At 40.3% G+C, this 144,179-nt stretch overlaps 1 protein-coding gene across 5 annotated transcripts; it reads right to left on the bottom strand.

Annotated features, from left to right (window-relative positions):
* Positions 1-32,537: 32,537 nt before the first annotated feature.
* Positions 32,538-143,338, bottom strand: TBC1D4 (TBC1 domain family member 4). Of its 5 annotated transcripts, none has more exons than XM_071549970.1 (20): positions 142,468-143,336; positions 76,473-77,075; positions 75,054-75,143; positions 71,430-71,534; positions 68,838-68,970; positions 66,908-66,999; positions 66,009-66,119; positions 65,249-65,368; positions 61,689-61,763; positions 60,476-60,702; positions 58,520-58,669; positions 52,026-52,186; positions 50,886-51,095; positions 46,135-46,293; positions 45,174-45,332; positions 44,481-44,725; positions 41,502-41,661; positions 39,127-39,296; positions 36,342-36,518; positions 32,538-34,789 (listed from the first exon to the last, which is right to left on the bottom strand). In XM_071549970.1, exons 1-20 carry the CDS (start codon positions 142,954-142,956, stop codon positions 34,562-34,564), a joined length of 3,864 nt encoding a protein of 1,287 aa, XP_071406071.1. In that variant the 5' UTR covers positions 142,957-143,336; the 3' UTR covers positions 32,538-34,561. The 5 variants fall into 5 exon arrangements, with proteins under 5 accessions (XP_071406071.1, XP_071406099.1, XP_071406091.1 ...); XM_071549998.1 differs by having other exon boundaries at positions 142,859-142,932; XM_071549990.1 differs by lacking the exon at positions 142,468-143,336 and adding an exon at positions 83,310-83,479.
* Between the last annotated feature and the right edge of the window lie 841 nt (positions 143,339-144,179).

The following is a 144,179-nucleotide window of genomic DNA, read 5'->3' as shown; positions in this document are numbered from 1 at the left end:
TAAATAATTTTAGTGAAATTTTACTCTTTGGTTTTCAACATGACAGTTCTGTATCTGCAGAGCATTTTCTATGCAACAGAGAAGAGCCAAGTAATTCCCCTTTCCAGACGGATAAAACTCCTATTTTAGCTTTATTGAGAGTGCAAATAGAAATCCACTGCTGATCAAAAGCTGAATTTTGCCTGGCCTCAGTCAATATATGTCTATATTTAGTTGGATGAATGAAATGCCCTTATGGTAAGCCCAGTAATTTTATTTCAATTGTAATGGCAGATTTCAGGATGAAGCTACTCGTAAGAATAGAGGAAGAGACAGTGGTGAGGATTTCATGGGTGACATAGAGCTGAAATTGGTAAACTTGGATCTATCTCCTCTACCTGAGTGACATATAGCACTAGTCATTCTACAAATACTAAAGACAAGTATATTAACACTGTCTAGAGTGAGGTGAAGCAGTGAAGAGTAGTAAAGTATATGCATCTTTTGCTTCTCAAGTTGTATAGAAGTATGAGAGCCTAAATATATATCTCTTGTTTCAGTTTTGGGAGACTAGGCTTAATATTATTACACAAGTTTGGAGGTAACAGAGAACACAGGGAAGAGAAAATTTACATCTCATTTAATGAATTCAAATCTATCATATATACATGCACATTAAAATATGGGGTTAGGACTTATTTTGATCCAAAATAGCTTAAAATAATAAAAAGCACTACATTTTAAATGTTTTATACAGGAAACTTTGTTAATTAATTCTTCCTGTGCAAGCATGTCTGGTTATCTTTTAGCTTACACAGTAGGTTGAGAAAGATTTAAGCATGGTGTAATAAGATACCAGAAAGCCTAATGCTGGAAAAACTGTAGGAATAGGGAAGGAAAGAAAGCCAATTGAATTAAACTCAAATATTATTTGTATAATAGATTTTCAATTAAAGTAAACTAATCCTTAGCATCATTGTTTCAATGACTGTACTTTGGTAAGGCTGTGTTTCCTAAAGTCTCAGAACAAAAAGCTACAGTGTTATTTTCCTGCTGTTGTCATGAGTAATGTTAAAGCCACAAACAGTTGATCACAGGATCCTACAGAGCAAAATGGTTTTGGCAAATGTGTCAAACCTAGAATATGTCTCTATGAAATATATACCAGAGGGATAGTCCTACTGGTTTAAGTTTGAATCCATGTTAAGGCAGAGCATTACAATTTTTATTCATCAAATCCTTCCTAGTAGATTATGCCTTTTGACAGACAAATAATCTTATTTTATATCCTTTTACACTACAATGATCTACACATTGGAAGATACCTAATGGTTAGCAGAAGTTAAAAGCTCACATTTTTTAAAACAACTTTCTAGCAATCATTTTTGAAAATTTTCCTCTGGGTAATTTGGTTTAGGTCACAGTGACTGATATATTTTGTCTGAGTTGCAACATCAGCAGTGTATTTAAAGCGAAAGTCCAAGGCCAGTTCAGATTTCCCATCCAATCCTGTGTTCACATGAGAAAATGAAGACTTGGGCTACACTTTTGTACCAGCTCAAACAGGAACACCAGGACCTACGAAGAGGCAAAGTGTACAGGCATGTTAGAGGCAGAGAATGAAAAAGGAAAAAAAACAAACAGGCGCTAGCTCACTGCCCAGCCTTGGCTTTTGGGGAAGTAGCACAGGTACAGCCAGTCTCAGTATCTCCTTTTCCTCCCTGCATTAATAAATTTAATAGTATAGTTATACTGTTGCAATGCAGTACCAACACACAGAAAGTTCTGGCTGCGATCCCAAAGCACTATAGATGGCTTAGTACTGCCAGCATAGTGTTTAATACAATGGGACATGCAGCTCCTGGACTGGAGATAGGACTATGCCTAAATTTGAACAGAACAAGCCAATATCTGTCTGCTCTGGTCCATGTAGACACAGCCCAGGAATCCAGAACGGTCTCTCTCCAGTGGTGCTGAAGAAAGAGGCAGCTGCTTTGACTCCGTACTTAGACACTGACAGGGAAACAGAGAAGCCTTTGAAATTATAGGTTAATGCCAGATCTGGTAGCAACAGCTATTAAAATTCTTGCCAAGGATTTTTTTCATGCTTGAGGATACACATTTAGCAGAAGGGAGGGGAACAAAGAGAACATGAAATAAATGAAAGAAATTGGGTCATTTTTGCCTTTCAAGAAACAGTGAAAATTATTATTTCTCAGGTTGTTCAGCAGTTCAGGATTGCATCACTTAAACTAAACTGTTTCTAAACAAATATAATCTCGGGTCAACTCTGATGTGCACACTGTTAGATGTTTTTTTTATTTGGATGTAACAAGGCAGACTGATAGAAAGCTAACTAGAATATGAAGTGAGGAAGAACTGCTAAATGCATCTTCCGGTGTTTCAATTTTTTCTTGCATTTTTGCTTTGATGAAGTTGGGTTCCATTTTGCAAAGGTGTTATAGTAAAAAAGTGTTAGTAAAGCTCCTGATTCTGTAGAAACAGTTTTTTCTTCTGGTGAAAATTGCCTTTTTTTTTCTTCTGTAGTGAATTTATCAGAAGGAAAAAGGTACAAACCTGTTTTTTATTTGCTACCAAAAAAAGTATTCTTTTTGTTTTCAAAAAATAACCTTTGCTCATATTGTCTAGCTAAGACAGTACCAAGTTAGGACACAAGAAAAACCTCTTCTACTGATTTGCTGTCTTCCTGTAAAACAAGTCATATTATCTCTTCTTTCCCTAATTTCCTCAATAGCCCAATTTGGAGTGTTTGAAAATCCATTGACAAAATACCTTCATTTTGTCTTTACTTTGAGAATCACCCTAAGAGGGTCAGGATGGATAAATGTCACCAGTAGAAAAATTTGCCTGTCATAAATTTGAAAAAAAAAGATCAGTGCTGATGTGCAAATAATAAAATACACTCTATGTTTCAAATCTCAACTGAGATTTTGGCAGCTGGGAAACCCAAGCAAACACATTTGTTTTGAAATGAAACTTGAAAACTAAGGAAGCAGATAACTCTAGTGCTATTCATACTATTGCTTCTCACAGCAAAAGATTATTTTGGGTCATAGAACACAGTGAATTATACCTGCCTCATATTTTAACAAGCATGAAACCCCCAAATATTACATGAATACTCAGAGCTGTACAAGATGCTATCACACATCTCAGTTCAAGAAACTAAAAAATGTAGTGTTATTTTCCACTGTGTCCCTTGTTTTACCTATATATCCAGAACTCTGATTTCTTACTTCTAAGGAGGTGAGTAAAAACACATTTCTAGCTGGACCTTAGGCCATGAAGACTTTAAGAAAACTTCTGCCCTTTCATCTTCCAGACTCTATCCAGCTGACCTAGGTGCTTAACTTGGGCTGCTCCTTCCTCTTCACCATCTCACAAACAGCCCTTCAAGGTTTTGTTCATATATTGGAGCATTTAAGGTGCAAACCTGCACCTGGACAGGGCAGAGTTGGTGGGTCAGTGCTGTTGCTGGACTGGGACCCAGCCAGGCTGGGCTTCTGCACAGGGGTACAGAGCTCCCAGCAGGGATGCACATCCCAGCACCTGGGGACCTGAGAGCTGGGGGGCTCTACAGTGGGAAGAAAAAGGGTAAGCTGGCATCATAGGGGGCTCTTCTCAATTCTCTCTTTACCAGGAGAAATGCCTCTGTCCCCTTATTTCTACTGCTTTTAGAAGACTCACTCACAATGAGCTGAAACTCTTGACTATCACCCCTAACTCTTCATGGCACATATTTATGCCCACCAAGAAATCTTCTCAGCTCCCTTCCCACACCTATCAAAGGATTATACCCTCTACCTATTCCCACCATGGTGCTGCTTCTGTGTCCCTAGGTGGAAGTTCTCAGCTGAGACACTGCTGGTGCTGAGTGGTGGGGTGTGCTGGCAGGGGCAAGATTTTGATGCAGCCAGTGCTGTGGGAGCTCTTGGCACCTCATTTAAGCCCTAACAATGGTATAAATAAGCAAGTTAAAACTCTGGTGCCCCTGTGAGGTCAGTGTTCTTCCAGCAGATGAGCTGGCTGCAGTTTCACAGTCTGTGACCACCAACACTGCTAGGGGACTCACCCCATCCCCTTTCTGTCCTACTCTATGCCCTGAGCCACTGACTCCCACAGCCACGCTGGCTCCCCTGAGCCCAGCACAAACCTCTGTGTAGCCAAGCAATGAATCAGACAAGGAAAGAGATTCAGACCAAATTCACAGTGTGATTTGGGGATACTGTTGAGCTGACCCAAGTGGGTGCTGCACAGCTAGTCCTGATTCTCCCCATCCAAGGCACACATTCCATCCTCTTTCACTGGGCTGGCATGTCTCTCGGTGAAGGGACCTAAACTAACAGGAAAATATTCATATTGTTATTTTAGTCATTACTTAGCTGCCAGCAGAACTCCCTGAACTGGCATGCTGCAAGATCATCAGTTTTCTGTGCTGGTGCAAGGGCACAGTGGGATGAAAAGGTGGGGAAAAGCAGGATGTCTCCCTGTGGCATCAGCTGACAGTACAGTTTATCAGCAGACCAATAACTTCACCCTGAGTCCAGCCACCACACGTGCTCCTTAACCCCACTCTGGAGCATTGTCCTTCTTGTCTATGCTGCATGGTCCCCATGGAAAGGACACATGCAGTGCAGAAGTGAGCAGGAGGGGATGGGAGGGAGGGAGGGAGGGAGGGACTGCATCTCCCAGTAGCTCTTGCAGTTACACCTGCAGATGTGTTTGTGAAATGATGGGGTCAGAAATGTTGGTGCAGCACTATTGATTATTCCTGATTGAGAATTTTAATTTGATTGTCCTTTTTTTTTTCCTGGTAAATCTTAGATTGCTGAGAATGAACCATTCTCTAATTTGAAATTATGGGTATTAATTATTAATATGTGCAAGCTAGTACTGATCTTTTACAGGAGATATAGAAGATCAGAATGATAGTTCTTTAAAGTAGTTCATTTATACTAAAAAAGCCAAAAAATCTTAACAAAATCTCCAAATGGCCCAATCCAATTTTTAATTTTGCTTTCTTTCAAGTTGATCCCTCTGCCCCACAGGTTTTCACCTTTTCATCCTGATTAAGGCTTGGAAAATTTTCACAGATTCTCTTTCAGACGTGAAAATCACTTCCTATGCACCTCTGGCTCTGAAGCACATTAGCAAGAGGTGGTGTCTCCTTGTTCCGTCACCCCTTGAAGCCAGGTGGGCTATGCTGGAAGCAACTGCCAGTGAAGGTTGCAGAAAGAACATGAGCTACAGCTTGAATGTACCAGAGCCCCTGCAGAGCTGTCTACAACCTTCACCACATCTTGGAGAATACAAGTATTCTGGGACCTGAATCCCCAGACAATTTTTTTTGCATGAGCCACTCCCCACTGTGAGAATTATGAAATAAAAGAATCTGCGAGCAAGAACTGAAAGTAATGTATTTATCCCTTGTTTAAAAGAGATGAAGTGCTGCAGGCAAGCACTGGTCTCTAGTGAGCACTTCTGAGCTGTGGCAAGTTTTCTTTGTAGTTAGGTAGTTGGCAATAGATCATCTACTGCTGTAATAATGTGATTCTGAAGTACGACTCCTGATGCTGTCTTGGAGTCCATAGAAGAAAATCCTGGATTGGTTGTTATTAGCACTCTCCATTTCTTAAGCATGGCTGACAACTACCTTCACAGGCACAGGTCTTGATATTCCTTGTGCTGATGACGATGAGGCTATTTATATTAAAGCTGGTCACCATCACAAGCAGGCAGAGAATTATTTCCGTATAGTTGGGACTAGATGTTCCAGAAATCAGTGGCGTGTTTTAACCCTATTTGAAATTTCTACTGTTTACATATAAACTGAAAATTCTTTGGAAACATACTTAGCTAACATGACAGATCAGATGAGGTAAGAGGTATTCTTTTAACTCTGATGTAAATTACTTTAGAATTCCTTACATGGATATCACTTTCGAGGTGATGGAGTGAAGGAGAGCGTTCCTCTCTGTAACAGCTGAAAACTGGGAAGTTGAGGTAAATAAAAGTTTTGCCAAAGTGCCTGTCAGGGACACAGTGGAGGAAAGCTTAACACACTGTTATACAGAGAAGCGAAAGGCTATAAATTCTAGATAATCAGGTTTTTCATTTTTATGCCTCTACACATCTATCCATTCCTTGGACACAGGACTGAATTATTTAAAGAAAAATGCTAGACAAAATCATAAAGTTCCAAGTGCTTTTCAATTGCCTCACATTCCCTGACTGATATTAAAACCAAAATGATATAAAAACAAAATTATATAAAAACAAAAGAAACAAAACTGAAATGAGACACAAAAAAATAAAGGGTTCTAGACATGACATGTAGCCTTAGACTAGCCCATCAAGTGCTGAATTATGATGTTTGATAGGCTGGACTTTCATCAGAGAGTGCTAATAAATGCTAATAGTCTAAGTCAAGCAAGCATGTGGGTGGACATCTCTCCCGATCAGACCCAGAAGTGCTTTAAAAGAATATTGAGAAAGAAACTATGGAAAGGGAGGCACACATGGCTGAAACACTGCTGACCAGCTTTCAGGATTTATTCACTGAATATCAGCATTGCTACAACTCACTGTCAGCATTTCGTGTGCTGCACTGGTAGGCAAAGAGAAGCGAATAAGGAATCCAGCAATATCTTGAGCCACAAGGAAGTTGATGCTAACCCATGGGAAATTAATTTTCAGCCTCAAAAGGGTGTAGGCCTGTGCTGTTTGTTAACATCCTCCTTGCAAACTGAGGCACACATTTGCCTGCCTCTTCCCACAAGATTCTGAGTAAGCAAAAATTAGGATTTGTGCAGAAGTAAAATATGGTCATTACATTCACTCCTTCTCCTGAGCACTGTTGGTCAGTTCAAACTGCACCATCTGCGTCTGTGTGTATGCAAGACATTTCCAGACAAACATCCCCCACCTTTCCATTTTTCAGGTTTTCTGAGATGATAGTGTGACCCGAGGAGTGGGGAGAGAGGTGTGGTCATACTAGCACAGAGATGCTGGAGCCCGATCTACTGGCATGCCTTTCTTTCTCCAACTCTTCTGTCTCTTCAGTAACACAAGTAATACACTGCTCTACACCATCCATGCACTTGAAATGTCATTCTTCATCAGTTTAAAGCCTACCATGGGCCATTCCTACCATAGGTCAGATATTTAACAGTGATCAGTAGTGATAGTCCTGAAAAGCTACCCTGTAACAAATTGCAAGTTTGTCTTGGCAAGTAGCCCTGGTTGGTTGCTTATGACAAAGGATTCCCTAAAGCTGGACATAAAACAAGTTCCAAATTCCTCCTTTTGCTTTAATTTCTTATATATTTTTGCTGGTTTAAAGGTAAACCGGCAGCAGAAATGAACTCAACACAGAAGAAATTATAAGTCAGAGTTACAATTTAATAACAATATTGCAACAAATGCAAAGGCACAAAGAGAAATTGGTTTTAACCCACAAAACCCAGAAGTTTAACCAAGTACCCTGGGGCACAAACACAACAGTGTTTGTTAGCCCTTGTGCTGAGCCCCACGTGGTCCCCCCGAGTCCAAAGTGAAAGGAAGTGAAAAACCTGTTGGTGCAGGTGATGATTGCAGTCTGGTCGAGAGTGGTGGCCTCCTCCTATCAGTGTTCTGGTCCTCCTCTGGATCTGATGAGTGGTTCCCCAACTCCCCAAAACCCAAGATTATATTCCCTCAGGTCCAGGTTGGACCGCCCAGTACCTCCCTCAGGGCAGGAAATTACACAATGGGTGATCTTACTCTGTGTCATGTCTGTTAATGGGCCATTAATGATTCTAAAAGACACCTCAGGCTGTGTGCGGAGGTGCTAACGACTTCCTGGAAGGGAATTATCACAGCTCTTAGAAGCTTCTTTCACACCCGCCTTACATCCTGAGGGCTCAGGTGTGCCCTGGGCAGCTACTGCAAATGGTCCATTGTTAACAGTTCTTGGGAAATGGCATAGAGGGTTTGGAATGTACAGCTTTAGTCACACCCACACAGTGATAAACTGGTCCCAGCTTGATGAACTAGGACAACAGTCTACATAGCCTGTAGTATTAAAGCAGTTACGCTACAGGGAATGATTTTTGGGTTGTTTGGTTTTAATTGAGAATGCCTCAGAGTACTGAGTGGCTACTAATGTGGCTTTTGAAAACGTCCTGCCACAGCAAGACTCTTGGACATAGGGGATTTTCTTCATTTCTTTCTACTCCCGCCCACTTTCTCATTGTTTGTCATGTCTCTTGCAGATGAGCTGAAAATGAAAATCCTACTGCTGGAGAGAATATACTCTACATCTGTTTTCAAGTTCAGAAATTACTGGGATCGTATTGTTTGTGGATCTACAAAGACATTCCCTTATTCTGACAAAGACTAATGCCAGTTCTATGTTGTTCCGTCATTATATTATTGCTGCTTATATTTCCCTTATTACTTTTGAAAATCATTGCAGTTCATCTTGATCATCATATTGCTGTGACACACAACACCATGTAGCTGCTTAATTGTGCATGTGTATATTCATTTTACTAAAACTACAGCTTTTGTGTGCAAGTCTCTAGTAAGGCAATGACTTTGGTGTAGTTCTTTTGTGAGACACATCCCTGCATGCTTTTGCGGATACCCACACCATAATGTCACTTCATTTACATCATAGCATGCAACAGCAAGCCACCATGAAATGCAATGAGAAAGTCAGCAAATACAACTATTATGTCATGCTGACATTGTCTACTGTAAAATTTGTAGCAGCCACATTTCCTTAAGAAAGCACACAGGACTTACCCCTTGAAAGTAGGCTCATCATGGAGACCAGAACTGAGGAAGAGCCCTTGGGGGCACTTTCAACCATTACACAGCTCCTGTTGTTTGCCTGCACCTTTGCTGCCTTCAGTGTCACACTTATGCAATGGCACTGGGGTAGAGGGAAAATCTTCCCCTTCATCAAGGTCAAGGGGAATTACTTCTCCAGTGCAATGACTCAGCACTGAGTTCAGAATGATGCTGACTGACCTTCATATCAAAAATCACTCCAGATGACACTCCCTCTTGTTTCCTGCATGCAGCTAATGATTGAATACTCCCTTTACTCCAAAAGTTGGCTCTATGGATATGGCAGGACAGTGCACTGACTGTTCTCTAGTCTGTTCAATTGCTTTCTACAGCTTTCAGCATTACCTAGTCAAAATATAAAGAAACACTTATGATTTCAGTGTTTTGATCATCCTACAGCTTTTGTAGACTGAAGGATTACTTGTCAGCTAGCACTGTCTTCCTTGATTTCTCTATTAGCTATGTCTGTTCACTTGGACAAGGAATGTTATGCTTCTTAAACTGTGCTTGTGCAAAGAAGACCTAAATGATTCGTTTCTTTGGCTCATTAGCTTGTCCTTGCACCTGAGAAAGGACAGTACTGCTTATGAGTTAAACGTCCACTTCAGCTGATGAAGAATGCCAAAGAGATTAGCATGGTGTTATCTCCATTTTGTCCACACTTCACATGAAATTTTCTTGCAGATTAAGAATTATGTAAAATGCTTAAATAACTGCAGAACTGTTTTGTGTGTTCTGGCCTGTGGGTAGTAAGAAATAATACTGTAAAATGCAAATGGACAGAACAAAGAGCTAGAATATGGCAAAGATAGACAGGATAATGACACAGTGATGAGCAAAGCAGCAGGGCAAGAGACTGTGGACCCATTTGGAAAGTAAGTTACAGAGAAGTAAAAAGTCACGATGAATATGTAATTTTCCAACAGACAAGTGTCTGAGGACCAGATTAAGGACATTTTCCAAAATAGCGATACACTTATTTTAGTAAATTATGGTGTAAATCAGTTTTTCCACATCTGCATGAACAATGACAGATAGAATATTAACACATGAAAGAAATTCCACATATGAGGTGAGTTCCAGTGTTCACCAGGTCCTAGATGTGGACATCCTTTTCTTCTCAAAGTCAGGCCACCCCGCATCCTTACAAGTTATATTTGGATGTTGCCTGCCAAGAACTCATGTTTTACTTTTAAATCCCCCTAATTTTATATATTACCCAGAATTCTGTGTTTCTAAGAGCTGCAACCTATATTGTTTTAGCAATTAGACTAACTGTAGATTCATTTCCCTTTTGATACAATGTAATAACCTTAATTTATTTCAGTTACATCAATATAAATACGTTACTCTTTCAAAATGTATAATTTCGCACACTACATTCAATTAAATCTGCTTTTAGTTACTTCTGGGTTTGAATTTTTGATAGCTTTGGTGTCTTCAGTTTTTAGGAAATTAGGATACTTGATAGATTATCTCCCTTCTTCTTGACCTTTATGTAGAATCCTTTCCTATTAAATACAGAAAATCAGGATTCACTACTAATCTTTTTACTTAGACCATGAAAGGAGTTTGGAAACATGATTGTTGCCTCGTTTTATCCCTACAAAAAAAAATCTGTCCAATTGCTAGAATAGATTTTTAGTGATTCATAACAGACTAATAATTCACACAACCCCACCAGCTAACAATTTTACATAGGGATTAATTTGTTTTGTGACATTTAGGATACATGTTGCACTTACCAAGTTGTGGGTACGCATTAATGTAACTTGATAACCATTCTTTGATTAGCTCAAAGTCTTTCAGTGAAAATCTGCCAGTACCCATAATCACCTGTGTAGAAAACAATCATACAATTATTTTCTGGGAAGTTGCTGCCTTTATTTTACATAATAGCTGCCCTAGTGGTTTATATCATAAAATGTCCTCAGGAATAAAAAATAGCCATCTTCAAATACTTCTATTTATCAAAGCAGAATGTGTGGAGTGTTTCTACAAGATTGCACCCTTTAAAGCCTTGATCCTGCAAATGCTTGACTTCGATGACACTTGAATGTGGCTATTACTCATGTTTCTAAGGTTAAGCATATTCATGTCCACTGGATCACTCCTTAGCTCCTAAGCATCTTGCAGCAGGAACATGGCCTATAGATGAGCATACCCCTGGGAATAAATTTTCATTGATGTGCTTCCATGCACAGTGTATAAAGAATCAATGATGTATGTATTTCTTTTCATTTAATGAAAATAAATCCATCCCGTATCCTCAGCAAGACTAGTTTATCACCAGTACATCACAGCTAAATGAGTCACAAGTCACCTAAGGTCAGTACTGCCTCCTCAGACCTCACCTCCATATCTCATACTGGTTTCTACCCCCAGAAAATACAGCTTTTAATGGCACTTAATTGGGACTTATTTAGTGGAAGACATGATTACAAGTTCAAATCTGCATGTTTTATATGTTGCAGGGAAATTCCTTCCTATTTTTATAGGTTCATGATGAGATGCAGCTCAAACAGAGAAGTATGAATTAAACTACTGTGGCAGTGGCTGACCCAATGAGTACAGGGCTTGAAAGGATCAGGGCTGTAAAAAAATATTAGTCACATAACATTATTAAACAATGTTGCAGAAGAGCATATCTAGAGTTCATACTTGCAAATTCAGAAAAACAGAAGAATAACTGCAGTTTGTTCTGAGCAACAGTAAAACAGGAGAGGATTGGGACTGCAGAGCAGCAAAGCAAGAAATACACAGGTTCAGACAATCACAGCATTTTCACTTGTGCAAGACATACGTCTGTCTACCCAAATACACTGTTGAAATCAGCAGCCAGGATCACAAAAATAAATTTGTACAACTGGGTTCTTTGTTTAAGAGAGCAAAAAAGCCAACAAAGTGAAAAACAGAAGTCCCACACAAACCATAACCTCCAGTATGGCACTGCACATACACACAGAAACAGACACACAGTCCTGTAATGCCAATTTTATTAACAATGCCAGCTCTGCATCTGCCTCATGGTTGGAGAGCAGACCCAGAGGCCTCAAAGCCAAATTTTGTGCACACACACACACACACACACACACACACACACGACAAAGATATTACTCAGAAATAACCCTCTGAGCTCTCGAGGCATAGCTAATTCATCCCAAGGCTCAGTACTCTGAGAGTCACACCATCAGTGCTGCCAGGGGGATGCCACACACTTGGAAAGGCCCCATCCCATTCCAAAATTGCTTCAGCTTCTCTGCCACCATAAAAATCCCTGCTGCTGCCCAGCCCACCTATGGGCATCCTCCACCTCATCCTTCACCCCAGATAGTCCCCCCGGCTGCAGCACTGCTGGTGCCCTCCAATCAGCAAATATCCATGGCAACCAGTCTCCAGCACCAGGAGGAGACAGCTGAGTTGGATTGAAAATCTCCCTTCTGTTCCTGCCTCCGCTGCGTTCAATGAATGGGCAGACCAGCAGTTTCCCTGCTCTCTCAGATTAGACGCACATTCCTGCCTCCCTTTGTTTCCCTCTTTCCAACCACCACCGGCACGCTCACCGTGGACACCCTCGCATCGCTGACGCTGCTCACTTCACAAAGATACTGTCCGCTGGTGGTTCGCTCACACCCTACCAAAATTAGCACTCAGTAGGCGAGCCTCACAAATTCCTGACAAACACAGAGCCTCTGACCATGGCAAGGCTTTTATTGCACTACCCTCAGAAACCAGGCAGCCACATAATAAATAGATTCTTACAACAAAATTAAACTGGGGGATCAAGTAACTTTTGCCATTGTAAAGCATTTGTTGTTGTCACATACATTCAGACAGGATAACAGACTGCACATCGTTTTCTCTCTTCTTGCTTGTGGAAACCCAGGAACTGATTTGCATGCCGTGGCCCCGTGGCACAGCAGCTGAGCCCTCGGTAGATTTGCAGCAAACCTGTCGGCCGTGGACTGGTCAGAGTGCAGACAGCAAGCACATGCAGATACAGCCTTTCACACCGATTTCTGTTGATCTGAACCATCAACAGCCCTGGGCCAAGCCACGCTGCCAAAGAATTCTGAACTCTCTCAGGGGAGTGTTTCCATTCTCATTTGCAAGCTAGTATTTTTGGATATCCAGCTAGATTTGACTTGCATTTTGGTTTTGCCTTCTTTGAATAAAACATTTTTTATTTCACTGTGTGGAACTCCTTGCCAGATTCTTGGAAGGAAAAAAAATGGAGGAATTTGATGGGAACATAGCCCACAGTCCTGTCCCACCTCATCTGCAGCAGTTCAGAGTCTGATGTTAAACCTCTGTGCTCTGTCCAAGTTGTCTCTGTTTTATTACCCTGGGAAGGCTGAGACAGACATCTTACCTTATTTTTATCATGGAGAGACCAGTATCAAATGTCTCTGGATCTACATTTGCAAGGATCTGCCTTTCCTTTGCCCAGTGCACACAAAGCCTTGTACAGCTTTACAGTCCTATAAAGGTCTTTCAGGATTGGTCACTGAATATATAGTCCATTAAAATGCCTTAGGATATACCTATGAAACATCTGTGGTAAATTTAAGTTTTAAGAAAAAACCCTGTAATAATGCCTTTAAATACTAAAATAATTTTCTCCTCACAAACACACAGAAAATTAAGAGCAACTGCAATATTTAAAACCTCTCTATAGTCCCTTTTAAAAAACTAAATTCAGATGATTTTAGAGGGTGTGTTCCTGTTAGCTGGGATGCCTGAATGGCATGGGGCACAGATGTGTTTCAGGTGACTGACCTAACTGGCTAAGATGGCACTAACATTTTCTTAAGCTGCATTCAGAAAATAGCTACCTACAGCAACATCAGAAACCTGTGTTCTCCCTGGACAGATGCAGTGGATAGAACACATATGTAGCCTATTAATACAGAGAGATATATATACAGGCTTTCTGTCTCATCCTTCTAAAAACGTTATTAACTGTCTTTCTTACATCTAAGGGGAAAGATTGGCCAGAGCTGTCATATGTTCCTGTCAGATTTTTCATACTAGCACTGTAAATTAGGGCTTTGGGGAGTTAGTGAAAAATAAAGGTAGGTGGTACAGAGCCAGGTGGAGAGAAATGTTGAATGTTGTATTTGTATAGCGTTTAACAAAAATAGGATCAGAGTGAAATTCATCCCTTTTGCAAAGGGTTGACTTGAGTCTCATGAAACACCCCACTAAATCCTGATGACTCCACAGCTAAGGTAGATCCTTTGTACAGACAAAATACCCTCATTTAAAAAAGAGCAGTCTGGCTTGGATGTCCAAAGCATTTCCAACTGACTGCAAAAGACACAATACAGTATTGACAAATACCAGCCCTCTAAATACGTAAGACACAGCTATCACTAGAACCTGAAAGGGGAGATAAATATATCATAGCAATTTTCTCCAAGACAGGAACAGCCATTATTGGACTGGAATACAAGGGCTATAGAAGTGATGAATTTCTGCAGCAGAAGTCCAGTTACAAGAATCCTCTGCTTTGGTGTGATTTGTTCACTGCATGCTCATAAATCAACAAAAAAAGTATTATCCGGTCTTATTCTTTCCTGTTTATTATTTCTTTTTGATATTGTACAGCCCATATCTTGTCATAAGTCTAGGTATCTCAGAGGCTGTCCCAATGTACAATGCTTGCATGAAAAAAAGGGGAAGGACGTTTGCCAAGATCCCATCACACCTGTTCCAGCCTGTTCCCACCCTAGAGTGAGGCACGCAGCACTTTGATCTAAAGAAGGTTTGTATTGAATTGAACTGCCTTACAACCTTTCAAATTTTCCCTTATTTAGCTTGATTGCTTTGCTTTGCTCTGTTTTGGCTCCCCACCACCTGCACTAGTCTTACTGCTTGCTCCCACCTGTGCTTGCAGTCTTATCTCCAGTGCTCTGGAGCACATGGCTTGATCCATCCAAGGTATATTGATAGCCCTGATGAAGGCATAACAACTGCCTAGAGATGACTTTGGGGGAGAAATGCAGAAAAATGAAATAATCAATCCTGATAAGAGTAAGATTCAAAAATCATGAGTTGCCCAAAATTTGACAAGCCTTAAAAAAGAACATGGGTATTTTGAGAAACTGGCTAAAAACCCGGAGCAAGTAGTAAAAATCATTAACTGCCGGCACAAAGTTCAAAGCAGAGAGCTACCACAGGAGAGATTATTTCCAGTCTAACCCAAGATTTACTTTCTTTGTTTAGATGGTTAAGGGAAGCTGGAGGCAGACTCATAATTTTATTAATCTGTAAAGTCCCATGTACATCTCTTACCAGTAGAACACTAATATTTGTAATGACAGCAATGGAAAGCTCATGTGAGACTTCAAGACCCATCCCTAACCAGTTAAGAAAGAAGAAATCCAAATACATAGGGGTAAACTACAAATGAGCACTACAGGAGTTTTGGGGATTTGAATGTTTCTCCAAGATCACCTGTGCATAACTAGCAGGCTTTGCTCACTAGGACAAAGACAACTAGGCTTGTTTATGCAACTAGCAATTTGACTTTAACAATTTTACTCCTATTGTTTTGAAGATATTCATGTTTTCTTAAAAAGGAACTTTCTCTGCTTGGAACTTGACTGCTGCTGCTTGATTATTCAGTTAAGTCATCATAATTTTGCTTTATGATGCCAGTCTGTCACCGTGTAAATAATTGCCATGTCACAAACTTGGCATGGTAACTGAACTGCGAGATAAAGAAAAAGAAGACAGGTGGTGGGGTTAAAAATGCTTGGTGAAGCAAGCAAATGCCTTTGAAAGTAGCCACAGAGGCTTGACTGAAAAAGCAGATAAACCACCTGAAAGGTAAAGAGATGTAGGCAGTGATACAAGTTAAAGTTGCTCACAGTGTGAAAACTCTCCTACACAAGACAAATGAGAGTGTTTGGGTCACAGAACAGTCATGCTTGTGTGAAGGGTGGAACATATGGAAATTTTTGCTGCTAATTAGGGTGTGCCTATGGCAAGGCCACTGCAGTTGGATTAGCTTCAATTCAGAAATGTTCAGCTCAGCATAGTGGTCTGGTTAGAATTCAGAAAAGAAAACCAAGGGTTGCGGTTTTTTCCCTTTTTCTTTTCCCCCCTTCTCACAGATGCTAGAACAGAAATTAGGAAGAATAACAATAGGAGGAATGGAAGAATGTCCAGAGTGTCTGAGCTGGAAAGGTCATGCCCCAGGTGAGAGACCCTGGTTTGGGATGCTAGCTAGGACACAAGTCTCATACCTTTCTATTCTGCTTAGGATCACTTTTTGCCCTTCACAAAATGAGAATAATGATGTTTAATAGCCTAGTAAAGTTCATTGGGTTGGGATGAAGGGGATCTGGGCTTTGTTCTTGTCACTTCCATCACTGCTTGAGTGATGCTGAGCCAGTTCCTTTGCTCCACCCTGGGTTCCTCAGCTTAATCAGGGCTAACAGTACTGACCTCTTCTATAAAGAGCTTTCCAGTCCACAAAAATCTGGATGTTATTATAATGGCTGGCAATCACATCATGAGGGTGGGATTAATTTGTTCAAATTCAGATGTTTAAAATATTTTTAACTCTTTCATACCAACCCATAAGATAATCCTTAGTCAGCTTAGAAGTCGACATTCTCTTTAGTGTTTGTGCAGAATATATATAGGACTCAATCCAATCACTAAACATAAATGTAGTCCTGAATATGAACTATGGTTGGACTCACCTTTTGAAGGAAATATTGAACACTCAGGAATTGAAATCTTAACCAGTGAAGTGAAACACTCTGGTCCCTCAAAGAAATGTGTAATGGAACCAGCTTTTTCAGACTTACTTTATTTACTTTATTACTAATGAATTAGTAATAAAGAAAAGTCTTATTCCTAAATAAATCAAAGCTGTTCATATAGCTGTTAAGGTGATGTCTGTTTCTCTAGTGAGAAATTTTTTTGTCACTCTGCTTTCCTTCTCTGAGTTGAACTTCACAAAAACTCAGATTCAGAACTAACAGTGACATAGAATTCCGCGATCTTGGATAAGGTCTATGGTGAACTACAGCATTATGTCCTCACTGGGCTTTATGCAAGTAAGAATATGGGTTTCAGATGACTGTCCTAGTCACAGCAGCCATGATGTGTCTTATGGGCCTGACATAGTGTGACACTATGATGCTCGGGGCGGGGGGGAAGAATTGAATTTAATAAAGTCCCTCAATGTTAATAAAGAACTGAGAAACTGATAGAGGCTTTTAAATAAGCCTTTTAAAGTGTACTCTCTCACCTGAGCATGAATAGGTTCAAATTAACATTTTGAATTTGATAAATTGTTGTAGATTCAAGCAGGTAATCAATCACAGTTTATCTAGGTCTTTCCAGTGGAAGAGAGGGTGAATGAAACTGCAGCATTGAAAAGAAAAAGGACACAAACACACCAGCCATACTGTCTACCAGCTCCAGAATAAAAAGAAGACTTTAGAGAGTGTCCACTACGAGGAGATGCCTCTTTTATGAGTAAGCTTCATTAAAAAAATAGTTCACAGCTTTTATTTCTTTTGTATAACACGACAAATGAATAAAGCAAGACTAGCTGGTTATGTTCAAGACACCATTCTCATGGTCCGTTTCCCTTTGGCATTTTCTGCTACCCACTTTCTGCTACAACAGCAGGTACTTGCTAGTTCATTTGACAGCCTGTGCTGCCCCATACATAGACCTGATTATTATATCGGGTTCATTGAGGTACAAGAGTAATTCAAATGTGAAAGTCCTCATTTAGTTTCACAGCAGCCTTGCAAATGTTGCACAAAGGTACCTCTAATTTTCTGAAGGATAATTGACCCCCAGACCAGTTTAGGACACCAGAACTTTCCATCAGTTTCAAGGACTGAGAACTTGTGAGGGTCTTTGTTGTTTTTGCTGGGTTGTTTTTTCTGGAATCATTTAACAATGGAAATTTACATCACATGAAATCTAAATATAGCCTGTACTGATGAGAAGAGATATATTTATCTCCCTTTGTACTTCTCTGAGACCATACAAAGAGTAAAGGTTATTAAGTCTGGTGTCCCAGCTGTGTTAGCCTTTCTACACTGCAGTTAAATACATGGAGTTGAATTTATTTACTAGATTTACATCACTGAACACAGGAACCCAGAAAAAGATTCCTTTAGTGAACGGGAGAAAGACAGTGGATTAAGGTAAAAGATATTTTGATTTTTAATCAAGAACTTGAAAAAATTGAAAATATAGAGCAGCAATGGGATATTTTCCACTGTGTACGGCTTTGCAGTCTAGTGTATTAGAAACTTGTGAAATTATTTATGGTCTTTTCCTCTGAGATAAGTTAGTGAAGCAAGATAATATCTCCCCTCAACTACTTTCTCTTAGGGTTGAGATGGCCTCTGATGTTGACTAACTTACTCCTATGGCTAGAAAGATCAAATAGAAGAAAAAAGTTGAATGCTGTATGTGGATAACCACACACATTTTTTCTGGCTTATTTGAAATACACAGAATAATGGCTGAAAAATTCCTGTAATTTACCCAACCACCCTCAGTAATTTCAAGACTCATTCTTGTCATGTGTAGGCAGACTCTCTACAGTGAGACCTTATTCCTTATTTATGTCCATTGCTAATATTAAAGAGTGTTCTATTTATTTATTTATTTTAACAGAAATTTAATTAAGGCCTTTTGCTCTTAACTGGTTTTGCGTCTGTTTTACCACATGTAGGTGAAGGGCAGTGGTCTCTCCAGAGCTTCTTGTGTTGCAATCACAGTTCTTACACTACAAGAAACTAATTTCAGTTAAGGTTTGAAGCAGTTGTTAGGATTCTATTTCACTCATAGCCATATCCTAGAAGAATATAGTTCATTTGAAAACCTGAGGCCACTCATATTAAGGGCAGATAGTGACAGACATTACAAGAAGTGCCAACACATTATTCAAACAGTCCATCCTACTGAGAAGTAGGCAGCCATTGTAAAGTGATGCTTGGACAAGCATTTAAGAGCTAAAGGACCTCTCACAGTCACAGAGACATCACTCTACAGAAGCTTTTTTAAGTAAGATATACCACAGCTGTAAACAGAGGGCCTGGATAGTAGGTGTGATCCACAAATGACAGCTTTGGTCATCATTTTTCTTTTCCCACACCCAAAGGAACATGCAGAGGCAGCCTTGCAGAAACCCACAGCAGACTTCACCACCTCATCTGCCATTTGGAGCACGCTGCCATTTTCTCTTCACGGGCTGCCCACAAGTCTGGTCTGTGTTCCAGGCCCACAGATACTCATCCCTGGGCAATGAAAGCATCTGCAAATTGCTTGGATATACAGAGCAGGTGGCAAATCCCTGATCCATGCCAGGGCTGAGAGGATTTTATTGCAAAGGTGTTTTAGACTTTACCTGCATTCACAGAGACAGAAGTGGTTACACAGCTTACAGGATATAATCACTCCTGCTATGCTGAATCCAGAGATGCAAAATACATATTTCAGATCCGTCACAGAGATCTCAATAGAGTGCCCAGAATAGGAAAATGTGGAAGGGTATACGTGGGGGAGGATGAAAATGGGTGTGGGCAGCTGCCCATCATATAGCACAGGAATACACAGTGTATTGGCCAATGGGCGCAGAGATATAGGGGGTTATTCTGTTCTCACTGTCTTCTAGAAAATCCATGCTAGGTGGCTACATCCCAGTTACTCATTTTACCCAGTGCAACTGGCAGAGGTAAGGCTCATGTGTTAGCATATAAGGACAAATCTACTACAGTTCTAAGAATAAAAGATCTCATTAAAGACACCATTTCCCATATCAGAGAAGAGCAACATTTAAAATGCCACATATCTACTTAGGTATAGAATGCATATTTGAAAGGCAAACTTGATAAGCCCTGTCAGGTTCCCTCACCTGTGGGAGAAAAACTCATCTCTGCCCCAAAACAGGAGCCAGTGCTGATAATCTCTAACTAATAGGTCAAAACAGAATGACGTACGTGCACACTGGTTGGGTTAAAGTTACCAGAATAATTTACGATATTCAGCTAAGTCCTGAGCAACAGCAAGAATATTCACCGTGCGCTAAAAAACTAACTCTATCAGAGTAGTAATCTTCCCCCTGAAATACACAAACAATTGGAGGAGCAGAGACCTTTCTGAAGAGACAGGAATAGTCAATTTTTACATATCAGATACATTTTTTGCTTTGCTATTTGCTTTGAGCTTCAAAGGAGTTAAAATGTCACGTGTGACTCCGTTTGTGTGTCAAGGGCCCAGCACAGTACCCGTTTGAAATGAGCTGCTTTCTGACACAAAGAACTGTGTTCCCTGTGTAAGGGGATGGAGTTAGCACTGTAGTCTCCTATTTCCCCCCCTTTCACTTCTATCAGCTCATATATTCTAAGTGTACACACATTGTCTTCTTAGAAAACAGAGTTCAAAAACAAGGGGGAAAGACATGTTTTCCCAGGACTAGATTGCTCAAAGGGATTATATAGCTACAAAGATCTACTCACAAGGGGCTTGACATAAGAAGACACACAGAATATGATACATTCAAAAATGCAAAACTCCCCAAACTGATGCTTTTCAGAATCCTAACCAGTAACTGCTGAAGCTGTGAGAAGACAAAGATCATTGAGCTGAAATATTAGTAGTAGGTCTTCCACAAGAGAATGAAAGATCACAATGACGTCTTCCCTCCAAGATGTAGTTCCCTAATTTTCTCTCCAGCACCAGGAATGAATTCACTAAGAAAGCTGTGCCCTTGCAGAAGGTGTGAAATCTTCTGCTTAATATTTACATCTTGACTGAGCAGTAATATGGAAAACAGGTTTGGGGAGTGTAGAAGCAGGCAGCCTGGGGAATACTCTGGCCCGGGCTAAGGCTCTGCGGAGGCAGACAGCCATCTACCGTCAACAACTGAAATAGAAAGCAGCCCCACAGGCTTCCTGAGAGCTGTATTACAGAAAACCATGTCTCACAGGAAAGAGCTTTGCTTGGCATATCAGGCTACCATACTAGCCAGCATCAAGACAAACCTGTCTTAGGAAACATAATATTTTCTTCTCCCACTGACATGTTCGTGCTGCATCTAGGGGGAAAAAATCAGGAGCAGATGATGGAGTGAAAGCCTTTTCCATACAGACATACCAATGTTTTTTGGTTTCCACTTGTGGAAAATCCCTTCTCCCTCTCCCTCTATCCCCCTCACCATTCACAGTCAGATTCACAATGAATCCTCAGAGACTGAAATGGTCTGAAGTCTAACAACGAAGGGCTGTGATGGAGGCCAGCAGTGCAAATTGGAACAATGTGAGCACACCACAGGTAGCTGAGTATCAGATTATCCAGGCACCACAGCCTACAGCTTCCACCTAGAAGGCAGAGAAACAAAAGCCTCCCTTTGTGTCCCAGGGTTTTGCAGGAATTAAACACAGCTCCCCTTTGTGGCAGACCCAGACTCTCACCAGGAACAGGGAGCAGCCAATAAACTCCCAGGCTGTCCTGAGGGAATGGACTATTTTAAGCCTGCTTGCAAACATCTCCCTGCATATGTGCTGTATTTTCACGGAAGAATAATTTAATCTTCATTGCTATCATTAATTTTTGACAGAGAGCACCATACGACATCCTGTTTACAGCCCACTAAATCTCCATTATGAAGCCATGCTTACAGAAAGAAGAACAATCTGAAGAGCTGTGTTAACTTTTATGATTACATTCCAGCCCTAAAAGGCAGAAACATGACTGTAGTTACACACATACTGGAAAAAAAAAAACAAAGAAAAATTAAAATAATTAACATTTTGTTATGCTGTTTTCAGGCTTCAGAGGAAGAGAATCTTGTTTAATTAACCTATTCTAATACAGCAGACACCTTTAAAAATGCCTCTGTAACATATTGACATTCATCTTTATGCAATATTTACCTGGTTGTTTCCAGCTATGTTGAACAGAACAGGTAAGTGCTGCTATTCAGAGGAATTCTGTGACAGCAGCAGAGATTTAACCCTGGTGAGTGAGATTTTGCTAACACTTCTCACACTAATATCCTTTCATTTGAAAACCTAAAAAGAATTTCAGTGAGAATTATTAATTTCCCTTGGGGTGAAACGACTCAGATTAGAAAACTGTCATCAGCAAGGAGAGCTGAGGAGAGCCAAGAGCTTCAGAAGGCTTCTGACACAGAGGCGTCACATAGAGCCAAGGTTCTGAGAGGGACTTGTAAAACCAGAAAGTGTTCAGCAGCCACAACACACCATGCATTAATTGCACCATTTCAACAAAAGGGAAATTCCATCATTTAGGCCTAGATTTACCCAACTAAGTTAGGCACACCCAATTAATTTAACACTTCTTCAAAAGTCAATGAAACAAGAGAGGTCCTCCAGAGAGTAATTCTAGCCTTAGACAAAACCACTTAAAAGTTAACATAAGGTCTGGATTATCCTCTGGAGGTCTCCCATGCTTCCCCTCCTGCAGACAGTGCACAGAAACACTCAAATAAGTGCCTCCCAATGTGGGGCAAATCTGGGCAATAACTCTCCTGTAATCCACCTCCTTTGAGGTGAGACTTTTGTCTTTTGCGGTGGTTTGAAGGACAATCAAGATTTCTAGTCCTATCTAACTATTCCAGGTGAGACTATCCTCTTCCACTATATACTTCAGTAAGTATATATTCTATTAAGTATTCTATGAAGCATATAAGTATATATTTAATACAGTACTTCCCTTCAATCCTGCTCCTAGCACCAATCATTCTTTGCATACACCTGATCTCCTTGGGAATTAAGAAAGTTGAGTCATGGCTCAGTACTCTGAAATGATCCTCATTAATGTTAGCTCCCAGTCACCAGTTTCTAAAGAACAACCTCAGTGGCACTACAGAGGTGACAGCTCATGACTATGCAGAGAAAACCCTACTTTGTGCGTGTAACTCCATTCAGTGGGAATCTCTGCCTTTATTTGGAATTCAAGATGATAATGATTAGACACTAAAGCAAACAGCATAGATTAACCAAAACATTCTTTAAAAGTTTATAATTCCGTATATATTCAAAATTTACACAAAACCTGAGTTTCAGATGCAGTAGTCTTTTCAGCCACCCAAAACCTAACAGCAAGAACTTATAACTCTCTTTGTTAGGGGAGCGAATAAAATTCTGAGGATTTAACTAACATTTTAATGCTATTTGGGTGATGGAAACAAAATGAAGAACAACTAAAAGTTTTGGCTGTTTCCTACCAGGTTCCCTTAAAGTCGAGGACTTTGCAAAAAGAGCAGGAGACATTTTTATCACCACCTTTAATTTTTTTTCCCTATTTATTTTTATTAGTGGTGTAGCCTGTCGAACCTCACACTCCAGTCAGGGCATTGCACAGCTTTCATCTGGGAAACACTAATCCTGTTTAATATCTCCTCCACAATCCACACATACACTTTGTCAACTCTGTTTTTTGCCTTCTCCACCCATTTTCTTAAAGAAAAGCTGTTCTTTCTCAAAGCTTAATGCCCCCAACTGTCTTTTGCCTATTTCCCTTATTGATGGCAACTACCTTCCACAAGTCTTCCCCCTCAGCCTTCATAGTCCCTATGCTCCTTTTGCTTAAGGCCACCTGCTTCTGCTTTCACCAGAGGGTTGCAAATAGGCTGGTGAAAGCAACAGAAAGTTGAGGACTGCTCCTCAACACCTAAAGAATCCACTTTGCCTTTGCTGCCCATATCTCTCCAGTTTCTCCACCACCTGTGCCTGCCCCTGCACTTCAGGCTTCTGGGCTGCAGCATAAGGAGCAGGGGTAGGAGGCAGACAGGGAGGGCACATCAAAATGGTCTTGTTTTCTCTGAAGATTACATCACGCCTCAATTGCTCAGGTCATCACTATCTCAGCCTGACACCCTGCTTCTCTGTCCCTCTCTGCCACAGCTGTGGTGAACCTTGCCCCCTGTCAGCTACCTGGCTTTTTCCTACCTCTCTCTTCAGCATACAGAGTGCAGAGAAAATAACAAACCTTTTAATGCAGGCTGCAGTCAGAAGGGAACTGAGTGAAACAGTTACTTTTACTGACATTTCTTTATTTCCATGGCTATGAGGGACAAAATTAACTAAAGGGATAGGATTAGTGATCACATCAGCTCTGCACTGTGGTAGAAGGACTGCAAACCCTGCTGAGAAACTGGTGATCTTCCTCCTCCTGTCTACAGCTAATGCATTTCTATCTATATGCTCTGGCAACATTTGCCTAGTGGAGATCAGATGTAGGATTTGGAAGAGACAATAACTGTTAATGAATTTAACAATTAGATTATATACATGAGAAAAATGCTTAAATACTGAGGTAGCTGACTTTGCAGAAAACTCAACACCCCAAACTATTGCAAGCTCTATCTGTACTTTAAGTTAATCTTACATGATTTAATAGCCATGACTATGAGTGGCTTTTCATGTAGAAGGAGAGGAAATATTAAAAGCTTTTTTAAAAGGATGACTAAAGGAAATCACTCTCAGTACACAAATTTATTGGCCTTGCAAAATTAAAGAAATGTGCTAGACATCCTTGAGGCCACTGTACTTAAATTATTTATCATTTACAGGCACAGAGCAATGTATATTTTGTCATTAAAGTTGAAAAAAAAGGCACCAATCAGACCAGATGGAGGGTTACAAAAAGCTAACACCAAGGAGGTCACATGCTCTAACTGCCTGGCTTGGCATTTGGACTGTTCTGAAAACATGAGTTCCTCTTCACCTGTAGCTCAGAGGCCAAGCCAAACAGATGCAGGGATTTTGTGTACTGGATCTTTGCTCAAAACTCACCTCTTCCTTTTTGTGATTTCAAGAGTTTAAATGGTACTGAACTTGCTCTTTGGGAAGGGGGAGACGTTTTATCCACTTCAGTGCTAAAGTGCCTTTGGGTTTGTAGCAAAATCTTGCCTGTGACTTGCTTCCTGTGGGAAAAGGAACCCTGTTTGTGGGGAGAAGTGACTGTGGGTGTCATCAGCGTTTCAGAGCTACCAAAGATATTTTGGTAGGAGCCTTCTCCTCCCTACTTTATTATTGTGAAAGGGCAATAACCATCATACCTTGAAATGTTTACAGCCCCAAGAGAGTTGTTGACAGAGCCCAACGGAAATATAATCAAGTGGATTTGTGACTCTAGACCTCATGGCAACAGGCACCTTAAGCATGCAAAGAAAAATGGCACAGGTTTCTTCTCACATGCTTAATGCAACCCAAGTACTTGTTCTCTCCTGCAGTCCATGTTCCCTCCATCCCTTTCATTTCTCCTTTTCCTTCCCTTCCTCTGGACCATTATGCTTTTATTTGTGTTTGAAGTGGTTTGCTGCTGTGCACATACTGCAGAGGGTGATAGAGCACACATTTTATGACAGATATATTAAACCAGGCCCTAAACTCCAGCATGCTCCATCTACTTAAGGCATCTAGAGCAGCAAATCCTTCTCCTTCACCTTTCCCTGAAGCTCCAGGCAGCAGCAAATCCTTCCCCTTCACTTTCTCCTGCAGCTTCAGGCAAAGTTTTATTGCTATTCATTTTTCCTATCAAACACAGGATGGACTACAGCTTATTTCTGTGTTCAGAGGTTTACACTGAGACTCTTTTCAGACTCAAGTTCGCCTGGAGGAGGGGAAGTAAAAGTAAGAAATAAAAATAATAACAAAAAATGCCAAAACTAGTATCTCGTATGACACTGTGGTCAGAGAACAGCGTGCCTCAGGTCTTGGCATGTGTGGAGAGACAGTGAGAGCACCACACTCTCCTCTTCCTCTTTTCCTACTCTCCCTATCATGGTGGCCAGAGATCCTGACTCTGGGGTCTAGGAGCACAGATAGGCTGGAATGTCCTATTAGGATCAAGGCTCACACAGGGGAGCAGGAAGAGAAACTTATGCACACTTGAAGCAGAGGATTTGCCATAGCCCGATAGCCTGAGGGTTCATGTTTTGTTCAATAGCATGTTCATTATAATTTCCCTCAAAGCATGCTGCAAATGGGGGAGAGAGTCAGTAATTGACATCCTGGGAGAGTTCAGTCATGCTCATTATTTGAATATCTAAGTATAAGAATAAACAAACTGGCTGTGGAGGCTGTCCATGTTACATGTTTCCCCTGGCAATTTTTTTCCAGGGTGCATTTTGGACCAGAAACCAGGCTTTTAACTTCCTTAACAATTCTGCTAACCATTAGGTTATTATATAGAGGACATTTTCTTGCTGGGTTTTGGGATAGATGGGAGAGAAGGAAGGAGCGAGCAAATGTTTAAGGACCCACCACAGCCAGAAAAAGGTAAGATGTCAAAATCAGATTAATAAGATTTACTCTTTTGAGCCAAAACCTTGATCAAGGTTAAATTAAATCTTCCCACTTGTAAAAACAGGCATATACTATATAGCTGTACATCTGCCTAAACTGATTATAATTGCCCTGGGTCAATGCTGTTCTTCCCAGCTCACTCCTATCCTTCTTTCCACCTCTTTGATTTAATGGTAAATTTCTTGGGACAGTATACATATTTTGCTGTCTTAGCAGATTTATGTTGTAACTTCTCTCTAGGCTCTGTTACATTACAAATAAATATCATTTCCAAAATGCAGATTCTTCACTTAGCAGCTTTGTTTCATTTTAGTGTTTTAGCTCTTTAGGATGTTATGATCACTTCAGGTAGTGCGAGGAAAATGACATACTTTTTGTAAGAACTAAGTAGGACAAATGTCAAGAAGTCAGAAATCATCAAAAACTGGTATGTTATCATGTGCTTTGGTATAAATAAGCTGCTGTAAGAGCAGAAGTGTTTGTCACATCTACTTTACAGTTTCCTACCTTAATTCCACTTTTTCCTGCCCTCTCACACACAACCACTTTACACATTAACAGTTCCCTCAACTGAAGTGTCCTCCAAGTCTGTGAAACTGCATTAGACAAACTTCCACTGAGAAACAGAGTTTAAAAATCCCAACACCCTCATGTACAGACATGGGTGTTACCGTCATCCAAACCCAGGACCTTTAATGAGGAGTCAGTTGTGGCAGGCATATGAAGCATTCTCTGGCATGGCTTGTGCATGACCTCTGCAGGAGTTATGTGAACTAACCCCAAGAAAATGCCAGACAAGACTCTGCCGTTCCATGAGAGATGGGAAGCAATGCTGCTGCTCATCAGGCTGATGGAAATGTGTTTCCTAGAAAAACACAAGAGCTTTGCTGCTTTCTCCAGCAGGCTGAAGTTAGTAAGAACATCAACCACAAGCCAAGGCAAGGTTCAGTGAAGACCTCTGTGAAAAATGCAAACAGCAGAAGAAGACTAAACACGTGAGAGCCAGCTGGCCTGAAGGGAAAAAAAGATATGCAGCAGGATCCTGTTCTCCTGCAGAGGTATAAGGATGGAAAAATATGAGGAAAAGTAACACACACAGAGACTTTAAAACAAGTTTTCACATTTTGTTTTGAGGAGAAAGTCAATGGGGATCTGTGCAGGTCAAGCTGTAGAAAGAGACAGTACCAAGTGTCAAAGCTGAGCTACCCTCCAGTGCATTCATATGTCTCCTTCCACCCACTGACATAACCAAAACATTGAACCTTCTCCTACAATGCTGAAGTTTGCTGCAGCACTATGTCAAGTTTATTCATACACAGAAGAGAAGAACCAAAACCTTAGTGAAGAACTTTACCTGTTGGCCTCCATCAGAAAGCTGCTAAAGTTGTCCTTCAGTGGACATACTGTAGTTGTGCACGAGCACATGTTCGTCACTGTCAGTAGTTCAGTGGCTCAGCATACATCATTTCCCTTCACTGATCCATTTAGAGTAGGAAGCACCACATATCTTTTACTTGTCTAAGGCAAAAATTGATAAAGTTATGCTCTTCCAAAGGACTGCTACCTTTGCTTCTTCCACAACATGCAAACCAGGAGATAGCAAAAAAATACCTATCTCAGCATATCAAAACCCTATGAACTTCTCAGGATCACCACAAAGGGAGAGGACAAATATCACAAATTTTCATTAGGATAATGGCTTGATAATGCATCCAGCCTCAACAGCTGTGATTGCTCAGCAGGCAAAGGGCTGCAGGGAATCACTGCTCCCAAGACTACACAACTCCATCCCTGCTACTGGGGCCACAGGCTATGCAGTATGGAGGCATATTTGGCCACTGCATTTTTAAGATGTTCTCTTCCTCGCCAAAGCCTTAAGCACTGCTGAAGTTAACATTGTTTCTAATTATTTCTTAAATAAACATGTGACACCAAAAAATTACTCTCTAGATTCTCCCTCATCTATATTTACCCATGCATAATACCAGCTGCCTACACAATTTTTGTCTTGCTAATGCACAGCAATAATCATAGATCCACCCACAACCCATCTATTTTGGTAGAGTGCAGAAATAGACATTAAACCTATAAATGTCAGAACATGCCTTCATTTCAGATGTTAGTATTATTTAAATTAGCACTTGAATGATGTTTCCACAACGTGATAGATTTTCAAATGATGGTGTATTGCACATGAATTGCGCTGGCCCTGCTTTAAGCACCTTCAGCCCATTAGGCCCATCCATAATTTGGTGCTTTTAGAAATGCAAACACATTGTAGAAGAGCTGTGGTCTCTTTGCTTATGCCCCAAGGTCCCTAGGGAATTGCTGATGCCATAATTACCTGAGTATGGTTTGAACATTAGGCTCTGGCGGGGAGGTAAACATGCCTTGTGCTTGTTGTCCAGACTATTTGAGAACAGCTGTGCTTGGGTGGCTGGAACAACACATTTTCTTCAACATGTCCCTCGCATTTCAGAGTGAGCACAGAGCTCACTAGAAGCAGTGCTGCTGGAGGGAAAAGTGTGTTAACTGGAAAATGGAAGCAGCAATTCACGTCTTCTCTGTAGCTCTGGGAAAATTAGTAGCAAATCCTTCATTTTTCTTCTGATCGCTGAAACCCAGTAAGAGTAATTAAAAGAAAACCAGGGAAGGAGAACTGGTTATTTGAGACTTAGTGGGCATGGGAAGATGATTGCAAGGAAGCCTTATTTTAAAAAAATTGAAAGAGCAAGTGCAGAATCAGCCTGCAGTGAGACCAGATCAACTCAATGCTGTTTTCAAGAAACATAAATTCTGCTCAGTCAGAACAGTACAAAAGGAGACACCTGGGATCAGACTGCTGGGGACAGTATGGGTTTTTTCGGGTGTAGAAGTGCTTCCATGATTTTTTCAGACAAGAGCTGAGACAAAACATTGCAAGTAAGGCATCTGTTTCTGAGTAGGCCCTATATGTTTTTTAGTAAGTCCTCTCATTATAATAAAGTCTTTGACCATGAACGTCACATTTTATTACGAACAGCGTGCAAAGCATCATGCTTCATCAGGCAGGAGACTAAATTAATTCTCCTGTTTAAAATAAGAGCCACAGCAACCACCCTACAGTCACACACAAAAGCTGCATGTACAACAGTGACACCTGGTGGGCAATATTCAAGCACTAATTTAATAACTGATTTCTTCTTAAGCATCAACTTTAGCAGATTGATCACTTTAAAATGAAAGCAAATGCTTTTTTGTAGCCCGGGGGGCAAAAAAATCCCCCTTTACTGATTGCTGGAGAGAGTAATGCAGACAGCCCAGCAGCTCATACAAAAGTAATCTTGTGTCCTCCAGGAGAAGTACCAATGCGACACTGACTGGCACTGGGGGCCTGCCTGCAGCGGGGTTTTGCTTAGTATCAGGTGCACTCTGAAGGAAATCTCCTACTCATTCCTACTTTCCCTGATCTGGTTTGCATCATAATGCTGTGCCAGAATGAAGCACTAAACTGGAAGATAACTTCCAGGAGCACAAACCCCATGGGAAAAATGGGCACTCAGTCCACAGGCCAGTCTTGACCTCGTCTGAAGCAAAGAGCCCCAAGATGCAGCACAGAGGGGATGGGCAGCCCTCCCAGGGCCACACACTGACTGGTTCCTGGGTGTTCAGCAAGCCAGGCTTTGCAAGGTGCTATTGTGGCCACTTCCTGGCTCCAGCTAGCATGGATCTGCACCTCACACTGTATCTCTAGCTCCCATGTCTGCCAATGGTAACAAACTAGGAGGAGATGTAGACTCCCTCAAGGGTAGAAGAGGCCTTAAAGGGAGATCCAGATAGACTACAGAGTTGGGCAATCACGAAGAGTATGAAATTTAACAAGAGCAAGTGCTGTATTCTTTACCTGGGATGGGGCAATCCTGGTCATATGTACAAATTAGTGGATGAGAAGCTGCAGAGCAGCCCTGAAGAAAGTGATCTCAGGATTTGGGTTGATGGCAAGTTGAATATGAGCCAACATATGAGCCAACAATGGCCATGGCAGCAAAAGGGTCAACTGTGCCCTGGGGTGCATCAGGCACAGCATTCTTCTCCCCATGTAAAAGTTCCAGCAAGACATGATGCATGGCATTTATGTCATCTCTCAACACACACTCTCATCAAAAATAAAACGTATATATTAAAACCTGACTTTCTTTTATTAGAATGAACACTTGAGTAAGTTGCAATCTGAGTACAGAAATGGTTGGGATAAGCTCCAGAAGTTTTTTTAGTAAGACAAATAAAATTCCCAAATTCCTTGTTAAAAAGTGGCTGCTGAACAAGAGTTCCAAAAAGAATAGTAAAGGACTGGAAAACTTCTCAACTCAAAGGACACGCCAACAGAACATTTTGGTAAAGGAGCATTGCCAGCTCCCTCCTTTGGTCCACAATTAAGGTCATGAAAATAAAACCAAGCAACACACCAAGTGCCAATCCATCCAGGTTCTACTTCATTGCAAGCCAGTCAGCATACACCCCATTAGCTGCTCAAGGTACACAGTCACCTTTGCTTCACTGCCCAGCTTTTTACTGTCACTGCCAAGTTTAATATGCTTTCAGACAGAGTGAGCTAATATGTTACACTTTAAGCACATAAACTATCCCTTTCACACTAGATATCTGGAGGAAGGCTATAGTTAAACATTTGATATGTCTACCTGAAAAAGAAAGTTAAATTTTGTTCTTTCTAGTCACTAGAAAGACTGAGGAAGTAAAAGCGTATGTTAAATGCATTCAACAGCTAACACTGACATTAAAAGCTGAACCACAGAAATACAGAATCAATTACAATTCTTTTAAAGGATGGTGTAGCCTGGTGTAAGGCTTGACCTGTTACAGCCTGCACATGCCTGTCAACAACCATCTCTGACTATAAAGACTGAGTGGATAACCTCTATTAACAGTCCCTGTGGTTATTCACCTCATCACACAAAAGACTATTCACATTGTTATCTATATGGTTGCAGGTTTAGATGAAGTGTCCAAATGTAGGCTCTCTGGATCACCCTAGTAATATCAAATTCTTGGATCAAACTGCTGAAATTCCTTTGTATGATACAAATTGCTTGGCTTTCTTGTATTGATATTAAGCAAAGAAGTGTCATGTTGAAGAGGGCACAATCAAACCCCATGAGATGAGCTAGATCTGTGATTTCAAGTTACATCTATTTTGAGTAAAATCTAACGGGTTCTTTTAGAGAAAACTGAACAAAAAGCAACTTAAAGAACTTTAAATAAATAAATATTGTGGCTAGAAATACTCTCCATTTTAGGAAAAGAAAAAATACTCACAAACAACTAACTTTTTGGATAGGTTTTCCATCCACAAAAATGTGAATACCAGTTTCCTACATAAGCCCTTCTTACCAGATTGACTTACTTCAGCTCTACTCCTGGCAAGTAGTACTCTTGACTTGCCAGCTAGTTTTCTAGCTAGGATATATGCCTTCCCAGACTTTTAAAAAAGCCCTCTGCCAGCAGAAAGCAGTCCAAGCTACCCATTTCTGAAAACAGCAGATGCTTTTTCCTCAAGAGTCAGTTCTTCACAAATTGACTGCAAAAATTGAGAGTGCTGTTGTGCTTAGCTCAGAGAGAACAATAGCTGTATTCTGAAAAATTTTTTCCAATGGGAAAAACAAGATAGAAGAGCAATTTGTCTGATCCCAGAAGATGTCTCCCTTCTCCCAAGAAAATATCCTTGCAGCTCTGCCTCTGGCTCACTGCTCCTTAGGACCTCCCTCTTCCCAGCTGCATAAGTGCAACCAGAACAGAACAGCTGTAAAGCTGTACATAGTAGACAGGAAGAGACAACCAGATGGATAAAAACACACATGCAATTCAGTCTTCCAGATAATCTTGCTGATTATCCATCTGAAGATGGTCTGGAGAATACTTGACTGAGTGCAGACTTCAAGATACATACCCTAGAGATACCAAGTTACCAGGCACACAAATGTTATTATAATTGTCCTAATGCCAAAAGGCACTTACCTCATTGTGATTTTACTTCTGTAGTTTATTCCTCTATGTTGCTATGCTGTCCTCCTCCTCCCAAGCTAGATGTACAGTGTAGAGTTCATGAATTACTATTCTCAACATGCATATGTACTAACTGAACTGCTACAGAACAAAAATACCTTTCAAGAATTTAATCTTCAGTTAAGAACTGTGCAAGACTATTTTCCCTGAGAATTTCTATCCTTATACCCTTGCAGTTTTATAAACCCAGCAAGTTATTCCCCGCCCCCCCCAACTAGAAACTAAGACCAAATCCTTTTCATATTTCATGTGAACAATACTATTGAAAATGAGATTGGCACTTGAGGTGTAGAAAAATAAAACTAGCCAGAGGCCATAGGAAATGCAGCAATGACATTTATTGGAATTTCTCCAGGCATTACATGAAAAATTCTTTAAGTGAAATAGAGGATAAAGCACATTCAGTGCATCTTTGAAAAAAAGATGTATCTGAATAACCTTGATTCCTTGTAATAAACGCTGCTGCAGTTCCTGGGATTGGTTTTTTACGTACACATCGGCTAAAACTTACTCTGAACAAAACCTCAAAGAATTGCCTTTTCACTTGGCATTTTTCCACCTAATACAATACAACATTCTTGAAATATCTAGACAGATTCCACATAATTTCATACACAGTGTTAAGACCTTTCACCCCAAATGTAAAAAGAAAGTCTGTTAAGTAAATCAATATCTTTAATCAGATAAAACACCATGGAAGTAAAAACCAACAACAAAAAAGCCCAGGAGAGCCCAAGCCTCTAAGTTCCACAGCAGCATGCAGCAAATCAGCGTTGTTGCTCCTCACTTTTATGTTAACATAAAGCATATAACTTAGAAAGCAGTGATATTCAGTCCTTGCTTTCCAAATTGGACAATCTTATGCAAAAAGACACTGCTGGATTTGGCACTTTGCTTAATTGTTTTTCTTACTAAAAAGAGTAAATGTTTCCTGGAATACAGTATAGATGGTATGAGACAACGTGAGCCACTGTAACACTCAACAGTTCAGACACGCACTCCGAAATACTTGTCTATTACACATTTTTCTAAGCTTCCTCAAAAATTCCACTCAAAAACATTTTCAAATCTATATGTAACTTTTTATATCTTTATAAACATATTTTCTCCCTTGAAATTATCAGAGCTTACTTCACCTTCTGCCCAACACATAAATTCATGACTTTTGTTTTAAAAAGACCACAAAGCAGTATCAAAACAGGAATAGCCTGTAAAGCGTTATTAAAACTGTGTCTGTACTTCAGAATCCCCTTTGAAATGTATATCCACTCTGTATGTGAAAACTGAAAGGTATATAGTATTTGAAACTTGCTTGGTCCTCTCTTGTGCACTTACGCTCAACTTCCTGCAACCCACCTCCATTTTCTTCTCAAATAAAATTTAAGAACAGCTTTCTGCCTCCCACTACAATAAGACAAGGCTTCTTGCATTGTTTCTTTGGTTAAATGAGAACCTCTTACATGCGTAACTCTTACGATGGCAAGTCTCCAGAGGAAAATTAACATCAGAATAAATAGGAGCCCAAAGCTGTTCTTCCTTCCTCCTGTCATCATGATCAACCCCAGGACACATGGAAGCATACAGGCAAGGAAGGAAATAGTAGTAGTCACCATTAGCTCTTGCCTTTGCAAGTTCTGAGAGTGCGTATAGATAACCTATTTCTTAGCTCTGAGTTACGGAGGCGGAGCTGTGATGCAATGCTTTTTGTTTCCAGTTCCAACATGCATGTGGAGTTACACTGCTGACTGGTACAGCCCAGGCAGCTGATGGCACTAGAGCTTTTTCAGTACAAACCAAGTCATGATACTTGTTCTGCTTCTTGGTCTGTGCTCACAATGTCAGAAGACTTAAAAGAGAGGCATACATGAGTTCACACAGATTTTCCACAAAAGATGTGAAACATGCTGCCCTTTGGAGGGAAAATTACATTCTCCTCTTTTTTTTCTTCAAGTATTACTCAACATATTCAATATACATATATATAAAGATGCTATCCTCATTTCACTACAAGACAACCACATCTAGAGTGAATTTGAGATCACCATTATCTTGACTTTGTCTGCTGAAATTTCTCTTTTCCCTTAGGTCAACTCTAAATATACATCTAGTCATCAATATTACATGTGAGAATCTTTTATTTCCCCCTTGTGATTTATTTACATAATCATAAAAAATTAATAGCCTGAATTTGCATACTGATATTTGAAGGCCCATCTGTAGCTATGAGTGTCCCAGCACTAGATTTGGATAATACCATTGCCTATTGCTAAGTAGCTATTGAAAGCAGCATACGCAACTTTTCGTTGCCTCTTCTGAAGATGTGCTGTCTAGAGAAACCTGCTTTATGGCTTACTCCTTATTTTATTATTTGGATTGTAGTTTACTTCCTTCAGGAGCAGTTCACAGTCAGACAACGCTTCTGGTGGCACATACTTCACTATCTGCTCAAGAGTCTTTTGATATGTTATCTTCTCTTGTTCCAAGGACTGAATTACAGTCTTCATTTTGTTCTCTCGAGTCAAGATAGTCTCCAGGCTGGCTTCCAGACTCTGAATTTTAGCATGAGCAACCTGTAAACAATAACATTATCTTTATAATAAATTGATACATTCTGAATAATTTTTTCCTTTAGTATTATGGTATTTGTAAAGGAAAGAATGACACAGCTATTTCTAAAAAAACATCTGAGGAGGCAGACAATGGAAGGATTGCCTACTGTGTATCACACAGTGACCAGATCAATCTGAAGGGTTTCTGAAAGCTTTACAGAAGGAAGGAGACATACAAGTTGCAGCAAGCAAGGGACAGTTGAAAGTAACAAGGAACTGGAGCTGTAGCAACGAAATCAGCAACTGGAGCAGCACTGGAAGAGACAACCCCTCTGACAGTGATGGAGCAATGAGAACCCTATGTAATAAAGTAAATGAGCAGGATGGAGAGGTTAGAGGGAAAGAGAACCTCAGCATTAAGTCTAGAAGCAGATGGTGTTCCCTGTTCTTCAATAAAAGACCTACAGCTTCCTCTGGCTAGTCAACAGAAACCCTGGATCTCAGGAGTAGCAAATGTCCTTCTGTGGGAAGTGGGGAAATTCTGATTGTTCCTAGGAAAGGGCCCAAGCAGAGGAATGAACCTATACAAACAAAAAAATGAGGTTAAGGAACTGAGAAAGATGCATTATAGTACGGCATTCTGGAAGAACAGATAGAGGCTTTCAAACCAGTCACTCTCAATTATTCTACACCTTCAGTGCATTTTCAGAACAGAAGACAAAGCCCAGGCTGCAGCAAACAAATAAAGAAAAATAGCCAAGCAAAAACAACAGTAAAAAAGCAATTCCTGTTTTCAGTATCTAAAGAAAAATGGGCACCCTTAGCCCATAAACAAAAAAATAATGAGGACTTGATCTTTCCTTTTTTGCCTCCCTCTATTTTCAAGTTCCAGAAGCTGAAAGTGCTCTCAGAGTTCTCTTCCCAACACTTATTCAAATTAACAACTATAACAAGAAATGGCCTGGTGATGAAAATACAAGAGCTCGTCTTTCAAGAAATTGCAAGACAATACATATCAAAACCTGAAACAAGTCTTGGCCAGGCTATGGGACAAAGGGTGAACAGTGCTTTTTTAAAGCACAACTTTATCGGGCAAAGTCTGATGGGCAGTCAGATATAGCCAAGTGTGCTAGGAGAGACCACCTACCAAAAGTCAAACTATGAGTTTCAGCAGAAGGAAACAAAATGACACTGCCTACAAAGGCCTGAGGAAAGCAAGTCTACTGCACTATGGATTATTTCTTAAAATTTTCCAGTAGGGAAGCAAAGAGATGAAGGAACAGAGAACTTATTTTTAGTAAGATACACAAATTTTGCCACTAGATTTTATGGGAGATAGAGATATTTTGGAAAAAATAGAAATCTAAATCAAGAGGAAAAGTGCAACAAATGGCAATAGAGAGCCAAAAGAATGTTGAAGAGAAGTAAATTACTGTAATTGACACAACCACTTAACTGCATAAGGTCTTGCAGTTAGGAGAATTCTCACATACACTTAAAAATACACTTTCAAGTATATTGGCTGAATCATAGAAACATCTTCTTCATGCGTTTCTAGTCCTAAGTCATTTACCTGTAGCTTCTCCAACAAATCCATGTTCTGTCTCTTCAGATGATTGTTTGCCCTCTCCAGCTTCTCCAGGGGTTCACCCTCATCACAGGGACTCACGTTGTCTTGTAGTTCATCCTGAAGTACATGGTACTCTACTTCGTAGGCATGGAGCTGTTTTGAAATATCCATCTCAAACACCTGCCATGAGAGAAAAAACAATTTTTAACTACCATAGGGAGCACTTACTCCACATGAACGCTTAACTAGGAGTCAACTCTGCTTAATTAAATTTTTTCCTGTTCCCTTCAGAAAAGTATTTTAAGGGGAAGTCTGTGTTAAGAGCATGTTAACATCTAGAGTTCTTCTTGTAGCCATAATAAATCAGACTTCAGAATAAACTGGATCATGCCTTTTACAATTGCCAAATACCATCTCTTATTATGAGATGTATCAGCAGAAAAGTCTTATTAATCTAAAAATTTTGTAATATGACAAAGTTTTATCAACTGTTGCTCAGGAATATTAAGAAGCTCAAGACAAAATTTTTAAATTCAAGTCTCAACAGCTTGTGATGGGAACAATAGCACACAATGAGGAAGAATAATCCAGGAGATATCAGATCTCTACCCTCAAAACTAGATCTCTTTGACTTCAAGTGCTCAGTTATAGATTTCTATGAAAACATTCTTCATGGTTGCAGTCTCCCTGTGCTCTGTTTCTGCATGAAGACACACTATTTTCTTATAGGGATACTTTGGTGATCAAGCATTGTGAAGACTATGGAACTGACCCTCTAACAGTGATGACACTGTATGACCATTATCTGTTCATACATGCAGCCACAGCCCTGCAGCTTCTGAAAATTACCAAGTATTAGACTAGGATTGGAAGGATGTCTACAGTGACATTAATTTTCTGTTCCTTATGCTCCAGATCACAAACATACAAGCAACAGAAGACACACATTGATACCCTAAAAACCCAAATTCTGCGTTACTTCCAGCATTATTCATGTAATTCAAATGAGGTAAGACTGTACATTATATACAGTGTTCAAGTGTCATTTTCAGCTACCAGGTCAATTCTTCATCTTTGTATTACAGATCTGCATAATGTCTACATTTTTCTTTCATCTTCCACTGTAAGAGGATGATCCTCGGAATTGCGACAGTGAGATGGCCAAACAGCTCCCCCTGCAGCCAGCTGAGGTAGGAGCAATAGCATATAGGTAGTCTACACATGAATGCAAATCCAGAAGGCTGCTCGGAATGAGACCCCACCACAGGCAAGCGGGTAATCTTATTCTCATAGCTGAGCTGACCTGTGTATAAACATATTCACTTCTGCTCATCACCCAGGCAACATCACCCATTCTTTACTCAATCACTCCTGGCTTTGCACAAAGCCACAGAATTCTGCCATGCTCACCACACAATGATTGCTCTGCAATCCATGCAGAGCACAGAACAGAGATTTAATTCCTAGTAATATCAAAAATATCGAACTACCACTTCTACCTTTGCTAGAATCAATGACTTCTGAAGAGACATGAAAGTGCCTGACACAAGTTTAGCATGGTGATCACAGTCAATGCAAAGAGGAAGTGAAGACCACATTGTGGGGAGAGATTAGCTCAGTTGGTTAAAACTTGGTTGTAACAACGTCAAGGTCATGGGTTCAATCCCCTATGTGGACCATTGACTTAAGAGTTGGACTTGATGATGCCTGTGGGTCTCTTCCAACTTAGAATAGTCTGTGATTGCCTAAAAAATGAATTCTTAACTAACAGCACCTGAAACACTCAAACCTTAACAAGCCATAGGAATCAGCGTTAACTGCACTCCTGCATATGGACATGGTTTTTTAGAGCTCTTGTTATCTCTGAACTACCACCTTAAAGCAGAAAACTGCTCATGGGTGGGTTCACAGTTAAAATACTAGACTGAGGCTCATTCTCAATTTTCAGCTTCAATGCAAAGATGATGTAGAGATGAAGATTCCAGCCACTGATAGCATTTCCCAAAAAGCTTTTCATATATCAGCATCAGTAATTCTTTGTTTCTTTCCTATTCTAGCTTTTGTCAAGAAGGTGAAATTATACTGATGAAATAACACTATTCCTGTCCTCTGTGCCCATACCCAAGAAAGGCAGGAATCAGTCCTGAGGGGCTTTTACCTCTAGCACCTGCCAAATGTGATTCCTCCACAGAGAAGGTTGAGGTGAGAAGGGGAAGGTGCATGGGGACATCCTAAAAGTGGTCCCAGGAGGAGAACAATACCCACAGCAGAACAACAGAAGCATGCCTGACCTTGATTTTAATATAGAATGAAAACAGTGCCTCACCAGCCTCTTAAGCTGTAGGATTTTCAGTTGGAAGGGAAGTTGCTGTAATGCTGCTTCTTCCCACCATGGCAACTTGTGCTTCCCTCCACAAACTGTTAAGACTGTTCCCCTACTAACAGGAAGCAAGAGCTGGGTTTAGGTTTCACAAATAGGCTACTTCTATCCTTCTGATGGTGAGGGGAAATGTATAAGCAAACTAACAATTTTTCAATACCTGGGACACAAAAGAACCTTTGTACTAAACCTTGAGGCAGCAACTAAAGTAACTGTAAAATTGCAGGACATTTAAAAACTCATGGAAATTGAATCACATCCTATTTGTATACAAATTACTGAGACGAAGACTCCTTTGCATTTCAAACCAAAAGGAACATACTGAGAAGGCTTTAACATATAGTTCAGGCACGATTCTTTTAAAAAAAACTATATGGGGGGAAAAAGTAAAGAGAAAACCATCCTCACCTGAGTAATAATTTTTTCCATTTGAGGCTGAGTCATATCAGGAATAGTGGTTTTAAGAAAATCAACAATGTTCTCAAAACTCTCACATCCCATTATAGATGTTTCTTGACTGCTAAGAAGGCTCAGTGCTACTTTAAATATGACTTCTGTTCCTTGAAGAAAAATAATGTCTAAAAAAGAAAATAATTAAAATTTCTTAAAAAATGGCAGCTGGAGTCATTGGGTAAATATCTATATTTGCTGGGATGGCTTTCTTCGTAATAAATCACACTGCAGAAGTATTCAGTTCAGAAGTGCAATCTGTTTTATTTCAACATGAATTTAAAGCATATAAAAGAATTTTCTTTCATCTTACAGATGTGAGAAAGCATTAAATAAAACATTGGGCTTGTTATGTCTGTGCCAGTTACCTGCAATAAGCATTTCTTCACTGTCTGATAGATACTATTAATGAACTGCTAACTAGTTTAAGCGCATCTGTGACTGAAAAGCAACTGAGAAGTAAATCACAACACAGCATACTGACAGAAGCTAGTCCTTAAAAAACCATCATGTATATTTCATAACCTCATTATTTTCAAAATCCATAATGGTGATCTTAGTGGCCACAATCTAAGTCCCAGCCCCTTAATTTGAGGTAATGTGGATATAAGGGGAAAGCCTGGGCTCTGCAGATCAGTAGACAAAGATTACAGAAATGGGAGTCTTGATGACAGTAAATAGAAATTCTTCCTCAGAAGCATTACTGAGATGAACTGAAAACATCAGCAGTTCAAATGTCCTGAACTGTTGGCTCTGTCACACACACAGAGTGTTTGTGTGGGGCTACCCAACTGAATAAACCCAACTTCTGATCCTGATACTGAGAGAGATCATCCCTGGCCTAATCCAGCATCACAAAATAAAATTAAGACACTCATGAAAGCTGCCATCTCCCTCAAACACAGTTCCCAAAAGCCTCCCTTCTCAAGCCTGTGATGCTCATTTAAGCAGCATAAATACAATTTGTGAAGGGTAGACACTAGCCATTTGTTCCTGCTAAAGGACAACAGCCTGTAACACACGTAGGAATCCAAAGCATCGGGAAGTAGAACAACACAGTAACTTTTGAATTTTAAAACAGGACCATGCCTTTCTCAGCTCATTTACAAAGAAATGATCACTGATCCTATTTTCCTCCCTCCCTTTCCACTCTTAAAATTTAATTTCAAAAAAAGCCCCAAAAAAGGAAAACCCAAGAAAAAAGAAAGAAACAAAAAATGCTTGAGTGTCCTGGAATCCAGTAATCCCAATAGGAAAGAGACATTCATGTGATTGGTACACTATTGAAAAAGAGATATACCAATCATTGATCACACAAACAGCAGCCAAATAAAATTTACCATAAAACCAGAAAAATACTCTAATGGAGAAATTACTAGGAAAAAAAAAGATAAAATTTAAATCAAAACCAACCAAGCAGTCAACATGTCTTTACCGCAATACCACCACACCAAACAAAATGAGAATATAACACACTCCAGTAACGAAATGTGAAAAAAAGTCAGGTTGAGTTTCTTAAGAGTTTAAGAAAAGACAAAAGGTGCCATGTGAAAACAGAAAAATCAAAGGGAAAAAAGGTATGATTTAAGAGGAAGTACATGACATAGGCTCCTAGATTCTTGGTCTATCTGAACACAGTGAGTTTTATACTAATATATAAAATTTTTTTAAAAAAAGCTGCATATCTAAGGATTTGGTTAAGCTGGCAGTTCTTATTGATAAGAAAAGAGGACAAAACCAACTACATGACATTCTGATACTGTAAATACTACAAGGCACAATCAATATTTAAGCTTCTGTACCAGATGTTACCTGAAGAGGAATGTATCAAGAAAAAACTATCTAAAATGGAGTAAAAGTCATCCTAAGACTTGGAAACTATTCAACACATACATGAATACCTGAAACAGCCTTTAAGTTCAAACTTGCTCGAAATTTTTAAAAAGCACTTTAGAATCAGAATTCAAAAACACCTTCTCAAAAACAAATGGATTCACTTTTTTTCCCAATTTGCAAGCTGAATTTTAACATGAACATAAACTTAAATGCATAAAATACACTTTCACCAATAAACTTCCTTCCGTTTACAGTTCAGAAGTTTCCTGGGTAATATGAGAAGACAAAATTAATTGCACAAGTCTGACATTTCAGAGAATACCTTTCAGTTTTCCTCTTTAAAAAGGAGCTGACATCCCATCATGAAAAGCATTGCTACTTGCCACTCACAATAGTCACCCGAAATGTCCCCAGAATGTAGAAAACTACTCCCCAAGAGTTTTAAAACACAATGGACATTGTTCTGTTTATTACTGCAACAGAATAAACTTTCTTACCAAATACTCTGGCTACAAATCCTAATGGAAACTGAGATGCGAACAGTGTAAGAAACCACGGTGCAGCATAAAGACTGGGACTGATTTCATTTTCTTCAAGATGATTATACAGGTCTCTGTGATAATCATGTAGAAGCCTTGAAAGCTGATACATCTGAATCTACAGTGCATGAGGGGATTGGGGGAGGAAGGAAATAAAGAAAGAAAAGTTCAGCTTTACTCAGGTTTCCACATCATTCACATTTCATTTGAGGGAAATTAACTCCAGTAGAGATGGCACTGTAAAATGAAGCTTAATTGCTGCCTGGGGCCCTGAGTGGTATCTACTCAGGGATAAACAAACCACCACTAATGAATTAAAATTAACACAGTAGCCAATAACAAAGAACAGTTTGAACTTGATTATTAATGAAGTATCATTTCAGTTGCACAGGCTTAATGTAACAAAAGAATACATTGCTCTAACTTTATCAACAAACCAGAACTTTCAGTCTTGTAGCAATGAAAGTAGAGGTACCTCCTCCAAGATGTCAAAACTCCCCATTACAGAATTTGCTTATTTCTGACTAAACTGACACATTGTAGCTTTCATTCTTTGAATTTTTGCCATATTTTTGCTGCATCTAAAATGCTACAGTCATCACTTTAGATAGCTTCTGTGCCCACAGAATACATTATATACAGAAGTGTCCAACATACATACTTCCCAGCACATCTTCCAGTGGTCCTGAGGAATTTAAGATAGTGATGTAAAAAGTATTGCTATACAACCTGTAGAAGGTTGCAAGGCAAAACAATTAAAAGGTGCTGTTCATTGCGAAAAATAACACACTGTGGAAAACTATTTTCTTCCAATTTTGATTGTTTTATGACGTAGTAAGTCACAGCACAGAGAGATGCTTCTCTCAGAAAGCAGAAGATGACAAGCAGTATATACATTGATTAGCTGTTAGGTCTGATTTTGTTGTCAACAGTGCTTTATGCTTAAGGGGAATCCATTCCTCAATAACAAAATGACCCATGTAGATCCAGTTACTTTCTTACTTCTAGAGTTCATGATTCTTCCCTGACAAACGCTGATTGCATTTGAAACTACCTGTTAGTCAGCAGTGTCCACAAGCAGAGAGACCACTTCTTGTTTAGGCAAATCAGCTGAATTTATGCTTTGAGTTCTTCCTTTAATTGCTAAAGATACCAATTAAGTACAGTTTGGACAGTGTCAATAAAAAACATACAGGTGTGAAGTTAAAATTGTATCAAAAAGGCAGTAAAACAATTGGGTTAGTTCATTATGAACTAAAGATCTAGGTTACTACTTTTTCCAGACAACAAAATCTGAGTTAAGTTTTTATTATTCTAAAGAATCATCAAACATTTTTCCTCTACAGGATTGAAGTTAATTCTTCCCATAAGCTTACTTGTGTTTCAATACTGTTAATGCCAAAGAATTTGCAAATGTTATATTCCTTTTAGAAAACAATCTAAACATAGTAAGATCCTCTAAGTCATCTTGTCTAGTTTGTCTTGAGCAGACAAAACTCTGCTTTTCTCTGTTACAGAAGACCTGCCTAGGAGCAAAGTGTGGGGAAAGTAAAGTCAATTAATTTAAAGGACAAGCCGTACTACAAGTACTACAACTTTCTCAAATTTAGAAGTGCTCTTACTAGGAGCTTCTGGCAATGAAAGGATCATATTCATTTAAACCAAAATATGAAATCCTGGACATATGAATGCTCTCATATCATCAGATGTTGTTTTAAGTCTACAACCGCAGTATAACACACGAACACTAAGAGAGCATCTCCTGGGGGAAAACCCACAAAACCCCCATACACGTATTTATCACACTTTGACCCCCACTGGTTGAAAACATATTTGCAGTGGGGAATGGGATAGGAAGCAAAGACGCTCCTTATGGCTGTTCACCCTTAATTCATCAACAACAAACTTCTTATAGCATTCCTACACCCACAGAAAAACACTCCTCTATAGTTTTTAGAATAAGCACACACAGTGTCTTTAACTACAATCTATTACATTGCTGTGGACATTTGCCAAGTAAATACCTAAAGTGACTGGTCATGAAAAGTAGACTGAAACTCTGCCTTAAGTTTCCATTTAACTTTAGGTGTTTGCTATGTAGGGAGCATGGAAAACCCCCCCAAAACTTCTATATCTGCCTCTTAGTTTTCTTCACTGTGGACTACAAGCTTTAACTCAGCAGTGGTATATCCCTTTATAATATACATAATTATTCTAGTCAGTGGACAGTTACATGTCAAGGTGAGAGATTTCTCAGACTTTAAAGCCTGAAGTTTATACAGATATGAAAGATTTTGTATCTCCTTCCAAAACAGTTTTGAGTAGCTACCTGTTAAATAATATTGCAGAACATGCATCGTTGCTTAAGCCAGTTAAATTATTAAAAATTCATCTGTTTTCTCTCTGTGTTGAGGATGGCAGACTAGAAGATAATGAGAGAAAAAAAGGTGAAAGTATGAGCAAAGGCAGAGTGGCCCCAAGTATAAGTGCCTGTGGAGTACACTGACTGGCCACTGTGTGTCACTATTGACTTGACTTGTGGTTACAAGAGAAAAATCTACATCCAAGCGCTCATGGACTGAAGAAAAATAAAATCCAATTAATTTTTAAACTATGTACATACAGATGCAAGCATCTTGGGTATTTTTTGGCATAAGGATGAAAGAGAAGTGAGGAAAAGAAGAGGAAGAACAAAATAGCAGAGAAAGCATAATTTCCAAACAGGATGATGAGGATGTGTGACAGGTAAAGTCTGCAAGTTCTGAACTTCTGTTTGCTAATTGAGAGGCAGAGAAGGGGTCAACAATAAAATACACATGCAATTCACAACCTCCAAGACAGCATAAGAAGTTTCATAAGACACTGGAGAACACAAACAAACCCTGAGAGCAAAAAAATAATTTAAAACTCTGGTTTGCTCTGGAAGGACTGACTTACCTGTAACGACATCATGTCTGGCCTGTACTGTTTACGGAAGCCAAGGTCATACATGAGGAATTTCAGCATTTCGAAGGCCTGTTCTTCACTCATATGTAGAAGCAGCACTCCAGCTACAAAGCTTATACCTTGACAATAACCGACTTCTTTGTCCAGCAAAGAGTATGCTTTCAGAAGGTTAAAGAGTGATAGCTGTCCTGCTCCCAGGTGGGCAGAAAAGTAAGGATGCGTAGGGAATGTCCGTCCTGATGTAAAAAGACAAGAGCAGGTGATATTCAGTTCTTTGGGGAAAAAACAACCAAGAAACCAATTCATCTGACAAACAGGACTTCTCCCACAGACCATTTCTCTTTGCTTTCATATGCAGATTGCCTTTAGTCAGAGCAGTCTGTATTTTACCACTTATTTTACACAGAATCTGTTGAGCTCATTTAAAATTCTTGTCTGCACAGAACTTACAAAAGTGACCGTTTGAGTTCTCTTTTCAAACAGAAGTAGAAGAGTATAAATACAAATGGCATAACCTAAGAAATCATCTGCTTAGAGGACACTAAGTGGCATACACAGAATACACCCTGACGACAGAGAAAGTGGTGCTGATACAGCAGCATCCACCTCCAGCAACATCTTCTGTTAAGACTGGTGTGTTTTCACTCAAAGACCCACAGAACAAGTCAGAAAAAACAGAGGTACCCAGATCTACAAGGATGGCGTGCTGTTGAGCAGTCAGTTGTTTCAGAAGTTCTTTGTAAGAGATGTCAGGAGGCTGCTGCTTGTTTGGCAGTCTGTGTCTGACTCGATGTTGCACAGCCAAAAACTGCCAAATTTCTCCACGACGACTTTTTGGTACACCTGCAGGTCAGTCAAAAAACAAGAGCCCTAAGCGGGGTGATATTTTCAGTGCTACAACACAATAATTTGCTTTGCCATAATCTTGGGCAAATCGCTCTGGTAGCAATTTAAATTTCCCTTCTGTACCGTAGTCAGATCATACAGAATTTTTTTTTCAACATCTGTAGCACGGACATGAGATTCCATGGAAGAGGAAAAAGCATTGCAATCAGACCCTACATCTGCTTTATACTATCAAGGTCCTCTGCGTACTCTCTTAGCCTATGGGTAGTCCACAGGAAGATCTACTTCAAGCCAAAATCCCCAGCCTTTCACTCCAGGAAACAAAACACTAAATGACCATATTCCAGATCTACAAAATGTGGTTGTTCTGACTCTCCAAAGCTTGGCTGTGATTCCCTAGGTATTGGGCACAGTCCACAGTAGACATTATGGTCCTGCCTCCTCAGTAAGTAAAATCACAGCATCAGAAACTCAGACTCAATTGGATCCACTCATCAGAAACCAGAAGGTCACAGTGTTAGTTGAAGAGGCTCCAAGTTCAATCTTGAGTGTATTAATACATGGGAACAAGATGCTACTTCCAGGAGTATGCCTATATATATTTCTGCATTGTTGACATTGCAAGCTGCAGACACAGCAGAACCTATTTTCTGTTTGGCAGCAACAAGTACATGTGTGAAAGGATGGCAATTTTTTCTATTGGAATAAGTGTATTGGTGGCAGATTTCTTCTGGTATCAAAAGGGAACAAAAAATGTAATCTTTAGACTTCATAGCTAAAAGCTCTCCTACACAAATACCTTCTTTTAAAGTGGAATGAATATCTTCCATGTCACATCGGATTTTGGCTCTGCAGTTTAGTAACTTCTTATCCCAAACATTTATGGCATCTTTCTGACATGTACCAACTTCATCATAGTCCAGTTTTACTTTTCTTGATTGGAGCTCATCTCTGCTTGCTAGAACACAGAATACAATGGAAGAGCATATGGAAAACCACAATATCAGAAAATTACAAGATACAACAAATACATAAAGCCCATTCAAGTTAGACACAGCTATCCGATAACCTGACTAGGGATAAATACACCTACAACTCATTAGTTTATAGCTTAGATGGGGCCAGTGTTTTGTCAAAAGACCCTGCAGGTAACAATTTAACTTCTGTTATAGGTCATGAACATTAGTAATTCATGAAACAACAAAAACATTTTTTTAGGCTTGGGGCAGAAAGAAAAACCCACTCAACACAACTTCACAACACCTGCTGCTTCTTTCAACTGCAAAAACACCTTTGATCACTTTACTCTTGTTTACATTAAACATTACAATTGTTTTAGTATGGAAAGTCCCAAACATATGAATGTTAGTATTAGAAATTTAGGCAAGGAAGCTAGGCAAGTCTTCTAAACTGAAGTCAGTCACACTTGTTCCAGTTCTTACATGTCCCTTCAGAGAGTGATAAGACCTCTTGGCACTGCTACCTGGCATTATTAGGCTGACTCAAATGAATAGAATGACCCAACATGAACCACACCCAGGAAGGTACACTTGTGCTGAAACACAGAACTCCTGTTGCTATAAACATAAAAGGTTTGCTGCATAGGATTACCTATGGTACTGATGCCTATGGGGTTTTTAATTTTTTCATTTTTATAGATTTTAGAAGTACTTGTCACCATAGTAAAAAAGCAAATTTACTGTGTTAATATTTCTGGCAGCTTAAGTTCATTGTTTATGTACCCTAACCACTACCACATATCAATAGCTCAAATTCTTTTAGTGTTTAGACATCTTTTCAAGCTAGAAAGCTGAAGACTATCAGAAGGCCGGCAGAACAAGACATAAACATAAACCAACAACCTTGGATCTAAGAACACTGGAAAACCTCCAAGAGCCCTATGTGTGCTGAGGAAGACAAAAATGAAGAACAGAGGGTCCCATGACCCCAGACTCAAATCCTGAGGAGGTGTGACCAAAGGAAGGATGCGGCTAGACCGAGAGATGTGTGAACTGGGGATTGGGTGGAAAACATTACAAAATCCATGGAAATCAGTGTTCACAGGGGCATGTCATCATGCATTCCTAACAGCCCTAAGCCTAGACATTAAAGAATCTACCTTTTTATCTTATCCCACACTAACTTGTCTCGGAGTCTGTTTTATGGGGTCGCTCACAGCATCAGTACAAAAAATTTATTTCATAGGACTCACTATTTCTGAAATAAAGCTGCATTGTTACTCTGCCATTTCACAGAGGGGCAGATATCATTTACATTACTGAGCAATTAAGTGTGGGTATTTTATTATACATAATGCATGTGCAGAAAAGCACCATCACCTCTAGGTAAAAGCAAACTCTCACAATTTTATATCACCTGAAAAACAAGACATTCTGTTCCTTCGCCTACTCATCTCACTTTGGATAGAGTTAATACTGGATGAATCCATAGGATCATTGCCCAGTCCACTTCAAAAATGACAAATTATTTCCAAAAGTTTTATGTTCCACCTCTAAGAACCTACCTATTCAAGACTACAGGGTGCCTTGTAGAAGCAACTATTACACAAGGTGCAGTACACTGCCATAAAAATGGGAATGTGATCTTACCACAGGAATTTGCAGTTCAACTGGGGTGATTTTAAATGCTACCCCTATTGCTGTACCATTTCACCCAAGAATGTTCACTCTCATAAGCAGCATGCAACAGGTTCAAGACAACAGTAGCATCTTTCAGTGTGACAATGAATTTCAAGATTAACTATGCAGTTAACCCTAGAGAAAGTCAGCAAGTTTGACTGATGATCATACTTGCCCTACCTGTTATCCCACCCTTGGTCACTGTCAACCATCCTTGTCAATGTTCTTCCTAATCATTGCTAGGTGGCCTGCCACTTTTTGAAGCTCTTGTATTTCTAGGTGACTTACAGGAAAAAGTAACTTCTAGATTCTCAGAGGAAAAAAAATCAAGTTTGTGCAATTGACAGAACTTACCTTCTGTAAAATAAGTAGCTAATAGTATTCAAGTCTCCTCGACAGCAAAAGGAATAGGAAAAGAGGTTCTATTAATATTTTGTAAATAGAAGTCAACAGAAGATTAAAGATTAACAGATAACCACTAGATACAATTGCACAGCAATTCTGGTCTTAAATCAGTTATATAAAGCTAATCAATTCATAGCTAGGACCCTGGCTTCTAGTAAAGAAATTTCTGCATTTCCATTACTGTATCTCCCTTTCCTGAGACCTACGTTTAACTGCAGGTTAAAATGCCAAGAACCACCTGAACCAACATTTGTTTGCAATGTATCAGTTCTGTGCAGGTCCTGTCCACAAAATGACCCATGTTACAGCAGCACACAGAAGGAAACCTAGAGCTAGGTGTTCAGACAGGTTACTTTTCACCCTTTGAAAATAAGAGAGTGAATTCTAGCTAGCCAGAGCACCAGTTTCACCAGCCGTACTTCCAAACTCAAATACAAGAATGGAGACACGCTATCTGGAATACAAACCAAGAATGTGGGCTGGCAAATGACTGCCAGTTTGGAGTCTCTGCTGCCGACATTCCTGTTTTGACCACAAAATTATCAGGTAGGAAAAACTTGCTTTTTACACATCTGTCACAGAATGTAAATAACTTGTAAATGAGTCTTATGGAACTGGACTATTAAACAATTTTCAGTACTCCCAGCCACACAGGGCAGGTATAGCAGGGAGTTTTCCTCTCAGCAGCTCAAAGTAACAGAGGGAGTAAAAGGAAATTACTCACTACAGCAGACATCCAGCTCCCTCACTCCACAAAAACACACTAACCATTTGCTAAAATGGTTTACAAAGTGAAGATTTTGGTTGAAGTTAAAGCAGACTTCTCTCTAGATGTTCCCTATGAACCTAGGAGTTTTCACAAAAGTGTATGTAAACAGGGAAACAAACTGTAGAGAGAAGTGCACGGAGAAATGCACTACATGTGTAGGAAATACATTCAAGGATGTGTGCTTGTAGGGACATGGAAAGACTTCTGTCCTAGTTTTTTTTCTTCTCCCTGCCTTCTCAGTAAGTAGGATTAAAGAAGGAAAAAGTGTTAACTGATCTTAACAAGATCATTATGTTTTGCATGAAGAATCATACTACCATATAATAAGGTCATACAGCTGTGAGGGACCGAAAAAAGTTATTAAAAAGTTATAACTGGCTTGAAACAATACTGTGGGGTGGGGAAGGGGGCAGACTGGGTTCTGCCAGGATGGAATGGAGCTTTGCCCTCCCTATAATTCACCTCATTGAGAGCCGCTGGTCCAGCTGTCAGTCACTGGCACACCAGGAACACTGCCCCACTACCCGGACCCTGGAGCCTTTAGTCCAGCTTAGAATGACTATTAGCCATTGGCACACCTGAAACCCCATACCACACCCCCTGGTGCCCCTAACATAGTCCCATATGGCTGACAAGGTTCTTGTGTGCTCTCACTTCTTCATTTTCAGCTAATTTCCTTTTCTTGATATTTGGGTAACTTAAACCTAGATGGGCTGGAATTTGTTAAGTTAATGCTTTGTGAAATGCTTTATGTAGACTGAATGCTTGTTTTAAATGTTTGCCAGGTTCCCTGTTTTCCAAAGTTTGACAGTAAAATTGTGTTACTTTGACCCCCTGAAAAGCATCATAGAGTTTCTCCTGTGTGCAGTCTCGAGGTATGAAAGAACTGAAGGCCTCTTTTGATAAATCTGTCAGATGGGTTTTTTAACGTAAAACCCCTTCAATGAGCTCATGAACTAAGCCTGGGGTGTTAATAGAAGATGAGGGCAGCAATTCCAGAGAAGACACTTGAAATTTTCAACTTGCACCAAAAGTCTTTTAGTCTATTATACTGAAGAACTTCCATATGTTAGGAGAGACACTGTATCTTATCTTTTATTTGCTTGAGTCTTGACCCAGTCATAAAATACCTTAACCAGAAGCTCAGGCAGCTGACAATCACAACATTCACCATCAGATCCCTCACTAACAGCACTCAGTTTTCAGCATACAGTGCTCACATTCCAAAAAACAGAACTTTCTGACATACCTCAAGAGCCAGTTGCTCAAAAATCATATTTGGATTCAAGTATTAATAAATTACCACTGTGTTGTGGTTAATGAAGGACAAAAAGCCTGGAGAGAAAGGCCATGAGCTGCAAAGGACTGAAATGAGATAGAGAGGGTAAGGTTTACCACACCTAAATGTTCAGAGAGCACCTGTTTTCCTCACTCCACTTCACATTAGAACTCCTAGACTTAGACAGATATAACACAGACTGTAGAAACCTTTGTGTAACATTCACTAATAAAGGAAATGTTATTACTTTCTTCTGTAACTAAGGTGACTCATTTAAAGTCAGGTAGATGGAGAACCTCCTAAGAGTGTGAGATAGGACTAGGTGAACACATTTTTTTTCTAGCACTATTAACCAAAAAGCTACAGAATCATATCTCTGTTTGAGGTGCCTAACACCAGAACAGTTTTCACTTTCAGAATCTGCAATAGCTTTTAGGGGTATTTTCTAAATAGCTAACCTTCCAGCTTCTGGTTTTCTTTTTCCATTCGAAGCAACAGAATTTGCTGATGTATGGCTTTTCTCCACAGACTTTGCAGTTCTTCTGAGTTTTTCCTCTCTCCACTTTTATCTGCACCATCCTCATTTTGCAATACTAGAACAAGAGGGTCCTCCTCCAGGGGTGGAGCAAGAGGGGATAAGGGTAACAATTCACTTCCATCATGACCATCTGCAAAGAATCAGAAAGCTATTACAGGAAACTCAGATTGTTTGACATATCATGAAAATCGATGTCACAACAGAACAACAATAGCTGTCTTCCACATTCAGCAGAGAGGTGCTTATTCCAAAGACAGAGGAAATGCAGGTAAATAGTAGAGAATTATTTTTAAACACAGCATTTTGTTTACAATAAATAAAGTGATATTTAAATTGAATAGAGCTAAATAAAGGGTCACCCAGTATTTCAACTCCTTCCCCTGCTAGCTCCTTCCAGAGTTACAGTGAGGCATTTATCCATAAAGTCTCCTTTACAGCCGAGGTTGTTTACTGCTGAGATTTACCACAGGCTCTATATTAAAAACGACTACTTCCATCTGCTAATCTGCACTACAGACAGTGCTATAGGACTTTATGGTCACTAAATATGGAGTTTGTCATTTACCTATGGTTTTGAACTCCGCCAAACAGGACTTTACCCATACAGTATAATTTCAGATGTTTCAGAAGTTTCTACCTTAAATGACTTAAAGCTGTAAGAATAGGTGCTCAATAGGTGCTGTGTGCACCAAAAGGACAAGGCAGAAAATTTACTATTTTCTGCAAATACTCCTATTATGTACACAGGCTAGGGTAAAAATTCCCTAACTATTAAAGAGGGTATCTTTGTCAGCAAGAGGCCTGTCTTAACTTCCTTGCTACCAGTGCAGCTATGGGAGATTGAAATTCATTTGATTTTGATGACAGAATCCTCTGTCAAAAGCAAAAAAAGATCTAAATAATCTAAAGCCAGCTGAGCACAACTGATCTCTAGCAAGACTCTAGCATGAATATTGTATCAAGCTGACTCCCTTCTCCCTTTCATATTTACACATGTTGCAGTTCACTATAGTACTAAGTAACAACTGATTGTTTATTTACTTTAAAAGCACACACACACCTGGATGCTGCATCTTGGAAGAAGATTTATTCATAGGTGAAGCTACCTGCAGGAATATTCTCCGCCGCCAGGAGATGCGGCGAGGTGTGAGCGTGGCCCCCGCAGCATTTAGAGATTCACTGCTGCAGAAGGTTGATGTTCTTTTCTTTCCCTCCCCATCACTGAAGGAAAGAAAAAGCAGATGGGGTGTTTAAAGTCAGTAATCTTTGGAGGGGGAAAAAAAATCTTTATTAAGTCTGTCTAATGAACAACCAGACCTGCAGGAGCCTTTGCTGGGAAGCTTAAGAAGGCAAAGCGTGCTGTGTGTGAGCTTTTCGTTGAATATAGAAGGGCCCAATTGTTTTCTTGTAACACAGTGCTGTGAAGTTTGCACTATATACAAAGAGGAAGCATTCATAGCATTCATACAGGGCTCAGCTGGAAGCTCAGAAAAAAAGCTCAACTTTTGGAGAAGCTAAGAGAGAAACACGACAATACTTAGCCTCTAAAATAGATAGCAGTGGGTTTTATTATGCCATACATTAGTCTTATAGGAGTGAACTGATGTAACACCCTTAAAAGCAAAGATGTTGCTCTAGTAGAGCACAATACTCCATTTAGTGCCATTTTAAATGTCATAATGAGCTCGTAGGTGAATATTCATTGGAGGCAATGTTCTGCCTTCTCATACAGTCTCTTCCCCATGCTTCAAGAAGTGGATGTTTCACTTGCATTAATGTGGCCAAATGTCCTCGTGTTTCATCAGCATCTCCAGCTGAAGCAACAGATCCTCTGCAAACAGAGGGCACATTCAGTTCCTATCACAATGGCCTGAAAGGGGCTGATCTCCACAGTTGCCATGTAAAAATAAATTTACACCGTAATTTAAATAGTATCTTATTCTGCTGAAGGAAGCAAGGAGATGATACAGGAAAGCTTTGCTAGGAAGTCATTCTAAGAGGACACACCAAGTATACCTTTCTACTGACTACTGCCAGAAGCAAAGACATTCAGTTTTCATAAGTACCTGAGCTACTTTCAGAAATATTTCAGTATTTTGCATTTGTGGTAGTAAAGTAGGTGCATGAATCTCATACAGCAATGGGTACATCGATTATCTGTCACAAATCCTTCCCTGTATGTCAACAGTATGAGACACATCTATAGGCTTTTAGGAAGAGTGCATCAAACACTGGGAGCTATGTCTGCATCCTCACCTTCATCACAGGGAAAACTGCTATACTGACACAGTAGCTACCCTTAAACCTCCATCCTGTGATAAATTTCCATACTACGGTGGAAGGATCCTAAAAAGTTTGATGAAAGGAAAGCCCAGCATGTTCACTATGTTTTTAGGGGTAAGGAAGTTATAGATACCACAGTTTGCCAGGTGCAGTCTATCCCTACACATCTGGCTTGGATGTGGAGAGATCTGCAAGGGACAACTATGAAGTATTAGCTACACCAGTCTACCAGCTACCATCTCAATCAGTACTTCATATCTAATACTCTGTGCTGAATGAATGTGCTGAATCCACCAAGCTAGAACCAGACTTTTTGCTGACCAAGCCCCTAGGCATTTACAATCCTCAGTGAGCAAACTGGACTCACTATCATACCAGGGTATCAGACCCTGCTTCCATATCCCGGCAGAGAAAAAAACTCTGTCTTCAAATTCACCTACCCAGCACCAGGCACCACTCCTGCTCTCCTCTAAGAACAGTGCCATGGGCTGGGAGTCCTGAATAGCAGATAGTTGCATTATTCTCTACTCCTGATTTAGTTTCCATAATGTCTCAGTTCCCTATGCATTGTACTATTAGTAAGTGGTCTCAGTAGATCCTCATGTTGCAGTAACCAAAACAGCAACTGTAACAATCTTCTGTGTTTAATTCTGTAGGAGTCTTTAGTGATGGGCTAACCATAGCTCACAGTAGCTGAACAGAGACTACAATGCTAATTCTGAAACTACATGTGCTGTTTTCCAAAGGTATTTCAGTGCAACAACTCGGAAATTAAATACTGAGCTTGGATATATAATCAATCTAATTTGTATTTCTATAAATATCTGTAACAGAACTACTTCTCACTATTTCAAGTCTTACATATCACATGTTAGAACACAAAAACTGAGTCATTCCAGGGCTCACTAAATAGAAGCTACATAGCAAGGGAATGAAAACTTCATTTCAACTGCTATGTACAAAAATCTGTGTTCAGCTAGTGTGCCTCTAAGTGTGCAGACAGTCCCAGGAATAGTTTTACAGAATACTCTGAGTTGGAAGGGACCTACAAGGTCTGACTCTTAAGTGAATGGCCTATACGGGGATGGAAGCTGGAACCCGGTGTTATTCGCACCATGCTCTGACCAACTAAGCACATCTCAGGGTTAGCGTTCAATTTACAGGAGTAAAATTGACAGGAAAGTCAGAATAAGAAGGTGGTTATTTTAGAGTATGAAACTCAGCTGTTTACATCATTTGAGTCATGGAGTTGACACTGGGATGAACTAAAACTTCATGAAATATGCAAATCATACAGTTCTGAGTACCTGTATTTCTGTTGTTAAACTCTCCCTTCCAAAAATCCCCTGGCATTTTAAGTGACTAACATTAATCACCTCCTCTTTCAAAGACCTGAGTGATGAGTGATTACAGGAAACCTTTTGAAAGTCTCAGGAACACAGTTTGCCATGTTCACCCAGGAAAACACCCAGATTTAGGAAAGTGAGGTTAGAAAGGGAACAAAGAAGGTTTCCTCATTTCAAGAAAGACAAGTCCTAGCTTAGTATCAGATCTTAAGGTGTAAAACAAACCCTACAGAGTAAAAGTGGTGAGAAGTCAGAGTAAAATGGTAGCGCCTCCTATCCTAATGAAAAGGTTCAGGAGATTGTGCAAAAAATATAGCGGAGGTAAAGAAAAAGTGTATCTGACCATTAGCTATTAGCTGCCTACAAAATGAAGAGGTTCATTAATGTGAGTGGAGAGACTAAGAGCCAAAGCAGCTCCAAAACATCAACTTCTTAAATAGAATTTAGTAATTGCTACTGAAAAGCAGAGCAGTTTTCACTACCTCCCAACTTCGGGAAAGACTTCCACAACTGTCCTGTCAGGGCACAGAACCTCAAACACTCATGGGAAACATATTGCAAAGTGTTCTAGCAAGAATCAAGTTTTTTTCACTGTACAGCTTCTACATCAGAATATTTCTGCTTGGTACAACAGACATGTGAAAGAGCAAAGTCAAATACTTCAGCAGAGAAATTCCACAAATTGGAGCACTTCCACTAGTTTAGTTTCTTGCTTTTAACTCCAATGTTTCTGTTTTAATCATTTAACATACCTCCCATGCATCTATGGAAAAATATAACAATGTAATAGTCTATATTTAAGATTAATGTATCACAATTCAGTTTGGAGAAAAATGGTTCTCTGCAAGGCTGCTTAGTCTCTACTTCTGACCTAATGCAGAAACCAAAATGCATTTATCAGCTCCTATCCAATAAAAAGTGAAAAGCTATAAATTTAATACAATGCCTCAAATAACCTTAAGATCTTACAAGCGATAACCCAAGTAACTCAGGAGTATGGAGTACTGATCATCTAAGCTTTTTATCTCAGGTATATTCAACTCAGTTTCACCAAAGCATCATCCCATTCACTATTCTAGCAGATAATGCATAGTATGAAAATGAGACAGCTACTTCAGGGGAAGGAAAAAAAAAGAAAAAGAGAGAAGAAATCTCAAAAAATTTGGTCACATTACAAACATGCTTATTTCTTGGTTTTAATTATCTAAATCTCTTCCCAGAACTGTTCTTTAAAATGGTCCCAAACACTGATATTCAAAAAAACCACAAATCCACCCCATTTCTTGTGAACTCTTTACATAATACTTACCTGAATTATGTTGCACTTGAGTCCATGAAAGCCAACTAACTTGTGAATAAATACTGTTGCTGCTATGCCAAGATTCACATTTTCCCCCATTTTGCTTTCATTCCAACTTCTCTTCTTGGTTGCTCTAAGTAGCAATTGAATCAATGCAACCTACTTTGCAATTTGGAGGCTGGTGGTACAGAATCCCTCAGATAAGTACAGAATTCAACTTCCTAGCACTTAAGCTGCAGAAACCTATACATAAAACTAATACACGAAGTATTCGTACCCTCTGGGAGGAAGAAAAACCAGTTTATGTCTGTTTACACCCCTCTATTTGTTTTCACTCCTGTCATATATTTTTATTCTGAATAATAACCATTTGCTATTTTGTTTAAAGAGCATTCTGAAGTATTTTACTTCCTTCATGAGACATTAAGCTGTTTTAAAAAAAAGCAATCTGTTCAAATTCAAGCAGTGATAATCCAGTTTAAACTATCCTTGCACAACACTGCAGTGAACAGAGACAGTGTGGGCTGGTCTATGCTGAAGGCTCTTCCATTTTTAAAGTGCTGCTTTTATCTCCATATTAAAAAAACTTTTTTACCTCTATATTGCCCAGACGTTTTTTATTTTAATCCTTATGTGTGCTTCTGTCCACAACACACTTCTCAAAAATCAGGATTAGGTGGAGGCCATTCCTACTCTAGACCTCACTACAGACAGATTTATTGACAATGCCATAAAAACATACTGAAGGCAACTATAAATATTGTGTTGTTGCACAACTTTACTATATCGTTAATTCCTTAAAGAAGAAAACATAGGTGTAGGAGTGTTAGAACTGAATGATCTTTAAGGTCCCTCCCAACCCAAATAATTCTATTTAAAAAAAACCCACAAAACAACAACTCCCCCACCTTCTATACAGGTCCACCATTTGCATAGTCCCATCTGACTGCTGCAAATCAAAAATCATTGTAAACTGGATTCCGAGACACTGTCTCTGCTCCTGCACATCAGAGTTCACCAGAACACCAAGAAAAGCCGCCTGCTGCATCATATTTAATCTCAAAGTTACATGATACAGAAGTCAGACTATATAGAATTTTTCTCCAGTGTAACAGGACAAGGACACACCTCATGAATGTGCAGGAACCATGATAACTCTGAGAAACTTAAGCTTTAATTAGGGTTCCTAACAGTTAAAGAGCTTATAGTCTGGAGACTATAAAGGACTGCCACACTGTGCTCAGTTCTAACCTATCATATACTCCCTCACAGAAGAATGCTCAGAACACCTCACATTTGAGCCTACTGGGATAGATGATGGTCCTCCCTGAGAAAAACAGCAAGAGGGAAAAAACCAGTGAACAAACAAGCTCACAAGGAAAAACACACTAAAAATTGAGAACATCCTCTCATTCGTAACCTGACGGGGTACAACGCACATTTGCAAGTTTTAGCCACCATCAGTTGAACAATGTCTTTCATTCTCCCTTAGCCAGTTCAAGCGATGGTTTACTTTGGTGACTGTCATCGCATCAGCGTTACTCATTTGGTACTTCTTTCTGACTACATTTGTTGCAGTCACTTCACAAATCCAACTAGATGCTAACAGTTCACTCTTGCTACTGCAATTTCATTACTATGACAGTTCAGGCCCAGTTGCTCCCAGCAAGACCTATAGATAACGAGATCCCATTTTTATAAGAAAATGTGTCTTTTCATATAAATTCTAGATTAAATGACATCAGAAACATGTAGACTGTAAAACCTAAGTAGAAACATGGTGGTCTTCTGGGAATTACTCCTAATTTGAAGATCTCCTTACCTTAGAGCTCAAAACTTCATTATAATGAAACACAGTATCTTGACCTGTCTGCATAACCAATTTCAAAAAGAGTAGTATTTTGGAACAGCTTGGAATTAGCTGGCATGAAAGTATTGTTTTCATACAATACTCAATCCCTACCTTCCCCAAATCTAGCAAGCTAGGTTGAATGGGATCCAGATGCCTGTATCCAGCAGTACTAACTGACCTGGGCATTGGTTCAGCTTGCATCAAGTCTGCTAACTAAAGGGAACACAGAAACAAAGCTGGACTGGAACACAAATTAAAGGCAGCTTATTCTCATTTCTCATATCTTTGCTTTATCTGGAAGTTATTTGTTAATTTACTCTAAGCATCTCCCAGTTAGTATCTCCCAGTTAACTTGGTGTTTCCCCTTCCTCATGCACAGGCAACCCACATTAGTACTGTGCACTCTTTACATTGCTCTTTTCTTACTTTCACATGCCAATGATCACAGCAACACATGCTGGTTTGCATTCAGCAGAGAAAGCATTAAATTGGCATGACACTCCTAAAATCTATTGCATTTCATGTGACAAATCAATGCAGCAGATTTGCAAGACTACAACAGAAATAGGTGACAGCTACTAGATATCAGCATTAGAAGCCTCTATTTTTAACAGGCTTTTTTATCCAAAAGCCTGTTCACCTCTTTGCATCACAGAAGCCTGTTAGAAATGCAGGAACACAAGGCAGCTGGAGTGATGCCATGTGCTGCATTCCACTGGGAATCCTGTTAAGCTGGTGGCACTGAGGAACTAGGCAGGAGACAATGGTCTCACCTCTTGGGAAGGTCACTTTCTGAGTGCTGGAGCAACCTTCCTGAGCCCTGGTAAAAGCTTTTCAGGAAAGAAGGGGCAGAGACAGAGGAGGGGAGACCAGGTGACATAGATTCACTCTCACTGAGAGCGCGCCGAAACCCGACCATAGGGCTGTGCAGGCAACAAGAGAACATAGCAGATGGGTCAGCATGGATTCGGATACAACAAAACATTTATATTAAACAGACACTGGCCAAATACCTCATCTTGGCTTACATTAACTTTGTTTCCCAGAAGATAAGATGTACCAAGTGCACTACTGGGCAGTTTCCCTGGTGATACTGATTTTATTGTTACAGGTGACTTTTAAGAAACTTTTCAATGATATTGCAGAACAGGGAGACCACTCTATTTCTTTAGCTTTATTTATTTCAAGGCAAATTCATAAAAAAGAATGTCTTAAACATTCAGAAAATGTCCTTAGAAACCTTCTAATAATAAAGTGAATCACCTTGTCTCTTCCCTTCAGTTTTCTCTTGCTTTTTGTAAAGAATCATGAGAAATTAGACATTATTTAAATGTGGTATTTTTGGATAATTTTTTGTGAAGTGTTTAAATCAAGAAAAATAATCCTACTACACAATTAAAGACTATTCAGTAGTAGTAGCAAGTGTTGGAGGGACATAAAAAATAATTCACTTTCTTTTCCTTAACATTTATGACTAATCCTCAATAGGAAAGAATGAAAAATCTCAGTTTAGAACTAGTGCTGCTACCACTTCTTTTGACTGAAAATCTGCTGATGATGCCACTTCATCAGCAACTTCTTAAAAGTTATTACAAAGAAATGAAGTCAGCAAGTCCTTCGGCTTGAACCATCAGGTCTTCCTGTTTGCCTATAACACAGTGAATGGAAAAAAAACAACCAAAGTTTGTCTCAGTAAAAAACACATTATTTATCTTTTTAGAAACACAATTTAACAAGGCTACTTCAAAGCTAGTTTCTTACGCTTCACTCCCTTTCATTCTCTTAAACAAAATAAAATGTTTTGCTTCTCTCTACAAGCAGGTGCAGCATTCACACCAGTCTTTTACTGTAGACATCAAACAGGTCAGAAATTATTATTTAAACCATTTTTAGAAACAGCCCTCCAGAAGTATAATTGCATCCAAGCATTGAAACTGATAAGTACATTGGAGAAACTGATCCTCCAAAAGAAAAAAACCTCAGCTCATCTGGGCCTGAATTTTGCAAAGGGTTTGGAGTTTGTACAATCGCTTGCTGCAGATATCCAGGATGGAGGCAGAGAAAGAAAGTATGACCAAAGAGGCCCACGATGAACTATGGGGACCTCTTCTGCTGAGTGAAGGAACTCCTGAAGGGAACAGTGTTCCACATGTTAATAGCTGGAGGGTCTCCAAAAGGAAGAGGAAAGAAGTTACAGAAGGAAGCTCTGGAGAATGGTAAATGGGGAAATCACATCTCAGAGTTCAGTGGAGGTGCTTAATCCTTATGTCCTTATGCAAGGCTCCTCATCAGTTTTAAATGAACATACTCTGTTGAGCTTTTATGAACACAGTGACAGACACTTGTAGATGTTAGTATCTTTTTCATCCTGACATAAAAGCATCAGGATACCATCTCTGTCATGTAAAGCCCTAAGGGACTCTTCTGCGAAGGGCTTGACTACCAATACTGCCAAAAAGGCTCAGCTCAGAGTTGACAAACAAACAGATTGGCACCAGCATCCAGCTGAGTCATCAATTTGATGGACTGATGTGTTCTCTGAACCACTTTCAGGGATTACCGAATTACTGCAAAGCACCGAACTACTTGGAGGTGAAGACAGGCTGAAAATAAATAAACCAACCTCGGAGCAGAGCAGAATTGGCTCCCCCAAGGAGGAACACGGGTGAGGCTGGTGCACCACAATGGCAGGGGACAGCAGGCGCGTGGCACAGCGTGCCTTGACTCACCTTGCCGCCTCCACGCAGTTCTGCCGCAGCAGCGGGGACCGGACGCTCTGCGACCTCCCGTTCTGGAAGGTTATCCTCCGCCTGGTGCTGGACGGGGGGTGGCTGAAGGTGTGCGCACGCCTCCTGAACTGGGGGGATTCAGAGCCTTCCTCGGGAAACGTCTGCCAGGCCGAGGACACAGGGGATGCTGGAGGAGTAGCCGGTGGGGAATCGCCTGGTGAAGTGTCCTGAAAGGAAGTGCTGGCAGAGTAAGGCCTGACGGTCTGCGCCCTACAAGAGCTCTGTCTCACCCACGGGCCGCATGCTGCTGCAGCATCAGGGCGCCAAAGCCTCTCCCACTTCAGGGTCACAGCCTATTGTATGCTAATTATCACCCAAACCAGACATCCTTTGATAATTCACTCCAAACCAGCAGCGTCTTTCTAAAAAAAAAATCAAGGGAAAGCAGAGAGAGGAATAAAAATGTGTATGCAAGGTAAACAACATACTAATTACTCTGGGCATCCTCTCACAGGGATTGGCATTCCAACTACCAGACTTTTGTCTGTTTCAGGAAAACAGGAATGGGAAAGACTAGGGAAACTGCTTTTAGCTGGTTTCCTCGACATATCGCAAGCATACTTCCTGTACCGTCACAGCGACATCCTGGAAGAGAGACTGTTATTACACAGCCAGTTTATGAGTAACTGTAGCAGGAAAACCATAACAGAATCTTCATCTCCTGGGAAAACCAGCAACCAACTCTTATGTGAGGTAAAACATTAAAAACAGGATATAAAAAGAAAGTGAGCAGAGTTCCGCCCTCTCACTACCATGCAGTATGCCCAACAGCTGGGTTTAGGTCAAAAATTCATACTAAAGCAACTAGTACTATAAAAAGGAATCTTCTCCTTCCAAGCATTTCCTTTTGTTGGGACATGACCATTTTTAATAACTTCAGTAAAACAAGGCAGAAGCTTACCAGAAACTCCTTTTTTTGGTAATAAAAAGGAGAAGTATAGAAAAAAAGAATTGGCAATCAGATTAAAGCAGAAGCTTCAAGTCGGAATAAACCAGCCTTCTTACACCCTCTGCCTCCCAGGAGAAATTCTTTGAGTTTTATAAATTGGTGTGCTTTGTGCTACTTCCTTCAAAATGAAGCAGAGTGCCATATTTATGCTTCAACAAACCCATACATGAGATTGTGCCAATTTAAACTGAGCTCCTTACGTACTTTGTCAGAAGCAAGGCTGTTGCAGCGCTCAAAGCTGTCCACACTTCCCAGGCGGCCTCGCACTCTGTTGGCTCCCTGCAAATAAAGGGTCAAGAAATTTAATCTGGTGTTTTTCATTTTTTTCTGAAGGTTAAGCAAGATGGCAACACCTGCACAGGTGAACATAAGACAGTTTAGTACATGACATGTTTGACATAAGACCACAGCTGATGAGGCAAGCACTGGAATTTACAAGCAGTGACATCAAAGTGTACCTTCTCTCACATTGCTCCCAGGAGTTTTAAACCTGCAACTCTATTGTTTGAATTAATGGAGTATTTCCTGACACATCTGAGGCAAAATAGCTGACTTGGCTTAAAAAGCTGAGTTCAAAAAACTCCAGACTTGTGTACTGTGCATGCACTGCTGCCAGTGGATGCATCTGACATACTACAATCTCATCACAGTTTGCTCCCTATCTAGACATTTCAGACACATTCAGTCCATCGGGCCAAAAGTAGTGAAAAATGCTCTTTGGCTGCAAATCTAGCCAAATAGCAGCAGACACAAACAACACTTTTCATTTATAATGCAGGTAAACCTGACAGAAATTCAGTAGAAATTAATGTTAGAGGATCTTTCTGAAACTCATAAGGAGCCTTTGGTTTCACAAGAAGAGGCGGCAGAATGCTAACACTTTTGAATACTTTTAAATCCTAACTTTAACTCCCTGTTGGACACTTCTGACTGCTGAAGCAAGCTGCTTTCAATACTTTATCAGGAGGAAAATAGCCTAGGTTTCAGGAAAACTATAAACAGAGCTTCTCTTGGTATGCTTGCAACTCCAGGGGAAGTTTTGTCAACATCAGCAGTGTTTAGCCTACTTTTTCCCACTAAGGGTTATTTTTTAGACTTACAGTGCCCTTTAAGTACATTATCCCATTTAAGCACATCACCAATAACTACTCTGCCTGAAGTATCTCTTCATTGGTCCTCACAATAATAGAAGATTGAAGGATAATTTGGAATTTTTTCACTACCTTTGAAAAACACACACTTCTGGCACAGTAATAAGGGCTTTCTGCTTAAGAAAGAACAACAGATGAGGTTAGCACAGCATGGGCTGGAAGAAATCTGCTCATGAGGTCAAAGAAAGGTTATATTTATTTTTCTGAGGTACCTAATTAGGAAGCCACAGCCTGTTTACGGTTCACAAAAATATCAGTCCAGCGAAACAAACAAGTGAAAAAGTGACATTCCTCTGGGACTAAGTGAAGTCAGAGCACAGAAACCAGTATGTTTCCCTAGGTGAGTAGTGAGCAGCTGCTTCTTCAAGTAGCCTAAAATGTCACTTGATGCTATTTACCTAGCTAAGAAGCCATCCACTCAAAGTGTTCCTAAATACCTGGTTACTGCATACTTCTTTATAACTTTTCTATGATTGAGGCTGCCTACACCTCTCCCCAACATACACTGACTTTTCCTTTTTATTTAAACCTTTTTATCTACAAAGAAATGCTGAATGCCAACTTAAAAAAACAACAACAACCAAACCAACTTAAGTTCTTCCCTAGTCTCTTTGTTACTAAATGTGTTTTTAAATGAAGAGGGCAACTTCTGCATAATTAGCATCCACTACATGAATACCATGTGCACCTGGCTTAAAGAGGGAAAACCCCACTACACCAATAGGTACTTAGTGCTTAAATACCTTCAGCATTATCCATTAGGCTTGTTGTAATAGCCTGACGAAAGTCATTGTGTATCATGTGTATGCACATAACATACAGTATGCATGCACAGAGGTACTTGTATGTACTTGCTTTAACCAAATAACTAGTGGTTGAGCTGCACTGCAAATAATTTTTCTTGGTCTTGCATTGTGTAACCCTTAAGAGGATTAGAGAGGATGAACCCCCATATGTAACGTGATTCACTGCAACATACGCTGTTCCTGATCTATTGCACTGTCAGTTAAAGATGAAACAACATTCCTTACAACAGCGAGTTCACTTCATAAATAGCAAAGTTGAAATGGCCCTAATCCAGATTCAGGTGACTCCTTCTCTTGTACTCAATCATGAACTGTGTAGGTCCCTATAATATGCAGCATGTCACAGTGGCCCTGGTGAGAAGAAAGATACTATATAAAAACCCTCCAGTAATTATTTATAAGAAGTTTCCCTTCAGAGACAGTTCAGTGTATTTCATCAAATGATTTTTCCTTGACACGAGTCAGGAGTGCCAGTATACATGTCTATGCTTTACTCAGGTATTTCAGTGATACACACTTGTTCCACAATCACCACAGGGTTCATGACCCACCATCGGAGCTAGGTCACTTTTCAGTCACATGTCCTTTAGATGTGGAAAAGAAAACAGACTCAGCAAAGGCATGCCTGTAGCTGTCACCATTTGATGATATTCCAAACCACCAAAACTATCCAGATCTTCTGACTGTCATCACACTCTTTTGCTCTCTATTGCGTATGCTCTCTCCTTCTCCTTCTCTCTCCATATTCAGACCAAGTCCCTAGTTCGTAAAACTTGGTATACAACAGAGGTCAGACTTGAGCAGGAGAGTTTTAATACTAATTTCAGTCCTAAACCAAATGGACACCTAACTCTAAATTTTAAGGATTCTCTCTGGAAAACACTGTTTTGCTTCCTTTATAGACAAATCAGTGGCATCCTACATTTGTAGGTTACTTTATGACACGCCTGCAGGACAAGCACAACTTAGGACCTGATTTAGCACAGTACTTTTAAAATTACTAGCAGAAGGAACTTAATTTCACTGCTCCAAATTATATTTAGATCTCATCATCCAGTGCACACAGCTCATCACAGTTTCTCTGTAATGAGACACTGGATGCCAAGCACCCAGCCTTCTTCAGTTACTCCTCTATATGCCTCTCCTCTAACTCACCCCACTGAGCTGAGGACAGTAAGCAAACCCTACAATTCAGACTTCTTTATCAAAAGGATATTGAATATCGGAGTTTCAGTAATTATCTGCAATTTCACATCATATCTGGCTGGGAACATTAAAATGAAGAACAACTCAATTTTTTAGACTATTGCTTTTTTATTCCCTCCAAAAGGAACTTTTTTACTACTATCTAAAGATTCTTCGTGCCTAGTATGAACAATTTTAGCTATGAGATGTAAGACATTACTTCTCAGAACAGAAAAGATTTCTACTATATGCAGGCACATCTATTCACACTTTCAAAAAATGGTAACGTGTCTCCATGGGATCATGCAACCATCCTGATTAAATTTTGTTCTGAAGCAATACATCTGATAATGCTCAGCTAACTCACTTGCTACCTACAATAATGTTCATTATTCAGCAGTTTGTCTTTTTTCCTCTCTGTATGTCTGGCCTTACCATAAACTTTCTTGTGCAGTTAAGTCACAATCAACCCAGCTGTAACTCTCAGATTTCAAAATAGGACAAAAGGGATATTGCTTCACTAAGCATTTATGAAACTGAGGCGAAAACAAAAAATAATCTGATAGGTCTTTACTGTCAAGGGTATCTGGCAGAACTGATGACAATGAATTGTTAATCTTACCCTTGAGAAAATATTTTCCAAAGAGCTAGTCAAGGATTTCTTGGCCTTGTTTTTCAGAATGTCAAGTTTAAACCTGCCACCACTGGTGGTGCTTTCTGGAATCGCACTGTTAGAGATGACCTGTGGAAATGAGCAAGGACACAACTCAGCTTTGGCAGTTTTTTTTCATTGCAAAGGCTGTTTCCATAGACTAGAGCTGAAACCAAGTTACATAATAAAGACCATACCTTTGGCCCTTATTAAAAAAACACCACAAACCCATCACTCCTCCCTCCAAAAAATAAGAAAACCCAAAGCAAAAAGCCAAAACACACTCCTAAAAAATCAAACCCACAGTTAAAGGCACATTCCATCCCTAAAGAATATATTCTAAAAGTATTTCAATTTAACAATACTGTTACCCATTTCCTTTGCAAGATGAGCTTATAATTGAACATTGAATCAGTACCCTCTTCATTCTTATTTTCCCTGAACATAACTGCTTGGGAGTGGAGATGAAGGAAGAAAAGGAATAAGTGTCCTCACACCATAAAGAAACAGACCTAAAAGTCATCTTTTTTGCCTTCCTTTGTTCCCCTCTCAACTTATAAAACCCCCGTATGGCACTGTAAGTTAAATCAAATTTCTTCTCTTCCATAGTCCTTTCTTAATTACAATACCCAGCTTTAGTTGCTTCTGAAGAAATCTAGCATTGGTCCTGCTAGTAATTAAGACTGTAGGATGGGAAGAGGTAGAGGGATAATACAAAACCAAACTTTACCGATGGTGCTTCACCAATGTGAATGTGCGTTTTCTGCTTAGTTTCACAGAGTTGACGAAGATGTAAGATCACAAGTTCATTTTCTTCCTGGTCATTGTCAGGCTTCATTTTCTGTCAGTAATAGCAAAAAAAGGAAAATTTGTCCTTTGTGATTTGATTATTTTTCCTTCCATATGTATGTATTCTTTGAAATTAACATACTGACACACCAAATGCCAGAGTGCACTGTTATTATGTCAAATTGCAATACTGTCTCTGTGCTTTCATACTCTCAAGCAAAATAAAACAAAAATGGAAACACATTACAGGCTATAGAGAGAAGGGAGCCTTACACCCATATATTTTGTTTTCTAAGGTTGTTTGCCACTGTATAGCCTTATAAGTGGCATAAAGAACTCAGGAAAACCAAAGAGCCATTCTATTCTTTAGGCAACTAGAGAGGAGAAAAGCCTTTGGAAGTCTAAATAATTGTAGAGTTCACTCACTTGAATACATCTGCTTACACAAGAATGATGTGTCAAAGTAAGTCAAAAAAGACAAATTCTGAAAATGCCGAACTTGTTCTTGATACTTTCATGTCTCACGTACTCTCAACCCGCTCCCACATCACTGTCAAGTGGGGAAATGTGTTTACAGACAAAAATCTAAGCTCAGAAAAAAATATGCTCTGGATAAGAGCACACAGCATCTCAGAAGACATGGGAAACAAAAAATTTCCAATAGGAGTGCATCAACACAAGGTTAAATTGGAACATGATATTTCAGTATGATGTTTGGTGGAAAACCAGTAAACTCTAGATCAACTACATAACAAACTGAACATAATAAAAAGCAAAATAATTTAGTCCATTTTATCATGGTCTTTTTCAAATTGGGAAGAAGAGCTTCTAAGGTATTACCTGAACACGTTCAAAAATGTCTGCCTGTTCATTATCAGTTAGCGATGACAGATGTCTCTGAATTACAAGTTTGGCTCTTGGTGGATAGAGACCTGAGAAAAGAAAGAGTTGTTAAACCTTCTAGATTCTCAAAGGATCTATTAAAAACCTTTTGAGAAAAATGATAGTAGAAGCTATAAACATTCATTTAATAATGACAGTTGTGTATCTGCAGCATATATGATACAAAATAATTCAGGTTTTGCTAACCACATGGCTTTGTCTCCTTTCTTTAGCAGTAAATATGTATAGCAGCAGCTTACTGGCTGGTTCCTATGTTAAAGGTTGTGCTCCCTACTCCACTGATGGCTTCTGTCCTAATACCAAGAGATCAGTGACAGCTGGAAGCCTGACAACTGTATGGGAGAAGGAGAAGAAAGCAACTGGTCAGGCTTCTAGGAAGCTACAAAATTGTGGGCAAAACTAAACCTTTAGAACCAAATGAAGATACATATTTTTCCATCTGAGATAGATACCATTCATAGAAAATTGCTATCAGAACAGATAAAAGATTTTTCCAAACTCACAAAAGTTTAGGTTTGATTTTGATAAACTAGACTCAAAATAAAGGAGATGGATAGAAACAAAGGGACACTAAAATTCATCTTTCAGTCACTAAGTACTATTACAGTACTCTAGTTGTTGCTCTAGGAGAGATTTTATTTTGATACTGGATACTTAGCCTGCAAGTACCTAATTCAAGATACTTATACTGCTTGATACAGCAGACTCTATAGTTTATCACTTACAGAAGCCTTTCCCAGTTAAGCTTTATCACTTCTGAATATCTGCTGTTAAACCCAGAAAATATCAGTCACAACCTAACAAAATTTTACTCCACTAGGATTTCATACTTTGTTTTTCATCCACCAGAGGGAAGCAAGTAGCAACAGTGACTTTCAGTGAATGGGAAACTGGCAATATTGAGCACCATCATCATCAGTGCAGAAGATACAAGATTATATGCTTTTGTAACATACCTGCTTTTTTTTGCATACAATACTTTGCAAGGATACATAATAGAGTGGCTATAAAAATAGAGCCCTACCTTTTTTTTTAATTCTACTTTGTAAGACTTTTTGCCTATGTTCTGGCATACTTAACTTTCAGAGAAACTATGAAGGTTTGTTTATTCATATCTGAAGTCAGACAGTTGCCTTAACTTTCTTCATTAGATGTGTCCTGAAGTTCTGCCAGGGGAGGTTTAGATTGCATATTGGAAAAAGGTTCTTCACCCAGAGGGTAGTTGGGCACTGGAACAGGCTCCCTAGGGAAGTGGTCACAGCACCAACCCTGCCACAGTTCAAGAAGCATTTGGATGATACTCTCAGGCACATGGTGTGACTCTTGGGGATGGTCCTGTGCAGAGCTAAGGGTTGGATCAATGATCCTTGTGGATCCCTTCCAACTCAGCATACTCCATGATTCTGTGAAGTCTCCTAACTTAATCATTTATTTCCCCAAAATATAACTAGTTTTCAAGCGTGTGAGAGAATAAACACAAATAAGGAAAAAATAACCCCACACAGGAAAGAAGGAACACACAGGAAAGCAAAATCCTTTTTGATCACAAGTGTCTTTTTATGACTCATTTTGAAATGATGCAACTTGAGAAAAAATCCAAACAAATGGGAGGTAAACTGGTGGGTTTTGCTGCTCTGCTTAACATTCAAGAAAAGCATGTTGATGAAGGAGTATGTATTAATAACAGAAGCTATGCTATATTTGGTTGCAGTATCATTACTACTAACACTTCCACCTAAATACAGAGAGTGCAAAGTGATGGTAAGAATTGCTTATTGGGATACTTTTCCTTCTGTTCTTATATTGTTTAAGTTATTCTTCTACAATAATCAGCAAAACATAATTAGAAAGTAAACTCATCTGCTACCTTCAATTCTTTCACAAAGTTTGTGCAACGAATGCATAGGGCAGGCCTCACACAGTTTAATCTGCGTCTTGGCATTTTGCAGAGCAGCAGCAGTGCTAAAGGCTTGTTTCAGGGTCAGCATTACCTCATCAACCTATATGGGAGGGAGGGAAAAGAGGATTTAAATAAAAATGCATGTCACATACATGAAATTTATAAATCACGTCATAAACAGGTGCTTTAGAATAATTAAAAAAAACCTACAAAACCATACTAAAACCCTTCTCCTGTTTTCTAAAGAGATCAAGGTTGTATTCCCAGCTTTCTACCTTTTCTGTAGGTGCTCACCATCTTCAAGTTCAGCCAGACAGTGTAATTTTGAGTATCTCACTGCATCTACTTAAACTTACTGGGAAGGCAGCCACCATTTTAAGAAGCTGCAAGTGGGAATTTTTGGCTTGAAAATATGCTGGCTAAATAAAACTCCCTAAATTCTTTACCTTCAAGTTTCACCTGTAAAGTGCACATGGCTCCCTTTCAATGGCTTTCCTCTCACTGCTCTACCTTTTTCCAAAAAAAACCCACAGACCCATCCCTGATGCCAGACAGGAACTTCCCACAGCAGTTCACTTTTCTCCAGGCTACCAGACTGGCTACCAGCTTCATTACAATCACAATGCAATCTGCCCTGGTATTTCCTCTGCTGCTACCACAAATACAGCAGTGCTATGTTTCCACACACCAGCACTGAAAAAGCTCAAACTTTTATCTAAGAAAGGTTGAGGTGACAACACTTCTCCACATTCATTCAAATATACTCCTAGATCTTGTATACAAAGCATTTGGAGGTCACCTGTCTGTACTTCAGGGGAATAAAATGCTTATTAAAAGCTGTTTACTGAATCTTTGCATTACCATTGAAAGGAGGAGACAAGAGTTTGAGAACAAGTTTAGAAAAGTAATCGGTATTCTACTTCAGAATCAGATCCTCACTCCTACTTTTTTATGAGCAGGAAGAGGAAAGTTGAAATATTTCAGACACACAGTTTAACACTGAGAACATTGAGACTTTTTTGAGGGTCTGTCACTTGGGAGGAGAAAATTAACAAGAGAACCTGAATGTAGAAATCTGAACTAGTTAGTGTCCCAGTATGTCCAGATTTGTTTTGTTTATTTTAAAACCCACAGTTGAAGCATTACCAGCAATTTCCAGGTGCTCTCTCTTCTTAGCAATAAAGCAGGACACTGAAGAGTGAATATCCATCTTGGAACATAGACTGTTAAGTTTTTTAAGTAGGCTACAATCCCTTTCCAATGGAAGATCCATGGAACAGTACCAAGTATATGGATTATGGCTACACTAAAGCCATGAGAACTGCAGTACGATTCGTAACTATGTTTGTAAAAACCTACATATGCAGCCTGCCTGGCAGCAGAGAATCTGGAAAGCTCTGCCCTGCCACAGTCAAACTGCCACTGGAGTCCAAGTGAGTGCATCTGAAAGTAGCTCAGAAATGTTCATCTCATACTGCAATGTGGGCATACCCACACATGTTAGTATTAGAAGATGTGAGGAGGTTCATAAATACATTTGACTTATGCATGGTCAGATTTATCAATAGGTCAAATGTAACATTTTCTGTTAGTACAATGATAGAGCTGGGTTTCATATTAAGCTCCCCTTTAGATAAAAGTGAGCCTCAGCTGCAATTGTACATCTAGGGCTGTTAGCTGCTGGAAGTTTTTTGATGTAAATCCATTTGCTCTCAAGGTAATCAATGGATTAACAAATTACATTTTCAGCTAACTAGAAAAGTGACTTTTTAAGTTTAGCTGAAAAAGAGTTAGCAGCTGTTACCACAGCCATCAGGGACAAATACATTTCAGCACAGAAAATAATTTCTTTTAAAGTGTCAGAACTTTAAAATAAAAATGGAGTAGTCAAAATGGTTTCCTGTATGCTCTCACATTATTAAGCTACCTGTTATCAGTTACATCAGTGACACCTGGAACTTCAATTAATTGATACATATTTTATCAAATGTCCGAAGGACTTTTTAGTAGTTACATACATTTACACATACTACAGTTTTCTTCTGTGATCAAATGCTGCTATTTTCTTCTCCTGAGGAACAAAACACTACAGAGAAAATGCTAAAGCCACAAGGCAAGCTAAAGATGCATGCAGGATCAGCCAGCAGTCTAAACCCAATCCTCGAGTGCATGTTTGGGTTTTATCACCAGCTTTGTAAGCAATTCAGTACATGTCTCTACATGTTTAATAGGGAACCATGTCTCTCAGCAGTTAGAAATGGAAGAGTTACAAATACAGTACAAATATGCTCAGAGTCTGCATGCATGAACACAGCCATATGGACTTGTTATCTTTATTATTAATATATGCATCAGCCAAGTCGCAGATTATGGCTATGTAAGAACGCAATGTATGCACGTCCTATTGCATATATGCATATGCACAGCTGACATCTTGCACTTGAGAAGAGGTGACCACTGAGGTTCAGCTGACACAGCAGAATTAACAGATTCCCATGGTTTAGGAAATGCTTTAGAAATCCTCCAATGAAAAGGTTAGGATCATTAATTAATACTCACCAGAGACTCACTTGCACACTGGAACACATAGCAAACATATTGGCTTAATCCAGGTTCCACAGACTCGCGACAAATGAAACCAAAGTGATCAACATGTTTTATACCCTAAAAGAGTTCAAAACCAGCATTAGTGGACTATTTTATAAACAGGTTTAGTTTCCAAAATTGTAACAAAATTGTAACAAAAATTGTTGCCAGGCTGCAACACTTTCTTGCCAATCCAAAAATCTGAGAAACTATAAACACATACTCCTAACAATCTACTTTACAACTATACTATCATTATCTTATAAATTGCCTGTTGTATTTAAAAGTTACTTAAAGATCTTTATACAATCAAAACGAAAGTTATACAGCACCAGACCTGGACCTGAATTTCTTCCATTAGAAAAGCTGGATTTTCGGGGAAGTGAACTAAAGACTGCTAGGTTGTATTTGGAATTGACTCCACAGCAAAAACTTTTTGTGATAAGCCCATGCCAAAACAGAGGATTGGAGAAGCATCAGAATAGCAACAGCGCTTTGCTTTCCTGTAATACATGTTAAGACTACACCAAAAAAACCCATAGGGAATAAGTGGTGACATACAGAATTCGAAGCAAACTCTGAAATAAATTCTTTGAGACTGAGTTACATACCAGAAGTTGCAAGACTTACTACACATTACTACTGTTGTTTTCTTTCAAGATCTTAGTATAACGGTTTGACAGGGAACATTGCTTTGCTAAAAACAGCACTGAGAAGATCAAAGAGAGCTGCTTCCTAGGAAGCACTATATTCCCAGTCTCAATTCATGGAACATGACTCACTATTGTTAATGCTTTTGCCAATGTTTTTATCATCTGAGTATAGTAATAGTAGATTTTCTCCAAATGAAAGCCTAATCTCTCAAGTTCAAATACAGCAGAAAGCAGAACTCATTTGCTTGGATCCATCTCCAAAGAAAACACCTATATCATAAAAAGAGGAGGCAAAGCAACTTGCCTGTCACTACAGAAAACACTTTTGACAAAATTGAAAATGCAATACGTGACAGACTGAACATACTCTTACTACATACTGTCATTATTAAAAAGAAAATTCAAAAAGTTACATACGTGCCACTTAAAACTTAACAGAAATGCAGAGGGTGTCTAAGATGACACTAATGACATTAGTTTAACCACAGTCCATGCTAGGCTCATTTTCTTGTGACACATGAAATCTTCAAAAGCATAAAATAAGAAAGGTCAGATGCATACACATGTTGATCTGTAGGTCAGTGAAGTGTTGACCTCTGTTTTGCAAGGAAAACATATTTATTTAAGGTGGTTTGGTGAGATTCCAGTTCCCTCATTGCTTACAGTGGCTGAACAAGCCTACTGCTTTCTGACTTCTCAGTCTCCACAGGAGAACATTTGAGGGGTGAGCCAGAGATGACATTTGCACTACTGAGGTATAAATAGCACAGCACGTTACTCAATCAACAGTACTTCCATCACATTTCTCAGAGAGAGTAGCTGGAACTTGTCATGACAAAAAAGCCAGTTTTATGTTGTTCTGTGTTCCCTCAAGATCAGCCCAGCTGCAACAAGGAAACTTCTACAGTTGTCTGATACCTAAGCTTAGACAGCACACACAGAGGTTATCACCAATTATATTTGCTGCTTTGACAATTACACGGAATGAAGGTAATTAATTGAATGCAGCAGATCAACCATGATTAATCTATAGAATAGAAAATAACTTTATTAGATCAGACTAAGGGAATCCAGAAAACCAGAACATCTCCTTTTCATTGTTTGTAAAGTTTAAAAGAACAAATATTCCTAGACTGCAGTCCTACAATACACTGTAAATCACTGTCCTATAAATCCGTAACAGAGAAGCCCTGTGGCTAGCACTAACTTCTTAAGAGAAGAGGTTTATGCAACCAATACTTAGTCTTGAACAAATTAATGTTTCATTTCTATTGAACACAGAACCCCCTTGACTTCTCTAAAGCAGCTGTTTTGCATTAAAAAAAAAATCAAACAAAACCCCCTAGGGTATTGTTGGTGCCTCTTTGAGTTACTCAAGAATGCAAAATAACAGAAGCTTTGCTCCAAATGAAGGCTCAGCACACAGCATTACCTGACACTATTACTGTACACAGCTATTTTCCTGAAGGAAAGCTGGCCTTTGAAGGCCTGCCATGGTCTTGCTGGTCACCATGCTTTAAAGTCAGCAGAACAAAGGTTGCCACTGCTTAGAACTGTTTTGTTTGACTAATATCAGTACATACAACCTAGGAGCCCCGTACCTAAAGCTGAAGTGTCACTTTTGCTTAGTTCAGTACACCCAAAAAGCAGGAGAAGACCAAAGCTGTCTGCACATTCTGCTTTCCAAATCCCTGTTTTCAGAATGTCTTTTATCTGTACTTATTATAAAGCTATTACTATTATTTGATTATACTGTCCCATTCTGTATTTGCACTAACCTTTTTCACTACCAAAAGCAATACATATTGTAGTTAAACAGTAAAGTCAGTTTAAGGATCTGGATCTAGTTGGTAGCTCAAGACTCCACTTGAGTTGCAAGTATTGACCAGTTCTTAATTTGTATTAGCATTGGTAGCCCAGACATGCAAGAGCAGATTTGTGATTAGCATTAAAATCAAAGCACTGGGGAGTGAAATATAAGTTGAGTGAATGCTAGAAGGGTACTTTAAACTAGAATAATAGTATTTAAGGAGGCCTGAAGTGATGTATGTGGCATGGCAAATGAAAGGAGGTAATAAAATAAGACATCAAAACAAAAAGTGTCTGCAGTACCAGGTGTGGAACAACAGCAAGATGGAAAGGTGAATCCCTCAGCTCTGGCATTTGACTTTACACATCTATTGCCACATTCTCCAGCAGAAATGATGCAGGCAAACTGCTGGTTTACTGGACAGCTAATCTGATGCTCTCTTCCTTTCATTCTGAAGGCTTTCAAGAACTTACCTGCTCAAAAACAGCTCATTCAGAACATCCTAAAAAGCTACTTCCAAAAATATATCCAATGCTGTCCCAAAGTAGAACACTTTATACTTTGTTTGCTGACCAATGATTGAAGTTGACACTACCACAGCTCAGACTGGTTATGTAGTACTCAACTTTTCTGTACTTAAGCTCTTTGGAAACTACATTACATTCTTTCTTTTGCAGTATCTAGTTGAAACTGCTACCAGAGGAGTGAAAGCTCCAATTTGAATATCTGCTTTCACTCTTGTAAAGGCAAATCGGTAATTCCAGTCTGCTGCAACCGTTTGTGAAGCAATGTCAGTTTAATATCCAATTTTTTCATACTCCCCAAATAAGCTGATATATCAAACTTCATGCATGATTTGGGTATACATTAGTCACAATCACCTCCTCCCCCTTATTTCTAAATTAAGCAGTCAATGGAATAAAACAATAATTTACTCTTATTAAGGGTAAGTTAGGATAAACTGTTTTTAAATGGCCTTTGAGACTCAATAAGGAAAAACAGCACAGAACACTGAAAAAGAATTGAACATTTCTTTTTTTCTCCTGCCTATAGACCAGAAAGGCAACCCAGCTGAAGAACAAATGAAGTATTTTTCTCTTGATGATCTACATGTTGGTCCTTAAAAATGCTTACCTGAGAGCATGAGGAGATATCTTTAAAATTCTTTTCAAACACAACAGATTTGGTGTCTGGACTGATGAGATTAACTTCAAATCTTCCAACCTGAGGGGTAGAAGAGTAAATCTGGATTATGGATGTCTTGAAGGCACAGCACTGACAGCAACAAAAATGTCAGAATCTAGTCCTTTCTTGTTCACACAGAGTACCTCTGGCACAACAGCTTATTCAGCAGGAACAAGGGTGCCATAATTCTGCCCATATTGAGTAAGACTATTTCAGCAAGAACAATACACTAAGTTGAATAGAAAAAAGACTTTGAAAGAATACAGCTTTTCTTCTCCTCCTCCCACCCCTTTTCTCTTTAAGTTATTTTGGTCCAAAGATCCTATTTGAGAGACGATATTAAAGCCTTTAGCAAACAATGTGGCTAAATTAAAAGCTGCAATGATTTTTGTTTTTTAAATTATACCATAGATTAGCTGAGAAACTAAGAGGAAACTTTTTGGTTTGTACTAATTCCAGATGAGAAAGAGTAGGTTCTGCAGCAAACTTTTCCAGCTTTCCCAAGCTTTTCCTCAAGCTTATGGAACTTATTTCACAGACTTCAGAGAATTTTTCAGCTAAATTCATTACTAAGACAGCTGTGGCTTTCTGAAGGGCAATGAATTCTCACTTCGGTTATCATTCCCCCAAGAGAATAAAAGGCAAGAAGGATCTTTAAAACAAATGGAATGACAAAATCCAGGCATTTAGTCCCCTGTTATTTTAAGGCCCAAAGACTTTTGCTTTTATGGATCATCTCCTTTACACATTATTTTGTTTTTTCAAAATAAGCTCCAAAGATGTGAAAGGCATTTCAGGCAACAGAAGAAATAACCATTGAGGTCTGAAGGAAAAAATCTTCAGTGCAGAGATGTTTGAGTACTCATCTGGGAAAGACAAGACAGTACTACAAATTATCACAAAGGGGCTGGCTCAGACATAAGGCTGAGAAAGTCTTACGTGAAGTCATGAGTTTCTTTTTAAGTGCTCATAAAAAGAGGCTTTGTTTGCATGGAAGTCTTTATTTATTATCTCTTTGAAAGAATACTCACTTTTATCCAGGCAGGTTCTAGGTCTCACCAATGCAGACAATCCAGAACCGCACATAAAATAATTACTTCTCTAAAAACTTTGCTCCTTTGAAGTGATTACTCTACAAGTACTTACTTTTTCTTAAAATTTATCTGAGCTCATGAGTTGAAGTGACTTCCTTAAGAAAGTTCAGCTACTTATGTTCCAATCATTTATGAACAGATACATAAATATTTATGACAAATTATGAAACCACACTGGATCCATATTACTTATCTGGCAAAACTTGCCTTGGCTTCAAACTGCACAGGGGAAGAAGATATGGTACAACAAGAAATTGCTCATGCCAGTACACACCTGGAACAACATCGTCCTGTTCTTCTCAGAATCAGAGGGCTGAACGTGACTGGGTGCACTTGCATGTCTTCTGCGTGACTGTATTTTCAGGTTTGTGTCATGAACCCTTCTCTGCGTAGCTGCAGTGGCACTGCTGCACCGGGAGCGGAACTCTTGCTGCTCATCAAAGCCAGAGTCCTCTAAAATCCTCTCTGGAAAGAAGCCACGAGTGCTGGCCAGGTTGGCCAAGTTGGTCTGGCTGCCAACTGTAAATATTGCAGCATGCCCTGAAGTGTTATTTGGGCTGTCCAGCTCCTCAAAAGGGCTATCCAGTGGAGAAGCTGGCACATTTTCTTCACACAGGGGCAAGTCCAAACTTGACTCATTATTGCGCTGCTCGTTTAGTAGTTTCAGGCGCTGGCGCTCATGAAGGCTGAATTTCTCTATGCAGTCATCAATTAGCGTGGAGGGAGCTTTCTTGTGAGCCACTGTCACCTTTCCACAGTACAAGACCTCAAATTTCTGAGAGTCATAGAAGGCATCTTCACTATCCTTACTTGGTTTGGCATCTTCTTTCAGTGCTGCTTTGGAGACTTGTCTTATGCTGCTGATGACATCAGGAACCTAAGGGGACAGTGTGAAAGGCCTGCTTAGTAACCACAAATGAGAGAGTGATACGTCTAGGATTTGTTAAGGTAAGTATTTACACAAGCTATTTCTTCAGCAGAGTGCCACTAGCTTCTTGGCTAACAATATAAAACCAGTAAAGTCTAAATTCTGCACAGGTAAATTTACGCATTGGAAGCAAAGCAAGTAATTTCTTATTTTTTTTCTGAAAACCTGTTTCAGAACATAAGCTTTCAAATTACCAGAAGGTCTACTGACAAATATTCACATTTTTTTCTGTTTGTTTGTTTTTACTGAAACCACCTTCTCTTTTCCCTGGTCCTCTGCTCACATCAGCATGTTTTACTGATGTATTTTGCATACGGCCATCACTGATCCTTTGTTTTATTTTGCAGAGCCAGATATTCTATTCTTAAGACTGTTGTGCCAACAGTTCTGTGAAAAAGACCAGCAATCTCCATCAGTTTCAACTGACAGTTCAGGAATATGAGTAGCAAGAATATGGAAACTTTACTGAAGTAGCATGTACAATTGCATTAGCTCTCATTTATTATCTACTACAAAAACCTCACCCCATCCATCCTATGACATAGTTCACTTTAAGGTCACACTGGCCTGCTGTCTCAGTCATCATGCAATTAAGAAGCACACCTAAATCTCTCTTCTCTGTCATTCTTACCTACAGATTCCTACTAGACCCTGCACAAACAAACTGCACCTCCAGTAGAAACTCCCGATTTCAGCTCTGTAGCACCCAGTCTTTAAAAGACTTCTGGTTCCTCCTCCATTTTATCCCAATCACCTGGAAGGACTCTACTTTCAGTATCAATGTATTTAACATGCAAGCCCCGTTTTCATTTTGCCCTCACTAAGGAAAACAACGATGTATCCAACTCTGCTGACTGCAGATCAGGGTGACACTAGTTTCCCTTTTGACAGTACCTACTCTTTTTAACCAGATCTCTTTCCACCACATCTCATTTTCTCTGTAAGGATAATGAAAGGCATCATATTACAGGCATTGGTGAAGTTACTACTGACAATGAGAGAAAGAGAGAATATCTACAGAATTTTATTTGCAAGAGAAGTTGGTTTTCAACATTCACCTAATTCAATATAACCAATCAACAGCTTTTGTATTCTATACAGCTTCCCGTTGTATCTTTAATATTTAATATCTTTCAAAGAATTTTTCTATTAAAAAAGTGAACATTGAAGTCACACCTTAATAAATAATCCATGCTCCCTACAGTATCTCTTTCTTTTAGTCACATGATACCAGTTGAAGCCTTGATACCAAAACTTTTACAAGTCACAGTGGAAAATTACCTCGTCTTAATTCCCATCTCCCATTACACACTCCTCATCCCTTGGGCATTCAGCTCAAATCTGCTTCCACTTCATTTATTGCAAAATGAAGCTCAATTACCCTAAGGTCTATTGACTGTTTGGCTTTTATCCCTAGAGATGTCATCATCATCTCAGTTTTCAGTGAGGCTAAAAGTTAAGACTTAATATGACACAGATACTAGAGTGTAACTATTATTCACTCATTCTCACCAGGCTGCTTCACCATCATCCAAGGTGTGCTTTCTCCCAGCCATGCAGCTCAGCTGGACACGAACAAGTCTCACTTCATACACGTCTGTTCATATTCCAGGATGCAGCTCTTTTTGCACAGAGAGGCCTCTTATTCTTTTCATGGCCTGTGCTTAAAGAAGCTATAAACTCCTTAGTTCTCTATTTTAATGAAATTCAGAAATTAGGTGTCTTTTAATTAACATTTCCCTTTTAGAATCCAGAATCTGTTACAGGGCACTTCACATATATTTCTATTCAAAGTACAGTGACAAATGATAGTTATTCAAATGCATAAATTCTACATACAATCAACTAGAATAAACTGTTTAATCAGTAACTTGTATTTTTTCAAAAGTGTACCACCACTTCCACTTCAATAAATGGGTTTTGCCTCTTGCTTATCACTTCTAAGACAAAAGACTGGAAGTTCTTAAGTCTTTCTAAGAATACCTAATAGCCTCCTAACACATCCTTTCCCCTCTCTCCTCTACCAGCAAACGTCCAGACAGGCTGGGGATGAGACACTTTCAACTCTACCATAACAGAAATATGCATCCATTCCCTCCTCTGTCAGAGATCTCACCCACAAATACACACACAGAGTTTTACGGAATCACATTTCTATTTAGAAAACACCACCTATCCTGCTGTTTATCACTTGGTTTTACTTCCATCTTTTCCAGACTGTGTATATTCTTCAGACATTAGGATTTAAGTCACAATTGCCATTTCAGAATCCCTGCTCCCTGTATAGCTTTTGCATCACATAAATTGTTACAGTATTTTCACTTAGCACAGAGGGATCCTAGCATTAGGGCAGGGGTTTCAGCTCATACAGCCCAAACAATCCTTACTCCCTGCTTTGTTTAAATAAACTTTTTTACAGGTTATTTAGAGTGCTCCCTCATCAGTATTCACTTTTTTTTTCTATTTTTTGACGTATACACAGAACTGAAAAATCAAGGTGAAAATCTTGAGACCCATTTTATCTCTGTAGTTATGAATATTTCTCTTATATACAGATGAAGATGAAAATAATGTAATACAGGGATGTCACAATCGATAACTGGTATCTGTCAGACAGCCCAGAACCAGTTCCAGATGCTTGTTGGCTGTTTCATGGATACTCTAGATAGTATGGTGTGAAAAACATCTTCAGGTATAATATGCAAGGCAGATAGTAATGCCGCCAGGCTATTTGTCATACACATGGATTTTATTGGTCTTTAGTACAGAATAACTGTATACTGATGTTATAGAATACTGATGATGGTGTACCCAATGATTGACCATGTGCCAGCTTGCACTGTTAGACCTGACCCTCTTCACTTCCAGAGTGACACTTCCTTATTAAGAACCAAGAACTACAGCTATCTGAGATTTACCTGATCAGATTACAGTATTTTCATTTAACGTTTTAACTTTGAACAAAACCCATAACCGAGATCAAGTGGAATACAAGAGTTTGTATCTGTATTTTCCCGAAATGCAAGATACAGGAAAAGTTACAGTATTATCAACCACAGTAATCATCCCAATATGACTTTTTACGTATTTCTTTGGCATACATAACTGTTTTTGACATTTTGCTCCTCTGTATATCAAGAAGCCCCAGTGACAAAAGTTTCACTATCAAAGTTGTGTAACTTTTTTGGATTTGAATATTAGCTTACTGTTAATGTCAAAATTGCAGGGCAAAGTTAGACAACATAATAAGCAGAATGGAGCTTACAAAATACTGAATTACTGGATGAAAATGCTTAACTACGTTTAGAAATCAGTTGAGGAGTATTAAGAAGACAGGCTCTTGAAACAGTCAAAACTTATTAATGTGTTTCCAAATTCTAGGATTTCCCTGCAGCAGACTCATGAAATTAAGCAGCCAAAGGGGAGAAATGGGATGCTTATTCCTGAAACATACAGGGCCACTGCAGGTTTTCCTGGACATCTACTATCAGCTGTTACAGCAGAACAAAAAAGAAGTTTAATGAGTTATCACACAGGTTTTCAGCATTCACCTGAATATTAAGAAATTAAATCCTTAAAATATTTTAGCAATTAATCTATTTAACACACTCAGATTTTTTTTGTGAGGCCTTGAAGACAGTTATGTCAAGAAGGAAGACTGGATTAAAGGGGACTAAATAGTGTTTGTATTTTCAGGGTGAGAGAGGCACAAATCCAGCCCGAATAAACCCAGTGGTGGTATGGCTGGGACAACGCAAGAAGACTTAATTCTCCCCAGCTTTACCTCTCCCAAATCTCATGGTCTAGGGCCCTATCACCTTTTGGCAAATATTTCTGGACAGAGGAGAAAATTACTAAGTCCCAAAGGCAGTTGCAGAGGCTTCTCAGGCTAGAAAGGTAGGAGCTGATGGTGAGGTGCTGGTACAGAAGTTCTTAAAAGCAGAAATGTAATGTAGGCCATTACCATGTGTTTTATTCAAGAAGTTTCCCTGAGCTGTTGAGGAGTAGCAAACTATTATAAGAAGCAGAACAAGGCAGTTACCTCTCACCCCAACACACTCAAATATGCTGAAACAGCACACAAAGCTTTCTCTAATATAATAGTGACCTCAAGCTTAAACAGTTACAGGCATCCTGAACTTTCTCAGGTGTTAATAAATTGAAACCAAACAAAATGGATGTGAGACCTTCAGATGAGCTTTCTTCCCCTCCAGGATGTCAAGAACTTACATGTCTGTCAGGAGAAAGTAGCAGCACCTGTACTTTAAGACCCTTGAAACAGTGCTCCTAGGTAACTCCTCAATCTGTGAATAGAGCCAAGAGAACTCAAGAGCACAGATCTTTCTTCAGGGCCTGTATCACACAAATGCTAGAGGCCAAAAAGACAAGGATGGACAGTGGGTACCATAAATGCAAAACTTACACCTGTGATACTGGTTCAGCTCCTCAGTGTAAACAACACTGTAAAACTTGGTCGAGGAGAAAAAGACCAACCAACCAAAAAGACCCCACTATGAAAACCAACCAAACAAGACTGCGAGTTAAGAGGCAAGTAGTAAGAGCTCCATAATGTCATTAGAGAGGGCATATTTCACTCCAGGGAAATACAATCAATCTAGTAAGACTAATTAAAGGGATAAACCCCACACTTGGGAACCCAAATATAATTCTTATTCATATTTGAGTAGCCTAAGATTGTATGAAACACTCTTCTTCACCCAATTACATCTGATTCATTATGTGGCAATTCAACAAGTAAAAGTTAGCTGTACTCAAATCAGAACAGATGGCACTGGCTGAGTTCTGCATCACCTACAATTAGATTCAGCTCTGAATAAACAATGTAAGTAAAGCATGACAGGTGTTACACTGTCACAGACTCTGTTTACTACAGGCAGTACGCTTTTGATAAGCTGAAACCAATGACAGTATCAATTTTAGCCAGAGAGTCCCCATACTCTTCTATTTCCACCACACACCTCCCCCTATGACCTTGGTTAGAGACCTTACTGCAGCACATCATCCATTTGGCCAGCTAGTGCAGAATAAGGTCACAGCACTCAGTCCTGGTGAGAAGACAGATATATCAGTACCCTAGATATGTTAATTCCAGCTCTGGAATTCATGGGCTACATTTAGCTCAATCCCTTGTGACTAGACCTGTAACAAGGTCAATACATAAAGGAGTGCAACCACCTTCCTTGTGCATTAGTAGTATGCTTCACAAAAGGCATGTGATTAGTGCTGCCAAGAACTAGTATTTTCACATTGCAAATATCATTTTAACCAATGTATCTAATGGAAGGTCTTTCATTTAACCAAAGTGAAGATTAAAACCAAAGAGAGGACTACAGAAAAATAATTAATACCAAATTCTTCTCATATCACGTAAATGGGATTTTGTTAAAATTAATTCCAACTTCAAACTCTAAAAGCCCCCAAAAGATCTTCAGTTATGTTTATCATCAACATCTTGAAGTTGCAAAATAGAGAGGCTGTTGAACCTACTCATGCATGCTGAAGCATAACAGTAGGATAGTTTGTCACAACTCTGGAATAGGCAGCGCATCTCCATGGTGACTCTGCCTGCTTTCTTCAACAGCAGTAACAGAAGTTGAAACATTAAAAAAAAAAGAGTAATAACACTCCCTTTGAATTTACAAGAGCTTCCAGTGAACAAAGGTGGAACTCCCCTTTTTTCTGGAGGGATAACTTTCAAGTGCATCCCTCAATAATTACTGATCAGTGCTTTCAATTCAATACAAATTAAAAACCTGAATGCTATGATATTGCAAAGAAGAACAAAATTCACTAGCTGTATATCATTATTTACACAGCTGGGCAGAATTCCACTGTGCAGAGAAGCTACAGCTCTTTCTAATTTATTTCTAGCTTCCACATGGAAAATTTCAGTCTGGAAATAATTAACAAAGCAAAGCCCCTCTTCATATCAAAAGGCTTATAAACATTACCATGTCTGTGAAGTACTAATCTAACAAACATGCCTAACAAATCTGTCTGCTTAGTGACAGCAGTTCTAGCAAGGCAATTATTTTCAAAACAAGCAAAAAGCTCAACCCCTTTCACTCCACCACCACTCAAGGAGCAGTGTCAGATCCCTTCCACCGCACAGAGATGCGAGATGAATGAACTTCACACATGCACATCAGGAGCAGTCAGTACCTTCTGGTGTGAGATCCAGTTCAGCAGCAGAGGCATGTCCAAGCAGAACTGTCACCGAACGTTAGCGTCATGAACACAAGGACTCAGGAATAGGTTCCTGGGTAAGTGAATGCAGAAAGGTCCCCCTCTCACAAAGGGCTGGCAGTGCTGTCACAGCATTTCCTCAGGCTCGTTTCATGATATCCCAGCTCTAGCCAGAGCTCCGCACAGTAGCCGTTATTTTTCAAAAGCCAAGTATTTCCTGACTTGGGGATGGAAGCACACGCGCTGCCTTGGATTTGAATAATGCATCCCACTCATGATCAAGCTATGTATACATCAAAACAAACAAAAGAGAAACAGGATACCATGCAGAAATCAACCTTGTGCCTTGCTCATTACTGGGAGTTTGACATCACTCAATTACAAACCAGCACAATGTGAGAAGAAATTAGGAGAGATTGGACATGACTCTCCTTTCAGTTAGTGTTAACCTGCTATCCACAAGATAGGAGAACCCAGACACAGCAGAAACATGAAGAGAGACAAAATAAGCCACATATCACATCCTGCTATGTACCAGGCATTGAACACCAAGGCAAAGTTCTTATCTTACAAAAAAACACACCCAAAAGCCAGTTAAAGTGCAGATACCAGTAACTATTCTCAACTAAAAAGAAGGGTGGAGGAGGGAAAAATTGTTTTCCTTTAACTGCTATGTTTTTACTGCCATCCAGATAGCATACTGCTGAAAATTCATACTTTTCTACTTCTAAAATTACTGCATTCTGCTTCCCACTCTGCTGACGGTGCTCCACTTGACAGTTTTCACCATTAAAAATGCATCTTTTCAAAAATGCGATAGAAGACCAACTCAAAGAGATTCGACTTACGCAGTCACACAAAAAGTTGCTGACTTCATTTATGTTAAAGATATTTAGAAACTAGAACAGAAGAATTTGTCTCTATCAGCTGACTTTGATGAAGAAATACTATCTTCTATTTTACAAAAATAAAGAGGATTTGTAGCCAAGAGAAATGCTATCACAAAGAGAAAGCAATAACAGCCAAATTACTGAGCACTTCTGTAATCCATCTGCATTTAGTGTATAGTCTAAAAATACATTTTAGAAAACACAAAATCAGGTTCTCAGCAGGCAATAATAAGCATCTGCCATCAACTCTGATTCATTCTGCTGCATGTCTAGGCTAACACAACACAAGCCCAGTAAGTAGCAGGAAAGCTGGAACACAGGGGCTGGCAAAGAAAGATTCAGTGAAAGCAGTTTTTGCAGTTTCAAGCTGACTGTCACCCTTGGCAGCTAGTGCTTTCACATTTCTGCTGTTCCCTATAGGTTCATGAGTGCAGCCAAAGCTTACAACATCAGAAAACACATAGGGAATACCCATTAAAGGACTGCATGCAGTAAAGTTTTGATTTCAGGAGACAGTCTTCCTTCTATTTGCCTGGCCTATATCTTTTTCAGGCGACTGGTCAGCACTCAGTTAAGTTTGTTAAAGAACTGCTGCAGAGCAATGCATGTATTTTACTCTGACATTCAACCTCATAGCATATATTGAGGAGATGACAGGCTCTTGCTGAAGGCAAAACTGAAGACTATAAACCACCCTAGAGAGAGATACATTTTTAGATGGGTAAGCTAAAATAAAATAAAATTCAGTTTTGAAAATAACTTACTCAAGATCAACCCAAGAGTTACTTAGACTATTTAGTTTTGATACAGCAGAAGAAAGTACCCCACCACATTACCAAATTTGCTGCTGGAAACTTGGGGATCATCTAACATGTTCTGTGTTTAAATAAGCAGTACAATGATAGAGGCGGGATCAAGTTACTTAACAGGAAAGAATCTCTAAGAGTTACAAGACTGTTTATATGCCTGAGCAGACAACAGATGCCTTTTTTCATACTTTTATGCAAGCACTCTACAGTGGTTTATCAAAGAACTTCAATGATGGCAGTGAGAGCACAGCTGAGCAAGAGCATTGCTTCAAGTAAGGAAGGTTCTTGCACTCCTGTGTTTAGGCCAGTCAGGCTGATGCTCTTCCACCTTTCAGATACAGCTCATATTCATTCCGCTTGAATACTCTGCAATCCATAGAAGGGTCAGTATAGAGGTCTCATGACAATCCTTATGCTCTTTGAATATGTAGATTAGTGAATCTCAATTCACCTGCCAGTTTTATCCTTAGAACATTTGCAAGTTTGTTTCCAAGTTTGGGACACAGTTCCCACTGAAAGATTTAGCAAAGTACAGCTTGTAACATCATTTCTTCTTAAACTTTCAAACTGCTTTAACTCAAGTTTTTCCAAACAATAAAAGCACAAATTCAGATATTAACTAGTAATTTCCTCCTGAAAACTCCACTTTAACTTAATTTGGCAGTTAATTTTCTAGTAAGGGGTTTATTAAAGATACTGTTTTTAAGAACTCCATCATATTTAACATCCTATTTTTAAAAGTACTTGCCTGAGAAGATAAGGCTGTCACGTGGGCAGTCCCAAACAATTAATACATTCTCTGCATTCATTTCCTTTTTTGGGGGAAAAAAAAAGTTGGAGAGCTCATTTAAGTATTTTGCCCATTTATGGTCACTATCCACTTCTCAAATACAGATCAGAAGATCATGAACTTCATTTTAGCAGATTTAAAGTGCTAAGACTGAAACAAATGCTCTATGCACTATATTTAAGAAAGTTTTTATTCAGTAGTTTCAGATAGAAGTTGTCAAGATTTTAACTCTGTTTTTCCCTAGTCAGGAGATCAAGGTTTCAAGACACCTACATGGCAGATCATGATGACTCCTAAAGTGAGTATCAGCCTAGGTTTGGTTGAAACACACGATGATATCCATGGATAATGCCACTTCTAGAACTCATTTACGACAATAAGCATCTTCTACTATCACTGAAGGAGAAGGTAAGTGGTTAGTAATTCAGCGCTGACTCTGGGAGATGGGAAAAATTAAAATCTGTTCAATCTAAGAGATCTAGCAGGTGACTATACACTTCATCCAAAAAATGTCAGTCACTTGCAGTAACTTCAAACTCCCTTAATGAGGCTAAAAGTTCCTCAATGACATGAAACTAAGGAGTTGGGTCTTTTCCTGTTTGTTTTCCCACAAACTCTCAATTGTGATATTGAGAGGTTTCAGACTTGTTACAAACTTTCCTTAAAAATGGCTCTGCTTACAGAAAGTTGGACACCAAAAACAGTGTCAAGCAGCAGGCAACACTGCAGCAGAGACAGAAGAATTGTTATTACTGTGTCCATGACTTCTCAAAATAACATTCACTAAGAAACTGTGAAAAGACCAATGCACATGATTTATCACAAAGTGGTACAGAGTATAAAGAAAACAGATGGCAATTTAATAGCATCTCAACAGCTTTTCCACACCTGCCACGTAAAATTCACTAGTTTTCTAGCAGTTTGGAAATATGCACTTATGCGTGTTCCAGCTTATCTGATAATCTCACAGTTCACAAGAGCAACTGCATTATCTTGTGACAGTATCAAAGGTCTAAGCCCCCAGTAATACAATTAACTTTACCCAGCCAGCAAAGAACCCTAACATAAACACAGGGAGAGAGGATTTCAAAGCTATACTCATTCAGATGCTAAATTCCCAGCTGCTTTGAAATGAGGTGGTGGGCAGAGCAGGGAACTTCCACCTTATTAGACTTCCACCAGCACAGAAGGCTTGAATCACCACTTTCCCTGGGAGTCAGAGGAATAATGAGTATCATGCCTCAAATCAGAGATAGAGTGCAAAACACCAAGCACTGCTCTCACTGGCAGTCACATTGGTCTTATCTTTTCAATCATTAACTGTTTAAAATGCTAAGATTTCATCAGCTGCTTATGGCAGCTGAGAAAAGAATGACATAATTAGATAGTTGTGGTGATCAAAAGTAAATCCATACAGACACAGCTGAACGGGCAAGTATTTAAAATTTAATAGCGAAAAATAATTAGATGTGTGATCCTTTTACTTTTTCACACGGAGTTTGCTGTAACTACTGTGAATAATAAAACAAACAAACAAAAAACCAAAACCCTCAATTCACAACACCCAGGGGCAACAGAAAGGGAAATGCTTTCCCAGAAAGCTTTGAGACAAATGAGTCAATGAACTAAATAGACAGTAAGGTCCTTTCAAAGGCAAAGCTTCAGAAGGCCTGACCAGTAGTGAAGTGACATCATACATGAAGAGTAAGACAAGAGTCTGATAAAGACTCATGAGACTACTTACATATAATCCAGAAAAACCTGTGAGAGCTTTTTGTTTTGGTTATGAATATCGTTCTATAAAACTGTATGGAAAAGGGGAGCACACAGGCACTTAATTGCTATGTAAGAAAACCCTAATCTGATTTGATTGGTATTAAACTGATCTTCCCAAGTCGAGTCTGTTTTGTCCATGATGGTGATTGCTGAGTGACCTCTCCCTGACCTTACCTCAACCTATCAGCATTTCATTGTATTTTCTCACCCCTGTCCAACTGCAGAGTGGAGTGACAGAGCAGCTTTGGTGGGCTCCTGGTGTTCAGCCAGGGGCAACCCACTACTCTAGTACTGTTAGCACATCTCACCTGGATACCTACATAGTACGGTACGTTCCCTGCATGTAAAGGAGAAGGGCAGCGTAGTCCTAATGTCTAGGGCTTGGCAAAAGCATGCTTAGATACAACATGGCAAATTCCATCATGTGGCTCCCGTCTGGCCTGGAAATTAAACTCCTATTTCTGGAATGATGGGTGTGGGTTAGGGATGAGAAGAGTGACTTTGCCACTGACACAATAGTGTTCTCATGACGTTTCAAGGAATTATTTGAAAGGATAATATAAATCTCATTCACTTCAGCTTACCACTGGAGTTTCTTAAATAATTTCACCAAAGGTATTGCTTGTCATGCTTAGCTGCAATCAAAGCAAGATACGGCTTCAAGTAACTTAAAGTTCCAGAAACAAGTATGCAAGCTGCTCTTCTTTCATAAAAGATGACAGTCTTCTCTGGACTGAGGAACTAAAATCTCAGTTTAGCCATAATTTTTGTCATTCTACAGCTGAAGTTATCTTTACTTCCAAAAGCCTAGATTATGAAATACTTCTCCCTGCAACTGAAAGTTGGTTTGCTGATGAGAGTCAGCAATGAAAATGTAACTATTAACGGAAATCGGAAAACAAGCTCCCCTGAGGAGTGGACTTCATTCCTCCTGCCCGTCAACTCTCCCTCCCCGGGGGAGCTTAGCTGATCTGGGAATTATCTATGTTAGGAATTTATTCTTGGTCATGTCTGGATGTCCTGTTCTCACTGAAGTCAAGGCTGAAACTTGTTTTGCAAAGCCAGCGAAGAAATGCTGCATCGTAAAAGCAACATTTCATAACCTAGTTCTTTCGGTGCTTCCCAGCATCACATCTTGGAAGACAAGGTATGTCTAACTCACCAAGCCTGTGTTTTCTGTGGTGGGATTCACAAGTATGCCTTCCACTGTCAGCTGTGATACCCATCCACAAGGGCTTCCAAAACAATTCCATACATTTCTATACGGTAGACACTGGTAAACTTCAATGAGGAACAGCAGAAACCTCAACTTCCAGGGTTATCCCAAATGTGACAGAAATATACAACAGTAGTTAGATTCTTCTATGGAACTTCTAAACCATCTGGCATAGTCCCAAATGCTGTTTGTTCAAGAGCTCTCAGGGAGCTGAATCTAGCATAGGACACAAATTGGCTCATTTCTATGTTTTTGCTTTCATAAAAACATCTTGCATAATTTAGGTAACTTCAAAACAGAATTATGATACAATGAAGCAGGTGTAACATATTCATACTTTATCAAGACAATTTTATTAGAACTTGTAAGAAAATAGTTCAGAAATTCATCTAGAAGGAAAAATCTGAAAAATATGCAATCCAAACAGATTCAAAGACCAAGATGGAGTTTAGTTCCTAGTGATTTAAATAAACAGAAATAAAAATGAATACACTAACATGTCCATATTTTTTCATGAACAGAAGCCAGGTCAAACAGGGTATAAATATTTTTTTGTTTGAGGTTTTGTTTATTTTTTTAAGTGGAGGAGACATTTATGAGGGCTTATGAAGCACTGGAGCAAACAATGAGAAAACTGTAGATAAAAATAATAGAAAAACATAAGTGCAGTCATGTTTGCTCCCAAATGCAGTAATTAGTATGTACATAATTTTGCAGTGGCAATTGAGAGCAGCTTTCTGCAGTGCTGCAACATGCCTAGCTGAGGCTGCTCTCCACAGACACTTGAGCCTACATCCTCTAAAGAGCTTTTTACATAATTATTTTCCCTCATGAGAACACTGGGAATCACTGTCTCAGACTTGGATGTTCAATTTAATATCATACTAAAAGTATTCCACTTCTGAAAAGTCTGTGAAGTGATATGAGCTCCTAGTGCCTCTACTATGTATGACAGATAACCTGTGTTTCACTCTGTGTGGAGCAGAGATTTCCATTTTTCTGAGTTTGATATTAGTCTTTCAACATGCCTCCTCTCCCCAGTAAGAGGAAGTATGAAAGAACCCATTTTATGCCAAGGTCCTTATGCTTGTCACAATCCTTGTTCAGTCTGTTTGATTACTTCAAAGATGCATAGCATACATAACACTTGGAATTAAACAATTTGGAATTACTACCAGCATGTAACACTTGAGAAACTGTATTACTTTCCATTTTTAGCAACTTCATGATCATTGTTAGTCCAATTTATTTAGGTGATGCCTGCTCTGAGGCTGACCATAGACAGGGGTTCTAGGAGTACACATAAAGTAGAGTTGTTGAAAGGAATTCTTAAGCCTCAATAGCATATGGTTAAAAAAACTGCTACTGAAAATTTGAAATTTGTGCCCTCTTTTTCTGTTATGAACACAAGAGGAAAGCATTTCTAGCACCAATTAGAAATCAATCCATGTTAGGGACATAAGGAATAAGAGTTAATCAAAGAAAAAAAAAGACATATGAATTCAGTTAATTACAGGGACACAGAACAAAGCCTGTTACAAGTTGCTGGATTGACAGGTCTGAAATTTTTAGGTACAACCAAAGAATAATAGTCTTACAAGTTAAAAAAAAAATCTGAAGTGTCGAAAGTTGTCACATCTGGAAAACAGTCACTGGTTGAAGTGGATAAATTGGTAAGTAGGAGGGTAATTTAAGGCTGCACTTCAGAGACACATTAGGTAATAACATACATATCATGTAGTAACATCCTGGTATTATTTATAGCATATTCTTAAGTGACATGAAACTGAGAGTTTATTTCCAATGGTAAGCATTGTAAGTGTAAGATTTGGACAGTGGTGAAGAATAACCAGCAATGCTAGTATTTGTTTTTTCTGTATCTATGAACAGATGCAGGAAATTAAGATCAAACTGAGGTCATGTGGCTATAAGTATTTCACCCGAAATAAACAAGGCAGAGCCATCTTTGTGGTTACTTCTATCCACAATCCTGTATTGTTAACATACAGCTACACTGACTGCTTGCTATGAATTCCAAGCAGATAAAAATTGTTTATGATGCAAAGGCTTGCCCCCCAAACTTTAAATTCTATTTTACTTTATAGTTTACATATTTACAGTCAAATAGCTGTCATTTATTCTTCTAAAGAAAAAAAATGCATCATTCTGCCCAGTTTATGAAATACCCAACAGTTCCATCCTGCAAAAAAGTCATGCAGATATATTTGGAATAGTATTTATGTACTCAGAAGGATTTAAAAAGAGTATGTGCATTTGCTTTATAATTCTGATGCACCCACTTCAGAACTTACAAGATTCTTTATATGGAAAAACAGCTGTAGACAACAGAAGTACATTCTTGATGAAGGCAGTAATAATCCACTCCTTTTTACTCATGTTCTTCTGAGTTTTGTTTTTTCCAAAGTTTTCATTTACTATGCCTTTTAGGGGGAGAAAAACAGACCTGTTCCTATAGGAGCTATCTAATCCTGAGACCTAATATTCTGGTAAGAATAAGATAATTAAACTTTGACAGATCCCTTATGATGTTAAAATGTGGAATAACACAGCTCTTTAGATTCTGCAGTTCTCAGAAGGAACCTACTTGGAAGATGAAACTCATGCAGCTAACAGCTCAGCAATACAGGTCTGAGCAGGAAAAGCACATACTTGCTGACATAGTACTGGGCCTCTCAAACCAAGTGAAGTTTTGCCTGTAGACCAAGGCCTGGTATTTTAAGGCATGAAATTAGTTCAGGAGAGATGAAAGAGTAAACTGCTAAAAATACACTCATACTAGCTGTCCACCCCAAAACTCCCAAGCATTTATCAAAACTACAGTGGATGAAACAGCCTAAATGATTCCTACCCCGTAATTATATGCAGCATGATTAGAAAGCCTCAAATTTACAAGAAGAATTACTCTAGTGGTGACAAGAGGACAGAAGAAACTCCTACCAGAAGGGGACCCTCCCCCCCACAACAGTTGGTCCTTGGAACGGTTCCTATGTGCAGCTGGGAAGGAAGAGATTCATCTCAGAGTTGCAATGCCAAAAAGTTTCCCTGCTACCACCTTCCCAGTATTCTCTCAAGAGAGTAACACACCACACCAAAATCAGCAGTGAACCTGGCAGTGTTAGGTTAATAGTGGGAGCCAGTGATCTTAGAGGTCTTTACAGATTCTATGATTTATCCTTATAGTTGCATACAAATTAGGATTGCAGACATCACTGTATTTCTATAAGGCTTGGTTGGATGCTCAAAGCCACAGAATGTAAGAATGTACTTCCAAACACTCATTTAACAAAAACCATCATGTTTTGCCACCTCAGCTTTCCCCAGCACTTTCACAGTTTTTATGAGCACCTTCTCTGAATACAAAGAACTGAGGCTAAGAGGTTCTGCCCAGCAGGTGTTGCTCATTAACCAGCTAAACTGGAGTTCAGAGCTCGTAGGTTCCCAGATAATTTAAAAATATTTAATAGGCTGAATGGGGGAGGAGGAGTGGCTCTTCATAATACAACACGTCCCTTCATCACATTAAGAACAAAGCTGTATTTATATCCTTTCATCGCTTATCTGAACACCACCCTGCACTATAGAACAAAACACATACCACACCTTCTTGATAAAACACCTCATTCTAAGGTGGCTGCACCTTTCCACTGGGACATGAACACATGTCCTGAGCCCTATTACAAGCAGCATAGAAACAGAAAATTTCCCATTTTATGTACTCAGCTTGGATTTTATCAGCAGCTGCTCAGTAAAGTCTCTGCACAGCCACAAGTCTGAAAGAGCACTGTCTGAGGGGCCAAACGTTTTTGGATGGTTGCTGCTTGCACATTATATACAAAATCAATCAAATTATATCCTGCATTTACTTTGATAGCCTAAGATGACAAAGGAGGCCAAAACAGACATGACAATGGTAGAGACAGTCTAAGAAGAAATGAAGGCTCCAATGCTTGATTGAGGTTTCTTCGGGGTTGGTTTTTCCCTTTTCTGAATGTAAATTGCAGAATGAATACAAATCCTTCATGTTTTCTGCTGAAGAGTTAAATTTCCTCAACTTTAAAACTTTCCACTGTTGTAACCTTGTGCCAGCTGCAGTCAATTACAGGTAATTAAAAACTGAATAATGTACTGGGTGTAGCTGGTAAAGTTTTGGTAGCAGAGGGGCAGCCCTCTGTGAGTGGCTGGGGATGCCCTGTGCCAGACACATGGCACAGCTGAGCCAGGTAGCTGTAGTGGCGGCACCTTGGGGAAAACATGTTTAAGAAAGGGCCAACAAAAATGCCACACAGGCAGAGTGAGAGGGAAAGTGTAAGAAACAGCCCTGTAGACACCAAGGTGAGAGCAGACAGAGGGAAAGAGGTTCTCCATGGTGGAGCAGAGGCTCCCCTGCAGCCCTCGGAGGAGACCGCTGTGGTCTGGGCTTTCCTGATAAGAACTGCTGCTCATGGGGAACCCACACTGGTGCAAAGGAACAGTGTGAAGAGGAAGGGGGGCAGAGAGGAGCTCTTATGGACTGACCACAGCACCTATTCCCCATTCCTCTGCATTGCATTGCCTCAATCCACAAGCTTTCCCATCATATTTCTGCCTCCATCTGGTTGGGGTGGTGGTGTAAGTGAGCAGTCAGGTGGGTGCCTAGCTGCTGGTTAACCTACCACAGACAGTTAAAAAACAGAAGCAGCAGTAATGATTTTCACTAATATCCATATGCTATTAAATAAACTTTTCTTTCTTTAGACAAAGCCTGTTTTTATACTTGGATTTTTCAGACTGTTATACAGCATGATGTACAGTGGTGACCCACACAGTAACAGTCACTGAACTGAAAAGGCCTTTCAAGTCCTACTGTGTGCCATTGCCAGTGGTGGCCAGCTGACAGACACACTGAAAGACCAGGCTTCAAACATCAATGCAGAAAATTAACACTTGTCAACCACTAATGCTGCTTCCACACCTGCTGTTTAGAGTAGCCTCTCAATTCCAGGCCTCAAGGTGCACACCACTGCTTTATTTTTATTCTAACTTGAAATCTTTTTTGTTTGTTTGGGTTTTTTTTAACACAGTACTGAGTGCACCAAGCAAGTGAAAAAACTGCAGCCACAAAAGTTGAAGGTGAACTTGGGACAGATAAGATATACAGGTGCTTTACCGTGAATTCTGACTGGAAACGCTTTAAAGAATTGGCAAATACTACCAAAAATTTCGTGACAACTGCATTTAAAAAAAAGTAAAGCCTTCCTTTTTTGTGAAGTTATACTCAATCTGCAACCAAGTTTATTTTTAGGCATCAAGTTCAGTTTCTTTGTACTTCAGAAAATGAGATTTCAGATACTTCCCTGCCTAGTAAAGCAAATTTACATTCCACAGCACATAGGGAGCATGAAGAGTGCAATCTGATTTGTGGTGACTCATGAACAACAGATAGGACTTTTATATATGCCACTTAAAGCTTTATCTGTCAGGAAGTAAGTTATTTGACTAACTGTGGTTCTTCAGTCCAACTCAACAGGGCTGGGAAGAGATTCAGTTGGTCTCAAAAGCTTGTTTTGAAAATTCAGAAAGCAGGCAACATAGTAGGCTGCATCTCTGCATCTTAATTTTTGCTGAAAGCGCAACTTTTCCTACAAGTGCTTGTAGCAACAACTAGGACTTGAGAAACTTATTTTTTCATATACCCTTCGGTTCCTCTTAAATGCCAGTGCAGGAAGCAATGCTGATTCCTACTTACAAAACATTATCGTTTATCATTTCACAGAATTTAACTATCAAAATAAAGGTGCGGTGTAACAGAATGTAACAATGCTTAACTGACTTCATTTTTGCACAAAACTAGTGTTTGGAAACAGGACTCAGACTGGAATTCCACATCCCCTGTCTCAGTGTTGGTCTTACACAAGCCTAGTCAATCACAGAGGTTACTGCTAAGAGGCAGCTGAAGTACTTTTCTGGGGTACAGTCAGGCATATACAGAATGCTGCTCAAGCACAGGCAGTTAGTTGTATTTCATCCCCAGCATCATGAAGAATTGAATGAAATACTGAGAAATTACATCCTCAAGCACAGATAGAGCAAACATACATTCAGTGGCTTTCTTTTCCTAGAAGCTACGTGTTGTGCAGCACTTAAACTTCATTCCTCACTTCAGATATTTGAACCTCTCTGGGGAAAACAGAGTTCCCCAGTTCCTAGACAGCAAAAGGAAAGTGTGCTTGGAAGGTAACACCTACTATCTAAAAAATAAAGACCTTACTGGCATCTCAACAGCTAATTTGCAGGTGCCCAATATGCTTTTGTAAGGGATCATAGTGTGCTGGCAGGCTTCTTACAATGAAAGAGTTGCATGTCCAGGACATGAGACTAGATGGAATAATCACAGGTCCCTTGTGGAACATGAAGGACCAGCTTCAGCAACCTTGTGAGCCCCATCTCCTGGCTAAAAAAAAGGCTTCTGAAATCATATCATCAGTTCCTTCTTGTCTTCTCCAGTCTCATAAGCACCTAAGGCCCATATCTTGCACTGAATTTTACTGCTATCTCTCCAACTTAAGGGCAACCTTTCTTGGGGAAGGACAAGAGGGGAGTAGATAAGAGAAAATGAGCAAGTGGCTGTGTGAAGCACAGACGCCCACACAGAGCAGAACTGACAAGCATGTACTGAGGGCATCTGTTCTGCTCAGCTGGCCAATACAAACACAAGTGTGTGCACAGTAAACATCAGCTACAGCTAGCATAGCACACTGTTTCTTGCCCAGCAACTACCTGAGGACATGGAATAAGCTGGAAAACTATAGGACTGTTTAAAACAAAGAACCTGCTAAATTGTTTTATATGAAAGAAATTCTTATCGTGCATTTGTTTGTTTTTTTCATTCCCTCTTACTTCTGCTCCATCTCATTGCACAGTTTCATGTTCATTTTCCAGGAAATGCTGAAGGCCTAGATGAATCTTCTGACCTATCCAGCATATTGTAATACATCTTTCTTATCTCTTTTAAACAGAAGGAAATGGATCAAAACTTCATTCAGCAGCAATCTGGGCTTCTCCCAATTCTGAATGAGAAGCAGGATTACAGTTTTACATGAACGCTAACACACTGTTATTTCATGGTGAAGAGCACTGTGCCATACACACACTGCAGCATTTCATCAGTTACAGTCTCTAGAGCATTAAGCCCAATATTTCACATTAAGACTACATTATTCAATACCATCAGTACTATAAAAAATTAGTGTGTTTAAACTCAACCTGTTCCTACTTACACTTTACAGCATGTCACTGAACACCATCTGCTATTTAAGAACACTGACAACACTGCAAAACATTTCCCTAGCTTCGATACTGCCTCTGAATCCAAACTGCTGACTTCACAGCTGAACTTTACAAGAGCAACAAGATGGAACTGTATCCCCAACAGGACAGGAGTGAGCCTAACACATCTGCATTAGCGTGTCTCACAGTGCTCTCACCATGCACATCCACAGCTTCTAGACATTAAGCCTTCAGATTTTCCAAATACATAAGAACTATCCCTCACCTTCTTCCACAGTCTTTTCAATTCTTCATGATGCTAAGTAGTTAAATATTACTACCAAGCTGGAAGATCTGTTGTGTACCTTCACGGACTGAATTGATTAAGTGTTTGAATTCAAGGAGTGTTACACAACCCTCATGCACAGCAACATTTCTTTAACCTTGGTAGAGACAGCAAGGATTGTGACAGATAATGCCACAGCTACCTAAGCTACAATGAAGTTCAGTATGTAAAGCTGACTTTTTGGCATACTTGTTTTCAACAGAAAGATGGACTCTAAATAGTACATAAGACACTATGTCGAAGTACTGTGATTGGCTAGTCAGGAATCTTCAAATCCTAGGTAGCTATGTAATATTTAACTACTTAGTCTAGGTCTTTTGCTGATTATCTTTTATAAAATGAGCAACTAATGCATACAGTATTTCTGTTACTGTCAATCAAAGCCCAACCTTCTCATGCTTTATGCAAGACTACTTATTATGAGTGAACAGGCCAGCTTAAGAATTTAGTAGTTGTTCAGGAAAATGGAGAGGAATTTTACTACTACACGGGAATGAGGTTCAATAGCCATCTCATGTATGAGACGGAACTTAAACCTGTAGCTGAATCCCATCCTGCCCTGTCCCATCCCTAAACAGCTTTCTGGTTTCCCCTCCCCCCAAGTGAGTTTGACGGAAGAATCTGAAATTGCGCGGCAGGAATCACAGTTAGATTGCAGAGTGCCTTGCCTCTCGCTGACATATGATTAGGTACCAGCACTCCAGACTCCATATACTGAACTTGGGAGACCATCACCAACTATAATGGCAATGTGAATGTCTCTGTTAAGCCCAGGTGAATAAACACAAGGCCATGAAACAGCAACAGAGTGAGAATCTACTTACAAGGAGGTCAGTTTTTTATCGTATCTTCATATACAAATCCAAAGGTTACTATCTAAGTAGCACAAACTGGCAATAGTTACTTTTGAAGACAAATAAACATAGCCTTCCATTTCCCAGTTTATTAAAATATCAAAAAATAAGGAAAAAAAATCCAGACTGACTCCCACTGAAGTAATTGGAAATACTTTTTTTTCATGAGCACCACACCAGAAGCAAATTTACTGAGCCCAATCTGATTTTAAATTATATTGAACAGATTAAAACTCTTTATTTACTTATCAATCTCCTGGTTATTTCCTATTACCTTTCTCTTGCTGCCTTTTAAAGGTCAAAAATTAATGCCTCTCTTAAGAAACTTATTCCTCCTAAAGCAAATCCTTCATAAATTCCTCAGTGACACCATTTAAAAGACAGATTAAGGCAACAGGGGTATTTCCTAACATTCAGCTACTTAATTATGAGAACTTAAGACTTCAATTTTGCCTGCTACCCAGAAGTTGTCCTTCTTTTCCAGGGAAGACAGTAATTTACAGTAAAGAAAAAGAAGGCAAAAAAAGGTTGGAAAATGCATTGTATCTTCCTTCTGTATTCCACTATTATTGAAAGAGTTCTTTAACCCTCTAGCCTGGCTAAATGAGCAACTGCCACTTGAGCTTATCGACCAGAGGTACTGCTTGTTATCACCCAAAGCAAAAACATCCAGGAAGGCAGGACATTTCCTGTAACATCCAGCATTACCTGCGAGATGCATTTCAAAGGCTTCTACTAATAAGTACCCCTAAGAGAAAAAAGGTCACACATCTAGACTACAGTAACTATAACAACCTCCTGACTACCACCTCCACCACACCCTCATGTGGCCATTAAGAGCTGGTTCGCTTCTTAATCCACAAGCCTGAAAAACTGCATTGATTTCAAAGTGAGAGGTCACCCTGCTACCAGCTGTAGATCCTTTCTGGACAAAGTTTATGATTAGCAGGATAGATCCTAATGAGGCTTGTGCTGATTTGTGTCTAGCAAGCCTGGGACCCTCAGGGAGTCCCATCACAAAGCTTGAGCGAGTTGCTACAGCATCATCTCCTGTGCATTTACTGAAAAATTTATCACACACTTTGACAGCTTTGGCAGCCACAAAACACCCTTCCAGTCCTTCCCTTATAGCAGGGATTCTCTGGGTTACAAAAAATACTTGCTCAAGTTTTAGACTTTAATCAATGTTTTCCTGATGACTCTTCTCACAGAAAGCAATTACACATTTTAAAATGAGTCTAAGATACAGACTCCCTTTTGCATGGAAGATGGTCCCGCTATGTCCAAATGGTTTACTTTGGACAACAATATTGGTGAAGAAAAAAGAAATGTAGGAGTCTGCCCAAGGTTCTATTTGACAGATCCTAATTAGCAGACGAGCTTCACCAAAACTGTCTTGCACTGACAGTTTTCTACAAACGCGTATGAACTTTCAGAAAATAGTGGAGACTACTATACAAACAGCTTGCAAATTGAAGAAAAAATATCTGTCTACGAAGTTGTCAGCTGTACAAATAAAACATCCTTTATCATTCTACCATCCTATGATTTTGTAGAAAGTCAACTTTTCAACTCAGTTCCATAGTGATGATGAAGTTACGTCTACAAAGAAGGCATTTTTTCAGCCCAAAGCCAACTTCTCCAATTAAGTACACCTCAGCTTGAGGAAGACAAAGCAAATTCATTTTCTTGGTTGTTGGGAGCTTTATTATTTCAGACAAAGCAAAGAGTAGCAGACCTGAAAAGAGAAGCCCAAATACTGAGACCAAAAGAATTCTGTGAGAGAAACCCTTGCCAATTGCACGTCACCTCTCTTCCAACTGATTCTCATGGAAGTACTAGGGTAAGGAAAGTTGAATTTTCATCTGAATTTGGAGAGGGAAAAAAAAAATTAAAAAATCTGTATCTAGGTTCAAATCACAAAAAGTACTTACAATTACCATACAAGGTGATCATCTTTGGCAATATGACTCCTGACGATGAGAAAATTAGGTACTTGTGGGTGACAATATGCAAATTGGAGTGTCATCTCCAAATTATGACAATTAAGAAACTTGTAGGAAACAACTTGTTTGCTGGAAATTGCATGGCATTGTGAGGGCAACCTGAATACCTTTCAATGCCATCATCTAGGAAACAAGGTATTGCTATAATTACATGAAACAAAGCTACACTAGATCATAGAATCATAGAATCGATTAGGTTGGAAAAGACCTCCAAGATCATCGAGTCCAACCCTTGGTCCAACTCCAGTCCATTTACTAGATCATGGCACTCAGCGCCACGTCCAATCTGCGTTTAAAAATCTCTAGGGATGGTGAATCCACCACCTCTCTGGGCAGCCCATTCCAATGCCTGATTACTCTCTCTGTAAAGAATTTTTTTCTGATATCCAACTTAAATTTCCCCTGGCAGATTAAGCCTGTGCCCCTTTATCCTATTGCTGAGTGCCTGGGAGAAGAGACCAGCCCCCACCTGGCTAGAACTTCCCTTCAGGTAGTTATAGACAGTGATGAGGTCACCTCTGAGCCTCCTCTTCTCCAGGCTAAACAACCCCAGCTCCCTCAGCCTCTCCCCATAGGGCTTGTGTTCCAGTCCCTTCACCAGCCTTGCTGCTCTTCTCTGGACTCGCTCCAGCATCTCAATATCCTTTCTGAACTGAGGGGCCCAGAACTGAACACAGTACTCAAGGTTTGGCCTCACCAACGCAGAGTACAGGGGAAGGATCACTTCCCTGGTCCTGCTGGTCACGCTATTTTTGATACAGGACAGGATCCCATTGGCCTTCTTGGCCACCTGGGCACACTGTTGGCTCATGTTGAGCTTCCTGTCAATTAGTACTCCAAGGTCCCTTTCTGCCTGGCTGCTCTCCAGCCACTCTGTGCCCAGCCTGTAGCGCTGCAGGGGGTTGTTGTGGCCAAAGTGCAGGACCCGGCACTTGGCCTTATTGAACTTCATGCCATTGGAATCAGCCCATCTCTCAAGTCTATCCAGATCCCTCTGCAGAGCCCTCCTGCCTTCCAGCAGATCAACACTCCCGCCCAGCTTGGTGTCATCAGCAAATTTGCTGATGATGGACTCAATCCCCTCATCTAAATCATCAATAAAGATGTTAAACAGGACTGGACCCAACACAGACCCCTGGGGAACACCACTGGTGACTGGCCCCCAGCTGGATGCAACTCCATTCACCAGCACTCTCTGGGCCCGACCCTCCAGCCAGCTCTCAGTCCAGGAGAGGGTACACTTGTCCAGGCCATGGGCTACCAGCTTTTCCAGGAGTATATTATGGGAGACAGTGTCAAAGGCCTCAGTTGATTCTTTGCCCCTAAGGGCCATTATCAAAGTATTTCAAATGTAACACCACCTGTACTTAGTTTCTCCCTGCTGCTTTCTTCTCCTGGTCCCCTATGATCTGAAGGATATTATCCAAGAAATTACTATACCTATGGAGACAGTTGCAAAGGAAAAACAGCTGGATAATGGCAAAGAATCTTAGCCTTAATTATGTAGAATGCTGTTGGAGTTAAATCTTACACAGATTTATATCTTCCGCATGACAACTTTTCATTAACTATTATGGCAGGAGTCAAAAGACACTGCTAGGAAGCCTGAAAAAATTAGTAAGGGATTTTGTTCACAGAGACAAAAGGCAGAAGAGCAGCAGCTAGCATTTTTCCAATTCTTTGGGGAAAGCTGCACAAGCAGTAGTAAGATTTCTTCTTTACTGAGAGCACATTCCAATGCTAAGTGGACTGAAGTTGCTCTTTACAGCTCCTACTTAAAAGAACCAATAAAACAGGATAAGAATATACTCAGTCAACTGCAAAAGAAAATCCCTTTATTTTAGTCCCAAGTGCCAACTATCACATCATGCCATAAATGTGTTCACACATATTCCAAAAGATGTCATAATTTTTTCGCAAACTAAAGCTCTGCTAGAACAGGATTGCTGCTCTTGATACGTAGGCAGACACTACCTACAGTTTTTCCTCCAAAATGGCACAGTCAAGGGAACAACTACCTTGCAGCATTATAAAATATTATTGCTACATCAGCCATTGTCTGCCAGTTTCTCCAAAACCACCAACATAAACAGAAGAGGTACCAAGTAGACATGCTGATAAAGGCATTGAACACAGTGGTTCCTATTACAAAATGCAAACTAGCTGAATGCACCCAGAACAAAAACTGTTTTCAGATGGATTGAGACAAGGCAAGTTCATTCTTGTGGGCGGAACATTTATTCTCCAGCATAAGACTCAGGCTAACAATCAAATTCTAATATTTGGAACCCTAAAGTCAGAGCAGTATGTCACCAGCCAGTGAATCTTTTTTAAATCCTTTGAAAACACTAACTGAAAGAAAACATGCAGACACTCTAGACACAGAGACACAACTTCTGGCATAAATTACTAACTTGAAACAAATGCTTGAGACACTCAAATCACATTAGAAAGCTTATGCATGTACTGGGTGAGAAGTTTTATTATGGATCAATTCCTAGTAAAGAAATGCCTCTCTAACCCAAACTTCTGCCCCTTTGAATCGGACTGTACTACCAGAGAGGCACAAAATCTTAACGGAAGGGAGACTTAAAAATACTAAGTGTCTCACTGACCAGTGAGAAGTCAGAGGATGCAGCTACACTGCACAGTTATGAGCAACTGCCACCTTTGCAGCTGGTACGTGATGACATCAACCTCCCCAATCAAAGCTCCACAACCACACACTCTCTGTACAGCATCTCCCACGACTGCAGCGCTCACACACTTTCTCCTAGCGGAGGGTGGGAGGGAGGTGCTTTTCTCCTGCTGCATTACTACCACCAGTAAAGCACAGCTATGGCAAAGCCATCATGGAGCTGTCAGCACTTGAGCTCTTCCCCTTGCATCTTTGCTTGCAAAGTGAACAGGTTTTAACAGGAGCTGGAATGTGTCTCCTGCTCTGACCTGCACCTCCAACAGCCTCAGGACTGCTCTGAAAGCTTTCCACATCAGTGCCACAGCCTGACAGATGAGAGCTTGGATTCAGCAGAAATGTACTCCAGGGCACACTGACCCAATTTACGAGGTCGAGGACATGAGGGACACACCCATACACACCATTAATAAGGCTGCCACCCAGCAGGTCACCTCCACGAAGACTGTGGGACAGAGTATGCACAGGGCAGGAAATAAGAGAAGTGTACTTTCCTATCTTCCTAAGGATATATATGAAAGTCTCATCCTCTTCTGCTTCATAAAGCATCAAGACAACAAGGCACCTAAGCCCCCCAAAAGTTCCACATTACCTCCCCAAATGTAAAGAACTAGGTTGCTTTAACTGGTACCAGGGAAAACATGTGCTTTCCTCAGAAATATACCCAGAAGTCAGAAGGGTCTTCACCCTGCAGTTTATTGTCTTAGGAAGTCATGTTTCTAAACATGGGTTTTAGTGAAAACATGAAGAGGGGTACAGGAATGAAGAAAATATTCTGTGCTTTAGTTACTCTTACTAGGACACTGAAGGGACATAACCTGTATCTTCTTTTCTCTTAAAATGTACACATGGTCCAAAGCAAAGGCTAGCACCACTGGATGCTAGAAAAGCCTGATATGAGTACACAGTACAAATATTATCACAGATCAAATGTATATTGGCAGTCATTCAATAGAGAAATTCAAATTCATACAGTCACAATTTACCAGTCATATGGTCTCTAAAAGTTACCCTCTTTGGGGTAGCGAGCAGAAAACAACACATCCTTTAAGAATTACATTTTTGCATGTGCACTGTAACTTGATACCACACACAGAGTGAAAAGAATGTTGCACACCAGTCAGAAACCACTGCTAGCACTCACCAGCAAGAATTCCCTTTCATTCAGGTACAGAGTGTTGCCAACATTTTGGAGTTTTGTTGCACAACTGCAAGAACTCCCTCAGCTCCCACTGTGCAATTTTCTCTGGTAGCAATTGTTAAAGGCTGTTTTCCCTGCTGTGTTATGGAACAATGGGAATGATTAATGTACCCAGGAGCAGTATTTGAGTCGACAATTATTGATATCAAGTGTTGGAATTTGGCATGAGATGAACTAAAGCTCTGTTATGTTACAGAGAGCTGTCCTCTGCCAAAACCCTAACCTTATTTTTCCAGAGACAAACCCCCCAACTTAACACATGTAAAAATATTTTAGGAAGGTTACTCACTTAAAAAGATATACCGCGTCTCATTATTTGTTAAGTATTGGCAGCAACATATATAAAACTCAACCCTGACACATTTGATTTGATGTTCAGAAAAATTCAGTACCATGAAGACCTTTGCTTTACCCATAACTTGTCTCTTCCACTATGTGGCAGTAACACCAACAGTCACTACTGTGTTCCAGTCCACTTTCTCTTTAATCAAGATTGTTTGTTTGGGTTTTTTTATTCAGCCCTTATGAACTGGGTGAAAGTACAGTTTTGCTTGGGAACACTTTGGTCACCATGAGCTCTCCCCTAGGAATTATTGTTTGCAACCACAAAATTTGCTTATCTTAATATTTCAGTATATTCTCTTATTTGTACTGAACATCCTTTTAATCAAAAGGTACACATACCACTGGGTTCTTTGAAGAACTTCAAAGCTTCGCTTTTTGAAAGCAGCACATACCCAGCCACAGCTCACCCCTGTGAGCAGCGGCTTCAGGCACCTCTTTCATCCAGCATGAGAAACACTTTGTGAGGCCAGGCCTTGCATATCCAGCTCTGGACATGGATAGATAGGAGAAGATGCATGTTACAGGAGTGGTGGCACAAGGATGCTGCAGCAGGAGAGGAGGACATTGGATCAGAGCTCTGTTTTAGGAGGATGCTCAGGAGCAAGGTAGGAGAGGGGGGAAACTGGGAAAGAGCTAACATTTTTCTACGTAAGTGATATGTAGCTATGCCACTCTTTATTGCATTGATGACAAATGCAAGCACTTCAGTAGTGAAATACAAAATACATGCACCTTCTAAAAAGTGGATACAGAGCATGAGGTGCACAAGTGCAGAGTATCTTCCAGCTAAGGTCTTACAATTTTTGATAAATGAAACATCATAATTGGAGGCCAAAACCTATCAGTTTTTACCATTCTGTAACATGTGTTACAGTAGCCAAGCTAGATCTAAATAATTTATTTGTACACGACTACACACAATTTCAATGTTTTTTAGTGCTGAAGTTTAAAAAAGAGGAACATGTGAAAGCTTGGCATGTATTTCATATGCACACTACTTAAGGAACTCTGAAAATTACAAAGGAATAGACAATTTTTTTTAAAACAAGTAATCTCCTGCCTTAACAGAAAACCATAATGAATTGATACAAGATTATAAGGATGGAAGAAGACTTTTTTTAAAAACCTTTTTAACAGAGGTTCAAGACATAGAAATAACATAGAAGAATGCAAAGATCATCCTTTTAATCATTGATGCAGATTATTCCCCCCCCCAGACTCTTGCAACTCTTCCTGCAATAACAATCCTTCTGTCCCTCTTATCTCCTCTACCACTGTTCTAGTGCATGTAGTGGAGTTTCACTGCTTGTCCCCTTAAGCACTAAATTTGTGAATGGAATACTTCTGTTTACATTTCTTTAAACAGAAATTGCTTGAAGAGTGAAAGGAGTTCATCAGTAGTATCAATAAAACAGAAAGAGCTTAGGTTAAAATACACATTCCTTAGGAAGCTGGTGGCTGCAGTTGTGGTGTACCAGATAATGGATAGCAGAAGCACGTGTCCAGGAAGTTTGTTTGTGCAAATGTTATGCACACTCTTAACCACCACAACAGCATAAGCCACCTTTGCTGGTGGGTGCAAATCAAGTGGAGGAATAAACAGCAGGGCAAGACATGTAATTTCCAACTGTAACAAAACAAAGGAACATAAATAAATATAAATGTAAGAAATAATGCAAGTTTTATCTGATTCTTCCTCCATTCCCACTACTACTCCATTTTTTTAATCCATACCTATAGCTCTTAACCAAGTGCAGTTTATATAAGTATTTGCACAACAGGTTCTTTAGCCACAGCTTGGTTTCAATACCTGACCTTGTTATTTCAGCAGAGCATTTGAACCTCACTTACTTATGTGCTTTAATAAGTCAGAGAACTCATAGTATCACCAAACCATACAGAGCAAGAGAACATCAGCACTGTCAGCAACCAAATCCCATAATCATACCCAAGCATCTGTTGTGACTCCGTAGTTTGAGACTTCTTTTTAGTGTAGCATCGAAGTGATTTCATTAGCAGTATTAAACTGCAATGTGAAATTTCACAGATCCCGGCAGAAAAGATTACCTTGCTTTTTTCATCATGACACTTTTAATCAGCAAGCAATTTGACAATCCTATTGTGGAAACATTTCCTGATACTATTAGGGAAATACTTCTGGCTCTGCAAATCAGAGTCTAGGTTTTCTCATTAATAAAATACAAAGGCGGTGAAAGTCAAGTGACACATAAGCATTCAATCATGAATTAAGAGAAGCACTGGCAAACTCCTTATTTGATAAAAAATAATAATCCAAGTAATTTAAAGCACTTTTTTAATACTCCAGCATAATAGCAGAAATAAGTTATGACCTTATAAATAGACAGATAAATTTTCTTTAGGAATAGCCAATTCATTTACTTAAAGATGCATTATGCTAAACGTAAATGATCACAAACATTCTATTTTGCATCAATAAAAAGAACAATTTTTTAATGTCCTACTTCATGCATAAATGAAACGGAAATGAGCCATGAAAATGGATGCTGAAACTTGCACATTCATCAGAATGAGGAATATGGTCCGGCATCACCCATTTGTTCTCTGCAGGAGCTCCCTCTTCACAGAGAAGTAAACTGCCTCTCCATCAGTTAAGACTACTTCATTCACATAGGTAAGTAGACACAATGGCTGTTAGATGTGACCAGCTTCCCAACAACTAACTCTCCCCCTACACCTCAAAACTTTCCTGTGATTAATTTAATCACTTGCTTCTCATACTCTCAGTCTGAGTGGCTACAGCTCCCTCTAAGCTCCTCTAGACAAATGCAGCAGTCAGTCAAAAAAGCTCTCCCCACACCTGCATTCCTTTGAAAAAAAGTCACATCCTCAGTAGTTTACTTCTCTCTATCAAGTCATTTAGCAGCTTTCTCTTTTTCAGTGTGGGTAAGTAGCTGGCCAAGTATTTTCACTGGTGCTTTTAAGGCCATCAAAATAAAATCCCTTGAAAATACTGTTTGATGCCTTTCAACCTGCCAGTTACTTCCATTTTCAGTCCAAACCCTCATCCCTGCTTGTTGTTGTTCATTGTAGCAGACATAGAGCACAGGGCTGCACGTTGTCACACATGAAACTAATTTATTAAACTACATGTAACACACTCAAAATAAAATAAAAGAAATAGGAAAGAACAAAAGAACAAAGATCCTTTGAACTACAGGTTACACTAAATATATTCAACATCCCTCCCATGGCCACTTTTCATAGGTTTCTGACAGAATCCATATACTTTATTACAGCTTCTAATTGGATGTTACTCACTGCCCAGATGTACTTTTAGTTTCATGAAAAATGATCAACACACATTCCATTCTCACAGCTTGCTCTTCTCAGATCATCTCTTCTTATCCCACTTTATTTTAGTTATCTTGCCAATTTTCTCAGAGTTTTAATTATCTCTTGCTGTTTTCCAGCTGTACAAGGAGGCACCACTCTACCTAGGCCGGAGCTGCCCACAGTCTCAAACCTTCATAATTCAAACCTTCATAATCCTCACACCTGCTCACCCACGTTGTACAAACAAATTCATTTCAAGACCCTGTTGGCTCTCATCATCTCACCCAGCTGGCTAGCTTGAGCATCAAGCGTTAAACCAAGTAGTACTTCTTTGTAGGGCCCCCTTACAAGAAAACAGTGAGACTGCATCAGATTTCACCCTTTCCTCCTTTGTACCTCTAACGTTAAATGCAAGTGCTGCTTTCCACCTTTAATCATCCCCTACTCTCCCTTTGTATAAGGAAAAAGTTTTTCATCCAGAGGGTGGCTGGGCACTGGAACAGGCTTCCCAGGGAAGTGATCACAGCACCAAGCATGCTGGAGTTCAAGAAGCAGTGGGACAATGCTCTCAGGTACATGGTACGATTCTGGCCGGGAGTGGAATTGATGAGTGGAATCGATGGGGATAACCTTCCCACTCAGGATATTTGGTGATTCTATGATTGAGCCAACTCCCAGGCACTTCACCACCATGTCACTGTGTCACTCCTGTGACTGCCAACTCCAACCTCATGTTTTTAGCTCTCTGAACTATGCAAAGTGCCCACCTATCCTTGGAGGTCCTGTGACCACAAAAGACCTAGACAAAACTCCAAGCAAACGCTGGGCAATCTGGACACAACCTGTACCCTCTGGAAGGAGCTAGCGGGGCAAGTTCAAACACAAGACTCCCATCTCCTCAGCACTGGAGTCCAAAATCACTTTCCACAGCAGATGGCTTTAGCAGAATATATGTCAATTCAAATATGAAGGTCTTCAAGGACAAGATCATGTGTTTATTTATGCTTGCACAGTCCCCACTGCAATGCAGCACTGACTGTATCTGTTCAGCTAGCAAGAGAGACCATGACTGTTAATGCTATCAGCCCCATGGTAATTAGATTAAATCTGCCTCTCAAAATTGTACTTCACAAAAAACACTACAACATCCAGCAAGGCACAAGCTGTTCATGATGCCATTATCCTCAAAGAATGTTACAACTAGTGATGCCTTCATATGCTTCTTGGTATCAGTATGTTTAACATTTACTGTTTCTGCAGTCACTTCTCCAAGAATGACTGCAGCCAAAGCTCAGCTGGATTTGAAGCTGGTCAGAAATGTGGGGGACAGTAAAGAGTTTTTTTCAAACATATTAATGGCAATAGGCAGTGCAAAAATAACACCAGTCCACTACAGGATAAGATGGTCACCTCACAAATAGGGACAGAGACAAGGCAGAGATGTTTCCTGCCCTCTGTCTTAAACACAGATGATTGACCAAGGGGGTCTCAGTGCCCTGAGCTGTAGGACCATGACTGTGAGAGCAACCAATTTCCAGGTGACCCTGAAATTGTGCAGGATCTGCTGCTCTGGCTGATCCCTACAAATCTATGGGGCCTGATGGGATTCATCCCAGAATCCTCAAAGAGTTGGCTGATTTCACTGCAAAACCTCTCTCAATGATTTTTGAGCAGCCTTGGGAACCCAGAGAGGTCCCAGTTGACTGGAAGCTGGCGAACCTTGTCCCAGTTTGCAAGAAGGGCAAGAAGGAGGACCCTGGAAACTACGGGCCTGTTAGTCCCACTTCAGTGCCTGGTAAAGTTATGAAGAAGATTATTCTGGGAGGCATTGAAAAACTCCTGAAAGACAGTGTTGTCATCAGTCACTCTTAAATGGGTAATTAAAGTTTTCCCACTAAGCAGTATACAACTTGTATCAACAGGATCCTCCCATTCATCATTTCTCAACTTCACGACCACTGATCTGTGCTACTATAGAATAGATATTACAGTATCCTCATTTAGATACAGAAGACCTGGAAAACCCTTTCAGGTTGAGCTACTATTTACTTGTTCGTAATTTCACAATTACAGAAAACTGTACAGAAAACTCTAACTTGGAAAAAATTATCAATTTTAAGACACAACTAGTGTATTTTTATTTGACAGGTATGCGCTGACAAATGATGACTCCACAGGACCTGTTTCTATAAAACTCCAAAGCTATTCTAAATATTCTCTGGACTTTAAATGCTCAACTATGACCATTCAGCTTACAGATATTTACTTTGCAAGGATTTCACTGCTTTTCAGCCACTGCATCAGCTACGTGTAGGATCTGTATACCACAACTGTTCCATATTTACATTAGTAGGTGCATGTACTTCTCAAGTCTCAGCTGATTTTCCTTAAAATGAGGCAGACAGGAAGGGAAGAAATAAAACACTCAGATAACACAAATAAAGCTGTGTAAAAATAGCTGAGAAAATTTACTTTCTGGTACTTCAATGACAACCTGTCCTTTACAATCCAAACAATTTTTTTTAGTTCTATAGGTTCTTCTGCTAACTCAGCCTAAAATTAAAAAATCAAACAGTATTGGTTTGGGTGATGGCTGTGTTGTATTTTTTTTTGTGACACATAAAATGTAACAACCAACTTCTGCCTTCAACCGCACCACCTTTTCCTATTAACTGCAAATTTTGTCTGGAGTTTCATCAGGATAACTGAAGGCAGAGCCTGCATATTGAATGCAGCTAACCTTGCTGGACTGGGAGGTTCGACAGGTCCACGGGACAACTCAGTTAGAAACATGTAAACACTCCTGGTTAATGACAAAATGTACAAGGGCTTTGACCATGCATGAGGAACACAGCAGCTGATGAAGGTGTTGGTTTTCTCAATCACTGGCTCCCAAGGAATAACCTAGTTTCCACTATTGAAAGTAAATGCTCATCAGCCTCTTCAAATATTAAGCAACTATGAGTTGAATCCCATAGTTAATTTAAATGACACTGATTATTTTGGTTTTGCACTTGCCTTTTGAGATCTGTCTAATATGAGGTTTTCAGCTCAGGGTGAGATAAAGCACTGTTGCAGTTACAATAAAAAGGTAAGAAGATAATGGCCCATTCAGAAAAATAAGCTTGGCTGAAAGCTGCTTAACCATTTAGCAGGTTTTTTTAAAAATGCATATGGGACACATCCTAAAAAATAGAAGCATATGTGAAATAATGCATTAAAACCCAGAAAACTATAAACCACCCTAGAAGCTTATGATTAAATCTGGGGAATGTCAGCATCTCTTGTAAATAGAGGTTTGGTTTTCTCTTAGTCTGTAGCTTTCTTGTGGAAAGCCACAGTGACTTGACCACTGGATACTCAGATGTGAACAGCTCTTGAACTGTTCTCCCTTCTTTAGCTGTTCTCAAGTCGTTTCTAGCAGTTTCTGGTGCTGCTTGCTCAGCTCTTCTGCAGGACGTGCTTCCTGGAACAACTAGCAGACGTAACTGAGAGTTATTTTTTTAGTACTTCCTAATCCTTTTCAGATCATGGATTCTAAAAGCTCAGTTGCAGGCACAGAAGGCAATGAAGCTTTCAAGTAGCTTTAATTTGCAATTCATACTACATGTAATAATCTGTAAATCCAGATTTTAAAGCAAATATCCACATCTGCTAATTTTTTATTCCAAATGCATCACTTCACAGCTTACTGTCAAAATTAATCCTGCCTGGCATATTTTATCCAATACACTAATTTTTACAGGAAAGAACAGCACAACACTATGGCTTAAAAGCATTGTATCATCTTGTAACTGTATGCCAACTGGAACTTAAATTGCAACATAATTAAAGTAGATGAAGTATAAATAACTTAATCTGAATGACTGCAGCAGAAACATCTTCACTGTTTATCTGTATTTTACAGAATTTTGGGTTCAAAAACTTCAAGCCACCTTTGAATGTGAAATCAACCAGTTTTGTAACCTCTCTGACATCATCCCCTGAACAAATGAAAAGAAAGTTAAGCAGCTGAAACAAACAGTCCAAGAAATATATCCACAGCAGGTAGCTAACGCTTTTGGTGAGAAACAAATGTTTTACTGGTGCAATTACCATCACTATAATAGCAGACTTGATTTCTGAAAACTCTTGGAGGAAGCCTTAAATAACTGACATCCTTCCCCTTCAATTAAAATGTGACAGCTTAAACTACACACAAACTGCATCACCCTGTCCAGCATCTGCCAAGAGCTGCAAATACTAGAAACTTCCAAAGAGAAGGACAGCTTTGCAGACTCCCTTCATTCACGCTGAAAGAGAGCGTGAAAGGAAGCAAGTCCAATGAAGCCACATTTGCCACTTCCTTCTCCAGGTGATGATATAGTGCCTTTCCAAAGACATTTTAATCCTAAGATCCTTACCAATCCTTCACACTCCTCCAAAGGAGAAGCAACACATGGCTTGTGACAGGAAAAGGTTTAAATATATGTAGGAGTAGTAAGCAAGATGTATGCTGTGGTTTTCTCTTCCTGTTGGTGCAGGACAGGGAAAACATCCCCAGGGCCACAGCTTCCAAATATCTACTACTCTCATTTGCTTCTGCAAACTAGTTTTTTGTTGTTCTACTTTACATCTAAATGGGGAAAGAAAAGTGGCGCTGGAAGTAGCCAGATTGTGTGCCCATGAGGATGAAAAAATCACAGAAGCAATAAAAACTTTCTGGCATTTAAGGAAGGCTGCACGTGAGAGAATGTGAGTCCTACTGCACTGGGCCAGTGCTAAAGCCTCTCTAATGTATGCCAAAGAGCACGGATACATTTAATCTCTTCCAAGAAATCTCTTGAGCACAAATTACAATCTCCTATTTCACTTCTGAGAGTTAAAAGCTTATTTTGACTAGGAGAGAACTTGTAATAGCTAATCATAAAGCAAAGATACTGAGAGCTTGAGCAAACTCCAGGAATACACATAACCATGACTTCTGGACCATCAGATGAGACACAGAGCCAAGAAAAGGTTCAGCAGAATCCAGCAGTCTTGCACTATGCTTTCTCCAATTATATGGGATTGTTTTCTTTCTGTTACATACCATGTGAAATCTCTGAGCTTTAACACTTGCAAAATTACTGGAAAGTATTTGGAAATCTTATGATTATGCTTTCAAGTTGTGTTCAGAGAAAACCTTTCAGAATGCATCACTCCTACTGCTCATCATTTCCTTATTGGTTCACGCGCTTGTAGGGAATTTTATGTCAAATTTAGATTAGTAGCCAATTTAACGGGAACCACAAAATGCAAATTAACATTCCAAAATTAATAATGACTTTGTTTCTCAGCTGATACACATGCTAGATGTCAAAGAACATCTATTACTGTCAGTGCCTCCTTAGATTTTAGGTTGTTTTCTACCCAAGAATTGGGTGCCTCAGTTCACCTCGAAGAATATACCACATTCTTAGTCCAAATTTTCCACATTTAATATTTTTCTAATTTTTGAAAAAATGTCCTTGAAGTTTTCACAGTCCACACAGCAAATGTAATCCTTTTTTTGGCATGCTACTGCTGGAACAAACTATTCTGTATATGTAACTCTATGTTGGTTTTCTTATTTTAGACCTTTAATACTACAGTTACAATTACTATCATAGTGAATTACTTGTGTCTGTACAGAAACTTAACTGTTTAAACCTACACTTTAGCTTTAAATATATGTTTAACCTAAAATAAAGGGTGTTATATGCACAGCTCCTAGTTTAAAACATTGACTTCAAAACTAAAAGCATCAGTAATAGTGGATTTTTTACAAACAGATCTGAGGCAAACTTATGCTTCCTTTAAAAAATATCTGTAAGTTCAATCCATTTAGCATTTACCTGTACTTAAATGAGCAACAGTTGTAAAGCAACAGATTTATCTTTTTTATCTAATAAGGAGGATGAAAATTTGAAGACAAAAAGGCCAGTCACTCTAAACAATGTATTTCTTTAAAAAAATTATATTCCTGACTGACTACTCCGTGTACCAATGTCCGGCTATAAAAAAACAACCTTTTGAGCTAATTTGGGAACTTTTAAAAATAGGAGTTATTATCAAAAGGAGAGTGATTTTTACTTTGTCAGCACAGGATGTTAATTCCTGATTAACTTTCTACATAAATGTTAACCTTTAATACATTAAAAATAGTTCTTTCATAATGCAACACTTGTCCATGGTGCCTGGAGGTTATGTTCCACAGAAGTATTTTGGTGTTTCCAATAAAGGCTTAAATGACCGTATTCAGATAAGGAACCCTAAACTAGAAGGTTCTACATGGTTGACATCAAACCACTGTAAAGTGAGAATGTATGTAACTTTTAATCAATTGTAACATCTCAGCAATGGCCTAAGGAAATGTATGTCAGGAATGCTCATGTTCTGACTTACTGCTCAGAGGACAGGACCAATGCTTTGGGGACTAGCCTCAGTTACAGCTAATCAACACGTATGGGACATAGCTTGGATCTTTCCACACTGGGAATCAGGGAGCAATCAGCTGCCAAATATCTGCAGGAAGCAGAAGAAAAAATATCTTCTGACAAGAAAACAATTCCAATTTCTGAGGAAAAGGGACTTATTTTGGTATGCCTGGTTTCCAGAGCCAGATTCTGACCCTCTTCTGTAACACATGTCAAATGGCTCTTATACAGCAGTGTTAACTCTGCAAGGCAGGGCCATTCCATGATGCCCTCTGAACAACAAGACAGAGTTGATCTTCAGACTGAGGAGTCTTGTGGAGCACAGCACAGCTCTCCTCCTGTGCTGGGGGCTCTATGTCTAATGAAAAAAAAGGATGTAAGAGGTGGTGTGAGTCTGGACCTTATTCATAGATAGAGTACAGCAGAATCATGAGCTGAAAAACATTTCAATCTCTCCCACACTAAAATCACCAACTAAGGACCTAGTTTATTTTCTGACATCAGGAAAAAATCCCTATAGTTTTCTCCTTGTAAAGACAAATCTGTCACCTCCTTTTGATCTGAAAATGCAATTTGTGGAGCTTATTTGTGCAAAACAGAGCAATTTTGTTCAACCTGCATTAAAGCTATATAAAGCTTACACTGAACCACTAAAATAGACTGGTATTTTGATGGGTACATTAGGCAATCTCCCATGAAAATTTCCTTACTGTTGCAATCCTATAGGCTATAAATAACTGTTGAAGACTCAACTGCTCCCATCACACAGTTTGTTCCTAAGGTTTCTAAACCTCATCAGCTTATTAACGATCTTTAAAAAACATTGTGAAAGAGTCTTAATGAATTAAATGTCTCTCCTGTTTATATATCACAGTTGGGGCATGTGTGTTTATACATATATGTAAATCTAAAAATGAGACTCATCACAATTTTTGTTCCCAGTCAATAGCAAGATTCTTATTGAACGGGCAAGGATATGATGTTTTGCCTGCTAGCTGGATGCAGGATTTAGTCTGCCATGCCATCTTGACATAAAGTAATATGCTCAACAACTCCAACTCCAACTTCCTTCAAACGTCAGGAAGACTGAAGGACTATCCTCCATCAAGTCTGTATTTTGTTGGGGTGTTTTGGAGTTTTTTTACACAGTGCTCACTCCTTGCAGCATTATGTCAAAAAGAAGCCAGACTCCATAATGGTCTCTCTGTAAGAAAGTTTTATTTCAGCTTATTTGTGAATTTTAAATGTTTGCACCTAGTTAGGTTATTTTTTAGAATTCTTTTTAAGTGCAATTTAGCTGGACCTGTAAAGGCACATGATAAACTCCACTTGATAAAAACAGTGTGTTAACAAATTAAATAAAGTAAAATTAGCTGTTTCTGTGAAGCCTAATTCTTTAAAACGAAGTATACAGTCCATAATACTGACCCTTTAAAATGTCATGTATTTTAAGACCTCTGTCCCTGCTAAGCCCATTTGCCTCAACCCATAGCTGGGCAAGAATTTTGATCTTGACATCTTAGCTCACATTTTAAAAAAAAAGTTCTGTTTATTTTATACTTATTAAACAAGTTTGTAATACTGAATGGATATAGGTCACCAAATCTGCTTCTGTCTCAAATTCAGGAATACCTGAAAGCAATGAAAAATTGCTGCAGTTTCTCTACCGTATGGTGAAATGAAAAGAGACCAAGCAGCCACTACCAATAGACAGAGGTGGAAACTTCAAAGGGAAAATGAAGCATGTGCAGACAGATTACCCATCTTTACAGGTAATCTAAGTGTTAACCACTGAAAACCTGACAAAAAATAATTTCAAAATAGTATGTCTCTCAAAGTGTATCACTAAATTTCACATGCATATTTTAGATAAACTGAGACCTTTTAAGAGGTGACAGACTTTTCCTTTCAAAGTGAGTCATACTTGCTCTTAATACATGTCATCATTCTAAAAAATAGTTGCTTTATATTTAGAGCAATTACTAAAATTTAGGCTAAAAGAACCTGTCCTTTAAATTCAGTTAATGAGTAATAATTTCCCTTCCGAGACTCTATTTGATAAACCGATATATTTATTATGAAATACCTTCTCAAAAATGGGATCAGTCACTTTCAACTAAGCACAGACCAGTCTAACCATCGTGTCTCAAATTCAAATGTAGCCAAGAGCATTTTTCACAGATGGTAATAAAAAGGGTAATGCACTCTTTACTACAGAGGCATGACTGAATTCATTTAAGCTGTGAAATTACTTCTAATGCTATTGGAAGGCCTTTCTCTTTAAAATGAAATTACTTTTACTGAACCGTGCAGGGAATTCATTACCTCTAATATTTCTTAACATCTCTAATTTACCAGTTTTGCTGTTTTGAAATATTTATTATAAGACTAGATTTTCACCTGCTTTAGGAGAACATCTATCACACTCCTGGCTCTAGAGCTTATGGCTAAACTATGCAATTATCTCCTAGTTTTACTCTGACCTAAAAAGCATCTCTTTAGGGCTTCCTTCTTGCAGAAGCAGGCTTAGCATTGGACCTCACACACAGGGGTTTCACCAGCTCTCCAGACTGCATACAATACATAGCCCAACAATTCTTTCTTTACTGTCTGCTCTTAAGGTACATGGGAAGACCAATAGGTCTGCTGAGGCTCACTTTTTCATAACCCTAATACGGCTGTGCCAGGCAGATGCTCTGTTCCCTGGTGTTTGTTCAGAAATGAGAATAGGAGACTTAGATAGATAGATCAACTTACTGCATCAATATATTTCATCTCTCATGAAAAAGCTCTTAGAAAGAAATCTCTATTTTTTCACAGCGCCTTCAACCCCCGAAGGCTGGAATTCCTCTCTAGTTCCTTCTGCTGGTCTGTCAGTCCATCTGGAGGGACACTACAGTGCTCCACCGCTTAAAACAAAACAGAAAACCCAAGACTTTTGTTAAAATTGTGAAAGGAAACAACTTCTAAACAGGAAAATTTTGACAGCAGTAGAATTGTGCTGTTTGCAGAAAACTGAATGCTTGAGAAGTCAGCCAATAACACTCCTGTCGCCGGTGGTCTCTGTGTCTCACTCCTGTAGCTAAGGCTGTTGCCCACCAAATTTGTGGCTCTCAGGTCATGAAGGTCCCGTGTGCCACTGAATTTAAAGGAAAACACCCTCTCCCCACTGCCCTTCAGAGTAATTTGCACATTTCATATTTCCAAAATACAAAAGAAGTTTGTGGATTTCCATATTAAAAAATTATCTTCTAAGTAGGAAAAAAAAATCAGGGTGGTTGGCTTTCCCACTTTCCTTGTTTTCACACACAGGAAAACAAGCTATGCCAGCAGCCCTCACAGTACCTAAAGGGTGCCTATAAGGAAGATGTAGAGGGACTTTTTACAGGGGCAAATGGCCTTAAACCAAACGAGGGCAAGCTTAGATTAGATATTAGGAAGAAATCGTTCACTAGGAGGGTGGTGAAGCACTGGCTCTGGCCATCCAGAGAACTTGTGGATGCTCTATCCCTGGAAGCATTTGTTCAAGGCCAGCTGGGATGAAGCTCTGAAGCCTCATCTAGAGGAAAGTGTCCCTGTCCATGGAAGGGGGGGTTGGAACTAGGTAAGTTTTAAGGTCCCATCCAGTCCAAACCTTTCTAGGATTCTATGATATCTAATGACAGTTAGTAAGGTGTGAGCACATGCTTCCTTCCCCACATCTGAGAAAACACACCTCATCTTGGGTTGGATTAGGGTAAACTGCTGCTGTAGATGTCTCTCAAGAGAATCAGCTTTAGAAACCTAGTCTCCTATGACAGGCCAAAAAGGCAAGTTACTCATCTTCTCATCTCTTCAACTTTTCCTGGAGATCCACCTCACATTTAGCATTTGTATTTGAGAATGAGCTGATGACATGTAGGATGGATGCTTTTATATGAAGGAGTCAACCTTTCAATTAATTTTACTGATAAACAAAATAGCAAAGACTGATTTATCATTCTACAATACAGACTTGTAAGCAGCAGCTAGGGAAAGACGGGTCCCTTTACTAGTAAGTACTAGGACAAGTTTGGCCTTAGAGATGGAAATCTTTGTCTAAAGTTCAAACAGCAGGAACCAGTAGGACATTGCTTTTTCCTAATCCCTTTCAAAATGTTGTCTCTTCTATTACAACCTCAAGCACAAAATGGAAACACTATGTTAAATCTGAATGTATTTGTAGCATACATAATTTCTCATTTCCACATAGCCATGTCTGAGACTAAATTAACTCATAACACATTCAGCTTCACGCCTTCCCCTCCCCCCCATTTTTTGTAAAGTTCTCTTCACTTCTCAGCTGAAAATATCTTACAGAAAGACACATCCCTTCATAGTCCTAGCCCAGAAAATCTGTATGAAAAAACTTCATGACACTCAACAATGTAAAATAAGGTGAATTCTTCTATGGAAGAGCATCACCTTGGATGCTGGTTTCTCCCAAACCAAGAGTTTTATTACTTGCATCTCCTACAACGAAAGGCTGCTCAAATAACCCATTAGTTCATGTGACAAGGATCTGTTTTTAGACCACAACTTTGCCAAGCTTTCCAGACTGACATCTTCAAAACAGTCCAGCCACTGCTAATAAAGAAATACACCTTTCCTTGAAACCACCACAGCAAGTAACTCTTTCAAGGTACCGGGACATGCAGATTCTTCAGTCTGGTCTCTGAATAATTTGCAATTCTCATCTCCACTAAAATCTACCCAACTGGTAATTCTCTGAAAAATGTTGGCAAACAGATGTTCTGTGAAAGTGGTCAGGTTTCCTGCATGCTAACCATTCCCTGAAAATACCTTCATCCAATCTTCAGCAATTTCTGCCTGAAAAAAGTGCATTTGGAATATGATCCAGTCTACAAATTCAGGAGAGAGAAGCAAAGACTGAGTTCAAAAAAACAACCTAGGGAGGGGAAGGAAAGAAGGAAAGATGAGGACTAGAAAGGATTGAGAGAAGAAAGAAAACTGCAGAGGAAACAAAGAGTATAACATGGGCTGCAGCCAAACACATGACAGAGGGAATGAGGTAAAAGCAAATGAGGACCTGACAGACCAGGAACTGCCAATACAAAAAGAAACAGAAACCAGAAAAAGGCCCAAGAAATCAGAATTCCACTGAATGCAAATGAGCACTGCAGCGGCAGTCTGCAAACTGGGAAGGAGCTGTGATGGCAAAGGAATTGGATTAGACAAAACCGTGCTAAAAGCAGAATGCCAAATTTAGTACCCACTATAATCTCACTCCAGCATTAGAAATGTTTTTAGTCAATGTCTGGGGGAAATTAACACCATATTTTTAATTGTTTTAATTTTTTGTTTCAGCACTGGAAGCTTTGCAGGGGATATGGTGAGGTTCTTGACAATTTTTGTGGCTAAGGATTGATGAGTTTTTTTCTCCACAAGACCCCTGGGTCAATCTCATGACAAAAGGACATCATCTGAGAATGAACCAGAACTGCATTGGAAGGCAGCCTGCCTGCTTCAATTACAAGAATGGCAAACATGGCCCAAGGAACAGAAGTAAGGAGAAGAGGGTAACTTAGGAGCAAAGGTCATCATCCTTCTACCACAGTGATCTCCTGTGTTACTAGGCAAAGTTATTAAACATCACTGCAGTGTCCAATGTTTTGGGTGCTTCTCAGTGTCCAGGCGGCTGATTTAGGGTTGTAAAGTCTAATGAGCTGGAAGGCTGGGAAACTACAGATGGAACAGAAGCTGGTATGAAGTATGAATATATCAAGTATTTTGACAACTATCAAGTATTTTGATAGTTGTCAAAACTGTCAATTTTGCACTCAAATAAGACATATTTTCTATTTCTATCCAGTCAGAAATCCCTTCTTCAGACTTTCTTTTTCCAAAATAAGATACATTTTCCCTTCTCTCATATATGTGAAAATAGTGCTTTTGTAAAACATTCACATCCTGTAGTAACAAGTAGCTCACAAAACCCTTTGAAGCACTTAATAAAGACATCAACATATAATACGAAGTGTTTTAAAATATTGTTATTAAAAATATTTGGTAAAAATAATACATAAACAAGAAACTGTCACCAAGTTATTTTCTGCAGACACTTTTATACCTGCTGCCATGTACAGGGGCTCCTGCAATCATAAAATGGAACTTTGTGAAAGAGAGACGCCCTCACTCTGAATGTCTCTGGTATACTTCTGATAAAACTGCTTTTTCTAACAAACCCAAAAGTTACAGAAGGTCACATAAAACTACAATCTACTGAAAGAAGTATTTTGAAGAAAGATCCATTTGCAGGTTTTTCAGGTCCTGAGTTTGTACTAAGAGAAGTAACAGAGTATTTCTAGAATATATTGCAATTATTTGAAGGCAATACTTCCCAGTAAAGTGAAATACACCTGCTGGAGAAGGCAGGTGACATCCTACACTCTTTTCCACTAAGGTACATTTCAAACCAGCTAATGAGTAAGTGAAAGAACATTCGTAAAGGTCTTGGTAAAAATCAAAATTTATGAAAAGCTTGTATCTTTAAACAAGACCTAACTATAGTGCTCTTGAGATCAACCTTCTCAGTCAAATTTTGGGCTTGCAGCCAATTTCTGGAAAATTCATATGTTAGCCAGCTTCCTGAAGGCAGCCAGACTTGTCCAAGAACACCTGAAAAGCCTGTGCCTTTAAAAATAAGCTTGGAAAGAATCATGGCTTTTAAGTTTTTGACCATGTAGATATGAGCAGGATCATGTAGTTGGTGAAGTAACTGGTACTTCTGCACCCACCCAGCTGTAACACTGAGTGATTGTGTTCCACCAGGAACCGCAGCTCACAAGGCAGCAGCATGACTGCAAGGTCACAAAGGTTGTTTACAAGCTGAGAACAACCTGAAGGAAGGTACTTTGTTAGAAATTACAGATATAATCCCTGCTGCATGTTCTTAGCAGGGGACCTAGGAGGAAGGGTGTACAGGGAAAGGAACTTACCTCCCTAACAGAGCGAGAGCTGGACATTTAAAGATGATGAGTCCTACAGACAGGAGGTCAACACTTCTTGAAACAGGACTCATGTCATTCAAAGCAGCCATCAGTACTGTATTTGCAAATTCCTTTACATGAAACTGCAGAACGAGCTACAAAAAAATCAGTTATACTTGATCACATCCAAATTGATTTACAAGGTCTAAATGTTCCCATGTAAATTGTTTGTGAGGCATGGATGTTTCTGCTTTGTACCATTGTGTGTGGGAATTTCTGGGGTACACAGTGAAGGATGCAACATACAAATTAGATATTCAGAATCTGAGATAGCAAAGTGAAAGTCACTTATGCTTGAGAAAACATAATTATGGTAGAAACTACAGGGAAATTTTATTGAGATACTATCATCCTTCATGAAAAGCTGAAGAAATACACAAGCATTAGAGCTCCCCAAAGACTCAAAACAGGCATTTTTGCTAATCTGGACAATTAAACATTGACAGTGGCTCAATCTGTTCTTGAAAATATCTGATCTTGTTTACAGTCCTAATAAGAATTCTGCATATAAAGTCAAACCACCTCCGTCTGTACTTTTTTCTTTTTTTTTAATTTACTCATCTCTAAAAGATTACATCTTGTCGACTTCCATAAATTTCTTTCCAACCTATTTCTCAAGCACACAGAAATAATACCTTTATGAAAGGAACTTCCATTCTTGAGCTATTCAAAAACATTTATATGCAACACAATCCTTTAAAATATGCAATTTTTGATGTAGTTAACATCTTCTCTTTCCTTAGCCAATACCATCTGTTAGTTTATACTCCATGGGCTGGAGCAAGAGGTATGCACTGATGTATACTGTCATCTCTGCCACTGCTACAGACTGAGACCATCAAGGTTGACAGAAATAAGTGACTGAACAAGCTGGGTAATGAAGAACTTTCGGCACACTGAGCTCCCTGGTCAAAAGACATGGGAGGCAAGGGTCTGGTTCTCTATTGAATCTGTGAGTGCCTAGATGTGACATACTTAAATAAATTACTGCTGTGTTCGGCTTTTTGTTCCCTTCATGTTGCCAAACTCAAAGTATGCAGACAAGTGGTAATACGGATATTGGGAGGTAGGATGCCCAGGAAGGTATTTAGATAGTTATTTTTATTGTAGATTTGTAGCTGTAGTGCTACATCTGCAAGAAATCCAGCAACTAACCATATTTGGTGATAGAAATAACACAGTTCAAGAAGCAGAAGGAATATATTTATCAGAATCACTGGTTAATTACTCAGGAGCGTGATTTTCACACAGGACACTACAAGCTTCCCTTTCTTCCGAGCTGCCACTAATCATTCCTCCAGCAGACGGCAAGCATTCCCATGAACCACTACAATTCCCTAATGAAGCATGGGAATTGCTCCCTCTTTTCCTCCCAGCTTTAACCTATGTTGCTGTTGTCTCTGAAATGGCACTCTGAAATTTTGCTATATACAGTTTCAAGTCCCGTGAAATTGCCAGCTTCTTTAAGACCAGTGAGAGAACAAAAAGATTGTTAAAAACTCTACTTGCTCACCCTTTGCCACAGTGCATGCAGGCAGGGTCCTGGAGTTAATTCTTGATTCTCAGTTTGGAGTCTGTTTGCTTAGAAAAACACATTTGGGAGCTGGGAGGTAAATACATTACTAAGGAAGGTAGAAGCTCTGTTTTAAAATTAAATTTCAAACAGTGACTTATAATGAAAATATTTGACTGATAGTTACCAGAATGACTGTCATAAGGAATTAAACACACTTGGAAAAATATTTACCAACAACTAATCTGTCAAAACAATCTAATGGAGATGATGTTCAAAGAAAACAAACTGAATAAAAGTTTTTGAAAGGATTAATTTTACATAGCTGTACGGAAAGCATACTCTGAGGCTAATATTAAATACATTCAAATCTCATTAGATAGATAAAAGACCTACAAGAGCAGCCTGATACTACATTAAGAAGCAGAGAAGTAAGTCTTTCAAGGACAGATATTAACTTATAATTTTTTAATATATGAACCCTAACTTTATCAGCAGTAAAAAAAGAATCTGTCCTTTGTTAATATTACTAGTGGATTCACAGAGAAGGATAAATTAAAGATTGGTAATTAAGTCAATGCCATGAATATGTTTGCACATTTGAAAACCCAAGGCACTAGAAAGTGCTGTTGAACCAATTAAATGTTCCAGAGATTAAAGTATGCTTATCTGGAGTGTACTTTTCACAGCAGTTCTTGCTGGGTTCAAGTTTACTTTGCTCTTAACCAGGCAATCTACCAGCTGTAGCTGCAGCCATGCAATAATAAGCATCCTTCAGCAGCAATTTGTCTCACTACCAGCTGTAAATGACTCAGCTGTTCCTATCACGCTCCAGGAGTTACTTTGCTAATATTACAGCCTTTTACCATGCAGGACAACATCCTTTCCCTATACAGCAGAAACTGAGGGTTTTTTGATTGTTTGAGGGGTTTGCATTTGTTTGAAGGTTTTTTGTTATTCACACCTTCCTTCTGAAACACAATACAACTGCCTTGATCACCGAGGAAACCAACTTTCACTTCTCATCAGCCATGGGCAGTATGACTTAAAAATAAACTTGCGCAGGTCATGTGTTTTAAAGAAAGGGTGTGAAGGTGAAATTAAACTTTAAACACAAAGGAACTTCAAACAAGTAAAAGCATTAGAATAGTGCTATTAAAATGTATGCTAATTTTTACATAAAATTTTCTGTTCAAATTTCTATTAAATAAACAGCTGTTACTGAACATATATCAAAAAAGGGGCAAAAAAGGTTAATGGTAAGTGAAAAAAAAAGGTAGAAGAGGAGTTAGTCTTAGTGGTACTTCTAAAATGTGAAACTTGGAACAAGCAACATCAATAGGAATAAAGTTAAATTTGTTATAATCCTGATAGCTATCAGGAAAGATAGCTATACAAAAAGCTCAGCTCCTGGCAGCAAGCACTCAAAAGAATGAATGGCTGCTTCTTTGCTTTAAAGTTTTATTTTGGAGCCAATGGGCTTGTGGGAAGCAGTAGGACTAAAGGGATCATTATCTTTTTTTCCCTATGGTCAGAATCATGACTCTTCATGGCTAATAGTACTGCATGCAGTACCAACAACTCCTGCAAAATCCCAAGATTGTAATCCTGACTGGGACAATTTCAACGAACTGAGAAAAACAGAAGAGCAAGAGACATGACAATGAGAAATAGTAAGCAGTAATCTTCTACACACATATGGTAAAAAGACTGAAAAAGCCCAAAAATTTGAAAACTAATGCAACTGCTTACAAGCAGTAAGGGATCTCATAGGAATCTGTTTTCTTGACTGTTCTGTCTACAGCTGTGATTTCTGTACCAGATTTCCCATCATCTTCTTTGTGTGGTTCCCAACTCTGACCACACTGGTGCCATTCCACAGGCATCAACTAGAGAAAACATCCCTTCAAGAAATGTACTCCCCTGGATGAACACTCCCAGTCCATACAACAAAGTCATGCAAATTTTTATTGATATGTAGATTTGTTGTTTTCTTAGGTCTCTAGAAGGCTCTAAAATGGCAATAGCACCTGGTACTGAATCTGAATAAGAAACCTGTCACATCTTTATTCACCTGCTTATTCAACTGAGTTGAAAGATATTGTGACATTTTAACAGGAACAGTACAGATAAAAACAAAAAAACTTCAGGAGTACTATTAAGACATAGTAATAGTAAGAGACTACTGTATTTGATAGTAGGATGACACTTAAATCAGTAAGAGAGCAGTAAAGCAGTACCATCTTCTAGCAGCTGGTGATCTCATAGGTAAGCACTGTGCAATTCAGGCAGAATGACTTGTGTGCCTTGGATCCTATTTCAGAGCAAGGCTCTCTGTCCAGAGCCTTAAGATGTTCATTGAATAGTCCCCTGAAACCAACCCAAAGCAATTAAATCTGGGATGAAAGCATGAAGCAGACCCTGCACAGTTTCATGCAGGGTTCTTATAGGAGCATAACAACAGCCCTTCCAGGAGCAGTGATCCATTACAATCCATGTACGCTGCTCCCTGTAATATGGATGGGGAGCCCACGTGGCAGCAGTATGCTCAAGAGAATTAATTGACCTCTGTAACAGGACACCATTAAGCCTACTCTTTATTTCTAACACACTAGCCCAGTATAAGGCTGAAAGGGAGTATTTTCTATATTTTACATATGCAACAGACTTAAATACTTTAGTTTTTATTCCATCAGTTATAACACAAAAATAGAGCTTAAGCTGTCTATAAATAACCTCAGATGAGCCTAAGTTTAACTTTTGCACCTTACCTATTATTACTTGAAATCAGTAATCCCATCCAAAATTCAAATAGTTATGAAATATCCATTCAAATAGTTATGAAAAAGGCTACAATGTATTGCAGAGTTAAAATAAAAACACTCTGGTAAAATGCTCATTAGGTGTTAACTATTATGTATACAGCTGCATAGGCAAGCCTGAGCTGGGTGCTGCATTTCTACAAGGTCAGGAACAACCCGTGGGACACCACAGAGTATTCTGAGATTTCCACAGGGCTACAAGTAAGAATTTTAAAATCCTCAAAATGAATGTCAAAGCTAGTGGAACTGTGGAATTTTTTCAGGTAGTGGTATACTATGTGTATAAAATCTAACAGTAAAATTGCAAAGCAACAGCAGGACTAAACAGATAAAAACCCTCTAGTAGTATAAGGCTGGTTTGGCTAACAATGCATTAGCATTGCAATGTTTCATTCTGGTAATTTCATCTTAGTATAACAGGAAAACTTAAGACATTCCAGTTAAGAATGTGAGTCTTGAACATTTATTACTTGATAGGTAATGAACAGCAGCATATGCATACATATATGCATCTGGCTTGCCTGAGGTTGACAATTCCAGAAGTAACATCCTGAAATATCCACTCTGCTGTGCTGCAGAAATACAAGTATTAATTGTCTCCTCAAAATCTGGCCTTTTTATGGTGGTCATGTGAGAACTCAGAGCTGAATTGTACCAAATAGGTTGTCAAATCTGAAAAATTTGGACTCAGATAAGAAATAAAATGACATAAGTAAGCTTCTGTTCAGTTTGCTATTTATGGTACTGTTGAAAATTAGTTTTAACCTATAATTTCACTAAACACAGAAAGTGCCTTTTCAAACTCCCATATAACAACTAATTAGACTATGATGTTATGTAAAACAGGGGAAGTGCAGAACACTGAGTGATCATACAGAAAAAGAATACTTGCTTACATAAAGAAACATAAAGCTCATCAATCTAGCAGTCTCCACATTTCTTACTCCCAGCTGTGATGATGCTGTATATTTTAAGGACAACATGCTTATTGAGTAAAGAGAAACCCAACTCTCAAAAAACCCCACAGCATTCATACAGATTGATGGATAGCTCCATATAATTTTTTGTATCACCTTCCTCTGTGGTGATTTTTGCAGACAGGAGGTCACTATGGAGGAAACTCAGTCATTTTCTAAACTTCACACCATCCCACTAAACTGCAGATATTATTTTTAGTTCTCCCTAGCACTAAACAGAAAGGGAATCCAAGGCACAGTGCCAGGATGTAAACCCACTCCTTCTGAGCTGGCTTTAATCATGTTGCCTTGCTCCCACTCTGCTCCCACATTTAGGTCAGCAAATTTCCTCAAGGCTAAATCTGAACATATGCACACATACGCCATGGATAATCTGGGTGTGTGAATAATTTAAATAAAAGTATGATGTGTTGTTCCTACTGAAAGACTCACTTCATTTTCTCTTTTGGCAAGGTTCACCTAAAAAAGTGCTGCTGAAGAAGAGCCAACATCTTGCCTCTATTTATAAGGTAGCTGGTTTACAAAAAAAAAGTGTATCCTCTTCACAAAATTCTCTTTGTGCTGCTCAAGCTCACAGTCTTCATTGAGTGCAACAATAAAGCCAAGCCAGAAGTATTTCCTACAAAAGGGATATTTATTTGAAATCTTTCCCCACAAAAAAACAAGCTTTGCACACTGCCCTAAACCACATGTTATAGGAAGAGCAGCATTTTCCACAGAAATCTCTCCTATCAGTTGTTATGTGATTTGCACATCAGAGCAGCATCGCAGAATCTTACATTATGTTCTTGTTTTGTTGGTTTTTGCAAAGTATAGCTACGGTAGTTTGGCAATTTGTATCCTAACTGCTTAGATTGCCACAGAAGTACTTTGACACTGAGGGTAGTCTGGTTATTTAGTTTCATTGCCAAGTATGGCAGCAGATCGTACTCACCATCCTTTCTTCTTCTAATTTGCGCACAAGCAGGAATGGATTTTTTCACCTCAGACTACCAAAGCTATAATTTTGCATGCTATGACAGAGCTGGGGCTGGCAGGAATTGCAGACCTTTGTGTGTGTACAGCACCTGAAGGTCACACATCGGCTTCCAGCCCAGGTTAGGTGGAGGTGCTGCGGTGCTTTGTTTCTGCCCTTCCAGCCAAGCAGTCCTAAAGAAAGCAACTGGTTTCTCGCTGGCAGATACAACACTGTTAAATATATACTACCCTACTCGATTTTTATTTAGAAACCCTACCATGACTTAAGATGAAGCTGTTAGGAATAATCAAGCCAAAGCAGGAAACAAACTATGAGAAGGCACATAAAAATACGCTTCAACAAATCAGCAGTGCACACCCCAGTCTTTCACTGCTCTGTTACTGAATATTTACTCTATTTTAAAAATACCCAAGAACCCACAGGCCACTGACTATTCCCAAAGTTCCTGGGACATTGACGGGTTATGCCTTTTTTTTTATTAACATAACACGAAACCCATATCTGCATCACACAGTACACAAAACATATTTAACATCAGCATTCCAAAAAATAAATATTTATTAATCTTGCTAGGAAAACCAAAATCTGAACAGTCTGGAAGGCAGTCATTGCTATGCCCTGAAGGATAGTAATTCTGACTTCCCACAACCTGTTTTTTAATGCACGAAGGATCTCTAAACAGCACTGTGCAGATCTGTATGTTCCTGCCAAGAAGAGTAATGAAATAAAACATAACCCTAGTCATTTTAACAGAGCAAGCTGCTTGTTAAGGTTTATCAACATGCAAAAATGAATTTCATGACTGAAATACACTTTAAAGCCAGCTGTAATGGGAGGGGAAAACCCACAGACCTAGGGATAGCAGAAATGGAAAAAAGCCACACTTCCATGGTATTGTTTTTATCTTACCCAACAGCCTCTACACGTCTTTCACACGGGCTTTGAACAAAGCTCTCTCTCATGTTTGCATTTCAAATTAATTTAATCCTTCAGAAAAGTGTCACATGCCAATACTGCAGAATCCTACCTTCCTTCAGTGGTTCCTAAGATGCAGAACCAGAAAAACCTTATCATATTGCCCTTCCAAATTTCCAGAAAAGATTATCTGTAAAAGCCTATTTAATTCCAAGGACATAAAATTATTTAGAAAAAAAAGGAAATTACATGTTCCATGAGAAAGCAACTAGATCTGAGCAGAGATGAAGACAACTCACTATTACAAGTAACATAAAAAGTCAGGAAACATGGATTAGTAGACGTAATTCCTCCAAAGCATCAAGCAGAGTTTCTGATTACCATTAGGAGCCCATCAAAAATATTTTTTTTCTTTCTTGCAGTGGTTTGACTGAAGTATTTTGCCTCTAATAAATAATCCAAATGGAAAGGAGTTATAATGCATCTATGTAACATATTAGTTTGTGACATCTTTTGGAGGTTCTGAACAGAAAAATAACATTTAAGACATGCTATACATGCATTTACCATATGCCATCTACCTAGACTGAACAGCCTTCATGTTACAACAGCCTTTGAAGTACATGTTGCAGGTTTTTGTTCAGGTGACTTCAGTAACTAAAACCACACAGAGGGACAGAAAAGCCATGTTTAAGCACTGCAGCTGAAGCCAAGACACAAAATTTCACCTTGGGAAGGTCTCACTGCTGCTATGGTTTTCCTTTTTTTTTTTTTTTTGGCCCAGATTCTGCTAGGGGAGCCACAGAAATCCTGGAAGCGCTATCCTTTTCAGAAGAGAACCAAGTAATTAACTTGCCATTCTAAATCCTAACTCCTTGCAGCAGGAAGAGGGGGCAGGGGGGAACTAAGCAGCCATTTCACTTAAGAGAGATGGCTTTAAGCAGGCTTTGCTTCGAACAGCAGGGCTGAGTGCTGTTCATTTCAAGCAGGGTGACTGCTATGGAGGCAGGGACAAGAAAGGAGAGAGCTTCAGGCTGTGCTGGTTTGAAGGTGAACCAGCAAGGGAAAATGAACTCACCACGAGAGAGATTATAAGTCAGAGCTAAAATTTAATAATAATATTACAATAACAACACTGATACACAAGGGAAATTGCTTTCAACTCACAATACCCCAGCAGTATAACCCAGTGTCCTGGGGCACAAACCCAAGGGGGTTTGTTTGCCCTTGTGCTGAGACCCCTGTGGCTCCCCCAAGTCCAGAGCAAAAGGAAAAGAAAAACCTGTTGGTGCAGGCGAGGGCTGTGGTCTGGGCGAGAGCAGTGATCTCCTGCTGTCGAGGTCCTGCTGCTGCTCTGGATCCGACGAGAAGGTCCTGAGGTCTTCTTACCCACCACTTATGTACCCTCAGGGAGCACTCAGTCCCTCCCCCTGGGCGGGGACTCACACAATGGGTGATTGACTCTGGGAGCCAGGGGTTGTTGAGCTGTTGATGGCCCATTAGCAGCTCCGCCCCCCTCAGGCTGGGTGTGAAGTGATAATGGCTCCCTGGGCAGCTGCTGCTAATGGCCCATTGTCCTTGGGGAATGAATAGAGGGGGTGGAATACACAGGTTTGATCACCACCACACAGGGTTAGCTGGTCCCTCCAGCTGAACTAGGACATTATCCACCCCTTATTCCACTCCATCTAGTCATTCCCAAATTAACCCCCTTTTTACCTATACATATATATACACATGTATACAATGAAACATTACAAACTCTTCTCGCTCAAAATTAGGTCCCCTTGTGGTACACAACGTGTTTCTCCATCTTTTTGCATTACCCACCAAGTGCAACCAGGTCCTTGAGCAAAGACAATCCCTCGGATGGGTTTGCCTTTGTTTGAGGTGGGACTAACCCAAACAGTCTTTCCTAACATACCTCTCATATGGACCACAGGGACTTTATCTCCATCTACAGTATTCAAGAGTTCTGATTGGGCAGGGCCAGCTCGATTGATGGAGCCCCGGGTGTTGACCAACCAGGTGGCCTTTGCCAAATGCAGCTCCCAGTGTTTGAAAGTTCCCCCACCCAACGCCTTCAAGGTTGTTTTCAGCAGTCCATTACATCGCTCAACTTTCCCGGCAGCTGGAGCATGGTAGGGGATATGATACACCCACTCAATGCCGTGCTCTCTGGCCCAGGTGTCTATGAGGCTGTTCTTGAAGTGAGTGCCGTTGTCAGACTCTATTCTTTCTGGTGTGCCGTGTCTCCACAGGACTTGTTTCTCAAGGCCCAGGATGGTATTCCGGGCAGTGGCGTGAGATACGGGGTATGTCTCCAGCCATCCAGTGGTTGCCTCTACCATGGTCAGCACGTAGTGCTTGCCTTGGCGTGTTTGGGGAAGTGTGATGTAGTCAACTTGCCAGGCTTCCCCATACCTGTATTTCGACCACCGTCCACCATACCATAGAGGCTTCACCCGCTTGGCCTGCTTGATGGCAGCACATGTGTCACAGTCATGGATAACCTGTGAGACACTGTCCATGGTTAGATCCACCCCTCGGTCACGAGCCCATCTGTATGTCGCATCTCTGCCCTGATGACCAGAGGCATCATGGGCCCATCGGGCTAGAAACAATTCACCTTTATGCTGCCAATCCAGATCTACCTGAGAGACTTCAATCCTGGCAGCTCGATCCACCTGCTCGTTGTTACGATGCTCCTCATTAGCCCGGCTCTTGGGTACATGAGCATCTACGTGACGGACCTTCACACTCAGCTTCTCTACCCGGGCAGCGATGTCCTGCCACATCTCAGCTGCCCAGATGGGTTTCCCTTTGCGCTGCCAGCCGGCCTTTCTCCAGCGCTCCAGCCATCCCCACAGAGCATTGGCCACCATCCACGAGTCAGTGTAAAGGTAGAGTCTTGGCCACTTCTCTCGTTCGGCGATATCCAAAGCCAGCTGAACAGCTTTCAGCTCTGCGACCTGACTTGATCCACCTTGTCCTTCATTTGCTTCTGCAACTCGACGTGTAGGATTCCATACAGCTGCTTTCCATTTCCGGCTTGTCCCTACAATGCGGCAGGAGCCATCTGTGAAGAGAGCATATCGCTTCTCCTCTTCTGGTAGCTGGTTATATGGTGGGGCCTCCTCAGCCCGTGTCACCTGCTCCTCTTCTTCTTCAGAGGACAATCCGAAACTCTCACCTTCCGGCCAGTTGGTGATGATTTCCAAAATCCCAGGGCGATTAGGATTCCCTATCCGGGTTCGCTGCGTGATCAGAGCGATCCACTTACTCCATGTGGCATCAGTGGCGTGATGGGTAGAAGGAGCTTTTCCTTTGAACATCCAGCCCAACACTGGTAGTCGGGGTGCCAGGATGAGCTGTGCCTCAGTGCCAATCACTTCTGAGGCAGCTCGAACTCCTTCATAAGCTGCCAGGATCTCTTTCTCAGTTGGGGTGTAGCTGGCCTCAGATCCTTTGTATCCCCGGCTCCAGAATCCCAGCGGTCGTCCTCGAGTCTCCCCAGGTACTTTCTGCCAGAGGCTCCAGGATGGGCCATTCTCCCCGGCTGCAGTGTAGAGCACATTCTTCACATCCTGTCCTGTCCTGACTGGCCCAAGGGCTACTGCATGGGTAATCTCCTGTTTAATCTGCTCAAAGGCTTGTTGTTGTTCAGGGCCCCACTGGAAATCATTTTTCTTCCGTGTCACAAGGTAGAGAGGGCTTACAATCTGACTGTACTCAGGGATATGCATCCTCCAAAAGCCCACGGCGCCTAGGAAAGCCTGAGTTTCCTTCTTGCTGGTCGGTGGGGACATAGCTGCTATTTTGTTGATCACCTCTGTTGGAATCTGACGACGCCCGTCTTGCCACTTCACTCCTAGGAACTGAATTTCCTGAGCAGGTCCCTTGACCTTACTTCGTTTAATGGCAAAACCAGCTCTTAGGAGAATCTGGATTATCTTCTTTCCTTTCTCAAAAACCTCCCCTGCTGTGTTCCCCCATACAATGATGTCATCGATGTACTGTAGATGTTCTGGAGCCTCACCCTTTTCCAATGCAGTCTGGATCAGTCCATGGCAAATGGTGGGACTGTGTTTCCACCCCTGGGGCAGTCGATTCCAGGTGTACTGCACCCCCTTCCAGGTGAAAGCGAACTGCGGCCTGCACTCTGCTGCCAACGGAATGGAGAAAAAGGCATTGGCAATGTCGATGGTGGCATACCACTTGGCTGCCTTGGACTCCAGCTCATACTGAAGTTCCAGCATGTCCGGCACAGCGGCACTCAGGGGGGGTGTGACCTCATTGAGGCCACGGTAATCCACCGTCAGCCTCCACTCTCCACTGGACTTTCGTACTGGCCATATGGGGCTATTAAAGGGTGAGTGAGTCTTGCTGACCACCCCTTGGCTCTCCAGCTCACGAATCATCTTGTGTATGGGGGTCACAGAGTCTCGGTCAGTGCGGTATTGCCGACGGTGCACTGTGGCTGTGGCCAGCGGTACCAATTGTTCTTCAACTTTCAGCAGTCCTACAGCAGAAGGGTCCTCTGAGAGGCCAGGCAAGGTGCTCAGCTGTCTGATTTCCTCTGTCTCCACAGCAGCTATGCCAAAGGCCCAACGCAGTCCCTTTGGGTCTTTGAAATATCCATTCCTCAGGTAGTCTATGCCAAGGATACACGGGGCTTCTGGACCAGTCACAATGGGGTGTCTATGCCATTCCTTGCCAGTCAAGCTGACTTCAGCTTCCAGTACAGTCAGCTGTTGGGATCCCCCTGTCACCCCAGAAATAGAGATGGATTCTGCCCCGACGTATCCTGATGGCATCAACGTGCATTGTGCGCCAGTGTCCACTAAAGCTTTGTATTTCTGTGGGTCTGATGAGCCAGGCCACCGAATCCACACAGTCCAATAAACCCGATTGTCCCTCTCCTCTACCTGGCTAGAGGCAGGGCCCCCCTAGTTCTGGTCATGGTATTCACTGCGCTCTCCCTGTGAATATGACCGGGAGGTTCCTTCAAGAGGATCGGGCATAACATCATCATTCCTATACTGTCTGGAGCCTTGCCCACGAGAGACCGGAGCAGCCTTCAACCTTGAAGAATTCCCTGTGTTAGTTGTGCCTCTTTGCAATTCACGTACCCGAGCTGCTAAGGAAGAGGTGGGTTTCCCATCCCACTTCCTCATATCTTCTCCATGCTCATGGAGGTAAAACCACAGATTGCCGCGTGGAGTGTACCCTTTCTCCTTAGCTGGAAGACGCCTGCTTCTGATGGCAGAGACTCTCGTTTGTTCTGGAGAGATATGGAAGAGTCCTTCCTTAATCTTCTCTTCCAGTTCAGCCAGTTTTGTTTCCACAGCTGAGACGTGGGCTCGTAATGGAGCAGTGACAGTGTCTTCATAAATCCTGAGTTTGCTGACCAGTGCACCCACCTTGTCTTCTCCCTCTCTCCACTGCAATGTTGCAAGGTAGCGAGAATACATTTCTGGCCCAAGTCGTGCAAATTTTAACCACATCTGGGATGTGCACTGGACACCATCTGGACTTTTAGGGAATCTCTCATCCTCTGAAAAGATTATCTCCAGTACGGCTAATTCCCTTAAGCACCGGATACCTTGTTCCATCGTGTTCCATTGTCCTTGCTGTACGTGGAGGTCCTCCTTACAAAGATATCTCTCCCTCACGCTTGACAACAGTCGCCGCCAGAGGCTGAGAGTTTCCTGTCTCTTTCCAATGCCCTGATCAATGACAACATCTCGAGACAGGGATCCCAGCTGCCTTGCCTCACTCCCATCTAGAATGGTATCATTGGCTGCAGCATCCCAGATTCGAAGTAGCCAGGTCAAGATGGACTCATTTGCCTGTCGTGTGAACTCTCTCCGGAGCTCACGCAGCTCTCCCAGGGATAGGGACCGGGTGATTATTTCTGGCTCCATTTCTTCTGCTTGAGATGAAGGTCCTGACTCTTCCTCGTCATGCACTATACGAACTGATTTGGTCTTTGATTTTCTTTTCTGGACAGGGGCAACTGCTATCGGTTTCTGTTGTCCTTCTGGCTCCTCCATGGTTTGTGTGGACATGGTGCTGGTTGATTTGTTTCCCTTTCTCTCTGGCTCAGCTGTGGTTTGTGTGGGCATGGTGCTGGTTGATGTGTCTCTTCTCTCTGACTCGGCCAAGGTTTGGGTGGACATGGTGCTAGTTGATGTATCTCTCTTCCTCTCTGGCTCAGTCATGGTCTGGGTGGACATGGCGCTAGTTGATGTATCTCTCTTCCTCTCTGGCTCAGTCATGGTCTGGGTGGACATGGTGCCTGTGGATTTGCTCCTTTTCTCCTCCTCCTGATGATGCTGTACCACACCAAGCAGTGTGCGGTAGGCAGTGGCCAGGGCCCAGCAGGTTGCTGTGAGCTGCACATCTCTGGGACTACCAGAGCATCTTCCTTTCACATAGCTTAGCATTTTGGCAGGGTCCTGCAGTTGTTCCGGGGTGAATTTCCAGATCATTTGAGGAGAGAAGGTCTCCAAATACTGGCCCATATCTTCCCACTTCCCGTGCCACTCAACATCATCCGCTCCCAGGGCAGGCCTCCAGCAAGTCTCCTTAGAGAGCCCAGTTCTGACCCTAAACATGGTGTATACAGTACAGAGGAGACAAAGCAACACTAACAGCAGGATTATGCTGTCCCTAACATCAAAAGGAAGCTCAATATTTTCAATGATTGTTGTAGCAGAGGTGAAAAGGTGGAAGTAACCATCTCCACCTGTTTTCCCCACAGTCTGGGTGCTATTTTTAATGAGACCCCAGAGGTAACAACCCAAACCAGGACAGGCAGACCAGACTGAATATACATTCACAATGAAATTCATTGCTTCTGATGTTATGACAACATAAACATAGTATATTAATAAAGCAATTTTGATCCTTCTCCCTGGTATTAAAGAGAGCATCAAAACAGGCACATGGTTCCCCATGTGTCGAAATATGAACAGGCCCAGATACACCATCCACATGAATACATCAAGCAACATGGTAGTCAGGGAGTTTCTGTACCCAAATACACAAAATGAAATTGTAGTTCTGACTTCTCTCTCGTGCCCCACGTTGGGCGCCAAAAGATGTGCTGGTTTGAAGGTGAACCAGCAAGGGAAAATGAACTCACCACGAGAGAGATTATAAGTCAGAGCTAAAATTTAATAATAATATTACAATAACAACACTGATACACAAGGGAAATTGCTTTCAACTCACAATACCCCAGCAGTATAACCCAGTGTCCTGGGGCACAAACCCAAGGGGGTTTGTTTGCCCTTGTGCTGAGACCCCTGTGGCTCCCCCAAGTCCAGAGCAAAAGGAAAAGAAAAACCTGTTGGTGCAGGCGAGGGCTGTGGTCTGGGCGAGAGCAGTGATCTCCTGCTGTCGAGGTCCTGCTGCTGCTCTGGATCCGACGAGAAGGTCCTGAGGTCTTCTTACCCACCACTTATGTACCCTCAGGGAGCACTCAGTCCCTCCCCCTGGGCGGGGACTCACACAATGGGTGATTGACTCTGGGAGCCAGGGGTTGTTGAGCTGTTGATGGCCCATTAGCAGCTCCGCCCCCCTCAGGCTGGGTGTGAAGTGATAATGGCTCCCTGGGCAGCTGCTGCTAATGGCCCATTGTCCTTGGGGAATGAATAGAGGGGGTGGAATACACAGGTTTGATCACCACCACACAGGGTTAGCTGGTCCCTCCAGCTGAACTAGGACACAGGCAAACACAGATTTTGCGCTGGTAGAGCACAACTGTGCTCAGAATGAAAACTAACTGTATTTTTCAAGATATATAATTAACTTTTATAAAAATCTAAAACTTAAGACTAATAAAATAAGGGCTACCATGAGCCTTTTGAGTTGAATGCAGCCAGTTTTGTTTGCTTGGTTGGGTTCTCATAACCTTTTCTCTGCAGTCTTAAATGTACTACCAGAACTAATCCCGTACAGCACAAACAGGTTTACCCCTAAACACTGAGAAGAAGACTGAATTACCAGAGTACTTTCAGATCTACAGGACTATCAAGAAAGTTTAACTGCCCACCTCACTGATCTACCAGTTTTCACCTGATTAATAAACCAGAATAGGATAAAAACCCCCAAGATGTTCATGGACGAAAACGTGCACATGCAACACTGATGCATGTTCTTTGGAAGCCAAAACAAATCACAAAATAGGAAGTCACACAGCTCATGCTTCTCTGGAGATAACCACTTCCACATTTTCATCCTGCCCTGTGACATTCAGTATTGTCTTTGTAGACATTGACCTCTTCAGGGGAGATATAGTTGGTTGTGAAATGATTATACACTATCTTGCATTAATGGTGCTCTACTTTATTTTGGAACCCATGTAACCACATATGGTCTTGATGTAACTGTGTGTGTCAGAACATAAGGTGACAGATAATATATTACAGTCTACACAGAACAGGAAAGCACAGAGCCTGTTAGTAAATTTAGTCACTTTGCCTTAAGTTTGCTTTCCAGCAGCCCTGAAACACCACATTATTTAATGACCTAATAAGTAGGGTTTTTTACCCAGTCATGTCCTTGAGATCTCCAAAGGTGCCTCAGCACAGCATGGAAAATGAAGCTAAGGGACAAATTACAAAACCCACATTGGAAATAAACTCCTCTTTTTCATTCGTGTCTCTGTACTTGAAATAGTATCTGAAACCACAAAGAAAATAGAACCAGGTGGCAAAGGACAGCTGGTACCATGAGGGAACCGTGCCAAAGTTGATGAAAAAAATGTATGACCAACAGACTGGACAGAAACCCTGAGATCTGTCCCCAAAATTTATCACGGTATTCACCACTTTATCCCAGAGAAACTCATGATGTTTGGGGACTTCCAGGCAAATGGGGAAGATGGATGGAAGAGATGCAAGGAAAGGTGAACTGTGCACAACAAATGCTGTACGAGACTCTAGCAAAGAGCAGAGACCAAAAGAAGTCACCAGCACCACTATTTTGCAATGGCTGTTTAGCAACTGAATCTTTTAGAGCATTCACTTTTATAAATAACCACCTTCAATTACTTTGGTCTGAGATTTTTATCATCCCTAAAATTCACACCCTTCCTGTTGCCAAGACACCCATAAACTAGCCAAACCTTTTTAAAGTCAGATTTCTACTTAATTATTTTTAAAAGAAACTGCCTCTAGGTTTGAAAGACCAAAAAAAAACCCAAAGCAAAACATAAAAACAGACAATCAGAAGAGAAGCCTTGATTTGGTATTCTCAGATGCATACAAGCCCCTTTCTTTAAGTAAGACAGCCTTACTACCTGGTTACAGTTTACCTACAGGCAACTCTCAGTGAGCTTACATAATGTCATTTGTTTACCACTTTAGGTCTTATTTTGCTTTTCTGAAAATACAATCCTCCATGACATTGCTCCTACACCTCAAGTAATGGGCTGGTTTTCATGAAATGCAAAAGTTAAAAGGAATTAATTTTTCTACAAACATAATAGATAAGAGTATTTAAAACCATTCTCTTTCCTCTCCTGAACATTAACCAGGGATAAAAAGGCTACGTATCACCACTTAGAACAGCTAACAATGCTAATTTTTTATTACTTCTTCTGTTTGGAACATTGGAGAAAATTATCATGGACAAGATGTTCAAAACTCAAATTTAAAGATAACTTCACAACCTTAAAATGAAAAGTCGTCTCATTTGCAAAAAAAAAAAAAAAAGGAAAAAAATTAACCCCCCCCTGTCAAATCTATCATTTAGGAGAACAAAAATGAAGGCTTCAGCTCTCAACCTTCAGTTTCCAAAAAAGGGAGTGCAAGACTTATCATCTAAGGTTGTGTAGTCCATGTAAGCTGGAGATAAAGAGCTGCTCACCAAACAATTCTGCATTCATTGCAAGCCTTTGGCATCCATGCTTTGTTCCGAGTTATTGCTTTTCAGTTTCTCACCCTACGAATGAAATCCTGACCGACATGAACTTAGAGAACGCTTCTTTTTTTCGTCTCTCCAAGACTTGTTTTCTTGATAAAACTGGGACAACCTCTCTTGCTCATGGAAAACAGACTTGTCTATTTACTCTGCAATCCAGTTGTGCTCATCTACCTAGGAATCAATCAAATGTCATCTCTCCTATTTCCTGCAGAATCCTTCAAAACCCAGAGCCTATCTGTTTTGTCACGTCTGTTATCCCTATTCAAAACACATCTTATCAGACAACTCAACCAGTGCAACACTTCCATATGAATTGCAACAATGCTTTACATTAGCACTTCCTATAACCAAGACTTCACGGCCATTCAGCTCCTATACCACATAAAATCAAAGGACAATGAAATATGAATGTACACTTGCCAAACTTTCTTCTTCAAATACTTCTAACTTACATTATTCAATAAGAAACTTTATGTAATATGGTATTATTAGGGCATAAAAGCCTCCTTTTACTAGACTTTGTGCTGATGCCTCATTTTTCAGAACAAGGTGTCTTATGGCCTTGCTTTACTGAAACACATTATCCAACAGGCAAGAGACACACTCCTGGAATAAACAAGTGAAGTGAGCAAGTGTTTTTGACTAGCAAGCTGTATCCAGCTCTTGCCTCTGTCCTGCCTCTCCAGTTCTTATCACAGCTTTACATAGTCAGCAAAAGACTTATTATTTCTGCCTCACCTTGAGAAAGCCTAGACCCCTAAGGCATGGGTGTAGCACAAAGACACAGCTACAGATTATGCCCACAAGGGCTAAACCTTACTGAGATCTATGCATCTGAACATTTTTCTTTCCCATTTTTCTTTCTTTAGTTTTGAAACCCTCTAACAATATATTTGACCATTGCTCGTAGGTTTTCTAAAAGAAAACCAAAATGCATCAAGTTGTATCCTCCAGTTAAGTAAGATCTATCCTCAGTAATAAGAATCAATCATAGTATAATAATTTGATTTAGAATGCCAGTTCAGGTGAAAAAAATCGACCCCACACAACCCAGATGAGCATAGTAATTAAAAAATATGAAGTGCAGAAAGAGATATAAGCCTCTCCCCCAGAGAGCAGGTAACTCAAACCAATTGTCAAACTGCATTGATTTGTTCCACACAATTAAAATCTGGTTTACAGAATAAAATCAGTATTTCATGCTAAAAATATGTTGAAGTTGAGCTTGAAAACACTAATCAAACAGGCTTTTCTTGGTGGCTGCAAGAAGGGTATGCCTGCCGTATTTATAAACCTTAACTTTTGATTTAAAACAAAAGTAAATCTGTTCTCAGGATTGCAAAGAAAATCTGTCAAATATAAAATGAGACAATGCTGTCACCTGATGTCTACAGACAGACTGTGCATCTCATATAATTCTCAAGTGAGAGCATTACAAAACTAACAAATCTCTGGCTGCTATTCAGAAGCTACTAGGCAGCACTAAACAGACAACTACTCTTATCCACTTCAGCTCGCTACTACTTTGAAAAGTTATAAGAAGCCACCAACACAAATAATTCTGAAGGGGGGGGGGAGGCGCTAGGGATTTTTTTCCCTATCTCCATCAGTCAGATGGCCTCAGATGTCTCCCCTTGTTATCAAACAGCAAGAGACACACACATACACCCAACCCCCTAATAAAAGCATCTTAGCATCCACTCCCATGCCAACAAGCTGAGCTTTGGGTTTGACATTCTGCCAAAGAACTATTCCAGAACAGGAGTCAACCCACCTTCTTTTCGGCTCTGTCTAAAAGCTTACAAATAAAATTAGAAGTTGTTTTGTACTACCTCACTCTCATTTTTCTTCAGTTACAGCAAATAATATTAAAAGATGTTATCTTTCCACCTGGTGTTATCAGACCACATATTGCATTGGCTTTTTATTGGTCATCTGGTAAAGAAATTTGCAAGGAATGGCAAGAAGTATTGCTTTTTTCTAATGAATAACAGCCCTTTGTGTGGTCATAATGAATGCACGTGCATCCTAAACATTGTGCAATACAGCTGGTGGACAAAGAAATAGGCTTGCAGCCAACACTTTCATTCTCACCTACATTGTTTTCTGAATTATCACAGTAGCACTAATCTCTTGGAAGTAAAACTTTAATCTCTTACTTTCACAATTTACATCCGCCCTTAAAAATTATGGCTAGCTGTTTTCTAACTCAAAGACCACATAACATCTCCTGCACTCTTCCCTCATTCCAGAGTGACTTAGCATGCTGCTAAACTTAATACTCCCAAAATGGATAACACCATGGCTTTGGAGTCATTTATGGCCAATCTGAAGTCCATATAACTTCACAGAATCATAGAATGGTTTGGCTTACAAGGAACCTTAAAGACCAGCTAATTCCATCCCCTGCCATAGGCAGGAACACCTTCCACTAGACCAGGTTGCTCAAAACTCCATCCAATCTGGCCTCCAACAATTCCAAGGATGGAGTATTCACAACTTCTCTGCAAAGGAGCTTCTCCAGCACTTCTGGAAAAACTATCTGACCCTCCCCCTTCTTGGTTACTCATTGATACCTTGTGCCTTCAACCCACCTGTCTTGACGTAAATGGTATTAGGGTTGTACAGTAAAGCAAATGAGAAAAGCGGTTTGGAAATAACCCAGAAAAGGTGGGGGGAAAGCAAGTTTAACACCAGTCAATTCCCTGATCCTGTTTGCTGTGTGGCTACGCAAACAGTTGTGCTGCCATGAGGACAAAGCGTAGAGGAAGGAACAAGGGGTTGAGGCTTCAAGGGAACAGGATCATTCTCTCAGTAGCAATGCCAGCTTACACTGGCTCAAAGTCTCTACGGCCAAAGATGGAAAATGAGGTCGTCTTAAAATAACAGCTGTGAAAAATACTTTGTAAGCTAGTACCCAACACAGGGCTCATATAACCACTATGAAACAGAAGTGCGTAAAGATCTTGAAAGCATGCAAGAACAGTGTCAATTTTATAAGAAACAATTAAGAGCTTCAGAAGATTTTCAGAGCTACCAACCTGCAGCCTGACTTCATCCACTTAGGACTAACCTTAAGTATAGATTAATATCCAGAGACCTGGACGGTTTAGCCATCCAAGCCTGAACAACGGCTAACAAAACTCAGGAGAAGAAAAAAGTCTTTCCCTTTGGATCCCTTAAAAAACTTGCCTCTTAGTCAAGACATTTGTGAATCGCATCACTGGCTGTGCACTTCCTATCCTCTCTGCAGTGCAAAATCATGTGCTGACTAACACTTGTGAGAGACATGTTTTCTATTAATGATAACAAGGTTAAAAAGTCTTGACAGGTAAAACTTGGACTATATTGTCAGAACAAGATAGAAGGAAGAACACGTTCACACTAATAACTTCTTTCAGCAGGAAGACTTTACCTTATCAGTTTGAATCATCAATTTGATTTAATTCAATGCACATAAGGACATTTTCCTCCATGAGGAAAGAAGGGGAGACATACGGATAAAAGTCTTAGTCAGAAACAGCCTTCTAGATGTAAACATATGCAGTATTTTGCATGTTCACTAGAGTACTATGGATTCATGACCTTAAAGCATGCGATTTTCTTACAAACTCATAGTACCAGAGCAGATCTACCCCCAAAAAAAAATTGATTCAGCATTTCTGCCAACAGCAGGAATCTCAGTCCATATGGTCAGACTACTAAAAGGACATTTTGGCTCCTCCCTCGCTAGATATGATTCCCCTTCACGCCCTTTTGTGTGCTCTCTCCTGGCAGAGCACTATAGCCGCAGCAGTTGCCAGCAAGTTAAGCGTAGTTACCTCCCTTTGGGATACCGCCTGTCCTATCACTGATGATGGCTTACGCCACAGCTATGCATGCAACCTAAATCCCTCATATAACTTCTGGCAGTACATTGGCTCAAATAAAAAGGAGTGTACCAAGAACTTTTCCATAGTTTTCTTAATAGTTCCTGCCCTCTTCACTTTAAAAACAAACAAAAGAAACCCAAGCAACTGTTCAGCAGACCTAGTACGTCAGCTAAGTGGTTTCAGTAAAACCCAGCATTTCTAATTGCATTTTTTCTCCCATTTGCGAAAACTGAAGTGTCCGAACTTACTCAACCAAAGGACTGTTATCAAAAGGCCTTTTTCATGCTGTCATTTTACTAAATCGATTGTTCTACCTATTTGTCAAACTGCCATCATTTACCCTAAACAGAGAGCAGAAAGAAGTCTGCTGCACATTTGAGTGCGAGCCAATGCCTGCCAGATAGTCAGAAAAATACATTCTTACTGTTAGGTCTTTCTTTCCAGTTGGCACTTTATCAACAATGTCCCCACCCAAACCTTGGGTTGTTTGTAGCACTACTTCGTGTGCCTGAACACATCCAGGTGTCCTCAGAGTGACCCGTGAGCCCAACAGGGTACTCCGGTCACAAGCGATGCTTTCTGCACCACCCGGGGGCTGCAGAAAAGCGCCATCCTCACTCCTCGATGCCTGTCCGGCGCTTATACCACTGCAGGCACGGTTTAACACAAATTCTGTCTTTTGCTCCTACAGCAAATCGTGCTCTTGGCCACTGAGATGCGAGGCCTCCCCACGGAGGGGGCACGGAGGAGGAAGAAAGGGGCTCCATCTCCCGCTGCACAGCGTTTCGCAGAGCTGGTACCCTGCCTGGCAAGGGGTGCTCCATGCGCTGAGGCAGAGGCGGCACAGCACCCCACGGCCACACGGGGCTCTGTGCCCTCTCCACGCACACCGCTCTAAGCACAACCCGCGGGCGCTGCAGAGGCAGCCGTGGAACGGGCACGGCGGGCTCCGGGCGGGCTCCCCCACGCCGCGATGGGTGTCCCGCAGCGCCCCGCAAGCGCCTCCCTGCCCCGCCCCAGCACACCGACACCCCGGCGGCTGCGAAGCGCAGCGCCCGCCGTCCCGCCCGGGCAGGGCGAGGGGGGAAAAAGGCAAGCGGGGGCATCCCGGGCAGCGCTCCCTTCCCTGCGCCCGCCGCCACTCGCCTGGTTGGGGTCGGTGGCTCTGAAGACATGGCAGGCCATGGGGGAGTCGGGGTTGTCGGGCTGCGCCTTGATCAGGTAGGCGAAGTAGGTGAGGTCGTGGCTGTTGTGGATGAAGCGGGCGATGTGCTGCGCCTTGTGCTCGAAGATGAAGACGGCGGGCGCGGGGCTGGCGGGCCGGCCGGGGCCGGCGGCGGGGCCAGGGCTGGCGGGGCCGGCGGGCACGCAGCGCAGCGTGGGCGAGCCCAACAGCAGCAGCACCTCGCGGGCCGGCACGGCGCTGCCCGGGGCGCCGCCGGGCTCCTGCCGCTGCCCACGCCGGCGGATCTCAGCCACCAGCCACGGCAGCATGGGCAGCGTGGTCCGCCTGTCCAGGCACGACGAGCCCACGTACCACAGCCTGAAGCGCTTCTCCCCCGGCGGCGCCGGCTGCGGCTCGGGCTCGGGCTCCAGGGGGTGGGAGAGCGGCTCGCTCTCCCCTCGCTTCTCCATGGCCGGTGCCTGGGCAGAGGACGCGGCGCTCCGGGGCCGCTTCCCCCGGCGCCGCTTCCCCCGGCGCCAGGTGCAGCTGCCGGGGCCTGCGCTGGCCGGGCCGGCGCTAAACGCGCATCCCGCCGGGCACGACCGCGCCGCCTCCTGCCTGCCCGCGCCGGGCCAGCCCAGCCCGCGGGGCGGGGAAGCGCGGCTGAGGCGCCCTCCGCCTCCTCCTCCTCCTCAGCGCCCCGGGGAGGGTCGAGGGGCTACGCCCCGAGCGGCTCCGCTGCCCGACCGCCCCCGGCCGAGGGGCCGCTCAGCGCCGCCGACCCGGGCGCCAGAGGGAAACACAAGGTGGGCTCCGCTCCGCGCCCCGTTCTGCCGGGTCGTGCTGGGCTATCCCTGCGCCTCGCAGGGGGCGGAGAAGGAGGAGGAGGTCCGCAAGGAGAGGAAGGTCGCCAAGCGGCGGAGGCAAGGAGGTGGGGAGGCCGCCGGGGCCGCCCCTCGCCCGGTTTGCAAAAGCTCCCGAGCGCTTTTCCGAGTTGATTTCGATTCTGGCGAGCCGGAGGGTCGCTGGTCAGAAGGCTCCCCCCACCCCGGCCCAGGCACTTCGCTCCCACCCTCTTCCCTCCGGCTTCTCCCCACGCGGGGAAAACCAGCCTTGCCGCGGCCGTGCCCCTGCAGCGTCTCACTGCCGAGGCAGAGCTTCCTTGAGACTGATTTCAGGGTTTTTTCTCCTAGGCTTGTTTTTCCTGCTTGAGTTTTTAATCGTGGGTTTGGCCATCGCTATCGCGATAACATGTCTTGTCAATGACAAATCCGCCACCTACTGTAGATATTAGTAAGTAGTCTCCTCGACCTGAGAAAGTAGTTCGACAAAAGGTTTGGTAGCCATACAGCATCCATATCCTTTTGGTAATTGCCAGTTGTAGTGCCTGTCTCCTTGTTTACATCGGTAGCGACAGCGGCGATGACTCGCCGTAAAACGTTTTTATGGCCACCGTCTTAACTCTGCCTAGAAGTAAAAGAGCTGGAGCTGAAGTGCTGCTCTCTGTAATTTGAGGCTGCGTAATTATTAGGGCAGGAAAGGGTCATGTAGCACTCAGGTCACAGCAGTCTGAACTGACACAAAAACTGTTGCATTACTGTTATTTTCATAGTATTACAAACCACTCTGCTCATTTCATGAGCAAACTATTTTGCTCTTCTTATTTTCCCAATTTAACTATTTAGTTCCTGTA

This window comes from Pithys albifrons, chromosome 1 (assembly GCF_047495875.1).
Source record: "Pithys albifrons albifrons isolate INPA30051 chromosome 1, PitAlb_v1, whole genome shotgun sequence".
Lineage (NCBI taxonomy): Eukaryota > Metazoa > Chordata > Aves > Passeriformes > Thamnophilidae > Pithys > Pithys albifrons.
Note: the sequence above shows the minus strand (reverse complement) of the source record. Positions and strands in the feature narration are given on the sequence as shown.

Excerpts from the sequence above, each read along its gene's own strand:
- TBC1D4 (XM_071549970.1), bottom strand. The coding sequence starts at position 142,956 with ATGGAGAAGCGAGGGGAGAGCGAGCCGCTCTCCCACCCCCTGGAGCCC. Across the intron at positions 68,971-71,429 it reads AGTGTGCAAGTGAGTCTCTG|GTTGATGAGGTAATGCTGAC; the intron begins GTGAGTATTAAT and ends CCTCCCATATAG. Across the intron at positions 58,670-60,475 it reads AACTGCGTGGAGGCGGCAAG|CCCTATGGTCGGGTTTCGGC; the intron begins GTGAGTCAAGGC and ends TTGCCTGCACAG.